This window comes from Calypte anna, chromosome 15, assembly GCF_003957555.1.
Source record: "Calypte anna isolate BGI_N300 chromosome 15, bCalAnn1_v1.p, whole genome shotgun sequence".
NCBI lineage: Eukaryota > Metazoa > Chordata > Aves > Apodiformes > Trochilidae > Calypte > Calypte anna.
The window spans coordinates 9,253,522-9,364,580 of NC_044261.1; the positions used below are offsets into that span (position 1 = coordinate 9,253,522).

The 111,059-nt window shown below is 40.7% G+C and overlaps 2 protein-coding genes across 7 annotated transcripts; both read right to left on the reverse strand.

The window, feature by feature from the left end:
- Window positions 1-9,238: 9,238 nt before the first annotated feature.
- On the reverse strand, window positions 9,239-37,392 carry ADORA2A (adenosine A2a receptor). 5 transcript variants are annotated; one of them, XM_030460655.1, is made up of 5 exons: window positions 37,329-37,392; window positions 22,851-22,945; window positions 22,512-22,572; window positions 21,456-22,361; window positions 9,239-15,135 (listed from the first exon to the last, which is right to left on the reverse strand). In XM_030460655.1, exons 4-5 carry the CDS (start codon window positions 21,803-21,805, stop codon window positions 14,175-14,177), a joined length of 1,311 nt encoding a protein of 436 aa, XP_030316515.1. In that variant the 5' UTR covers window positions 21,806-22,361; window positions 22,512-22,572; window positions 22,851-22,945; window positions 37,329-37,392; the 3' UTR covers window positions 9,239-14,174. The 5 variants fall into 5 exon arrangements, with proteins under 5 accessions (XP_030316515.1, XP_030316514.1, XP_030316517.1 ...); XM_030460654.1 differs by lacking the exon at window positions 37,329-37,392 and adding an exon at window positions 36,924-36,993; XM_030460657.1 differs by lacking the exons at window positions 22,851-22,945; window positions 37,329-37,392 and adding an exon at window positions 36,924-36,993.
- Window positions 37,393-44,459: 7,067 nt separating this feature from the next.
- SPECC1L (sperm antigen with calponin homology and coiled-coil domains 1 like) lies at window positions 44,460-107,806 on the reverse strand. Of its 2 annotated transcripts, none has more exons than XM_030460411.1 (16): window positions 107,687-107,806; window positions 95,371-95,560; window positions 88,962-89,121; window positions 86,369-88,002; window positions 84,321-84,528; window positions 77,800-77,873; window positions 77,148-77,323; window positions 76,532-76,695; window positions 74,577-74,668; window positions 71,304-71,394; window positions 69,376-69,459; window positions 68,514-68,670; window positions 65,541-65,643; window positions 55,017-55,133; window positions 54,108-54,167; window positions 44,460-51,804 (listed from the first exon to the last, which is right to left on the reverse strand). In XM_030460411.1, the coding sequence occupies exons 2-16, from the start codon at window positions 95,521-95,523 to the stop codon at window positions 51,715-51,717; spliced, it is 3,363 nt and encodes a 1,120-aa protein (XP_030316271.1). In that variant the 5' UTR covers window positions 95,524-95,560; window positions 107,687-107,806; the 3' UTR covers window positions 44,460-51,714. The 2 variants fall into 2 exon arrangements, with proteins under 2 accessions (XP_030316271.1, XP_030316272.1); XM_030460412.1 differs by lacking the exon at window positions 107,687-107,806 and adding an exon at window positions 107,112-107,440.
- Between the last annotated feature and the right edge of the window lie 3,253 nt (window positions 107,807-111,059).

Sequence of the window (111,059 nt, forward strand, 5' to 3'; positions counted from 1 at the left end):
ATGCTTATTTACAACACAGTGATTCAGCAGAATTACAGAATAAAAAGGTGAGAGGAGAAGCAGCAGAAAAATACCCTCCAATTGACTACTGTTTCAAAATGTTAGCACCCAGACCCCAGAGCCACAGATTACTGGGAGCAGTAATAAGAGTTGTCTGCAAATGGCATTCATAACAATTGTGCACTTCAGCCCAGCTATCATGAAGATGGATGGATGCAGTATGCACATGTATTGCTGCCTGCACCAAACCATGGTGGAAATTGGGCAGAGTGATGGAAGACAAACTGCAAATCACAAATAATTAGTATGCCTGTGGCCTTTCTTCACCTTTCCATCTCCTAATGCATTAGAGAAGATATTCATGTCCCAGGCAATAACACTTCCCTGTCCAGACCTCCACATCCCACTTTTTCCTCCTGACTCTGATTTACCAGTTGTTCAGCTTCCCTCACCCATGTATGCTTGACCTAAAAGTATGTTCTCACTCTCATACACCCCATTTTGTCTCAGCTGCCTGCTTAAAATTCACAGCTTCAATATGGTCTGGATGAACTTAGACACAGGATCAAATTGGTGTTTGTTGTTTCTTTTACTCCTTTGTTTTATTTCTGTGTCTCACTTCTTCAGCTGTATTCTTTTTTTAGTTTGTTCAATGTGTACAGCTGCGAGCAAAGCAAGGGCCAAACTTAACAGCAAAGGAAATATTTAAGATCATTTCCCTTCTTAAATGCAGAAAGCTCAATATAACCCACAGAAAAAGTCTCTTTAATGGTTCAGAATCAACCAGACACAGGAAGCACCAAGACAGCTATTCTTGGACCTTTAGAGAGAACTGGAACAGAGTGTTTTCCATTTATGCTATGGACTGTTCTGCCTCATCACCTTATGAAGTCTGATCCGTGACAAACAACAGAGGGAAGCATAAAAATCATCTAATGCCCAGCCTCTTAGGATAACTTACCCTGCCTAACAATCAGTCCTTTAGTTTTATTGAGCATAGGTGTCTTGTGCATGCTGGGACATGTTAGCAGTTTAACTGAAGAAAAATAACACTTTTATGAGTTGCCAGGCCAGTGACCAGTCAGAGCAAGAAAGTCTTGTTGCTCCTGACCAGAGCTGCTCACCCTTCAGGGGCACCTAACTGAAATACCATAACAAAGAATTGATTGTATTACATCTGAGAAACACAGGAATGTTTTCCTGAGCCCAGTTTCAGAATGTGATTGTCATAGAGAGAGAGATGGAAAAAAAAACAAACCAGAAAGCAAGCAAACAATGGGGAAGACCCTCTAAAAGAAAAAAAGGAGGCCTTATAAAGATGGAGAGGCCATAGTGACCTGCACAAGGCAAAGAACCAAAATAAATAAGGGCCTGAGCTAATAGCCTTAATAAACCCAGCATTCAGAGTCATTTAGAGACTCTTTTTCCCTTAAGTTGCTTAATTGCTTTTAAAAATCCTTTGGGGTTGCCACATTTCCACCTGACAGCACCTCGCTAAGGGCCTTAATCTTGATGAGTCAGGTAGTGTCACCTTGGGGACTTGTATTTTGCTGAAGACAATTGAGTCTCCATCGCCTCATTTGAGACTGGGGAAACCTGTCTGTAAGGAAAAACCTAAGTCCTCAGGCTCCAGAAGTTACCTTTTCCCCACCACGTGCTTCCCAGGTTAGATGAACAACAATTGCCCCTACCCTGTAAAACTTAGTCTCAAAAAACCAAGCTTTTTAGATAGCCCTTTTCTATTCCCCCAGCAAGCTAAAGGAAATGCTGTAAATAACTAGAAAGGTTCAGTTGTCTCACTATTTCCTGAATCCCAGCACCAAAAAAGACCACAGGGGTCTGTGATCAAGGAGAATATTCCCAAAGAGAAACTGTCATGGAGGGAGCCAAGCTGGAGGCCTTCCCCCCACTTGAACAACAGTGCTGTCTCCTCCCTTGGCTGAAACAAATGCAGATGTAAAGGAAAGTGCATGTACTGAAGATGGAAGTTGTGCACACCACCTCTTCACCCCACTGCTCAGCCTCTGGCCTGGTTTCTCCCAATGGTGCTCTTTCTTTGCTCCCTCTTCCATTCTTGCTCATATATGAGTCCCTCAAAGAAATAGCAGGGAATCAGCTGGTGCATCCTGGCATGCCAGTGCAGAGAGATGTGGCCAGTTTCAGTGCCTCCCCCTCCCACTGCAGTGTGAGGCTTTTCAGAAAGCAGATGAGCATAAGGTAGGGGGGAAGAAAACTTTGCTGGTGCAAAGAAACAAAAAGCAAAAATGAAAATGTAGCAGAACGGATGCACAAGATGAAATGGGAGAATGACCTGAGAAAAGTGATGAGGACAAAAGGAGTGCAACCACCTGAAAAACACAGCCCAGGTAGAAGCTGGGGAGATGGGGAGTGTCAGCAGACACAGCACACTCACAATTTACAGGAACAAAAGGGTTTTCTTCTGTTCCTCCCATGATCTCTGGCAGCAGTCCTGCCCTGTTCCCCCCACCCATCTATGCAAATTCACCTTCAGTTACCTTACCTCAGGAACATTCATTACAGGAAGATGCTCTGGGTGTATCAAATGAGTGTTTTACAAAAGCCCATTCAGGAAACATCTATGTGAACCTTCTTCAGTTAGCAGGAAGGGATGGGGTGGGGATGCCAGCTGAGAAGGGGGTTTATTCAAACCTCTCAAGACTGCTGGGCTGGCAGCACTCTACAGGTGCTATGCAGAGGGACCACATCCTGCCTGCTCTGAGTACTGCTGCAACCTCACAAGTGGTTTTCTGCACCAAAGCCATCATATTTTAGAGTTCAATAAATTCTAGACCCAGATGGAAAGATCTGGGATGAACAAATGGGCCAGGAGGTATCCACAGGGGATATCTATATGAGATGCCAAGGACAATGAGGAAGGACAGATGCCTTTGCAGGGTGTTTTAACCCAAGAGCTTTGGTATGAATTCATGGGATTGGAACAAGCAGCCAAGTCACGTGGAGCAACAAAAAAAATCGTAGCCCTCCAAAATGTTCCCCCTGTAGCTGGGCCTGGGAAAATAAGAGATTTCCACGTCCAACACTCTGAGGTCTTCAGTGCCACAAAATCTACCAGTCAATGAGGTGAAACTGGCCATGACACTGGTGCTCACCTTCAGCACATTTCCTTAGGTGCTATACAGAGATCTCATGCAGAGGACATAGCCCCAGGCTGATAGCTCAGCTTCTTGACACAAGGTATAGCAGAGTTTATAAACATGGTGTCTCAGAGAATTATCCCATTCTCCTGCTTGTGTTGCCCCAGGGAAATGGGCTGTAACATGCTGCCAACAGCTGTGAGCAAACAAGATAGTCCACACAGCAGCTGTAAGGAGAATGGGACTGGAGAGAGATAAATTCCTGTCTCTGACAATAGCTAATGGGCTCCAAGCAGACTGGCAGCTGCAAAGCACCCACTTCTCTGCTCTGGTTCAGCTGAGCAGGCACCTCTGGGACTGTACTTTGAGCTGGTGAAGAAAAGAGGCAGAACAAGTCTGCTTCGATCTATTTTTATACTGCAGATCCATCTGCTCCCTTCCACAGCTGGCAAAGCCTGGAGCTCAGCTTGGATCCTCCTAACAAAAGCCTCTTTATGAAGCATGAGAATCCCCCACCACTATTGACACTGTTTGGATTGGATTGTCCAAGCAGAGGCTATTCTGGGCACCACAGGTGGCTTTTCCATCTTGCACAGGGATGGAGATAGCAGATGCCTCACCACAATGTCACCCAGCCATACCATCAGGGATAAACTCTCAGCTATTGCTGAGGAGACTCTTGATACACCCACAGGATCTGGAGGAACACAAAGCAGAGACCACAAGGAGAACTTCAGGGTTTCACAGGTGAGACAACAAAGTTTTCACATACACAGAGATCCTCAGAACTGCTTTTGAGGCAGACAGACAGAGACAAGAGCAACATCCAGGGGGAGCAGAGATAATTGGTCTCTGCCCTGAGCAAAGCACCATTTCACCCCCTATCTAGACCAAGATCTTCCTTTCACAGAGCCTGTACCCTGGAGAGCAACTGCTGCTCTGGCCAAAGCAGAAACCACTTATTTTCTCCTTTCCTCTCTGTGCAGGCAGAAACCTCTCCCTTCGTGTTAAGGCTTGACATCTGCTTGCTCCTGTTAGAGAGAGCTCCAAGCTCTGAGCTTTCCCCCCAACACACACAAAGCAGAAATCTCTCCCAGCCTTTCCCTATTATCTTATTGCATGGATACTGTTTCTGCATGGATGCTGTTTCCTGTGTTTATTTTTCTTGTCTGGCTAAAATGCCTGGAGGGTCTCACCTGCTGGAAAACTGCCATTACTTCTCCATCTGCAGCACTGACCAAGGATTAAAAAAAAAAAAAAAAAAAAAAAAAAAAATAGCCTTAGGTCACTTCTAGTTTCCTTAGGATGCCTGACAAACAGCAGAGGCCAAAGGCCACAGATGCTGAGAGAGAGCAGGTTCCTGTGCCTCTTACCTGTAAGCTGACATCAGCAGATGCATCTCTTCAGGAAGCAGAACAGGGGCACGTGTTTTACAGCACTGGGATTCATCTGGTGTAAAGAGAACACAGCCACCTGGAAAACACTGGATTCATGGCTACGTGCACAAGGACCTCCCTTCAGAGAGAGTGAACGTGTCATTCAGCAGACAGAATGCATCCCCTTCTGAGACCTGACTGACACAAAGACTTCAGTGTTTGGTGTCACCCACACGTCACTGACATCCTGACTTCAGGACCCAGCCTTGTGACGGGAACACAGCATTAAACTCTCCCTGGGAGGATCGTGTGTTCCACAAAGTGCTTCCAAACCAAGTGCTGAATGAGAGATACTCCTGCAAGGGAATGAGAGATGGCTGTTAGCATGCAGAGAGCACATCCCTCTCTCCAGCTACACAGTGGAAATCTACAGGAACATTGTCACTGGAGTTCTTTTGAAGGTCCAGGTAGTACTGAACCACAGAAAGGGGCAGACAGCCCCTGGCATCTCAGATAAACTTCCTGTGCCTCCCAGGTCTTGCAAGAAAGGAGGGAACATCTGCAAATAGAGAACCTGGGAAGGGAGAGAACTTACTAGGGAAGCAAGTGCTTAGAGAAATTGAGCTATAAAAGTTTCTGTTTAAAAGCCTTGATTCCCAGGCTTTGGCTCAATCCATAAGGAACAGTGGATCTTGGGTTCAATCAAGTTGCAGATGAATGTTACATGGGTCAGTTCTGAGACTGGAAGGCCTCAGTGTAAGTTAGGGATATTACTGTATATTTCCTCTGGAAGGAAATCAAAATGCTATTTCTCATGAATTCAGAAAGGATGCAGCTGTAAAAGAAACAGCTGACTCTCAGTTTTAGTTGTGGCATTGAGTTACCAGTGGTGGGAGAAAAGACTATTTCTGTTTTTCTAATGCAACCTTTAGCATTTTGATCCTTCTGGAATTAAAGGATGATCTTGAGGAGGGTCTGGGATTTTTTCTCCACCCTATTGTTAGTGCTTTTGGCATGAATATAAAGAAAGGCAGGAAACACTTGGAATACTGGACTGCTCCCAAATGGCAGGCACCTCAGAAACCAGGCAGCCAGTTGTCCTTTACTTTAAGGTGCTGAGTGCTCATGTAGCCCAGCACCCTGGTGCCAGTGCTGGGTACTCTCCTCTTAAAACTCTGCCTTTGAATGAGCCTCAGTGATCTTAGTGAATTAACTGCAGCTCTCCCCTTGTGGCCTCTCTGGGACTGGGAACACAAACATCAGTCCTCTTCTCCCCAGTGTCTTTTGGCTCTGCAGAATAACTTCACAATCTGGTGTGTTATCACCACAGAACAGCACATGATAACCAGTTGTCTGCAGAGGAGCTTGTGTATATTAGAGCCCCTGCTACTGGGGCTAGCTCAGAAAACCTGAAAACCTGACTGTGATCACTCACAGTCATGGTTAAGAGAAGAGATGGCATGGCAGGGATTCACCTGGCAGCAGACAAGTCCCAGAGCTACCATTCCTGTCATCAGCAAAGTCTTCTGGATGATGGAATTGTTTAATATCACAGGATCCAATGTGCGTGGCAGGGCTGGTCAAAAGACATTAATAAAGGAAATAATACTGTTTAATGCCAACTGAAATGCCTGACATATTGCAGAGTAAAGAGAAAGGATGGGAGCATTCTGTGCCCCAGGGTTCACACCACTGCAAGCTGCATTTCTTTTCTTTTTATGGCCCAGCAGCAAAAGGTTGTATCAGCATGGATTCAAAATGACCTTCATCCAGCCTGGATCAGCATGGTCAGAGATGCCGGGGTCCAGTGCACCTGCCCTGGAGAAGGCTTCAGCATCTGCCACTGTTCAGCCCTTCAGCACACCTCCAAAATAGGAATTTGGCAAACAAAGTCAACAGAGTGCATTGCTAAGCAGAACATTCTGCCGAGTCCCAACACCAGGACTGCATGTTATAGGGCACTTGCCAATTCCTGAGTCAACTTTATTTATTATACACTAGGAAGGTCATGACGAATCTCAGAAGATAAAATCTGTGTCTGTCAAGCTGCCTTCCTTATTTTCATTGGCCCAGACCCTCACGTTCCACATCAACAATAACAGGACATGGGTTCAAGAGGCACCATGAGTGCAGCTTACCCTGAGATGGCCCAGGCTTGTTTTGCATTCTTCTTAGAATTGATCCAGGCTGCTTAATTCTCTTTATTAGGACTTCTTTGTTGTTGTTTGTATTCCTGGATGCATTCACCACACTTCACAAGAGCCTTACATCCCTGAGAATGCCAAAGCACAAGCACAAGCTTTTGATGCCAAATGCCCAAATGGTGCACCTTTAAGTTCTCCAGCAATGTGAAGTATTCCAACTGAGATACACTTAACTTCCATTTAGAAGTAATATCTTGGACTTATACCAGCCCAAAAGACATCTCCATGACCTCATCAACAGCTGAGACAGCAAAATACCCCATGAACAAGGATTTTCTTGTCTGTCATAAGCTGTTATCTAATCTATCTTTTGCCTTAGGTAAGGCAAAAAAAATCAGGGCTGCCTAGGGCTCTGGGTAAATCCTTGGCAAACAAAGCCTGAGCCATTGCAGCTCCAGTGCTGTCAGTGCATAAGTTAACAGGTTTAAAGAGTGCCCTAGGCTCTGTGGAAGTTTCACTCACCTCTCTGGATTGCAGATGGACACTCCCAAAAAAACACAGACCCAGGTTTGGAGTTCAGTGTAACAGGCTCAGACCACACAGTATGGATCTGCACTCCAAATAACCTCAGCTATAAATGGCTTATTCTGAACCTGCAGATTGAAAGCTCTTTTCCAAGTCCTCTCCTTTCACTTGCTGAAAAATCACCATGCTTGGCTTAGGTAACTTTCTTTGACATGTTGCAAGTACTACAATTCTTGAGATTTATTTCTGATCTTCTGAGATCTGGGTAGCACTTTCCTATCATGCTGCAGGATCTCAGCAGCAATTACTGCAGCCACACAGCAGAGAAATTATAATGCTTGTAAGAGTGGTGCATCTTACAGCCAAAAATCCTCCAGCAGTCCCATCCCATCTATTGGGTGATTTCTGAGGAAATATCTCCAATATTCTGAAATGTTCCCCTCCTCAAAACAGTACTGAAAGGGAGACTGGAAAGTCAGGGAGGAATACAGCTCCACTTACTGTTCAGGTGTTCACAGCTTTTAAATCCCCAAAACTTCTTGAAACACACTATGGTCAAGAGCACAGAAGTCACTTGTATGAACTATTCTTAGCAGCAGAGGCTTCCTGTATGGAGGCTGAAGTGACAAGGAAGATCCTACTGCTTTAAATATAGTGAAAAACTTTTAAGCCATAAACATTATCCACCCATTAGTAGGGAAAACACCAACCTCCATGCCCTCATCCTACTTTATCATTCAGAAATGTCATCAGTTCTCCAGTGCTGCAGTAAGACAGACACTATTTAGCAATATTATCAGACAGCTCTTAGTCTCCAGCAAAAGCCCTGTGCAATTTAGTTTCTCTGGGTGGCTAAGCCAAGGTGTGGATCTCTGAGCAGTTTTCCAGATCAGGATCAATTGTGTTGTTAAACTGGGAGCTCTCTCTGTTCTTTCAAGTACTTGCTTTCTTTAGGTATGGCCATTGTTTCCCTGGGCTCCTGCAGATGCCCATTGTTCCTCTGAGCTCCTGGCTTTTGATGCTGCAGAACAAAATGCACAGTGTTTGTGAAAGGAGGGGGGGAAAAAAAAAACAAAAAGCTTTTCAATTACACAGTTGGTTGAACAGCTTGGGCACAGCTGGCCACCAAGAACCAGGGTGCTGGCACCTCTCCACAAACTGGGGCCTTCAGTGAGACCACTAGCCCAGCTGCAAAGTGAACCCAAAGAGGGAATGACCAGTAGCTGGTGAACCCTCATTTCATCACTTCCCAATTCCAAATGCTCCTGGACTGTATAGCTGTTCACTAACCTCTTTCACACACACATTTAGCAGCTGCAGCTGGAGAAAGCTGGAACTTATTCCTGCTTCATCCTCTCAGCATTGCTCAGAATTGGCCTGAAAGACACCACAGCAGCATTTGGATTCCCCACCCCCCTACCTCCAGTTGGTTGGCAGCAGCCTGAGTGGCATTGCCAGAACAGGACACAGGTGTGAAACTGCAGTGGTCTTACAACATCTGAGGTGCACTGGCAGGGTCATGTGGAGGGAGAGTCAGCAGGCTGGGATGCTCCAGTAACAGCTGGAAAAGTTGTTTCATGGTCCAGATACAGACCCTTAAGGTTCTGTGATGTAGCACACTGACACCACAGTGGTTTGTGCAAATACAGTGTTCTACCTTGCATTCAGGACACAGCTATGAACATTTTCTCTGTTTGCCAAGATGACAGATCCCAGGGTGTCAGAGACGAGATGGGTCTTCTAGTCCTTTTAGGTCCATCACCAGAGTTCTTATATCTTCTGCAAAAGAATAGGCAGCACCAGGGAGAGAGCTCTCTGGAAGGATCAGGCTATGGAAAAAGCCAATAAAATAATACAAAAACACTTGCACAAAAAAGGGTCAGCCCAGATCATCCTGGGACAAAGGCACTCACACTCTCTTTTACAAATATATTTTATTATTTTAATGCTTATTAAGAAATGTAACCATGACAGACTCAGCAGCACCAGTGGCTCCTCACTGCCCAGCAGTCTGATGACTTCACAGATATGAAAACTTCACAGATTAAAAAAAAAAAAAAAAGAACAAAACAACAAACTTTGGTCAACTCACTTTAAATACATTTGCATGCACAGATGATCCCACCCCATTCCCTCCCCTCCCACTGGTAACTGACAAACAGAGGGAAAACAACAACTATATTCATAAAACATTTAAATTAAAAGAGTAATTGTTTTATAGTGACAACATGTGCAGCAGGGTGTTCACAGAGGCAGCTGCTCCACAGAACAGGGGGCCTGAACACCAGCTCCTGAGACATAAGGGTGGAAGCAAAGGTTGTTCTCCCATCAACAGGTTCCAGTCTTGACCTTAACACATCCTTGTGTGAACAGTCCCAGCACAGAAGTAAGACAGGGAATTACACACAGCACTGGCCCAGTTTTGAGATTCTCAGTCTCTCAGGGTTTGTCACCTCTCAAGCAAATGAAGAACTGTTTTACTGTAAAGAGGGCCAAAAGCTCAGGGCTAGGAAGAAAAAATACCTCTCTGGTATGACTCAGTGCACTCTGATGCCCAAAACAGATTGGGAGAGAACAGACTACCAGACAGCTAAATGCAGCAAACATCATTAGAGGATATTCTACAGCTTTAATGCATCTCAGCACTGTACAGCATACTCATCCTTCTCACAACACATGGCTAGACTGATTTGGTTTTAGGTAGGGCTCATATTCATGAAACAGAAGGGCTTCTGTTACACCAGGACATGATCATGAAATGGACAATGCATCTGAAAGGGAGATAATCCATAAGAAGTATCTCTACCTCAGACACACATAGACCATATAAAGTCAGCCCTCCATGCACATCAGGCAAGGCTGACCCTCTGCAGTGACCCCAGGAGAGCTGTAAGGCTGTACATCCTTTCCAGAGTCCTTCCTCAGCAAGTCATACTTTAGTCTCAGGCCAGCACCATCTGTGCAATCCCCAGCACCTCTCAGCACGTTCCATCTCCCCTCAAGTCCTCCTAAACACCTTCTCTACAAATTGTACTTCACCACCAGGATTTCCTGTCTAACCCTCCAGTCTGCTCCCACATCTTAGAGACTTTTCTAGATCCATCAGCATCCTCTGGAGCCTCTTTTCAAGGAACACTCAAAGATTCAGACTACTTTATGCAACTCCCAAATCCACCTGCACAATGAGCTTCCTATCACCAACTGGGATTACTGGCAAACCCTTTATCTCTACAGTAACCCCAGCTGTCCCACTATGCCAAATTGCTTCTCTGTTCAAGAGCTGCTGTTCAGGCTTGCACAGAGCTTTGAAATATTACTGACCCAAAAGAGTCTCTGCAGGACAAAGCTGTAAATACATTTATTTGCACACACCAAAAGTGGTGTCCTATTGAGGAGAGAGCCCCAGGAAGGACTCTTGATAAAATTTCTCCTGGCAAATGATCAAGCTTTACTTTCTCCACAATCCTATAAAGCAAATAAACCCTGGAGCCCAGGAGTCTCCAAGGAATGGTGAAATTCATGGAGTGCCCTCATTCCAAAGAAGGCACCACATATCTATATGGGTTTTCAGCCATTTTTAGTAAGAAGTTCCAGTTCAATGAAATTTGTCTCTTCTTACCCCAGCTCTTATTCTCTGGGCCCACTGCCCAACGAGGTCTTCTCCAGCCTCTCCTGATGGTCACCTCATTCTTCCCTTTGTCTTGGTACCATTTTTGTTTATCCAGAACAGCTATATTTCATCAGATAAACATTCTCCAGCTGAAAGGGAAATGAGGATATGAGGGGGAAGGTTAGGAAAAAATATTTAACTTTGACTTTTCTAATGATCCTTGCCCCATGTACTTTGGAAGGCAGGTACTTCTCTTAAGAGTGGAGGGCACTGCCAGGAGAAGGAAAGAGCACACTTCATTGATGGGACCCTACAGTTTTGGTTTTGCTTGTTGTTTTTAAGTAAAATAAAATAAAATAAAGCCTTGAAATCATGATTCCTAGGAAACAAGAAATAAGTCCCAACTCTTTTTCTAAAAGGCTCATGCTTCCCCTTAACAGCTGCTTTGGAAACATCTTCTGAAGGTCCATCTCAGACATGTGTTTGCCAGAAGGCACACAGCATGTGGTGCAATTGCCATCCTTTCCTTCCTGTCACTACAGACTTCCAACTCTAGATAAACCACACTCCCTCCATACCTCCACTGCTCTTCCTCCTGCACACATCCCCAGGCCCTTCACACACAATTTTCATTTCAAATCTGTATCACTTATACTGAAAGGGACTTGACACACTTGGGGGACATGTCAAGCAGCAACAGATAGTTCCAAGATGTCTGAAGACCCAGTAATCTCACATGATAATCTGGATGGCCAGGAAAGTTTTCCAGAGGGACAGTCCTAAGTTTGTTGCACCAACATAGATCAACTTGACTCTTGTGGCAATCGAACAAGAAGCTGCCACAACTGAGTGTGAAGAAGCTCAGGAAACAATAGAAAGCAACCAACCCACACCAGCTGTTGAAAGTCTGATGCAATGTGGCATAAAATATCCGTCTACAATGGCAACTTAACCTCAATGGGAGACACTTCTGCACTCACATGTGTCCCAGCATGAGGGACACTGGTATTTTCCCACACTTCCTTCCCTGCTCTGCTTCTTTGTGGACCTAATTGTTATTGACATGAACACCGGATGTAATCTTGTGTTATTCTTAGAAACATTTCAGCTGAGGCCTGAAGAGACCAGACCCCCATTTTCCTGACTGAGTTCCTCTGCCACTGTTACAGGTCAGAGGAGCCATCCCACAAATAACCTTCAGAAATATTCCATAAAGAACGATCAAGAGTAACAAGATCCCAGGTCACCCTACAGAGGAACTACCTACGACGTCAGTCACAGGGAAATGGCTTAGTGCTTGCTAATGGTGCTGGAGTGCTAATCCACTCCTCTGACGTTAGACTATGTGGAAGAACCATGCCAAGAAAGCATCAATTCAACTAAACTGTGAAGTCTATTGTTCCACAAAATTGCCTGTCTTTATGCTAAGGATTGTGGTGGCGACCACATCTTTTTATCTGTCTCACAGAAGCTTTGTGGTAGCCTGTAGCAGTTACATACTTGAACACGTTCAGCATTATAAACTAGTTTCCACCTTCATGTAGGGAGGCTGGCAAAAAGAAAATCCCCTTAAACCCCCCTGATTTTTAATAATATTAATAGTTTGCAATACTTAAAATGAATATGAAATAAGAGCAAACCAACCTAACCTGCTCTGCCTCAGATATCAAAATCCAGTTCCCCTGTCCTTGCTGAGAATGAGCTTATCTGACTTCTGAAATGTTTGTGGACAGGTATGAGGAGAAGCCAGGTTTGTGGGCTGATAGTTCTGATGAACCCATCTAGGGAATAAGCTTCAGATCCCTGGAATTACCAGACTTTTAGTTTACAAGTAGAACTACTACTGCCTGAATCTCCAGAAAGCTGATGGTACTGGACATGGATTGTTTGTCTAGAAAACAAAGACTAGAAAATCTTTAAGTAAAATTCAAGCTGGTGGGACATTCTGCTGTCCTTGAGCTACCAGACTTCTTAAGTGATACAGAAAATTATCAAACCACTGTGAAACAACTCTGCTACAAACCACATCGACACACACCCTTGCTCAGAACAGATTTGCCTGTTCTCTCACACAGTTCTGCAGTTCCTAAGCTGATTTCCACTGCTGATGAAGCTTGTCAGCTCCTCAGAGTAGGAGCATCCTCTAACCAGACAGATGTAGGTCTGTTGGCCTCTGCACCACAGGGACATATTTGGCTTCACAGTAAAACACATTAGGCAAAAAAAAAAAATCAGGGGAGAAAAGGTGTTTAAATAGAGCACACTGGAATTTCAAAAATAAGTATCAGGTACGTGTGTGCTTGTTTCCTCCCAAGAGAAGGGAAAAAAAAATTCAAAAATCCCACAGCCTTTTGAGTGAGGATGAAAAGGACCAAAACATGGAAAATTAGCTCCCCTCACACACATTTAGGGCCATGGAAGGAATTTGCATTCTAGGAGCCCAGGAGGACAAGCACAGAGATAGTGGGGAAAAAAGCAGTCATTGCCCACCAGTCCACTGCCAGCTCACATACCTGATAGCTCTTCACAACACCAAGGTACACAACCACCATGGTGACACAGACCACAACCTGGAATACTTGTCTGCTACCAGCAGCACAACAGCCCTTTTGCTAAGGGAAACCCACATTACAGACTCCATTTTCATTATTTGTCAGACAAGGAGGAGAGCTATGAGATTATATTTGCCTCGTGCATCTGGAACATTGAGTGCTCAGGGAATGGATATGAGTTCTTCCCCATCTTTTGTAACTTAAGATAAAGTAATCAGGACAAGAAAAAAAATCATTTGAGCAACCTGTTGCAGTATAAGCTTTTAAAACATGAACTGAAAGAAAAAATGCCATGGTTGAAGATATCCAAAGTTCCCATCAGGTAAATTCCTTCCCTATCCAAGCAGCTGCTGGCATCCGTCCTGACCAATAGATGTTGCTATCCCCCTTCGCTTTGCTGCAGGGCCAAAGTGCTAAACGGCTCCTCCCTGTTGCTCTTTGCAATTCTGCAAATGCTTCTGGCCATGCTTTTATTTCTGTTGGTAAAAACAGCAAAACTGACACATAACCACAGATACACAGTACAGCATCATGTCACGATATGCCCTGCATCAGCAAAGTCTCCCAGTGCTGAACTTGGAATGCCATCTTTGACCTTGGCACTGCCCTTGGTGACAGGACATGGATGGGTAATGTGTCCCTTCTTCCTTGGTCTGTTTCAACAGTCTCTTGGCTTTTCTCCAGTCTAGTATTGAGGATCATCCCAACAGTCCTGGGTAGGGACCCCTTTTTTCTCCACAGCAATCTGAATACACACCTCTCCCCCCGCCCCCCAGCCTTCCCTTTCTGCCATGGCAGAGGTCACCAATGGAAAAAAAAATAATTCTACCAGGTAGACTTTGAAAGTCTCATCAGGAAACATCAGCTGCTGCAAAGGCTGCTCTTTCTAGATCTGAGTAAGTCACCTGGCCATCAATTAGCTCCTCACTGTGAAGCTCCCTGTTCATGCATGCATCAGAGAGAATCCCATTTTTGCAGGAATGTGGGAGGTGCCCGTTTGTCTCCAGGTCCAGAGCGTTTCCATTCTGGTGCCATTCCAAGCCCGCTTTGCATTTGTTTAAGTCCTGCTTTTCGGGATCCCTGGGGATCTCTCCGTTGGTGTACACCTCCAGTGCATACTCACTGATGCGGATGCTGGCGTTCTCCGCGTCCCCCCCATGAGTGGAAGTCCGGGAGCTGGCTGGTCCTGCCTTGAACGGCTCCTTCCGACCCAGGATGTGCTGGCTGATGATTTTCCTGAAGGTGTATCGGAACTCCCTGATCCGGTAGGCATAAATTAGAGGATTTACCACTGAGTTGGCGTGAGACAAGATAATAGCCAGATACATCAGCCAGAGGGGAGCGTGGGCACAATTCGGGCAAAAAAGGGTAAAGCAGTTAATGATGTGTAGAGGAAGCCAGCAGACTGCAAACAAGCCAACAATGATGGCTAAAGACTTAGCTGCGTGGACTTCCTTCTGCAAAGTGGAGCGAGAACGTTCCCCGTGTACCATCTTGTTCTCCATCTGCTTGAGCTGTCGCCGGGCTGCCATGAAGATTTTCAAGTAGATACCAAACATGAGGAGGAGGGGCAAGAGCACACAGGCAAAGAAGTTGTAGTAGACCATGTACTCCATGGTGACCACAGCCTCAAAGAGACACACCACCATACTGTTGCTGCAGTTGATGGGAGAGGACTTGTTGGAACCCAGCTCTTCGATCTGGGAGCGCTTGTGCCACCCGAGCATTGGTGTCAAGCCAATGATGAAAGATAACACCCAGCAGATGGCAATGATCCCTTTAGCTCGAGAGCCAGTCACCAAGCCATTGTACCTATAAAGCAGAGGAAATGGGAATACCATCACTATGATTCAACAAGGTCCTGATACCCAAGCAACTTCCCAGTGACCCAGAAGACAGCAAGAAAGGCACCTGCTTCTTCAGGCAGGCCTTTGAACTGCTGTGCAGAAGCCATACAGCAAAATATAGGCTCCATGGTGGCACTGAATGCCTCATATTCCCCACCCTCCCCTTTCCTTTAGGCATTGAATAGGTGACAGAAAAGCAGGTAAATTAATACAGTTTTACAGTTTTACTCTGTGATCCTTCACTCAACCAGCCCACTTGGTCATGTGTGTAGATCTTGCAGCCTGGATTATCAACAGCAGTGCTCTGACCCTTGGTGATGAAGACCACCATGGCTCTCCTGCTGAGGGCTGAGGTAGTTCCTTTCTGCCAAAGGAGCACCTTGCAGCACAGAAGTGCTAGGGTCTGTCTTGCAGTAGATTTCTAAGCTAAAGAGCACCAAAGAACTTAGAGGCACAGTGCCATCAGACCCCTGTCCACATTCAGGTGTCATCCAGCAAAAATCTGCTGACAATTGCAGAAGCCAGGCTGGCATTTCCTTGCACAGCACCTCACTCTGCTCCACAACGGCAGGCAGAAGGCCTTCTGGAAGGTCAGCACCACCAGCCTTCCTCAAATAACTGAGACAAGTCAGCAGTGTTCCTCAGCAGCCCAGCTAAGCTCACCCCGTGTCATTCTCTGAAAGGAGGAATTAAGCTGAGGACAGTGCTCTGACTAGAGGTGTGCTGTGGTCTGCACCACACACACCAAAAGGGACTTCAGTGATGGAGGTAGTGATCTGCTTGGCTGAAGCCAGTGCTTTAGTAGTACATTCTCCAAGAGCTGTTGAAAGAGACAATAAGCAACACGGTAAGAACCTGACAGTGCAGCCAGGGACCTTTGTTTGTTTGAAATATCGGCCGGTTCCCAGGGCCTCACAGGTTACTGCGAGTCCTGAGCTGACTCCAGCAGTTCTTCTCTCTGAAAATGTAAATCAGGGCAACAGTTTAACATTTCAATGCAATTTCCTTCCCTTGGTAACGTTTAGCATGGAAAGTAGATGGCTGGATTCCCACATTGTCCAGCATGGGTCCCACACTGTACTTGACCCCTTGTGTCTGTGATCAGACAACGGTGACACTGGGCTCCCAGTGTTTACCCACTGCTTCTTCTCTCTCTGTCCCCAGAATTCTCTCAGCAAACAAACATTTAAAAAAATAATAATCCAAGAAACCATAGAAATGTTTCCATCTCTCAATGAAATAGTTACTCCCACAGGTTCAGCTCCCAATGCAAGTTCAAGACAGGGGAGCAGACAGGCTGCATTTGCTGGGCACAGTGCAGAATAGAGATCCTGCATGTGCTTTAAAGACCCTGCAAAAGGGCCTTGGAAGAGACCTGGCTCCATGCAAGACCAAACAGGTTTGAGTCTCTCTTCTTCAGTTACAAAGAAAAGAGGGAGTGGGTTAGGGAGATAATCACACAATTCCCAGTGCCCAAAACACACTGAAATCCTCCTTCCAAAAATGTGTGAGGGATCCAGCTTGTTCTGATAGAGAAAAAAGTCTTCTCCAGCAAGTAGTGGATCCTGCTCAATGCTTCAGGGATGCTAAGGGCACAGCATGACTGGTAAGAGGGAACCCACTCACATTCAGACCTCATCAACACCGCAAAACAGCATCTGTGCTTTGAAAAGTACACTGAGGGAGCAGAGGATTGGCTGAAGGCACTTGAAACTTGGAAGAACAAAAAACAAAACAAACCCCTCAAAACCCTGCAGCCCTGGAATTGGCTACATCTTGTCAGAGGAATTTTGAAATTGTGCAGCTGTTATCCCACGACTAGAGATGTCCCTTCTCTTCTACTAAAAATATATTCATTACTGCTCCAGGCAAACACCCCCCCCTGCTTCTCCCTCCCTCTTAACCTCTGGGGATTCCTATGCAACAATCTTTACAAGGCTTAGGAACAGCACTTAACCCAAGCAGCCTCCAGCTCTCCAGCACTCCAGTGAGTGCATTTCCATAATGCTGTGCTAACTACCTCCAAGGATAAGAGAGAAAGCTCACAGCATCTCTTCACAGAGTGTGTGGCACTATGTTGGCCAGGTATCCACTGAGAAGTGTCCATCCACTTGTGAGAGGCTGGTTTCTAGGACTCACATGAGACACCACTGGCTGACTTGGCTGAGGTAGGGTTCTAGTCCAGATGGGCTACCCTGGACTTGTTCCTTTTGAGCACTTTAAGATGTCAGCAGGCCAGCATTGAAGAGTTTGTGCACCTGTCTGGGCATCTTGCTAAGCTCACAGCAGCCAGGCCAAAGCTGCTCCCTGTATTCCTGGTGCTGTACAGCTCTACATGACCAGTTCAGGGCTCCAGAAAGCATCACATAATTGCAATTGCTGGCACCTATGCAGGAGACACAGCAGCTGCTCACACCTCCAGCCCATGTTCTGCATACTTGGAGGGTGACTTTGTAGCACATCTGATGTGTCCAGACAGCACTGGATCCACTGTGCACAAGCAGTTCTCCTGCTGCTTCCTGGAAACATTGGACTTGCTACACAAACAACAGCTACTTGTGAAATTCCAGACACAAAGAGCATTAGTGCAGAGCACAGGGATACTCATGGTGGAGATGTGTGTGAGGATAGGGGCACAAGACTCCTCCAGAAAACAAAATGCACTTTTACAAACCTAGGAAATTGTGGATTTTTTTTTCCCCAAATCATGTTACCTGCTCTGCTCTTCTTGTCGGTGCAATGGACACTGAGTAGGTGGGATCCCACAGGGAGGCAAACAGGGCTCCACACAGCAGTAAGAATAATAGTGGGCAGGCACCATTCTTTTGTTTTCAGAACAAAACTTCAGTAACAGCAAGTTCCCCGGCCCATGAAGCCACAGACAACTGGCACTGCTTTCAAAGCCAGGCCCCATGGTTGCTCAAAAGAGGAATTATTCTTGTTTCATATTAGGTTCAATCTGTCCATAATCTTTCTGACACAAACATGAGCACATGTAGGAAATGCTTGTCATACAGTCAAAAGATTTATGGTGAGCAGGGAAAGAAGTAAGTCCAGATATGGCTCAAAGTGACAATAAAACATTAACTCCCTGATTCATTGATTCAGATGCTCATATATGAACATTTGAGAAGGCAACTCTAGAGAATCAAGGCAACTGCTAAAACAGGCTATTCTCAGCACAAAGGTCCCTTCCACGTGCTGTGGTCTATTCAGGCTTTGTGTTCATCCCCCCCTGTTCTTCCTAACCCAGACTCTGAGAAGCCAGTTCTTCATATCCAGCTCTCCTGGCCTCTGGCAGAAAAGTATCCCAAAGCCACCTCAGAGCTGCGGTTTCAATCACCACGTATGGGATAAACCTGTGTTCCAAGCAACACGGAGCTGCACCTTAGTAACACTTCCCCAGAGAAGCATCTCAGCAGCTGAGGCAGTCAGTCATTTCCAAAGCAACCTTCATCAGAGGAAAAGCTCTGCAAGTTACTGCAGTTGGCACTGTGTGACCTGCGTAAGTATTTATGCCACAGGTGAATACCTGAATCCAGCACACAGAGCAAGCAGTAACCTGAGAAAACTTTTCCGTTTGGCTGCAGGAAGAAAAACTTCTTTTCTCTTTCCAGTGCATCAGAGCTACCTGTCTTTCACCACGGGAGTATCTTTACCACAACAGCCTGCACAAGAACACGAGGCTGGGCACTGTGCCCAGGGAGCATTTGCTGGCACCAAAGAGCCTGGAAAGTGGCAATTGTTCTTGGCCCGTGACTTCAGCCTCAGCCTGGCAGCCAGTTTTGTTTAGAACACCCAGGGGTTTTATATCAGGGAGCACAGGTTTTCAGGTACCTGCCATGTCAGAGCCACAGTGCAGTTATTATCCTAGACCTAACAATGGGCCCAGCTCATTTCCTTAGGAGTGTTCCATTTGTATAAAGCCTGGCAGGATTCAGCAAAGTGTTTGAGAACTATTGGAAAGTTTATAAAATTTTACACCACGTTTTAATTCTTTGTAAGGTAGGACCCAGAAGACTTTTTCAAATTAGGTTTTATGTGTTTTGAATTTTACCTATAGATGTCTTTTCTTTCTGCATTTTTTTAGGGAACAGTCTTTTATCCACAGAAAAATCATTCCAAAGGCAACCCTAATTATGTAGTGAGGTGTCCAAGCCCAAGCAGTATCAGAAATATATCCCACTCTTCTGCTTCCTTAATACTGACAGTTTATTTGTATGGGAATAGACATCCACATATGTACTGACTGAGAAGTACTGTTATCTTCTTTAGAAAAAATCAGACATGAAATAGTAAAAAAGAAAAAGAAGTAGAAGAACTAGGCTTGGCCCTTTTTGGTTTCACAAGAGTGAAGGAAGTCTGATTTATTATTTTTTACAAGCATTCCTACAATGAATATTAGGAAATTCTGGTGTTATATTTCTTGTCCCCTGAGAAGAAGAGGCTTTCCCAGGCATTAAAGAATGGGGTGAAAATACTGCATTTTTAGTGGCAGAACTTTCCTTCCAATGGTTGGACACATTTGTGTGACAAGCAATTATTAGAAAAAGGAAAAACCATGAGGCTGTGAGCAGTCTGAATCATATTACATTTCCCTCTTCAGCTATTCAGCTTTTGCTTTCTCAGTGTGTCTGAGGCTATAAATCTAATGCTTGTTCATCCATAAATTCTTAGAGGGAAACAAAATTGACAACCTTTTCACTCCTACTGTAAAAGGACAAGCCAGTAGAGGACAAGGAGGGGGACCAGCCCATGGATCTACCTGCAGGTTTCTGCATCCAATCAAGTCCACTGTTCCTGGGGTAGCAGAGGGTGTGTTCTGTTTTTTCAAAAACAAAATAGTGAAACTGGTACAGTGCCCAGCACTAATGAAGTCTGATTTTTCTAAAAGACTCCTTACCTTGGTTATTCCAGGAAATTAAATTTTCAGGATAATATAGTTATAATGATACCCCCTTAAAATGGGCAGAAATCCAGATTTTTAAAACCCTTTTCCTGGCAAGTCATCCTCTAGCTATAAGAGAGCTTAAACTGTCACCAAGAGTCTTAAGAGTTACAAGCATCCTCAAAGGCAGTCCTTCTCAAAATACTTTCAGAGGCAACCTCCTGAGGGCTACTCTACATATGTTACTTTGTACCATTAGGTCTATAAACTGAAACCATTTATCTGTAGAACTGTAGAAAAGTGGAGACAATCCAGTTTATAGATAACAATAGAGTTTTCTCTGCAATGGAATAGATATTCCTTACAACTACATCAAAAGTAGAGGCTGTAACTGGTATGATTATAGGTTTGCAAACCATCAATTAAGGGTAATGTTACAGCAGCACAAGCTTGCTGAGACAAGGCTTCAGGAAAGAATGTACTGCACTGGCCCACATGGAAAGGTAATCTCCACAGCTGTAAGGAAAAGAATGCTTTCTATTTTTGAGTTGGAGGTTTGTGATAATCAACCTAAGTGCTGGATGACCAAAGTATTCACAAGAGACAAAACTAAACTGCACAGGTTAGCACAAGTGATTTAAGCTCAACAGGAGTAAAGATGTCCAAAACCTCAAACTTGAGAGCACAGCAATCAGAAATTGTTCCATTTTTGCAGCTACATTTCTTGTCCAGCAGGACAGGATACAAGTCCTTCCATTCCTGAGAGCATGCTGCCTCCTCCTAAGGACAGGATGGGAAGGAAGGAGACTCCTACACTCTGCCCACACTGGCCTCTCCTTGGGCTTCCTCTACATCTTTTGAGATTTCTGAAAGACTGGGAAGCAGTGTCACAAAGCATTCAAACCCACCCCACAGAACACAACGCTGCTCCATGCCCATGGTCAAATCCCCTTCAATGTGCTTCTGGAAGACTGAACTGAGGAGCAGCCCTTCTGTGTGGCAAAACTTCCCTTTGTCCCACATCAGCCTTGCTGGTTGCTCACAATGTAGCACCTTGTCATATTCAGCTTTCAAGCTCTAATATTTAAACACCCTTTTGGTTACCACACGATCCTGTCTAAATATGGAAGAGCAGCTCCTAGGTAGCACTGTGGCAATGCCATGGACACACACACAGTATGAGGACAAAGAAATGGAAATAGAAGTGACCAGAACATCCATCTGTGAAAGCAGCCTTCAAGACCTAGGAAAACTTTTTTCCAAATTACAAGGTAAATAATTGCTGCTGCTCATTGATCTTTCCCTTCCTTGATTCATCTCCAGATGTGCTGTTCTCACTGATCCTCACCCCTCACTGCCCCAGCCCCCCTCCATCCCCCAGCCCAGCCCCTGCTCACCTGAGGGGGATGCGGATTGCAATGATTCTGTCAATGGCGATGGCGAGGAGGCTGAAGATTGAACTCTGAGTCAAGACCAGGACGAAGCAGGCAATGAAAAGGCAGCCATAGAAGAAGGCACAGAAGCCAGTGCTGATAGTGATGGCAAAGGGGATTGCCAGCACACCCACGGCAATGTCAGCAGCAGCCAGGGACACCACAAAATAGTTGGTGACGTTCTGCAAGTTGCTATTCAGATAAACTGCCCAGCAGACCAGGATGTTGCCCAGGATGGCCAGCACCGCGATGACCAGCTCCAGAACGATGTAAGCTATGTCTGAAAGGAAGTCTTCTTTCCCATGTACTAGCATGGTGAGAGTGACCAGGCCAGTGTGAGAACGTGCCAGAAAAGCTCAGCGTTCATATCTGCAGAGCACTGAACAGCCAAGACACCTCAAAGTTGTCTGGAGTCTGAAGAGCACTCAGCTGCCAGCTGATGAAGGTTGTTCACACACACTTTTCTCCCCAAAGCTGCTCAAGATCTTTATAGTAGACGTCAAGAAAAAAACAAAACAAAAAAAACCACCACAAACCCAGGGCTTGTGAACTCCAGCGAAGTGGATTAACCAGATGCACAATAATTCAAACTCCAGCAGACAACTGGAGAGAAGAATGTCTCAAGTACATTGCTCCACAGGCCACGAAGTCCAGCAGGCAATACAACCCAGAGAGTGTACGGTATGGCAGCATCACATCAGCTGTGACTTTTTGTTTCCTGTTGACACTCACATTGCTAGTCATGGCTTCCTGTCATGTACATACCTACTAGCAACATCCTCTGTTTCTCTTTTTCACAGTTTCTCCTTAGGACTTGGAAAACATTCTCATCAGCTGAAGCAAACATTCAAATTCTTCCCTTGTAGTTTCCTTTAAAAAAAAAAAACAAACAAAAACCAAACACTAAGTAATCAGCTCTCCAGAGGGGATAGAAAAATCAAAATCTCATTAAAGTGGCACATTAAATTGATAATGGATATTAAACAGACCTAAAAGCATATATCATTGGCAAAAACTCACATTTTGTCTATCCTGAAAGCTGCAGGGCCCAACTCAAGGTTCAGGAAGGCAGTATTTCACACTGGTGATGAGAAACAAGGGACGTTTTGTTTTTGAGGCTACCAACTGAGCTGGCACTTCAGCAGCTGCTCAATGGTCTGCCCTGAAACATGAGAACCCCACTAATTATGCCTTGGCAAGTGCTGTGGCTGCACAGAGGAAAGGTGGAGGAGCCTTTTTACATACACCTGTCTCTCTCTGATCATAAACACAAAACTTGAGTCATCACGTGCTGCCCACCCTCATGTACTTTGCCACAAAACCATGTTGCACTAATAAGCTCTCTGGGATTACACAAACCTTAATTCATAAGAGGGTTATGTCACTGGCATGTGTGGTCACCACTCTTGCCATATCCAGTCTCTCCAAGTGCACAGATACTGGAACATCATCAGCTGTAGGGAGAATAGTTCAAGGTACATCAGACAGTGACATCTTTGAGGACTTCCCTGCTCAGCATGCACACTCTGCACACATCTCTGCAGGTTCCCCTCTTGCAACAACATGGGTTTTGTTCACATAAATCTTTATCCTATAAGCAAACCAGTTACCTGCATTGTCAAGAGTGTTTGTTGCATCTGCAGATTCAAGTCAGCTTTCTTTTTTAACTACAACCAGCCAGAAACACATCCACCACGAAACACCTCTCCCAGAAACAACACAGGCACAACGCCAACATCATCTCTCAAGTACACATCCCTGTTCCTGCAGTATGATGTACACAAATCTTGGACTAAAGTTGGCACCATCTGGAAGGAAACATCATCCCATCATCCCTAGAGCTGCCATTCTGTTTGAACAGACTCACATCACCTGCATGCCTCACTCACACACTCATCTTGCAGGTCACCTCATTCCTCTGCTTTCAGACAGGGGTGCATTTCACCACAGCTTCAGCTAAAAATACAGCAATGGAGAATACAGTTCCCTAAGATTTGTGCCACTATCAAGAGATGATTGTTTGCTGCCCTTCCCTCTCACCGAGTGGGTTTTAAACAATATTTAGCAAGTAATATTTTCTCATTAATTTAAGAAAATAGCCATTTGAAACATCAGAGAGCCAAGTCAGGGAGAGACACAGCAATAACTGATAAATCACTTGGTCTCTGGTCAATATTGGATGCAAGATGAATCTCTAAATCAAAAGATTCTAGAGACTTAATTCACCGTTGATCTGGTGTGGTCCAACCAAGCAGAGTTTCATGCCTTCACAGTTCACTCTGTTTTCAAGTCAGAAACCTAATTTCTCAGGATAAAATAAAAGAGTAAAGACAGTGGTAATAAAAGAAAATATGATTAGCTTGTGATTCACATTTGATCTCAGGAATATAATCGAATTTAAGACCTTTCATTGATTTAGACCTCTATTGCTAATGCTGCATTTGAAAGGAAAGTGAATGATTCTTGGTGGTTTGGATGTGCTTCAAAAACTGATTTTTTTCTCCACCTTCAGCAATCTCATTTATGTGTTTTGTTTGATTTGTGTGGAAGAAATCAACAGAAGAGATTAGTTTCTGAACTATTAAGAGGAAGATAAAGATCATCCATTTAATCTTTTCTAAAGAACAAAAACCCCCAAGGCAGCTCTGTATTGTCTATCTTCCTTTAGCAAAAAGCTCTGTTTTCCACTGACCTCTTGAAGATTGCTTCTACTTTCTTGAATTTCAGGGATGTTGGTGATACACTCCTACACCACTCTGCTAGCACCTGATGGTCCATTACAAATCCCAATAGGTTTGTTTCAAAGCAGTGATACTGAAAACTACCTGCCCTCCCCCAGCCTGACTACCAGGGAAGGGGATTAGATTAATATAAGATATAAATAAATAAAATCTGGGGGAGAGAAAACACAAAGGACAGCATGAAAAATAAACAACTCTTCGGTACCTTGTTTCCCATCCTCTTGCACAAACAGTGGTGTGTATTGTCAACCCAAGCACTAGCCATTTACTCCAAAGCAGTGTGTGAGATATTACATCCAGAAGAGGACAGCATGTCCTTCTACCCCTCTCTGATCCCAGATGGGCTGGAAAACACTCAGGGAGTTCTGCAAAGCCAGCAAAACTCAGAAGAGAAACGATCAGAGCTGAGCAGGTGTCCCAGCCATGACAAAACAACATTTTCTGTCTGCTTCAGTGGTGGTGCTTCTGTGGTAGCCACAGACATGAGAAAAAGCAATTAGCCACACAACCCCAGCACATCAGAGGCCTCACCTGCTGCTTACAGAAGGTGCCACAGCCTGGGAGGTTCCCCTGTTCAACTGAAACTCACCCATCCCACCTCTTCATCTCCGGCAGTGTCAGCCTGCTATAGCTTTTACCCAATACCTCAACAAGATTTTAATTGTGGCAGTATTTGCCACTTGCTTTAAAACAGGAGCAGGCACAGTCTTTCTGCTCACGCAGCTAGAAATTTACTGTGTAGGGATAAAATGAAATACAAACCACCTCGAGAAGACAACATATCCAGAGGCAATGCAAAATTTATTAGAGACTCATCTACCTCATGCAAGACCTAAAGATTCGGCAACCAGGTCTGACAAGCCAAAATTAATTAACAACCTGCTTTACTCACTGGGGAAGTGTATATTTAACAGCTCAGGCCCTTGAGGGATCAATATTGCAAGCTTCTTGAAGTTTAAGAAAAATAATCTGTATGACACAACCTGCAGGACAGCTACAATTAGTATTTCTTCTTAAGTCCTTGTTTTATTTTGTTAATTGCATTAATTCTTTCTTGATACCCTGGGCTATGTTCTGGCCTTTCCCCATTATTAAATAAACCTTTCTTGCCACTCACAAACCTGTAAAGCTGTTGCTCTGTTCATTTTTAGTGACTTGGAACACTCTGTTCTCTCTCATATTTCAGCCCCAATGAAAAACTGCTCCTTGAAAATTCAATAAAGCATCTGAACAGCACGTTCCCATGAAGCAATTCACCACTGGAGCCTAAGCAAGCTTTTGTTTGGCATCTCCAGTCAGCTTTGGACTAAGGTGTTGCCCCTTTTCTCTCCTGAGGGCCAAAAGCATCGAGGTGAGCCCATGGGCACTGTTTGCTTCAAACCACCCACCTCACACAGCTCATTCCCTGCTCTTGGGCCCCGTCAAGAATCCCACTTTGGGACACCCGTGCTCTGTCCCACTGGCACAGAGAAGACTCTGCTCTGTGTGCCAGGCTGACACTGTCTGTGACACTTCAGCCTGACAGCTCCTCTCAGACATCAGCAAAATCTCCAGGGGATCAGCAGCCCTCAGGGCACTCAAAAGAGAGTCTGTGGGCACATAGGTGACAGGCTGCAGCTTCCCCAGGCTCCCAGAGGACTGGTTTCTCCTTGTCTGTTTCAGGAGGGGGGAAGCAAGGCAGCAGGTAGCTTCTGAGGCTATAGGGAAGTCTTCATCAAGGCTCATTCCACAGGTCAGCATCTCCTTCTGACAACATGACCCTTCCCAGGTAAACCATGTACAGATTACCTCACTCCCTTAGGGAAAACCCTGGAATTCACACATGGCTATATGCAGAAAACTGGTGCTGCTAAAAATCATTTGTTTCCTACTTTCCAAAGCCTGGAGGGGGAGATGCTTGTCAGCTTTTATCCTCTCTTTGAAATCTCTCTAGCTCAGAAGAGAATCTCCCTATCTTTTAAATCAAGGTCTCTAAGAAATCTTGTCTCTCCCCATTTCTTACCAAGTCACAATGAAGTGAGCCAGTGTGCTCACAGGCAGATCACAAATTTGCAAAACAACTCGGGCTGTAAAACAACAAAACCAGCTGTCCTTTTGGGGAAAAGGATAGGGAAGGCAGCAGTAGCACTGCTCTGCATTGCTCAACAGTTTCCTTTCTCAAGTTTGGTGTTTTATGACTCCCTCACATAGAGCAGCTTCCCCATGCCCATGACTGCTCACATAGAACCTGTGTGCCAGAAGCCATCAGGGAGCAGCTTCCCTCCTCCTGCCAAGGATGAAGAGATGAAGCTGGGTGGGGCAAGAAAGAGAGGAGGAGGGAGGCATCACCCATCTAACTAAGATACTTTTCCTGTTCCCCGAGTTGCTTTATTATTGGCTGCAGCTAAATGATCTTTTAGGTCATCTGCTTACTGTAATAGGAGGAAATTAAATATTAATAATAGACTATTTCCCTATAGACTGCTCTTTGTTAACAAAAGATACAAGTGAAACAAAGCAGGCAAAATTATCAGCACACTATGTTGGTGTACCTTGATTTTCAGTTCTCTGGAGCACTTGCAGTTTCCCTCTGCCTTCCCTGGAGTTACAGATTCCCACTGTCCTGCACAACTCTCCGTGTGGACACCCATACAAGTGTCCTACACAGTGGTACCTGGAAATCCTTGTTCCCTAAAGGGGCTCCACAGGGTAGTTTGACCCTTCCACATCATTGTTTCAGACTTCAGTCACAACATTACCTGAGGGAGTCATGCAAAAAATTGCAGGGCAAGGATCTTCTGAAGCACAGAAGATTTGGAGAGGAAAGTCTCCCTCCAGTGTAAACCCTACAGTGAGGTAACAAGGTGTTTGGGTTGGCTTTGCAAATTCTCCAGAAATACCGAGTGAAATAAGGGCTTCAGCTTTCCTAAACTTGGTGTCATTCCCTCTCACAGGAGAGCAGTAGCCCTCAAAAACATCACTCCATGCTCCAGAAAGGCAAAAGAAATGGCTTTTTAGAGATCTGTACTAGAGACACTCATACTGCTGCAGCAGTAACAGAAAGAAAGAGCATCATAAAACCATGTCCTTCAAGCTTATCCCCTATCTCTCTTCTCCTGTCTTCTCCCCATCTAAAAATCACAGAACAAAAGCACCCCACAAGTGAAACCCCACTGCACAACTAGCAAATGTTGTAACACAGATGGGCTGGCTGAGAGGAATGGCTAATGCAAAACCAATATTTCAGCTTTGCCTCTTGGCCTCCAAGGGCTAGAAGTGGATTAATTTTTATTGCAGTGGCGGAAAAGAAGACGAGAACAAAAGACATTTGACCATTTTTTTTTCCCTAAGTGGATGTTATAAATGTTTAAAAGCAAGAAAAAAACCCCACAGTAATTATTCCCATTCTAATGGTCACAAAAAGCCAGAGAGGGCAAAACTAAGTAAAGCTGAATGACCAGCAGTTAAATAAGCCAGATCAAACAAACAAACAAAAGGGAAACGGTTCCCCTGTGCTCATGAGAATGAAGTCTCACTGGGCAGCAGGCATCATGATATATTGCCAAAAGGCACAGAAACATGTTGGATTTTTGAGCAAACCACTTGTGTCCAGGACTAATGATGCTGATTTCCCTACAGTGGCATTTCCAAAAATAAAAATAGAGCATCTGGATGAACTTTCATAAGACAGACATGTAAAAAAGCATAATTAAAATAATGTACCATATCCAGAACCAAAGTTACTACTGCCAATATAATCCACAATGTCTCTGAGGATCCAGTTTTCCTTTCCTGTGTGAGGGAAGGACTCAAAGGAAATTTTGCCTCCCCACAGCCTTAGTAAAGCCAGCTGTGTTCATACATAAGGAGCACTCCCTTCAAGAATAGAGTAGGAGAAATGAAGAAACAGGATATCAAGAGGTGTCCCACTGAGGAATACAGGCTAGGGAGGAATCTGCTCTGAAAATGTTTATCATATTGCTGATGCATTCATTTTGGCATATTTTAAAATAGGGGAGTAGACTCTCTCCAGATGTGACTTCACCTCTCATTTGTATATGAAGTTTGCAGGCAGGCAGTCGAGAATTGGGTACATCTGTTTGTTTTTCTGTTTTTATCCAGTTGTTCCCAAACCCTATTTGCCTTCTACAGAGGTTTGTTCTCCACCAGGGCTGTTGAGCTCTGCTCCCTCTCCTCTGAGCACTGTCTGCAGCCTGTAAGCACCATTTGCCTGAGCTCTGCCAGTGAAACAAAACCTCACTCAACTCCAGTACAGGGAGTGCTGTGGTACCAGGTCAACCAGCATCCTCTCCTCTACAGCAGAAGGAATATATCTTTTTCTATCTCTCTCTATGTAGCCTAAAATTATTCCCCAGCTGTCCTTTCCTACCCCCATGAGGCATTGTACAATTTGAACAGAGATGAGCAAATTCTACCTGCCTGTGAGCCAAAGCAAAGTTATCTCCCTGCATTAGCTCATCTGTGGCCCACACACTGACCTCTCTCAGCAAGGTTTATTACTGAGGACTCACCATGGAGCTCCCATCATAGCCCAAGTCATTTGACCCACAGCCACCCACAGGATGAAAATCCTCCATCCTAACACTGCTCATCATGTCCTTCCTCCCCAACTCTCTCCCTTCTGTTATCAATTTAAGCAGTGACACAGCACCAGCATTCAGCCTCAGCTCCACAGAGCCTGTCCCACTGCCCGGGCAGCTGAACACCCCCAGAGTTCTCCCATCCTCTGCACTGCCAACCCCTGAGTGTCACATTCACTGCTGGCTCAGTCTCAGGGATTGAGCACGTGCTCCCTGTATCTTGCAATACCAGCTGGTTTTCCCCCAACACAAGAAACCCTGTTTCCTCCCATGGCACAGGGTGTGTCCTGGCCCCTTGCACGCCCAGCATATGTTTTACTCAACTCATTTCACCTCAGCTTGTCAGTTAGAGACCAGTGAAAAAGCATTTAGACAGAGTGACAATGCTGGTGTTGTGTGCTTAGCCCAAAACCCACAAGAACAAATCTTCTGCCTTCTTGGTTTCTCTCCAGCAACTTGCCTTCTGCCATTTTATACCCTGCCTTGCTAATGCTTATTTGCCATCACACCTCACCATCTTGTTAGTGTTTCTGTCTCTGTTTCAAAGCTATTAAAGGCATTTTTAGGATTCTTCCACCCTCTGTGGATAAGGAAGGGTTGATGCTCTGATGCTGTCTAAAGGCCACATGCTCTTACTTTGTCCCTCTCTCTTCTCTTTGCTATGACTTGCACCATCCTTCTGTCACTCTTGCAAAGTGATTTGTGTTTCACTGTCAGTCAGCCACACCCATACAACCCTTTCCAGAGGTACTCAAAGTGACTGTTGTGGGTTTTTAATCCCAAAACCATGATTATAACCCCAATTATTAAGAACTTTCCTGTGGCACTGCTTACTGATCCCAAAGCCTCAATGTTTAGCTGGTGCTCTGAGGACTCTAACAAAGTCCTTCCAGCATTTCCTAAGCCCTGGGTGGTGTGATGAAAGCACATCTGCTGCAACCTCTGACTGCTGGGGCTGGAGGCACTGATGTGCTGGGGTGGAGACAGCATGGGACTGCTGGAGAAAATGACATTTATAGTCACTGGTTTCTCCCCTTATACACCAAATCATTGCACTGAAGAACCAGTAGCCATTCATAAGCCACTTTAAAAAATGTTTTGCTGGACTTGGTAGCTGTTGATGAGTTAGTGTGCTTGTCTAGAGGAAGCAGGATGGCAAGGAAAGCAGCAGCAGGCACCCTGCTACACCAGAGGCACCTCTGTGACACTTGGGAAACAGCCCTTTTCTCCTCTGAAAACTTAAGGTATTTTACAATTTTTGCACAATAAGAGTTCATAAAAAACTCCAGCTGTAAAGAAACTTACAATAATTTCCTAAATGTATGACACGATCCTCACACCTTGCTGTATAAGTGCAAACCAAAGAAGACTCCCAAGGCTGATTTCTTAGGGACTGGAGCACTGGACTTCAAATACAACAGATGTTAGTTAAAGAGATGGATCCCAGGAAGATACCCAGAAGACATCCCCAAGACTTTAGGAGAGTTTCTCCCAGGTGGACTCTGTCCATCTCTTGCCTGCTGTAATCATACAGCTAGGATGCACTGTGGCTACATGGAGGAAAGCAAGATTTCATTTTAGGAATGGAGTGAAAAAGACAAAAAAATCTGTCAATGAATTGCTTTTCCAGTCTGCAGCCCATGAGTACAGCTTCTTAACCTTTCTATATCCTGCAAGAGCTGACACCATACAGCTGTACCAGAGAAAAATAATTGCATAATTATACAGAATCTGCCAAAATTACCATAACCCATGCTTTAACAAAAAATAAATCATCATGGTCAAGCAGAGCAAGCTCTGTATTTATCAGCATTTACCAAGACACAGGATGACATAAACCAAAAGATTTTAGGTGTTTTTTAGGTGTCAGACAAAGTTAGGTGCCTCAGTTGTAACACATTCAGCTAAAAAGGCCTGATTTCTGGGAGTGAAGCACTTTTTGGAATGAGGGTATTTTAAGAAATCCCTAACCAGGTAGCCATTAGCACAGGTCATTTTTTTACCAAAAAATTCAGGCTGTAGAACATGTAAGAAACATTTTTCTGCACATGCTCCAGAAACTGTAGTGCTGCTGGTGCCAGCCCAAGTCAGTCTGATGTTATTTTCCATCATCCCATTGAAGCTGGGCACTGATCTGTGGATTGGACGTATGTGGAAACTGTAATTATTCAAATCTATTTCAATCAGGTGCCTCTCTTCTGAAGATTATATTAAAGAGCCACACACTCCAGAGCTGTCGTTTATCCTGGGAAATGTTTCCTATGGAAAATCCTAGTCTGTGCCCAAGTATATGAATCTCACACTGATCCCAAAGTTGTTATCACCACAGAATATGGCATTTAACAGCCTATTGCTCTTAACTCCCAAGCCTCAATGACTGATTCACACCAGGATCTGACAATCCTGTCCTGGGGAAGCCTCAAAACCCAAAGTGATAGGTCAAGTTGTAAAGGACTTTCCCAGTACAAGAAGGGGGATGTATAACAGAGCAACATTACAGAACAGGAAAAAAGAGTAGATCAGTATACGATCTGAAAAGAAACCAGAATATGCTTATGTATGAGCATGTATATTTAAAAAAAAAAAAGGGGGGGGGGGGGGGAAGGAAAGAAAGAAGAGATGAGAAGTAAGAGAACACAATTGTCTAAAACCAAAACAAAATAGGTCCAAAGAAGCAAAACCAGGAGAGAATGGGAGGGACTCTGAAGGCTTAATAATAATTGAGGAAAGAAACTTCTAACAGGGAAAGTAGTGCAAAGCTCAGCGCTCCCAAAGGGACACACTACAAGAGCAGAACAAGACCAAATCACTCTTCCCTCTGTTGAACAGCATTGCTCATGCAGACACAGGAGAGACTCTGCCCGGGGAGATACAGACCTGACCCCCAGCTGACACTGGCTCAGGTTCAGCTCAGCTTCAAATGGCTCCCACCAAGCAACAGTTCCTCTCCTGACCTCCTCCAAGAGCTGCTGGACAAGAAGCCACAACTGACCCTGTGAGTGTTGCCTGAGATAAACACAGGGAACAAGGAGACAGAGAAATGCTGTATCTCAGTAGCTGGCAGATAAAACAGCTCCAATCTGCAAGTACTAGAGGCCTCCTGAGAATGCCTTGAGTGTCTTCCACCCTGGATTTGAGTGCAATCACAAATGCTAATCAACATCCAGACAGGAGCCCAGCATGTCATTCCTCACGTCTCCAAAGCTTCAGGAAAGCCCCCCTTTCCTCTCCTGGTATCAGAGAAGGACAGGAAGATTCCTTCATCCTCTGTATGCCTTTCCCTCCCCCTGTCCCTGACTCAAACCATCCCTGCAAGAATTTCCACTCCCCACTAACTTGTCCATTGTCTCAGATGCATTGTTTGCAAATGATCCCTAAAAATGCTTTGCAAAGTATTCTTAATTCCTGTTTCAGCTCTTTGCAGATCCCTATGGAACACCTGGACTTTTATCTTGTTACCTGTCAGATACAGATAAACCTACTGCATGCAACCCCTGACTTATCAACTAAGATAAACATGATCTGTCTTGTAGCTGTCATTTCTTTTCAAACCTTGCCTTCCACTGCTGCATTTACAGTTGTAACAAATTGCTTGTGTTATTTGGGCTTGAAAAGTGTAACTTCTCAAAAAAAAAACCAACCAAACAACCGAAATACAAACCCCCCAGAAGCCCTAACACAAAAACAAAAAACAAAATAAAAACCAACACAAAAGAAAAACAACAACAAAAAAATACCAAACACAAAACAAACCCACAAAAAACCAAAACAACAGCAACAACAACAACAAAAAAAATCACAAGAGCCCCAAAACATGCATAAAATTTCAGGTATAGCATTCCTGACACTAGATTTACTGCTGCTTTGTGAGCAAGGAGATTCCGATACTGTATCTCCTACATTAGCATTTGAATACACTTTACATAAGATACATTATATTTTATGCTACCTGGAATTTTTGTTTTTAATAATCAACCATCAGGCCCAATGGTGAAAAGCATCCTTTCCCCAGAACAAGTCATAAACTAAACTGATAAGGGCTGAGTTAGTTGCTTAAATACCAATGAATACTGAGGTCTGAAATGCCCTAAGCTCACCTCAGCCTCTGCTGTCACTTCAGAAAGACACACCCCTCCCTTAGGTCCATCCTATTCTCTGCCTGCCCCACCAGGATGTCTCACATAGCATCAGATGTCTGTTTATAGCACCCATATCCAGCCCCAGGCACCCTGAGCAGGAAGGGACAAAGCCTCCTCTCCCCCCGTGCTGCAGCACTGGTCACACTTCTGCCTAACAGCACTGATCACCCTGGACACAATTTTTACAGAAGCCATCTTCTTGCATCTGGCTTTTCTCTGAACTCTCCTCAGCTCTTAGTGGCTCATCAGCTTTCATGACTTCATTGCTGTGTGTTTATCCCAAAAACTTGATCCAAACTCTGCAATTGCATCACCTGAGGGAGATGTATCACAGTCTCCCTACCCCACACCTCAGCTGGTACAGCAGATCTCCAGCCACACCAAGCACAAGGCAGCAGGCTTGGTATGTTTTGCTCCTTAACATAACTCAGGTTGAGGACTGAAAGAGATCAAACCTTTATTTACTCACAGACACCAAATACCTGCATTTGCTGAAGCACTTCTTACTACTCTGTGCTAATCCTCTGTGGGATGCCTGGTGTGGTCAGAATGAGGAATGAGTGATAGTAAAGGAGATTTAAGGTGAACATCAGGGTGTTCCCTGCATGGCAGGAAAGTAAGGAGTTTCCACTGCAGGTCTTCAGGAGCAGGATGAAGAAAGAGCTGTCAGGAATGACAAAAGCATAACTTATCCTGCCTTTGAGCAGAGGCATGGATTAGATGACCCTGGAGTACCTCCTGAGGATATTTTCCATAATAGAGAGTTGTATGTGCCATCTGTCCATTCTGATCAACAGAGATTTACCTCAGGACAAAAAAAAAAAAAAAAAAAAAAAAAGTGCAATACAACCAGTAACTCTTCTTGACACAGATGCAATCTTTGCGAGGGGAAAGGCATCTTCTGATTCTATAGAAGAAACCAAAGCCTTCAGAGGTTAAATCACCACCTGTGTACCTGCCCAGATCCTCTTGCCCTCCCAAGCCAGAATATTGCCAGTTCTTTACCCCTAACAGACCAACTCTCAATTCTCAGCTACACAAGCACCTCAGTAAGTAGACAATTTTCTCTGCCTTTTTTAAATGAGCAGAGAGGCAAGGAACTGGTGCAATTGTGTTCAAGGAGGTTTGCCAAGGCAGTTCAGATGCACTGTTGCAAAACCAAAGGTGGTCCATGAGGCAACCAAGCTTTCTGGTCCTAGTGAAAGGACTGATGAAAGGGAGTAACTACATTACATTGACCTGGGAGAATTCTCCTTGATTCCTTGACACACAGCTCAAGATATGTGGTGTTTTAGCTTAGATTCTCTGATAAAAAAGAAAGCTTTAACAGCCCATCTCCACTTGCAGATGGAAGGCACACAATAAAGACCTAGAGAGTTATTCAACATCCAGATCAGAGAGAACAAAAAAGAAGAACTGACATCTGTCCAAGCTGAAGACAAGGACAAATTTTGCAGGACATGAGATGCCAACCCAGCCTTTGGATGGAAACCACCTCACTCACAGCTGTGCAGAACTCGGAGAGAGCTCAGCCACACTGAGCCTTGTCACATCTCGCGAGTGAAAATGTGGGTGGAAATGTCAAACCAAAGAAAAGAACTGAAGCGTAGTGAGAATCAGGTGGAAAATGTGCAAAGCTTTAAACATCCTGTAGAGATGAGAAAGCATCAGTCACCCAGGCAGAGAGGAAGTGGTAAAGGGGGAGCTTTTCCCTCCACACCATATGGAAAAGCTGCCAGGCTCAGGACTGAGGGGATGTTCTCAGCCAGCCAGCCCAGACCCTTCAGAAGCACATGACTGCAAGAGTGAAGAATCAAAACAGTCTCCCCAGACTCCTGCTGGACTGAGCTTTTCCCAATAGTTCTTAAGAGGGCTTAACCACATGGCTCTACAGAAAATCTACTATTGAAGATTAAACAAAAAAGATTAATAGCTTTCAAAAGTTGATTACATTGAAACGTAACAGTGCCAGCAGCCCTTGCAGAAACACCCTATTAAAATATCAGCAAAAAACAGAAATGCAAACATGGGAGACCTAGCAGGAGGCTTTTCAGCTCAGATCTTTAGTGCCCTTTGCACCCACTGACAGAAGGACAGAGGCTAAAAACATCATTACAGGGCTGACATCCCCTGACCTAGCACAGAATGATGCTGATTCTACTTTCTACGTATAAAAATACGTATGCAGGGTGACACACAATGTGAAAATGTGTAAATTACAAATTTACCATCTGAACAGCATCAAAAAAGAGACCTGCTTGCCTTTTTTTATTTTTTGGCCCTGTATCCTGGAATAGGTCAGTTTTATTTTATATACACACATACATGTTTGCAGTTTGTACTGTACCCATGTGTTTTCTCTACAAATTCAGAGGCTCATAGCTTTCCTGGTTAATTCACAATTTAAGCCATTTGCCACATTAGACAGGATTTCATTTTCAGAGTATTTTTGTAATACGAGATTGCATTTCTATTGACTTTTTAATTGAGATTCAAAATAAGGTATTTTTTCCACAGCCCTAATTCAATTGAAATATTTCTCACATCCCTGTTGGTCACTTTATCTAATCTTTCTGTACTTCACTTGTGCAATAAGCTCTGGGGGGTGTCTCTAACAACAGGAGCTGGCCATGCTTTCTCTCTCTTCGGGTTTCTCTCAAGCAGAAGAATGAACTTATCAATTACTACAGTTCTTGAATTACACAGGTCTGAGACTTACGAACCTGATAAGAAACCTGAAAACAAATACATCCAAAGATTGAGTTATCTAATAGCTGTCCATCTGCTTAGGAAAATCATTTTTAGAACTTAGGGCAATTCTATTAACTGCTATTTACTGTGTGAGTCATGGTGCCCTCTTTAAGTTAACCCTTCCTCCCTCCTCTCTCCAAAGCAGTTTTAAAGAGGGTGCTCAACCACCTTTACTACTTTCAAGCTACAGCAAAGCCTGCAATACCTCTGCATTCAAAACATACCCCAAGCTCATACTGTACCAGGACATATAAAGAGCATGAAAGCACTCATGGTTCTTCTGGGCAACTCTTAGACCACGCAAACAACAACGCAGCAAAGTCTGCTCCAGTGTGCTCTCCCGAGATGGGCTGCCTGCACCTCCGTGAGGGCAGGTGACCCCAGCAGGGCCCCGGAGCCCTGTCTGCCAGGGTAGGAAACCTTCTCACACGTCCTCCCAACAGCTCTGGAGACAACAGCCACCTTGCAGCCTCTTCCCCTTCCCTTCACCGGCCCTCTCCCCTCAGCACACAGACATCAGGCTCCTCTGTGACTGGCAGCTCCACAAACATCCTCTGGGTACCAAGGCTGAGAGCTCCCAGACACAGCAGAAATGACACCGCCAAAAACTGTTTCGGTCACTTCACACAGACAAGGCAGTTCACAGGACGCAGGGTGCTCCTGTGGAATCGCTATTTTATAATTAAGCACAAATATCAGCTGAAGGGCTAGAAGGAGGGCTGGGTGCTGAGGGGACAAAGTCCAACACTTGATGTTTGAAGGCAGATCCGTGGAGCAAACACCTCGGAGTTGTGGGGGTGTGTCGGGGAACTGACAGCTGGGAATCAGAACGGTGTGGAAAGCATCGGCTCCACGGCGGAAAGAAACCTCGAAGCCAGGGCAGGGAAAAGCGGTGGCAAAGAGAAACCGCTCCTGCTAGGGGGCCGGGGGTTCGGCAGCACCGGGCGGCCGCTTTTAAAACTCGCGGCAGAGGCAGGAGGGAACGGGGCTGCCTCCGACACCGCGAAGGACGGGAGGGAAGTTGCGCTGCTCCGGGACCGCGACTACCGGGCTCGGGATGCACCAGCGGAGCGCCGGGACCGCCCGCACCGTCCCACCGGCGGGTGGGAGGCAGCGGGGCACCCGGCCGGGAGGTCCCATTCCGCCCCTTAAAGCTGCACACCGGGCACCCGCCGCCCCTCACCGTGGAAGCCCAACCGCGGCGATGTCAGCATCACCCACCTGCCCTCGGGGCTCCGCTCCGTTCTGCTCCGCGCCGCGCCCGTGTGGCGGTGTGGGCGCCGGTGCCGGCCCGCCGGGCGCTGCCCCGATCCGCTCCCGGCACCGCTCCCGCCCCGCGGCGCCCTCGGCCGCGGAGCCGGCGGCAGCGGCGCCCCCTGGAGGGAGGCGGGGGCAGCACGGGGAGGGGGCGGCCCCGAGGCGAGGAGGAGACCCCGGCCCCGCTCCCGGCCCCGCTCCCGTGGAAGCGGCTCCTCAAGGAGCGAGCGGTGGCGGAGCCGTTGGCCAGAGCCGGGCGCCCCGCGGCTCTACCTGCCCGAGGCAGCTGGGCGCTGAGCGGGCTCCGCACCGCCAAGGGCAGCGGGGATCAGCATCTGGCAAAGCGGCTGAAGGAGAACTGGCACTTACTTGAAGAAGTCCAGCTCTAGGCGTGAGGGACCTGCAAGCTGAAACGGGCTTTTACTGCGCTTGATCTGCATACAATGAAAGTAGGAAAGGGCAGGAGGGCTTTCTCCATATATTGTTTTAAGCATCTACTCCTTTCCAGGATGGAAAACCCACCCAGTGAGATGAAGCCTACAGCCTTACCCAGAGGCACAACGCAGTGCTGTCCAAAGGCACCGTGAAAGGCTGCAGAAACAGACAGAAGCTTAAGAGTTCCTTCTCTGCTTAACTGTGGTTATTACCACCAAAAAAGAAACCCTGGGAATTACTGCTCTGGAAGTGTTTAAGAGTTCTCCATTAAGAAACTAAATATTTTACATAAGTTTCACATTTCCCACTGAGCAGGACTTTGTGGATCCCACCCGTGTGCACACGAGTTTCCTTCCCAGACCCTGGCTGTGGTGGACATGCCCCTTGGGGCTGTGCTTGTCCCCAGCCATCTCCTGCTCCTATGCACCAGTGGACTTGGGTAACAACCATGACTCATCTTGCAACAATTTTGGAGCCAGGAGAGAACTTCTGGAGTTTGAACCCACTGCTCTTTGTGAAGATCTTATAAAGTCTGTGTGTTTGGTTTTGTTATTTTTTAATTTCTATTTTTCAACTTTACTATTGACTGGACATTAGAAGCAGGAAAAACCTCTAGCATGACTTCACACTTCCCACCAGCCCCATAGCAGACTTCAGCCCATGAAAAAAACAAAGAATTGCAATGACAGCCAGCAGAGCACAGGTCACCATCACAGCTTGGATTCCCAGCCCCAGAGATGTTTTGCTTATGCCATGTCTGACACAAGTGTATGCACCTTACTTTGACCCACAGGCTACTGGCTTTCCCTGCCTTCTCCAGCAGCAAGAGCATGAATGATGCTCTAAGGCTTTTATTCAGCACATCAAGACACTAAGAAAGAAGCAGCAGAACTGGCAACAGCCACTTCAGCACCAACCTCAAAACCTATGACCATCTGAGAATTAAAAATTCAGGAGTGGCAGCAGACCCTGGCACCTCTGCTGTCCTTCCCCTCAACTCTTACCGCAGACAGGAGGCAGGTTGGTGCACAGGCTGCCTCACCTGTGAATTATTGTGGAGTGCAGCCCAGAGCACTGCTCCAAACACAATGGGAGTCCTGCAGGAGGGGAGAAAAACAAAACAAAACAAAAAAAAAAACCCCAAAAAGCCCAACAAAAAAAACCCCAAAAAAACCTCCCCCCCAAAAAACCCAAAACTCCAACATTCTTCCCAGGAAGTTACAGAAAAAGCTGAGTAATCTACCACACAGTAACGTGCAATGACTTTAAGGACCACATATATTGACTAACTAAGTCAAGAGAAAAAGCAAAAATGGGAGTCTGAGAAATCTAGAAGCCTCAACAAGACATGCTGCAATATTGATATATTTACAAATGCCACTATATAAAGTTTGCCAGGGGTTTTATAAAAATGCTGACACTAGAGCTGGGCACTGTTTATGTAGTGGTCTCAATTTTGCCCTGAACAAGAGGTATTGTTTTCCAACTCTTAGCTGAAGCTCCATGAAATTTTATGCTTTGCAAATGTGTTTGAACTGGAGGGGCAAGTGTCAAGCCAGAGCAATTATCTGTCTGCCAGGATCTGCATCTATTTGACTTTGCTTCTTTCCAGGGCAGTGTTTCCTACATTGTAGAGGTTGCCTCTCATCTTTGGCCCAGATCCTCAAAGACATGCCGATGTCTCTCTCCCATTGAAAACAATCAAAGCTCAGAATTAAAATACTTTCAAGGAGCAGGGATGCAATTTCTAAACATGATTTTGTTCCTGAGAACATTAAAAACCAAAGTTGTTGCAGTAAGTCTGATAATGAACACAACAAGCTTGTAATGTTCCTCAGAAACTACTTTTTTCACAAAAATATTGAGACCACTACCTACCAAAAGCACCAAACCACTGGTTCCTTCTGTCCCCAGCCATTCCTGTTTGGATAGCCCATCAGGTCCCCGTTGTCACCAACTGATTTTCTCTGTGCAGGTGGAAGTTCTGCAGTGTTTTAAGATGAAAATATCAGTATTGACACCTCCCAGAGCAACTGAGCCAGTTCCTCTATTGCTTTTGCATGCTCATTGCTCACTTTGGCACAAGTAAATGTGTTTATAATGAGCAGCTGCTGGTTTATGTCCTATTTAGCAGCTGGCTAGTTTAGCTTTCATTACTACAGTAGGATCTGAATAGATCTGTTTCCCCTCTTTCCAATTAATGATTTTCTGCTATTTTGTCCCTGTCAGATGTCAGATCATTTCTTCTTTCAGATATTCAATATGTATTGTTGTTACCTGTAGATATTTCTAGTTATGCCCTCCCCTTACAACTGGCCAGCAACAACAGTAAATTGACAGTAAGTAACATAATCAGTTTTGGTGGTTTTTTTGTTTGTTTGTTTTTTTGGGTTTTTTGTGTGTGTGTGTTTGGCTTTTTGCTTTTTGTTTTGTTTTTTGTTTTGTTTTTTTTTTAAATAGAATATATGGAGGAGGAGCAGTAGAAGGGAGTGCTGGCTTTCTTTCCCTTCTTAGTCAAGTCAGGAAGGAGAAAGCCAGCATTACCATGACTGCTGTGTCCAGGTACACTTTGAGAAGGGACTACATGAGGACAGACTGAAACTACCTGGAAACACAACAGCTTCCAGGAGCCATGGGGAAGGTTACTGCCACATGCTGAGAGCTGACTGCTGGCTCAGGCCTGAAAGAAATCCAGGACTGCAAGGAAAGCTGATTGTACAGCCAAGAAAGGCTTTTTAATTCCTGAAAAGCAGAGTTGCAGTAACATACTGGACGCTATCTCCTAATTGAACAAGCCAAACTCATGAATTCTGGGCAGCTGAAAAGAAGTGATAAGAGACTATTTGCACTTCTTAGACTTAGCAATAGAGCTGAAGTAGTAAATTCTAAAAAAGCTGTGCAGAATAAACCTGGGGCTGCTTCCTTGAAAGAGATGAGAGCAAAGTGAAAGCCTTTCACACTTGAGACCTATCATGAAACTCACCCCTGCCTTTGTGGATAACTGCATGAGCAACTGCTTGGGCACGTCAGCAACGCCCTGGGAAACACAAAACCAAACCAATCTGTAAAGATTATAACTGAAAGCACACTGCCTCCCTGGGAAGGGGAAAGACAGCAGGAAAATCATACCTATGCACTGAAGCTTCCATGTGAAGGACTTAAAATGAGCATCAGTTTATCTAGAACAGAATTTGGAAGAAATTTTTTTAATGGAAAAAAGATTTGTCTTAAACAAAAAAATTATTCTTTACCAGTTTTTAATTTCTTTCTAAACAAAGTGAATAATCTGATACATGCAAACTTCTATTTAAGGGATGTATACCTTGCAAAGAAGCATCATGAGTATTGCATTCACACACATATGCAATGCTCTTTAACAGGGAATTTAAAAATTATGAGTCTGACTTGTATGTAATCCCATTCCTGCAAGTACTGCCTGAAGATGCCCAAAGTGAAATGCACTTTTTTTTAGTCTAGGAGAAGGAATGGGAGCTGGGCTACTTGAGGTCCTTTGAAAACACTAGCAAATCCTTCAACATCAAAAACATACACAATGAAATCAGTGTGTTTTCATATGCACAATTATTTCTCCCACCTTTTCAACATAAAATCGTTAGCAATTTTAAAATCAACACTGAAAAAAAGAAGCCAGCTTTTAATAAAGTTAAATATGGAAAACTTTGCTGGAAATGCCCATGCTATAACTTCATAAAGAACATTCCTCTGTGTCAAAGAGCAAAACCTTCTCACAAACTGTTCCAATTCCAGTGTAGAAGCCCAACTTGTACTGAGGCTTGAGGAGAACAAGCTGAAGTCAAGGTAAAATTTGTGCTCACAGGGAAATGCAAACCCATATCCACAACACTGTTTAAATCCTGCCACTTGCACTTAGGTCTGGAATGAACATATTTTCAATCCTTCAGTGTCAAGATTTGGACTTGTCTCTGTGAAAGGCACTGTCCAAACAGACTGTGGCTTCATTTCTCTAGATATTGTTCAGCATGACAGACTACAAGATGGAGTTCAATCTAAATTTAAGCACTCTTTGTAGACTATTAATAGAGGAACTCTGGTAGCATGAATCATCATGTGGGAGCTGCAGAGCAACAGCTATTTATTTTCTATAATAATAATAAAAACATATAGATGTTACCTTTACACAATAACTGAACTGTTGGAGTTGGAGGGCTCAGCAGAAGCAGTCAGATGATTCTTCTTCACTTACACTATTCTCATTTTATTCTAAGGAGCAATGAGAGGGTGACCTTAATTTAACTTAACAAAATCCACATTGTGTTTAACCAATCTCTGTCACAGATCAAATCTGAGACAAAAAGTAGCTGCTGACCCCACCTTCCCACCACTCCCTGCTAGGGAATGATGTGTCCTGGAAAAATTGGTGCAAAATGATGGAACTTAATAGGTTTAAAGTTAAGTTAGTGTTTCAGCACTTGTATAACAATTGCATCTCCAGCCAAGGAAAACAGCAGCCTGCCCTCTCTGTACATTTCTTCTCTGCTGGGATCTCAGTCCAGCTGTATTATTGTTAGACTAGCCATTTTTGGGAAAGATTTTTCAGGATTGACCAGCTACCAGCTTCTGAACTGCAAAACCTCTGATGCTCAACACCCCTGAGAATGGGGACCATTCCCTTAAATGCTGTGCTCTTCTTTTACAAGTGCACTGCTTGTGTGCCCTGTAGGCTTTACCTGGGCTCTCCTCCCTTGCAGCTGCTGGAGTCTCCATGTGGCCCCACACTCAGTGTTCACTCCACATGCTGGCATTTCAGTGCTCTGCTGGATATTTATTTTTGAAAAACACGATATTGTCAACAGCTCAGTGAAGTTGTCTCCAGACTGTTATGTCTCCTTCTCAAGTTTCTTTCACTTTTAAGAGCTTAACTTTTAGTCTTCTGGCATGGGGAAAGAGCCTAAAATTGTTTAAGAAATGGAAGCATAAACAAGGGTGTGAGCTATGCACAGCACTGCAGAGAAGCACAAATATTTCCTCCTACTATATAATCAATGCAAATATCTAGCAGTAAAAATACTGTGATAGGACAGTATAATGTTCAACCCTACTTTCATAATGAGGTGAAGGAGGTTCCAAAGAAATTGAAATCTTGAATATATAAGAAAACTCAACACTGAATTTTTCAAACAGGACATCTCATATACAGAAATTCAATACCACCACTACCTTGAGAAATTCAAAGATTTCTAAACCTCATTCAACCTTTAGTATTGAGAATGAAAAAGGAAATGTATGTTTAAGAAATTAGGAGGACATAAATGCTGGGCCCAAAGAAAGAGCTGAAGAAAACCCCACCATAGACCAAGCACTAAGCAAGGAGCTAAGAGAGGGTGAACAATGTGAGAGAGACAGAATGCAGTGTCTTTTCTTTTTTTCTCTCTTAAATCTTAACAGTAGCTGCTGGCTAATAATAACTTCCCATCTGGAGAAGGGAGTTAACTTTTTATGATAAGTTAGTGTCTCTGTTTTAAAAGAATTCTGTGTGGGAAGAACTTACATCTTCGTGAACCCCTCTTGTCTCTGTGCTTGGATATAATCCAAGTCTCTTCCGTTGATCAAAGCAATTATGAAATGCTTGATGATAAGAATTTGAGCTGAAAATTAAGTAATGCTAACATAGTTCCTATGCAGAACTACCATGACTCCAATGTAAGCTTTTGTGATTTAATACAATGGAATATTATATTGCTGTTGCTTCTGAGGTTTTTATTATACTGTTCCATAGAGCTGCAACTTTTTGTCACAGTAAGACCTTCAGAATTATTTAACTGATTTTATTATACTCAACTCAAACACAAGGGGCTGATTTCACATATTTAACAAAATTATGTAGTGACAGCTTAGAAGACAATCCCTGGAGAAAACTTTGCTCAGAGAACATTATTTCAGTGCAAATGGAATAGTTGTAGCTCTACAGATAGTGTGCACACTGTTTCAGCATTACCTCAGGCCTGACCTCCAGCTCACTGCTTCTGTCTTGACCTTCAGATTGTCAGCTTCAGGTGTACAGGGCACTTCTACAATGCTGTCATGCACTTGCTATAGAAAACAAAAACATCTGTTTTCTGACATGAGTTTACTACACTGTACTTTTAAAACTTTTTGTTTTAAAAAGAAGTAAGAAAACTAAAGCTCTATGCTTAAAAATAGGATATAAATCAATTTTGAGAACTTAGTTTCCTTAAGCCACTCATACTCAGGGAGAATATTTCACCTCAAGGAAGGAGAAGTGAGGCATTTTCTTGCCGAAAAACATGACGGAGGCAAAGACTTCTCTGGACTGCTGAACAGTCAGAAAACACCACCTAAAATCTCAAAAAAAACTTTATGTAAGAAATAGATAGAATTAGAATACCTACACACTGTCAGTGTGTTTAAGAGAAACATAATAGGAGCTCAGTCCAAACCTCTGAATCCAATTTATTCCAGAGCACTTGAAATTAAAGCTCTAAAACAGCACTTGAAAACAGTTACCATCCAGTATGATTGAGACCAAATAATATTTAAAGTGTTCCAGTCTTTATTTTCACTGGACATTATTTTTTTTGCATCTGTTTTGTGTATATACACATATAAATACTCTGAACTGTTATAAAGATTAAGTCCTCAGTCCTCCCTCAGCCTAATTTCTTTAGAGAGGGAGTGAGCAAGCACACACACATTGCCTTACTTGCATTAAGTAACATTATTTACATTAGTCTCCTATATAAAAATATATATTCTGTAGTTCCCTTCTGCTACTCATATTCAAGAGTAGGACAATACAGGCTAAGCAGATGCCCTAAATACATACCTCTTATCTAGGCTATTTACCATCTTAATATTTAAAGCCTTTCAGTAAAGTATGCTGATATACCAAAGACAAAACTTGCAAAAACTGAGGTTCTGTGATTTGCATGCACTTCTCACCCATAGCATACAAACATCCACAAACTACTTCCTGTAACATTTACTCCTGAAAAACCACCATGCCACAAATACCATCAAAATAATCCCTTTTGTAGTGGTTTCACTCAAGAAAACAAACACATGTTTTGCTGATTGCAATTTTTATTTCATGAATAATTAACAAGAAAACATGGCAACATTGGCAAATTGAAGGCATACATACTAAATACTCATACAGAATACATTATGGAAAAAGTAAATGCCCAGATCTTTAGTGGTCCTTGCAAACTAGAAGCATATTGGTCCTCTAAAAGGTTTAGCTAAAATTATGCTTGCTCACCTTTTAAGTTCCAATTAACAGCTTGTGCCTTTCAAACCAGAAACAGGGGGGAATACAACTTGAACATACATCCAAATTTCCTCAAACCTGTATTTCTCACCTTTAATCAGATGGAAACAAAATGTTTTCTTCCTCTTTACATTTTAAATGTATCTGCTAATTCACCACCCTCAGTATTCAAGATGCAAGCACTTCTTGAAACATGTTCAGTATTATTAAGAACCTGCACATGTGCATATATCTACACACATGCTCATGTATGTGTGTGCACATATATATGTGTGTGTGTATATATGTGTGTATTTATGTAAAACCTCTCTCTATATGTAAAATGTCTATATGTATCAATGGTGTGTTCTGTAAAGGAGAAAAGTGCTTGTTGTCTAGAGCAAGAATTACTAAACCCATACATGTACTGTTAGGTCAGTCTAACACTTGTGTTTCTAGGCAGTAGAAAACCAACACAAATGAAAAAAGATGGGTGCACGAGAAGAGCTTTTTAGAATCACTGTTTTTCACAACATCCTTAAAAGCTATGAAAATAAACTTTAAATTAGCTATTGAGGAGATATTAGTACTGGCTGCAGTGTCATCTCAAACAAGGTTAGTCCTTACCCAATACAGTGCTGTGAACTCAGACTGACACAGCAATAAAATTCTGTTCTTTCATGAAGTCCAAAATTCATCACACTGTTGCCAATCCTGCCTCACACCTGAAGTGAAAGTACCCCCACAAGAGTTGGAGGATACCAGTTAATGCCCTTCAGACTTTGATCTGCAGAGTTGTACAATATTAGATGGGATCACTGATGTATTTTGGACACATTGAACAACTCTTGATCATTACTGACCTTAAGTGAACTTAAAATCTGGAGGCTAACTAGTCTATGCTTTGCTTACTAGTGTTATATCTTCTTTCCATTAAATAACATACAAAAAAAAAAAAAACAAAAAAAAAACCTCAAACAAAAACAAAAAACCACCCCTTCAGATATGTGTAAAAGTGCTACTTAAAAATAGTAAAATTGAAGTTACAAAATAAGCAAGCCCAAAAGTTTCTAACAAACTGAAATGTTGTAAGTTACAAGGATTAATTACTTGAGTATGTTACATGTACTTGTGCTCTCTTTACTGAGCTGATTCCCAAGCAATTATCCTAATGGAACATTTTCAGTAACTGGGAAACAGTAAAAGCCCCCAGAGAAATTTCAACAATGGAACAAAAAAAGAGCCTCTTTCTCCCCATTTGTTGAAGTAGACTTCAGAAACAAAAATTGACTATTCCATTACTGTCAAAACAGGTCAGCTGATGAACTGTGGAACCAGGACTGCAGCTTTAATGTCCAGTGGGCTTCCTAACTACCTTATAAATACACCAGTTACATGCCATTAAAATAATAGGTATAGCACTAGAATGAAAATACATGTAATACATTGATATGCTGGGTAAGGGTAATTTTTAAGCTTTGACTTCCCCAAACAACTTGTTCAGATTCTAGAACTCTATGCAAAATACAAAAGCCTTAGAAAAGTGCAACAAAACTAGCTTCATGACATTTTTCTTTCAGTTTCCATAAATACAATCTCATAAAAACATTATTAAAACAGAAGCATACTTCCCAGTGGAGACCAAGTGTGCCACGTTTCAGCTTTAACTAAGTGATTTTGGCTAAACTGAAACCCCCTGAAAATAGGGGATTAAAATGAAACCACCTTAATCACATCAGGCTGCCATAATATTCTGCCAAAAGTTTACCCTATTGCTCTGCATCCACAGGTCCTGCAGCAACTGATGGGAACTTTATGTGCAACTCTGGCAGACACAGTTGTCTAAGGGTAAGAAATATTCCCAGTAAAAGAAAAATGTCAGCTAGAAGGACAACATTTGGTATTCACAGATTTTACTGAAGTTTTCCTGCAAGGAAATAATCCTATTTTCACAGAATGAATGTATTTATGGAGGTTATCATAGTGGCCTTGTCAAACTGAGTTCAAGAGTGTTGTATGCCAGAAAGTGACAAGCACAAATACACATCAGGAAAAAAAAAAAGACACTCATCTCAGCACTAAGAGAAATCAGAACTGCACAAACCTTAAAGTTATTTAGCATTAATTACCAAAGCATACTTGCTACATATTCCAGATGCTTAACATCTTGGCTTTGACAATTACAAAGTGTACTCTAACACTGATACTGAAATCACAGGGAACACAACAGAAAAAACTTCCATGAATGAAGGACTGGGAATGCTCAGCAAGCCAGACAGTAATTTAAAACTCATCCAGCCACTCTCCTTTGAAAGCAGAAACACTATTACCAATATCTTTCTAAAGAGGGATAATTAGGTAATTAAGAGATGTCTATGAACCTTTAACTCATTTATCAAGCTGATAATTTGGGGGCAAGAACACCTGATGGACACCCTGGGGCGATGCAGGCTAAATGGCAGATAAGGAATTCATGGGAGACTTAAGCAGCTCTAACACATTTTGTTAAACTCACCCACTTGGGAAAGCACCATGGCATGTCCAGAACTCCTGGATGGCAGCCACACTGTAATGCCCCTTCTCACCACACCAACTCTCAAACTGATTAATATTACTGAGTTTTCAGACACTAATGCTAGCTTGAAGAAAGAAACTGCAGAAATAGAGCTTGGCAGAACATAAAAATGACACAAATAAATATTTACCAAGGCATGGGAAGGACCACAAACAAACTATATAGTTACATCAGTCTGTACATGAATACTACTATTTAAAAATCCCTTTCTTAGGCCATCTCAGCAAGAGTATTACAACAGGAAAAAATAGTGTAAAGGTGTACAAATGGATTTCTTCCCAGGAGAACTCTGCCTCTAAATGGCTCCTGCTCAGGGTAACCTGTAGATAAGCTGTGACTGCATTAGTTTCAAGAGCCAAATAAGAAGTGAACTCACTACATGCATCACAAACACAGTTTTAAAGGCTTAACTTTAGCCTATGCATAGTTTCATGCCAGCCACCCAGAGGAGGCAGCTTTGGAAGATTCTGTCACATTCTGCCATTCTGTGAAAGCACCTGAAAACCAGACAGTGTAACTAAACCAGTCACAAGCAGAACAGAAACTAAGAAAACCACCCCAAAATTCTCTGTACCTCAGACTTCCCAAATAGTCTTGTTTAAAACCAGGCTATAATAAAATTTGCACCATGGTTAAAAACTGTACAAAAACACAGATAACTGAGTAAAAGTAATTTTTTTGTGATGTAAAATTGCAACAGAATCCAAACAGCTGAAGTGTTGAATCAGGAAACTGAAAAAAAAACAAATCAGAACTTCACACAGAGATCCTTAACAGAAATGAAATTCAAATGGGAAAATCTTGTAACAGCTACAAAATTCTTAAGGCAGATCCTCAGCAGTTTAAACCACTGCACTGCATCATTAAAGTAAGGGACAAAGCTACTTCTCATTATACATGTAAAACCAGAGCACAACAGCTGCAGGTGGATTTATACAATGCATCAAAGCAGAATTCACTCAGTTCTGGCAAGTTAAGGTGCCCCTAAGCCAGTGTTTCTGTTTCAATATACAAGACAACCAGATCAAGCTGTATCAAACAAAACCAAGTGGAAGCCAAATCAAGTAGTGTGTACTGAAGTCACCCTCGTTCTGTTACTGTTAGATACTTCATACCAAAACTCTGTGACAGCATTTTCCTGGTTAACCAAAATTAAATTTTCCTTCCATCTCTTATTTTTTTGATAAATAAAACCTCACAACTGTTCATACAGCTCATTGCAGATGATCTTGCATCAGGATGACAACAGCATCAGCCAAATCAAATACACATATGGCTCTAAAATGTGCTCTCTCATCTATGGAAGTGTTTTGGTAAACAAGATCCAGCAGCTGATGTAGGTGCATCTGCATCAATGTGTTCAACAGCTCCGTTTTGTTGTCAGCCCCACCCCTACAGATGGCAATGAGTAACCCTGATATATTACAGCACAGGCATTTGCAAGGCACATATTAAAATGTAGTAATATAAATTGATGATAAAATATTAATAATTTTTTTTAGTACATTCAAGAATATTTTCTGGATTAAAAAGGAAAGCAAACCAGCATAAACTTGTACTTCATAGGTGCAAAAACCAAGGTTGTTCCAAGATTAACTGTGAGCAGGAACCAAACAGAACAGTAACATCCACATCCTGGAGGGCTACTGGTAGACTTACTCTTGAAAAATGTAATGCTGTTTGAACCTTCAGAAAACACATTTTGTAGAGAGGTTAGATGTGTGGTTAGAGCTTCCATTGCTTCGTTACCTCCACTCAGACACCTGAGCAGCATCTTATATGTAAAAGCGCAGACACAGCATTATTAAAAAACTCTTCATGGAGCCCAATATTCTTTTACAGATAAGCATTCAGCAGAGGTTTATCAGACAGGTCACACCAAGAAGTTTACAGAGCTCTGAAGTTCAAAATAAGATCATTTTGATAGTTACTAATAAATTTCCTCTCTCTCTCTGAAGAGTAGCAGCTGATCTTTTGAACAGAAAATATCTAGAGAATATGATTTCCTCTTCTAGGAAACATTATACTATTGGTGTTGTTTCAGTTAAGGACTAATAGAACATTGTAAATGAAGTTGACCACTGGACAGAAAAAAAAAAGAAACAGCTTAAAGCTCAAATTACCTTAACAAAATAGGTCATGAGTGAATTTAGACCAAGAAATACTATCCACTTCTCTAGAAAAATATTATCTTAAAATCTAAAGCACTGAATAAGACAATCATAAAACCAATGTCTGTTCAGAGGATGAATAGGTGTTTTTTTAAAACATAAATTGGCAAAACTTGGAATTTAATAGCAAGAGATGAATATGAGACAGCAATAACGTGTATTCCCAGTAAGACTATTCTTATTAAAACTTGCTTGAAGATATGAGTAATAAAATTTTTAAAGAAATCTATAGAAGAGGAAATTGTACTTCAGACTTTATTAAACTCTGTTAATGATTTTTCACTCAAAGCTTCTCTTGCAACAATTGTCTTCAGATTACATAGCTCTTCAAATGCACCAATTAGTAATCTGAGAGTACCTAGCTACTTTTAGGGTTCTAAAGAACTGTAAGGATGTATGAGACACTGCTGCTCTACAAACTTCTCTGAAGGCTCTCAGCATGGATTAAGTAGTTGTTTTCCAAATTTTTGTAATCCTCACAGGCACATATTAGTGAAAGCTTGTATTTTTATATAATAGTAGCTGCTAAAGACATGCTGATTATATTATATTACTCTTCACGTGAGCTATGTTCTTCAGATGACAGGTTTTGTATTTGGCAATAATTTTGCATTAAATCTGTGCTTTTATACCATGATGAAGTTTCACAGATGCCAAGCACAGTTGCATTCACTGGGTTAACATCTATGACATTCAAACTGTCCTTAACAGTCATAAGAGCACCATAGGAATGGCAGATTCATTTTCTTTATAGCAGGGCTACTGTGTTGAAAGAGCATGTGCTTATAAATAGCAGTTGTTACTGAACTCTGCTTTAAAATAGGCTTCTGCTTACCATTAATGAGAGATGCTCAACTGCAGCTTAACTGCTGATCAGTATTCAGGGAAACAAGAGGCAGAAGCACTGCTAAGGTGAACTCTTCCCTTGATTTGACAAATGAGATTACAACAGTTTATGACAAATGGATATATGAAACCATTCTGAACCATCAACATTCTGCAGGAGGCCCTGAAGTGCCAGGATGTATCAATTCAATGATCACTAAGGCACTTACTTGAACTCATTTGCCCAAGACATGAATTCAGGTACACGAAGTTTAGGAAAATAGAAGTTGAGTAGATTAAAAGTTTCTCAGTTACTTCCTTGTGACAGTGAGTCATTTCCACACAATATTCAAGACTACTGGGTGTACACACATTGCATCAGTTCCTCCATAGTTCTTGTCAGAGAACTTCTCACCTCCCGTCAGTCAGATGAGGATGTGCAAGATCAATGAAAAACACACAGAAAACATGGCAGAGCTGGATTTTGAGACAAACTACTTCATTATTACATCTTATTGAAAATATCTTCTCTGCAGAGGAAATGCTATCCCAGTTCCAAAATTCTACCACAGGAATCCATGACATATGTCTGTATTGCTGCAGAGTAAAGCCTGGGGTAGCTGTGTGTGCTATACAGGCAAGGAAGGAAGAGGGGTGGGGAAAAAAAAAAACCATGCAAGGGTTGATTATTGACTCATTTCTGTTGTAGTGGAAGCACAGGGAGTTGGAACAGATTCCTTGAAGTACAGCATACCCTGAAAACCAGGAGCTGTGTGTGTCAGTCTTTACAATCTGTAAGTTAAAGTTGGAAGCCACATCACTGTGACAGAGGTAGGCTTATAATGAAGCTTTAGAATGAAGAGTTCTGTGCCAAAGTTTGAGGTATTGAGAGCACTTCCCCACTCAATTTGCCATTATGGAAGAAAAGCTTGTTTTCCTAGAATATTGTGCATATTTTGAAGGAGTGAAAATACCTGTAAAGGCAGTAACTAAATTACCATTAAGAACTCTTCTGTATTGGGGTACCAAATGCTGTGGGTAGAATATTCAGACTGTGGTGTTGAGATGCTACAGGAAGTTCAGTAATATGATGCCATGTTATCCTTTTCCTTCTCAAAGCTTTAGCTGCACATTCAGTTTCCTATATGCTACAGGATTCATTCATCTTGCTCTCCTAGGAAAGAAAGCTTCAGGAAGTCTGGCTGGAAAGGCAGCATGTAGATAGTCCAGGCTCTTTAGGCTACATAATTAATCAGAATAGCTTAATAACTTGGGTTATTCCAAGCACTGTGGCAACAAGTTCTTGCTTTGAAACAGTTATTTTCAGGCTTAGTAGCTGAAGCAATCTGAGGCAATCCAGGGTAGTGACACTGAAGTTTGAGAGGACTCAAAAATGTTGCCAGTTTTCAGTGAAATGGGGATCAGCATTTCTGTAAGATTTCCATCTGTTGGTTTCCTCATGTTGGTTCTATCCCATGGATCTGCTGAGTTACTAGGGCCTCAGGTTTCAAAGTATTTGTAAATTGCTGTAACATACAGCATGACATTTTGCCAGTCTGGACGCTCAGTTCTCACCATTTCATTGATGTCCTGTCACAGAAAACATGGATCACAATCAGGAATAATCACCTGGAGAGTAAGGTGGTCGTGTTTTCACAAATACCTGGGAATGGCAAATCTGTCAAGTTTCCACCAGCTTAAAGCACAGATGAAGAAAGCTGTGTTTTCTTCCACACATCTTTGTGATTCTTACAAAATGTAAATGGCTACGAACACCGTATCTGTGGACACTTGTTCTGTTGACTTAAGACTGAAACCTGCAGTGCTGTGGGTATGAGAGTTGTACTCCACTTAGCAGAGTAGTCAAGACTTTAGTGTTCACATACCCTCCACAGCCTCACAAGTCAATGCAATCTACCCAGGTACTGTGAGTCACAGAATCAAGGCCTAGGTATTAAATGAAGCTAAAGTTAAGAAGTCATTCCAGGGTAAGAGTCAGCATCAATAAATAATTGAATCTCATTTTACAGTAGACATCTGAACTTCAGATTACTTTATACATATTTTTCTTTTAAGCAAAGAGGCAAGGAAGAGGAAAGTTTTCTTTACTATCACTTTGGATACATCCAAGAGACAAAGCAGTCAGTTTATGTCTAAGTTACAGACCAGTTCACATGTACTTCATGGTAACAGTATACCAGATTGTCTGTGGATAAGCAGGGTAAACAAAGCCTGATCTACCCTTTTCAGCACACATAAAAAGGAAAACAGAGTGATGGAGTTTCCAATAATTTTTGGTTTTGCTTACTGTAGAGGTGTCTTTTGTAAGCTTTTGGGGTCCAGAAACCTCCCGAACTCAAAAAAGAGAATTAGGGCATGGTCTTAAGTTGTGCCAGGGGAAATTTAGGTTAGATATTAGAAAGAATTTCTTTACAGAGAGAGTGATCCGACACTGGAATGGGCTGCCCAGGGAAGTAGTGGATTCTCCGTCCCTGGAGTTATTTAAAAAGAGACTGGATGTGGCACTCAGTGCCATGGTCTAGCAACCGCAACGGTGGTTCAAGGGTTGGACTCGATGATCTCTGAGGTCCCTTCCAACCCAGCCAATTCTATGATTTTCCTTTTTTAAAATTTTTCTACATGTACGTGGCCAAACATGTTGTTATTCAGGGAATAAACAACTTCCCAAAATGTTCACAAACATACACATTACACACACTGTAAGTATGTTAGTAGATAATAAATCCTTAGAGGGATAAAATTTGCACTGAGATTTAATTCAGTTTGATTTGCCTTCTTAGAGTATCAGCAATTCAGTACAAGACGACAGCCAGTCAGCAACCATTAAGACTAAAGCTGCATTATTTAAGAATTATTGCAGTTACTTTCCACAATCTGCTTCTCATATCAGAAGAAACTTCCATGTTTCAAATCACAGCCAAAGTACTAAAGCCCAACAGTTGCAGTGCTATTGTCAGCAAATACAATGCAGGGGACAAAGGCTCTGATAAGGATCAGGCAAAGTGTTATTTTTAAAATTGTCTTTGTTGTATTATTAGTTGCTAACTGTGGCATGTCTGTTAGAATTTAGGTTACAAAAGTATAGGATAAGTTACAATTTCTGATAGTGGCAATGTTAGCTGAATTTCTGTGATTCTGTGATCCTTTCAGTTCCATGCCTTCAATAATCTTTTTCTAGTAATTGTATAGTAAACACTATGCAACTGAAAATTTTTTAATCTAATTTTGCATAAGAAAGCTTATTATAACCAATAATTGAGAAAAACCTTTCAACCATTTCTAATGATAGCCAATTAAAAGTCTCAACTTCAGAATTAAAAACTTGATTCACATTACCCTAAGCAAAAGAACAAATCAAATAGCTTGATTTGTACTCCTAAAAATCAAAAAACCTCAAATAATTATAAAGTAGGTCAGAGAAAAAAAACAATAAAATAACTTCAAGATTTTATCACTTAACTATTTCCCCAATTATTCTGAAGCAATTCCAAAACCTGTATTATGATTTCTGATGATACTGAGAGCATTACAGATAGTAATGCTTCTACAGGCTGGGAGTTTACCTGCTACAGGTTATCATGCTGTTGCCTTTGCTGCAGCAGTTGTACAAGTCTACCTCAGTCACTATTTAATGCAAACAGTAATTATAATTTAATGTAAGCATGTTGATGACTGTGGGTTTATTAAAGCCACTGAGGTAGGGAGTATGAGTTCTTCTCCAGTCAAGTATGACATGGGCAATAACATATAGCTGAGCTCACCTACTGCTATTTTTAAGCATAAAGCATCAAAATCTTTCCAAAGTACAAAATAGAATAATTTCATTTTTTATAAATGGCACATGGCTCATTCAGTATGCATCTAAAACTTACCAGAGTAGATTTGATACCAACACTTTCAGCTGCCTGAAAAGCCAAAGTGAAATTTCTTCTCTGTATGAGATTAAAAAAAAACCCATTAGAATCCAAGGACATACAACTTCAAACATAAGTGTTAAGAATGTTCATAGCAATGCTGCAACTTTTGCTCATTTATAACCTGACCAAAGTAATTTAAAAACAGCCACAGGAATGAACACATCCTAACATAACCCAGAAATTCATGGAAAATTTTGATTAAGTCCTCATTCAGAAAATAATGCTGAAAAATCATTGTCAGTGAAGAATGATTAAGTTATAAAAAGCTAAAAGAATAATTCATTCTTTAAAAAGCATAAATAAAAAAGTATTCATGTGCTAATATTCTTTTTTTTTTTAGGCATTATAATTAATAATACATGTCCAGACAAGATAGCTGTAGGCACTAAGTATAGTGCACAGACATACAGACTGCTCTGCACTCTTGACAATTCCTGGTTTACCTTTATTTGATAAATCACTTGAGAAGAGAGCATAGTCACTAATAAGCATAAGAAAGCAGGATGAAACATCCTTGTGATATTCCAAGGAATGAACAAAACATGTCAAGATACAAATTAGGTGAATTTAAAATGTTTTGCTCCTTGCTTCCAAACCTGAAGTGAAAACATTTGCCAGCTGTTTCAGTCAAATGCCTCAGACTTAAATTTATGATTTTTTTTTTTTTTAAATCTTTTCCAAAGTTCTGTTTAACCCAACAATCTCATTATAAATAATAAGAATAGTAGCAAGGTACTTGAAATGAGGTGTTTCAATTATGATTCCAAGTGATTTTGTTTTTAGAACTCAAAGTTGTGCTTCTTTATTAAGCCACATTTATTATATCATCTCGCAGTCCCAGGAATGGGAATTTTTGTGTCATACCTTGTCCTGGCTGTTTAGTTCCTGATAGGGAATATGGGCTGGGAGGTAAGTATGGAGGACTGCACAGAAAGCCAAGCCATCATTCCAGCTACTGCTGAAGTTTGTTATGTCGATATTCTTGAAAGGAAAAAAAAATATAAATTAATATTAAAATCATAATCAAACAAGTATTAGTTCTACAAATTCACCAATACTTGCAGGGGTTTTTTGTGGTTGTTTTTTAAAAAATACCTTTAAAGAAATCAGCAGGGAAAACAAACAGCCTATTACTAAAGTTTTGTGGTAAAAATCAAAAACCCACTGGTGCAGAGAACAAAGAAAATCAAGTATTAAGTCAGTCAGTTATTTTGTTCCTTATTTCCAGGTAATATTAAGCTTCCCTCCCACACACCACATTTAAAAAAAAAAAAAAAAAAGGTGCTAGCTCTATGTGCTAAAAGGTACAAAAATCTGTGCTAGAGAGGGTAATAGAATAGTTCTGGTACAAATGTACACACCAAGATAGAAAAGCAAATGTGTTAAGAGGTGTATGCCTAAAATCTCTGAAACAGACCAGGTGGTAATATCTCTCCTAAAGCAAGATTTTACTTTTCTGCTTCTACTGCATTAATATGCAGACAAAATTTCTAACTCATGAGAAGTATTTTCTCTTCTCTAAATAAAACATTTCTATATAGAAACATATGTGGACAAGACCACAAACAAAAATTAGGTTTTGGTTGGAAATAAAGATGTTCCAACAGATTTAACATTGACAGTGGCAGAGAGTAATTTTCTTTTTTTTTTTTATTGGAACTGGACTTGAAAAAGGGAATCTTGTATTCTTGATCTTTTGGTTCCAGTAGCAAACTCAGTGGCACTAGTAAATGCATCTCCTGAAATCTAGTGTTATAAAAAGAGTCAGCTCTGTTCAAAAGAGCTACGACAAAGATGCTTTGGTGACTTTTTAAATTACTGTACACTTGACTGTTGTCAGTTAAACAATGGTATAAGTGGAGAGCAATAAACTTTGATTAAGAAACAACCAGCAACATCAGTTCACTGTTTATCTTTTAGACCTTCATGGAGAAATAAATATGGTTTAATATTCACTTCACTGGGCTTAAGCAGGAGCTAACAAGCTCCCCCACATAAAGACTTAAACGTAGCAGGAACTATAACCTGCAGTCACTGAGCTGCTGAAACCTAAACACACAAGTCAAATTTTCACTTGTTGGCAATGTGATGATCTGCACCTGTCTCTCACAAGAGGCTAAAACTTGCCCTTCCAAATGCAGAAAACCCCACCCAGAGCGAGAGCTGCTGAGCCAGGCAGGCTGGGAACCCCGGCAGCCACACCAACACATGGCATTAGGAATCACACAACTGCAATCCCAAACAAACAGCAAAAAGAGGGAAAAAACCCCCACAAAACCGAAGGCAATTTCTAGAAGAATGTGAGGGAAATCTCCGTTTCCTGCTCAGCTTTAGCACTTTTCATACCAGGTCCCCTAAAGGCAGGTTGAGGCTGTGGTGATGTCAGTGTACGTGCTGGGGCTCACAATGGCCCAGGGCTGCTCCGAAGGAAACTGCATTGTTGGAGACCCCCAGGCTGTGGGAACGCTGCTCACACGGCTTCCTCCAGCCATGGGGGTGGGAAAAGGGAAAAGCAAAGGAAAAAAAAAAAAAAAAAGCACAGCTCTCCCTTTTTTTCTCTCCTCAAGACAGACAGGAAATTGCATTTAAATTAATGCCTGTTAAAACTTTTTCAATGTTAATTAAATTAGGGAAAGACAAAGTAGAGGAGTTTAAGGGAAAAAAGGAAAAAATCAGAGAAGACAATAAATTCCTACTTGTGTCTGTTTGCAAAGTTACTTTTTTAAGTTTCTTCCCCCTGCCCTGTAGCCAGTCGGGCATCAAATGACATCTATATCCATAGATGTGGCTTTTTCTTGTCACAGTCACCTGTGGCAAGCCAGTCCTACAAATCAAATGTGAATGACCATGTTCCCCTTGTTACAGTCTGCTGAGGGAGAAAAACAGTCTTGGTTTTCACCCTTTCCCTTCTTCCCCAGGATGGCCAAGTGATCTGGGAGGGGGAGGAAGATGTACTGTCACATTTATCAGCACAGATCTCCTCAGCCATGCATGAAGCCAAAGTATTAAAAAAATTATACTAGGTAAAACTACTGAAGAACTCAACCAAATTTTAAACTCTCAGGACTGTAAGGATAGATATGACATTCTCTGTTAAAGTAAGGAAGATTGTGGAAGCACCACTGCAGCTGATTAACAGTTTCTAACCCATCACTTTCCAACCAGTGACTTAATGGTTGCCAGAGTCTGAACAAGTACCTGTTGAAGGGATGTAATTGCAGAATATACTCTATTTAACACAGACAGTCACAGTGCAAATAAAATAAAGCTTAATACTACCTTGCCTCACAGTGCTTACAATATTTTTTCTCTCCCAGGTTGCTCCACACATTTCAGAGGAAGCACAGCAATATCTATTTGAAAATTAAAGCATTTGAGCCTGAACATCAGCATCACTGAAGCACAGATGAAATCTCAGTACTGAAACAGGGATAGGAAAGCTATTCAGCCTTCAAAGCAAGAACAGGAACTTCTACTGGAAATGATAGGGCAGAGAAAAATGAGAAGCAAACAATGCAATCCTGTTAAAGCAATGAGCTGCAATAGTGATTTTTGCAACAGTCAGGATGGACACCAACAGGCAAGAATGCATTCATCAAACTTAGGAAACAGGGCGCTGCAGTGATGTGTATGAGATCAGTTGAGCCTGTCCATGAGGTCTGACTCCATGGATGAAGAAGGAAGACGTGTGCTCAGAATATATGAAGAAAGAAGTTGCAAGGTTTCAGAAGTCTGGCTGCACTAGAAAACAGACCTCCAGAACAAGTAGGGCTGAAGACAGAACTCCCCAAATGATCTAAAACCAGGAGTATTCGCCTTCAAAATCTAAAGACATTTTCTGCTGTTTTCTAAGTCTATTCCCTTAGCCCAACATATGAGGAAAGAAAACAGGAAGGTTTGCTGAAAATAGTTAATGAAATTAAATCAAGAGAAAGTCATCCTTCCTTAACTATTTTAGTTGTATAACTAAACATTTCACTTAAAGTATTAGTAGCATCCGCAGAATGCTGAGTTTTGAATATAAACACTGGAAAAATGGCCACCTAAAAACATTCAAGTTTGGTTGGTCCTGAAAAGGGACGCTCTTTTTTTCTAAATCTTCCTGTAGGGTCCAGCTTTTATTCTTAAGACAACAAGCAGAAAACAAACCCATCATCCAAGAATTTTAATGTATCCAGAGAAGCTGAATTAAATACAACGGAAGGAAACAATTAAAAGGAACTGGTCTCTGTTTCCAATTGCCCTGAGCATTATGAATTATTATTATTACCTCTCAGACTAAAAAAGTATGATATTGGTCAGACACTAAAAAACAAATCCAGAAACTGGACAGATTGTCATTTAAAAGGAAAATTTAATTTTTTGTGTAGGGCTTGGAGCACATAACTGGCACATTTAAAGACAGCACAATTTTATTTCCTAAATGCTTTTAACTACTTGTGGTTTTTTGAAAAAGCTTGGTCAGTATAATGAAATCAATCTTGCATTAAGCTCTTATTTCTCAAAGAATTGATGGTAAACAGAACATCACCCTAAAATCTCTGACATAATTTCTTCTTTGTTACTGCTTCTATTAAGTAATTGGCTCTATTAAGACAATTCTGCTGGAATCTAATCTGGACTTTCTCTTCAAGCCATTTCAGACCACAGAACATGAAAGCAACTGAAGGACATACTTTCAGATAAATTGTCAAATTAGGAATAAACCTTTCCAGAGATAGTTGAACAAGGAGATTTATCAGACCTTGTCTCTTAGCATTAATTATTAATTTTTTAAAGGTAATTCTAACAAAAGTAGTTAAGCAACAGGATGTTGACATAAAATAATTGGTGGAAAATACTTTCCAGACAGGAATAAAAAACAGTTAAAAGTTTGTATGGTTTTTCTAGAGACAGAGCATAGGAATATAACATTTTACATAATCTAATAGACCAAATTCTATAGTTCCTTCTACCCACTGGATCCAGAACAAAAAAAACATTTCAAGCATGACTGAAGCTCCTGCAGAGTAGGAGCAGTTGCAACAAAATGAGTATACCCTTGCACTCACATAAGAAAAAAAGAGTAAGAAGATTCTCCCTGAAACAATGTTGAAATGCAATAGGAACAAAACAACCCATCAGTTTAGGCTGAAATACAATAGTGGTTGAAAGTAAGTGAACAGGATTTGAATGTGGACCAGAAGTGCAGCCTCACAGTAAAGGCAAACTGTGCCCTGAGCTGGAGCACTACGAGTACGGCCAGCAGACAGAGGGATGGGATTCTTATATTTTTCTGGGCCCTTGTCAGTCTACACCTGGCATTCTGCATAGAGCTTTGGTCTCCCCAGATCAAAATAGTCACTGAAGAATAGAAACGGGTCCTGCAGAGAGTTACCAAGATGATTAGATAGATGGTTGAAGCCCTTGAGAGATGAAGAAAGGTTGAAGGAATTTAGCTTATTCAGCCTAAAGAAGATTCAGGAGAGATGTAATCAGAGGCTTCCAATGCCTAAAAGGCAGTTACAGAGAAGATGGAGGTACTCTTTTCAGAAGGACACACATGGACAACATGGAACAGGCACAATTCCTTCCCAGGGAAATTGTCTGATAGAAGAGGTCTTCACTATGAAAGAAATACTGGAATAGGTTACCTAGAAAAGGAGTAAACTCTCACTAGAAGCACTCTACATTGGTTAACAGGAGTCTGCATAACATCAGTCTCAGGTTTCTCCCAACTTGTGACTTTTCTAGACTTCACAGTTTTCAAGTGGTTTTAATCAGTGTAGTGCTGATTTTGGATTTGTCTTCTATTGCTTTTTGCAATAATCCTAAACTGAGGGTCTTTCATAATCTGTGAAAATACCTTCTCTTAAAAAGCAAGAAACAGATATTAATAATTATAACCCAGAGATTCAACTTTCTTTCTTCCGTGTTCTCCCCAAAGCTTCCCAGCTAAAAAACCTCACAAACACCAGAAAACTCCAACTATAGAAACCATGCTTTCTAACTTAGAGTTACAAACTAAGAACAAAGTTATTTGAGCTGTTTCTTCAGGGTACATATCCACAGCCATAATCAATTTCCCTGAACTATGTATATTACAATTTGAGCAGAGGAGCATATTGCAGAGCAGTTATTTCTCCACCCCTTGCTCTGCACAAGGCTCAGAGGTTCCCTCATAGTAACTCAGTTTGGCTCACAAATGAGTTGGTACATGGAGAAAATAAAAACATGTGTCTATGTCTGTTTTATTAGTTTATTAAATAAGTGGCTTGAAAAAGCAAAAGCATTAATATGATTTTGCTCTATAATATATTAAACCATTAAAAGAAGACTTGAGTTTTAAGCATATAGACCTTGGCAGGCTTCTTCTCATGGCAGAAGACAATCACTATTAAAAAGCTTTAAAAAGCTTTTAAAGGCACATATTCACATATCCATGACTATCCATGAAAAAAAATTAGAAAGGTAAACTACAAAATAACTGCTATCTGTGCTCCATTGAATCAGGATTAAATGACTCTTGAATCATGGATTAAAGCTGAGGCATCAGTACTTAAAGCAGTAGAAAACAAAGCAAAATTATTTCTGGAATAGACTTAGCAGTGCCAACTACTGCCTCCTTAATCCCAGCTTCTGAAAGGGGAGTAAATGACCTATATAAACCATCAAACCCCTAAAATATTGACTGACAATGTTTTTTTCCATACTAAAGTGAGGTTACTTTATCACTTTTGGGACAAAAAAGAGCCATAAAAGGAGCAGTTGTTCTGAAAAAAAGAATAGCTTCAGACATTAACATCTGAAACACTTGAAGAGATACAGACAGCTTCATAATTTATTCTAAATTCTGCTGTAATTAAGTCTAACAAGATGACATTTCTCTTGTATCAGAACCCAATCCAAACAGGACTGGATTAACAATTTTTGGCTAAAGCATCACAGCTTAAACTAAGAAGTGTTTTGTCAGTCTGACTCCTTTGACAAATCAACCAGGCAGCATCAGGGAAAGCATGAACACCCTGGAATCATGATTTCAACACAGGCTTAATTTAAGCACAAGGTCTTGTCCTCTTTTTAGAAATTAGTAAAATATGATCTAGCTTAATGTTAATAAAGACATGTATATAAAACCAGCTTTTTAAAAAGAAGCAACATGAACCATCTTTTACCTTTAAGTTATTCTACACTCATTACTTGAGTACAAATGAAAGCATTGCTTGATTTCAAGGTGCATTCACCACAGCATTAGGTACACGTATACTCACAGTGCTCAGCAAATTAACTATCTTATTGTTTGTTGCTACCATGCAGATAATAAGTTTGAAATTTTTACAAAGACTTTGATCTGCATAGGAGGTAAAAATTAGGTGGTCTTTCCAGAAAAAGGCAGCACTGCATGAATTAGAGGAGAGGTGCTACAAAGCTAAATTAATGAGCTCTTCCAGTGTATCTACACTTAGGAAGCATGGAAAGATTAAAGAAAGGTTAAAAAAAAATGTAGTCTATTCCTGCTGCTTTCTTGTGGCATTTGATTTTTTGGTGTCAGACTTTTGGAACTGAAAAGAATTATTGCTGTAGGTAAGAATGGGTAAGGATGTGTGGATCCTGTTCATTGGTCCCCTTTTCAAGATGAAACATGCATGCTTGCATCCTTCTTGGGACTTTTATTAGTTGTGTACTCAAAATAAAGTAGTTGTATTGCAGCTAGGGTAAGTGCTCCTTAACAGCTGGATGGGATTAGCTCATGCTTTGAAGATATCTGGAATTTGAGACAGTTTTATGACACTGCACATATTTTAGAGGAGTCAGGAGGATTCTCTTCTTTCTGGAAAATGCAGCACTTGGCAATGTATTCTGAAACAGTATGTCAGATCCTGAGTAAAGCCAACAAATTTCAATTATTTTGTGCCTGTACATCTGAAAACAAAAGGTGGTTTGCTCCATCTTTATCTAAATGCTTGATAAAGCCCAAAACTTAAGACAGCAACCCTCCTCTTTCATGGCTTACAGATCTGTTCAGCCCTAAACATAATTAAACTCAGTAACTGAGTCCAATGCTGTCTAGACTGAACAGGCTCTAAAGGAAAGTTAATACAGAACCTGCCTACTGTTAGTTCTGCAATGACCTTCTGCAGATCACCATTCTCCAAACCTGACACTGAAGGAGACATTCTGCTTCCACACAACATTCAGACAGCACATATGTGAAAAACAAAAATATATATAGAGAAAGCCATACAGTTTTTTACATGAGTAAAATGTTCTCTTATCTTCATTGGCAATTTTAGCCTTATTTAGCCTTATTTTCTTGTAAGAAAAAAAATAGCAGATTTGGAACACAGGTAAACATGGTTTCACAACTACATTTTCAGAAATCTATTCATTTATTCCCTTCCAAATTTGCTTGAATAAATCAAGAAAACTGTATGATGAAGGAATTTATCATAGCTTTTCTCTAACAGGGTTAAGTAGTAACTTGTTTATCATAATGCATTTGCAAAAGAGAAAGGCTTAAGATTCCTTTAAAAATTCTGCTATGTGGAACTATATATTTGTCAGATGTGGAAAGCAGTTTGGCATAATCATCTGTGAATGTGTGTGAAGAGCTTTCTGTAACATCTTCAAATTATAATGGGCTCAAATCAGAACTTCACCATGCTATGAGCTTTGAATTATTTAGCATTCATAAAATTTCAAGCTTCTAAAACACAGATACTAAACACTTTTATTGCAAAGCTTGAAAGTAATTTCCTAGAGGGTATAGGGAAGTTATTATTTTATTTGAACAGAAAAAAATACTAGCTGTAGCAAGTAATTAAGTATTACTGTATTCTCCACAAGAATCATTGGAATAAAAGAAATCTTCTCTGAAACTATACAGACCTTGGTATGCTGTTTTTTGGTTTTGTTTCTTATTTAGTATATTCAACACATGAAACAAAAAGCAGCTCAAGAACTACAGATGGCCTCCAAAGAGAACAACACTCAATCTGCTGCTGCTCATTAATAAGGGTAAGTCAACTACTTCAGACCTTATTTTTAACATTTGAAGCCACTGGCAGCTCACCTGTAACTCTGTACACTTGAAGCAAAATTTTTGAAATGGAAGATTTGTATCTGGCTGCTTGTGCAATTACTATTTATTGGTCTATCTACAAACCAGAAATTCAACTATTTTTCAAAGCAATGCCAGGAGCAAATGTGGCTATGTTAGACACGGGGCTGTAACTCAATGTGCATGGTTCCACCTTCTCTATGGAATGGCAACAGCTGAAACAATTTTCCATAAATATTTTACATATGATTTTCTATAAATACTCATTTATGCATAAACAACTTCAGCTACCAGACATCACCTCCAGGTGAGAAGGAGAAAATGAGACCAAAAAAGTGACTGTTGCTGACAGCTGATGAAGAAGCAAACATATCTTCCCTTGTTGGCAGAGACATCCTTAAAAAATACTGGCTTACAGGGCTGAGTTTTACTTAAATAATGGTAGCTTATTGGATTTGTATTAGAAAGAAGTAGATATGAATAAGACAAAATTATCAAACAATATCAGCTCAGAGAGAGCCAACTGCTGGTCAGTCAGCATGCAGGTAGCTCTAACAAGCATGTGCTGGCTCTTGCCCAGACACTAAGCCAAACAAAAGCAAAGAGGTGGTAAAGAAGGAAAGCAGAAGTTCTAATGATGGGAAATGCTGGGGTTAAAAGGTACCCTGTCAATATTTGTGTGAGAGGGTAACAGGATGAGAGCTAGAGTACCTTAAATAGGACTGAATGAGGAAAGAAGTTCATTATTCTGATGCTTGTTTAATGCTTGTCAGGTTTGAATCCATATAGTTTCCAAATAAATTTAAAACTAGATTTAGAATAAAAAAAATCCTTTTCTGGTATTGATAACATTGTTGGGATACCAGAAAGCTGGATAAGCAGTATTCATAATACAGTGCCAGATATGTTTAAAACATTAGACCACCACTAGCATGGTGTTAAAGCATAACTGAATTTCAGGGGATGTTGAAAATAATCACATTCTCTACAAGAAAGAAATGAAAAATGAGTGTGCCTAAAGCAAAACATTCTTCTCAAAAAACCACCCTAATAAAACCTTAAGGAAGACAACATGAGGATATTGTCTTCCTCTTTCAAAAGAAGGCATGTACTGGCTGCAGAAGCTATATGCTATGGTTTCTTGGTAGCAGAGAACCACATTAGTTCTTGAAGCAAGTACAGTAAGGCTCAAAACCTATTTTTCTACTAGTGTATAAACCTCAAATAAGTATAAGCAGCTCTTGCATGTGCACATAACTATAGTATGAAAAGTTTGGAATGCTTTCTATTACTTTTCCTAACCCGATAAGGAAGTTGCCAAACTCATCTTTCATTTCAAGACAATATGGGAAAATATTTTTGCCTGCAGATTTACAGGATTTATAAAGAAATATAACATCCTGCCTTTTTTCAAATGTGGAGAAGGAGAAAGGCTCTTTCAACAAAAAAAGCTGAACCTCAGAAATAGCACCATTTAGTACTAGACGTGCCACAGGAAGAAGGGGGAGGGCTTATATCACAAGCCTGTCCATTGTGCTGCAGGAGGACTTTTCCTATGGATGGGTGATCATCCTGTTATGTGGCTCTCAACTTCCTCCTGCATTGTGAGGCTCAAGTCATGGAAAGAGTAAAGTTCTTAAACTGAGGATTGTGTTGGGAACTCAAAACACTTTCAATACAAGTTAACCAAACAAATACATCATGGTCAGACTATTAACATCCTGGTTTAGTTTGCTGAAGCCACTATTCTTTTGAAAAAATAATGTAATCAGGAGAACTCTGGATAGTTATCTTGTTAGTTCTTTTGGCTTCTGATAACATTTGGACTAAGTGAAAGAAAGAAGTCTGGAACCACAGTAGTAAGCCAAGTTCAAAATGCAAGACAATGCAAGCTTCAAAAAACAAGCTGTCTGTAAACAGAGACTAAATGTGTGCACACTGAAAGATCTAAACAAAACTACACTAATTACCTATCAAAAATATCTCTGAAATCTGAGAAATGGTAGTCAAACTGCATTTGGGAAACATTAATTTTAACTTTAAGTTGCTACCTTTCAGCTACAGTGCTATATGTAAAAGGCTGTTTTCAAGTGCCTCAGTAAGAGGTCAGCTGTCCCCTTAAGAGGAAAAAAAAGAAAAGGTATTACCAACAGGGAGCAAAGTGACTAAAGAACTATTAATATTAGCTAGGTTAGGACTTGTAGCATGTGTTCCAAGAAGAGAGTACAGTACATACCAATGCCATTGCAATCTATGCAATCAACTGTGGAACAGCCTGGTTTATGGCACTGGCAGATTCTGATGTGTTGCAGCTAGAAATATGCTACGTTTACTGGTTCTACAGTTACCTGATATCCTTCTGTTTTTTTCTGGCACCACTTCAGCAAGGCATTTCTCTTGGATCCTCCATATTCTCTTGCTAGGGCAGACAAGGGATCTTTCCTCTCTTCTCTAGGAACAAGGCAAAAGGACAAGTGTGAGTTTGTGGCTTCTACTTTGCAACAGAAACACATATCATAAAAGATTAAAACAAAGGATGAATTACTGTCACAGTGAAAGTATTAGGGTATAGCACTATTGACTGAAAAAATAGAATACACAGAAATACCTTATTTAGGAGTAATTCTTTCATTAGCAAATCATCCTTCTTTTTCCTTCAATTTAAACATTTTTTTCCTAGGCCTTTCAACCTCAATGATGTTTTCTCTAAGAGTTGAGATAATGAAACTCACAATATGGTAAGTTCTAGCTTGCTACATTAAGCAAAATCAAGTGACTTTATTTTGTATTTATAAAGAGAATAAACTGATGCTATCTCGTTTGCATCTCATGGCTGATTACAAATGTCACCTTGAAACAACAAGTTTGCATTTCAGCAGAACACTATGATTAACAGAACATTTGCCTGTGCTCTGGAATTCTTTAAAAAGGGGGGAATTAACTCTGTTGATCCACCATTTAATATACTGGCACAACAATGATTATTTTTTTTTCTTTTTCAAATAAGAATGCTCAACTACCAATAAAAGCTATCAATTAATTTCACTTAAAGTCTGACAAGCTTTCTCCAGTAATTTTTCACACGATTTCCTCATCCGCCTTTTAAAAAAAGCTCTATGCAGATGTAAATCAAGAGTCTCACAACATCCACAAAGATGATAACTTAAGTTAATCTTTTGGCTCCAAAGAGACATGGAGATTGCATACATTAAGTCTCACATCTTGCCTCTTCTTGACTCTTAGTTCTTTACAACCCCATTTGTGACTAAAAAGAGGGGTGGAATGTGGAAACAAGTAGTACTTTCAGTGGATACTCTGCTGCATATTTACCAGAGGAAGAGCAAGCATTCAGAGAATGTGGATTTCTCCATGCATGTGTGCTACCCACAGACCACCAGAGACCACTCTATCTATCAGCATCTATCACTCAATGCATAAAAGATAACATATGCCAACATACAATGAGATGTTCTAAAGGCACTAATCTTAAGTGTATGTATTGCAATTTGCTCTGCCAGTCTCAACTGAAACACAGAAAGATGTCAGAGCTAGTTAGAAAGAGATAACATTTGAAACATCAATGGAAATACTTGCACAGCAGAACAATAAACAGGCAATAGTGCCTTGTAGCATGAAAAAGAGCAGTGTCTTCAAACTTAACTGCTTATCTCAGAGATTTAACATCACAAGGAAGTTGCTAATTGTGTATTTTAATTATGAAATAAATAATCTGAACAGGTTACTTTATCTAAACTTCATAGGTACCACAGAGACAGAATGATGCTTCAAGAAATTCTGTACTTCAGTTCTTAAATATGTATATGTTTCAGCAAGCCAAACTGGTGTATTTTTTTCCACAGTGATTGAGAAATGGTTTGACACATAAAACTTAAAAGTTAGTATACTAGGTCAACTATATTCCAAGTCTAAGAGCCAACAAAGTTGCAACTAGAACAGAGAACAGTAAGCTTCCAAGTATTTGTTTCAATGAACTACAGCAATAACTGATTATTTTACAACAAGTTTCAGAAAAAGGTAGGGGAACAAAAGAGAAACCTGATCACATAAACTGAAGGCCAGCACTGCCATTCTGAGGAGGTTCCAAACAGAGTGCACACCCACTGTTGCAGATTCCACTGCTAAGTCTTTTTGTAGTGCTTAGCATTGCAGTCAACAGTCAGGTGGCATAGTGATAATGAGAATAATTTTAACTATTTTAACTGCACAATTTTAGGAGGAAACACCATGCTGTTTCCTACATTCTGCAGGCTGCCACCAATGCAATTTTATAGATCACCAGTTCAAAGTTCACACACATGTGTTTTAGTCTCTATTTTTTCTGTATCTACTTGGTCTAAATTTAGGTGCTAAACACACAGTATTAATTGCTACTGGTAGAGCACCCACAGATCTGAACTCAGTTTAATTGCTGCATAGTGAAAGGCCAGCAGCACTGAGGCATGCCTCAGCTGATATCAGGGAAATAATTTTCAACAGCACCCACAGCTGCAAATAACTTCACAGTTCTGTAATGTAATTATTACATATTATGAATGTCTCAGAATATTAAGAGTTTAGTATTTCCACTGTGCAAAACCATTGTCAGGAAGTTCTGTATTAAATGGTCTTCTGCCCTTTTCCCTATCTATGAAGCAGGGCTAAGTATATACTTGGCTTGCATAACATGAAGCTAAAATACTTTGAAGTCCTTTGACTGACAGAACTATAAATTAGAAAAGTTTAAAATATATCACAGATTTATCTTTTTCTCTTTCTAATGAAAGGGGGTTGCCTGACCATTTCTTATTTGGATCTGCATTAGACTTAATCTGTGGAACAAACAGCCCAGGCCCAGTCACTCATGGCTATTTAGAAGACTTGGCAGTGTCTGGAGTTAAGACCTGGTCACACTGCTTTTTGTCTTCAGCTATGACTACAAAATTTAAGGTTTATCATGCAGTCTCCCTGGATCTAAGCCACTCTGAAAGATTTGTTCAACTGGCATAAGCTCATTTCTTGAATTTAGCTTCATGGTACTATGAATTGGTATGATTCCATTATTCAGTGACATGACAGCTTCATTTTTCAGTGTAGCATCAAGGTTTGATATCAACCTCAATCTCCAAAAAGCCTAGCTTCTGGTCTAACCTTTAGAACATACACTCATCTGCAGAAAACACTTCCTAAAACTCTCAAAGACTGCTGTTTTACAGGTAGCAGTAGAATCTGCAGCCTTAGTGCCAACATTGTGCACCAGATATGCAGACAGATACCCATGAAATTAACACTTTTCAGTGCACCACAAAGAAAAAGGGTTTTACCTTATTCGACTTCTGGCTGTAGGAGTGACTGATGCTGTTGGAGAGGATGAGAGTGACAACTGAGGTGAGGTGGTACCCATTGCCATGAGAGATGCTGGAGATGCTCCATCAGGTGCACTAATATCCCGTTTGATTTCTTCACTACTTCTTCGAGACACTAAGAGAGAAAACACCAATGTATTTATCATTAGAAAACAATCTTCCACACCTCTTCAGAAATGTTGCTAGGTAATGTGCAAAAACATTTATATCTATTAAATAATGTACAATGATGCATTTTGTTCCTAAAAAGAACAGTCCTCCTATTTTAAATCATTGACAATGATTCTCTCCACAAACAACAACAGAATTGCTGAATTAGAGGATGATAAGATGCTTCTCTGCCTCACTCACTCAAAAAAAAGAACAACCCAAAAAACCCAAACCTACATGCAAGCAGTAAAAGGGAACAACCATGAACAGTTTCTTTCCCCACATATACCTTGCACATCAAAACTATTCTTTAATGCCAGGAAAGATGACAAAGACATCTCTGTTACACACGATTCATACTCATCCATCTGGTAGGCTAAGTCTCTACATGCACCACTAAGGACACTAGATGAGCAATTAAAAAAATTAAATTTGCTTCAGTTCCACTTGATGCAATAAAAGAGTATTTAACCACTGGACTTCAGTTTCTTTCCTCAAATACTTCAACAGAAAACCTGGGCAGTGAAAAATAAGCTGTTCCAAACATCCAAATAGTGTTTTTTAAAAAGACAAGAGCTTGGTAGTCTGAATATCAAAGCTCTCTCTTGAAAAAGAAAAGCATATCTTTAAGAACATAATATATCTAATCAACTAAAAAGCATAGTATTACCAGAAATAGATTTGGCACTTTCCATAGCAGGTACTCTTGGTAAAGATGCTGGCCTGCTGGTGGAAGATGTTCTCAGCAAGTGTTCTGGACAAAAAAAGAGAACATAATTAGTGAAGGGTCCAGTTAAGTGTAAGATACTCAGGAATGAGTCATGAATATTTTCTACCAGTGCCCAAGTTTGACTGCTATAGTGAGTGCAACTGTATTTTATCTTTATGAAAGAGAAGGCCTAAATTTGCTCATTACCAGTGAAAGGCACTGTAGGTACACCATGACCTTCCTAATCCTTTTCTTCCAAGGCCTCTTACTAATCCACTTGTCTTGGTCTATAAAACCTAAAGAATTGTTAAACCAAAAGACTAAGCAAGGGATCCCCATTTAGCACATGGACAGAAATATTCAATATGCCATTCACAATGTGGGTTGATAAAGCAGAAAGCAGATTCTTTTGTCCTTCGTGATTTATTTCTTTTGTTCTTGTTTCTTGGGTTTATTTTCATTTTATTTACCTCCTCCATGCAGTGGGGTCAAAACGGTGCCTCTACACTTTATAGGGAAAGATTCATCCTGCCTACTGTCAAGGAGTAAAATCAAACTACATAAGAAATTGATTTCATTAATAATTAATAGTTTTCCCAAACTATTTCCTATTATTTAAATCTTCAAGTAAAACCAAAAGGTTTACATCCTCCTATGTAGGAACACTTATGCAGTAATTTGAATACAAGAAACCTATGAAAATGAAGAATGAGGATTAAAAAAGTGAAACACTACTCACTAGCTGAAAATGTGACAGCAGAAAAATACATTGTTACAAAGATACTTAAATATATATATGGCTGTAAATAGGAATTCTCTCTGGCACATTCTCTACTGGAATGCAGTCCTGCTCCTGCATTACAAGACTTTAATGAAAACAGAACCACTATGTAAGGCATACCATTCATTTTCTGTTTAAGCTTATGTCTACCCATGAACTCCATAACAATTAAAGAATTCTTAATTATCTTCTTGGAAAGGCATTTGGATGTTCCCAAAAATATCAAAGTTTCTAAAATTAAAACTCCAGCTGCATTGTACAAATAACCTTAATATGCATTCAAGAAAAGCAAGAAGGAAATCTGGCACATACAGCCTATTATGAAGTGCTACAAAAAAAACCAAACAAAAAACCAACCACCCTTTAGAAAGCATCAGACCTCAAGAATACCAAATTGAGAGGAAATATTCAGCCTGGAGTCATATGGGGATTATCTTGAGAAACATCTACAAAAAAAAAAAACCCAAACCAAACCTAAACCAGGCATAAATCAGAGAGCTACACCCAACACATGATAGCCATTCATTCTCACAGGAAGAGCACATTGTGAGCAGTGTTTTGAGAGACAAAACAAAGTTCACAGGACAGGGAAATATTGGGAAACAGATAAATCAACACTCCATTTAATTCCATTCAATTTTTTCATCTAGCTGCTGAAGATTCAATATTTATTAAGTTTATATTTTGTTATTCACATGCAGTGCAATAACAACCAGCATTCTTGTTTCAAATGGGGGGAAAAAATTCCTAACCACACTATACATAATGTAATACAGAAGTGGGTATTTTTAATATCTGGAAAACAGTTGCAAAACATGGGCCTGAAATAATTTTGTCCTCATTGTCCAAATGATTGCAGTTTATGCACAATTCAAAACCCACCAGAATAATGCTGAATCATGAGGATGCAATCATGAGTTTCTTTATGATATGCCACCATGTGTGATGAAACACAAATAATGAAAATCTGAACCTGAAATACTCTATGATGCTATGAAAATATGATGGTAATAAAAGTAGTAATATTACATAATAATCTCTAGATACTAAATGGTAGAAAAAAAAAAGCCTTGCTAAAAACAAAGTTGAAATGAACTTGGATCAATACCTTGAACAGGGATTTCAGCATAGCTTGGTCTTTTGTCTGTCAGTGCAGCAAGAGGTTTTGAAGCTGAAATTGGTCCACTTATAGAATGCCTCTGAAATGGAGAAATAATTGTGTCAAACATATTCTGAAGATAAAAAACATGGAATTGCAGAAAGAATCCATTTCAGAAATTCAGACAGCATTACTGATTGAAAAGAAATAAAATAAGAAGCTTTAAAATACTTAGTGGAAATAGGTATGCCCCTCCTTACCTGTTGCTTCTGTCAATCTGAGAAGTATATACACACCATGCACTGACATTGTCACATTTACTTCTTTCATCTTAAACCTGATTCTCAAACCAACATTGCCAATGAAGGTTGGGATTTCCCTTGTACTTTCTGTATTACTTTTCACCTTCATTTGTATTTTGTTTGTACAAACCTGTTCTGGTTCAAGTTGATGTGTTTATTTAAACTAATACAACCCCCTATACGTAGCCAAGATTTAGTGTTTGATTTTTGTTATTAACATATGCCTTTACAGCTTTGTGGCTTTTCCTGGAAAGTTAGGATAATAATAATAATAATTTAACTGGGATTCTCTGTGAACAACTGAGGACAGATATTTTTTGTTAGGTATTTGTCAAATATGTAATGAAATACAAACATACTAGGATCAATAGATATTTTCTCAACTACAACCATCACTTCACACTTCAGTAGGTTCAGTAAGTACTTCACACCAGTGCATCTACACATGGCAATTTCAAAACAAGTTCAAAGAAAAAGCAGGACATTCAGTGGTGACCAGTGAATCCAAAACATACTTCAGAGAGTCCTTTAGCTATGATACAGAAAAAGAAGGTACTCGTAAAGTGACAGATACACTTCCTTGTCCTTATATTCCTCACTGTGGCATCTGCTTTGGTCACTCTTAGCAGCATACCAGACCAGCTGAGCTCTGGGCTAACCCAGCAGGGTTGTTTTTGCATTCTGAAGAGCATTCTCTTCATACCTCTCTTCCTAAATTGTTTAGTAGTATTGCTAAGTGCTGTGGTAAATAACAGTTATGTTCCACTGCAGGTTTGGACATGAAACCAGAAAACAGTTTCTTTGTTTGTTTGTCTCAGTTGCAATACTGAATCCAAGAATCTCTCTCGTCATTCATACACCTATTTCTGTAAAGACAACCAAAGCCAACAAAAACTTCTCAACACTAAGCAATTCCTAACACAGTCCAACACAAAAATTAAGTGACACACACATAATTCAGAGAGGGCACATTTGATCCATCTCTATGGGGAGAATCTTTTTTGCAACCCATCCATCTTATCATAATATTAAAATTGTGCCAGTTCCTCATTAGATGCCCATGTAAATATTTCCCCTGTGTCAGAATTCAAAAGCAACTAAGATTAATGTTAATGAGCACTGCAACACCCATTCAGAGGTCAACCCTTCCACCTTTACTCAGGATCTTAATCTGCAGCTGACTTCTCTAAATGGGAGCTGATAAATCAATTCACATAGTGACAACTTATTAAAATTTTGCCTTTCAATTGCAAGAAAGAGCAAAAACCTCAACAAAAATTAGACAAAATTTGCATAAAACAAAGCAGTAGAAAACAAAGTTAACATGAAGATAAAGAAAAGGAAAATATTATGAAAATCAGTTTTGAACCCAAACCCTTCATCTCATGAGCTGAAAATACTCTTTAAATGCAATATGCCTGGGGTCACAAAATCTAGTTGTCTTTTGGATAACTGCTTAAAAGAAAACCATCTATCTTCAAAAACTCAATAGAAGCTGTTTTCAGTTACACACCCTACCCTTTGTTTTTCAGGCAATTCAGTTTCCCACTGATGAATATCCAGCTGTTAATGACTTGGTTCTATACCACAAGTAGAATTCAAAATTCAAGTAATTGTGGCAGATTCAGAAGAGAGCTTGTAAGACAAGACTTTGCTTCATGGATAATTTACAGGTAAATAAAGTGAAATAAGCCTTAGGCTTCATCAAAAGGTCTTCTGTCTGCCAAAGCTCTGGTCTAGCCTTTTAGGACATGAGATTAAGTATGTCTCTTCCTACAAGAGCACAGAAAGAAACTGTAATATGAAGACAGATCAATAGGAACCAAGCATCTGTTAGAGAACTTGTCACTTGTAACTGCTTTAGAAAACTGCTGTCAAGAATGACTGAGCCACAGGAAATAGCAGAAGCTCTCACAGCAAAACCCCCAAAACCAAACAAGAAACATTTAATTGATTCTCTTTGCTCTGAAGCTCTCACTCTGTTTTACGAAATTCATTCTTAAATGAATAAAAGCTGCACTAATCTGAGCACATGAGAACAGTCTCTCTGTTCCAGGTAGTGTTCCTAAAGCACTAGAAGCCCATAGGGATACAGATTCTTCAGCTCACACAGCAAGGATTTATTACCAAACATTATGATGATAAGGAGGAAAAAAAATACAAATCAGGTTTTGGTACTTCTGCTGAATAGTATCTTGAGGGTTACAGGAGGGTAACAGGATAATTAGTGACACTGAAGGAGCAAAACATAGGGCCAGATTCACAATGACCTGTATCTGGTTTGTCCTTGTTGGTTTTTGCAAAAATCTCACTTTATGTGGCTAATAAAATAATAAAGTCAGCAGAGATCCACAAAGCTGAGCATTAGAGCACTGATGATGCAATCTTAGTGTACCTAAGACTCCTGTAGCAGCTGGACAAATGGACAAAGCTGCAGAGGGGACACAGGACAAAATACACAGTACAACCAGCAACTGGCCAAACTCTCAGTACAAAATGAACACAGATAATCAACTCACAATTATGTCATTCCTCTTGGGTCATGTCTGATATCAAAAGCCCAAGCAACACTGCCAAGTATCCCACATTTGTACTGATGATTGCTGACAGATTCTGCACAGATCTCAGTCCACTGCCCAAAGGGGATTACTGCTGTTTCTGTGCCAGGCATAGGACTGACAAACAGCAACTCTAACACTATGGAATGCAGACAAAGTCTTCCTCCCGTACTTCTAAGTAGCACAGGAATAGTAGGGGTTGGAAGTATTTAACAAGAACTTCCAATTTATGCCAAATCTTTTATTTACAACATGGTTCTGAGATAGACTTTTGCTAAAGTGGACACTCTAGTAATTACTTAGTTGAGGAAACGTTTTAGCATTATTTCCCCACAAAATCCATCACTCTATTTGTATATTACCACCTGTAGTTTCAAATGCTCTCCTTTAGAAGGAATTAAGTGCAGCCACAAAACACCTACCTGCATAGGGGACACAGCAGCAGCTGGGGGAGTTTTCATGGGACTTGGGCTCAGGGGAGTGCGAGGAATGGTGGCAGCAGCAGGGCTTGGAACTAGCAGAAACACAGAAAGGAAACCATCATGAACATTGCACCATTTTGCAGTGAAACAGGAGAATGGGTGTTACAGCAAACTCTTTCATTGTATTTTACATTACCAGTTTTATTAGATGACATCTTTCAGAATTTCAATTAGTAACGCACTGCAAAATCATTTAAAAGTATGCCTACACACTTGCTCCTCTGTAATTACATTAATTTTGTCTTGAACATATCATCTATGGTAAAAACATAGTTTACTGGGGGTGGACAAGGCTAAGGAGCAGTATACTATTACCCTAGCAGATATAAATGGTGACATTATTAGTGCTGGGATCTTCAGATAATTAAAGAGACAGTAGCAGGCTTCTGAGTTTTTCCCAGTATGGAAAGAAAGATAACTTAAGTCACCTGCTTCTCCTTTATATTTTCCAATCAAAAATGAAATACTATATATAGGTAGAGACAGTCCCTGAAATATTAACATTAAATAAGTAAAATATTTGGAAATGTATGAAAAGAGACAAATACTGAGTTGATTACTGAGCAGCATTAGACACAAACGCAGAGGAAGAAGGTAGATAGCAGCTTAAAATAAAAGATTAAAAAGAAGGAATGATTTATCATTTTACTAAACTAACTCTGGAAAAAAAGGAATCTTTATCCAAAAGCAGATTAAAAACAACTTCTAAATTAACACCAGGAAAGTAAAAATCAGTAAATACCAAAGAAAGAAAAGGGTAGAAATAGAACTATTTACAGAATTGCCAAATAATAGAGATGCTTCTATACCTCTGCTATTTTTTTTAGTTATAAGGACTAAAAATAGATTTGCCATGTACAGTACAGTTAGTCTCTCTGGTAATATAGTCTACTTCCAGCCAAGGTTTTTATATCAGAATTTCATTATTATAAATGAAATTCAAAGCCAAAAGGCCCAGTGAGGGAAATATTTTAATCCATACAAGGTCTCCACATGCAGTCAAAGTTAAACCTCAAGTGTTTTCCATTTCAGGATAATTACTTTGATTCCTTATTCTGCTCATTTAGAGAGGAGGACAATAGTTCTTGTTTCCACAATCAGAGAATTACAGTGAAGTCCACTGTCTTCACACTAAAATCCCTTACATTTTAGAAAATAGTCCCAATGTCTCTTAATAAGTAATACTGGTTGGATCTTATTTTTAAAATTCTTAGAGTCAAACTGCTGATGAAAGTTATTAAAAGAAATAAACTCAATTTTAGCCATTACATTTTAGAGTGCTTCTTTTTTAACATTCAGTCCGCATCTTAATAGTAGGGCTGAAATCAGCTGTACTTCTAGCTATAATTACATGTGTAATATGTGTTTATGTATTTCTAATACATGGGAGCACTGAATCAAAGCATCTAGCATATGAGTCATTGGCAGTGTGACAGTAAAGGAAAGACAAAAAAAGGATAGCTGCACTTAATCACAATGATCAATCTGTTATGCAATCTAGTGTAGGTTGGTTTGTTTCATCCATCACTTATAGGTCATGACAGTACATTCAAAAAACCTTACCTTTAATTAGGTAAGTCATTAGGATGCTTGTGTATAGATAATAATAAAACTACTGACCAAAATCAGTAAGCCAATTCTACCTTTAGAAGTGCACCTGTATCCCCAAAGGTTCACTTGTAAGCAGTAACTGAACAACTACAATTCTGGCTGAACGGTGTAAGAAAGATTCATTCATATTAATTAGTTTGGTCATCTTATTTCAGATAAGACACTTCATACTCACCACTCATCCAATCGCAATCATTTTCTATTTTCAGTGTTTCTATTTTCATATATCAACATATGTAAAATCATAACTGTGTACAGCGACTACACTGGTTGAAAATAATTACCTTGGGAGGCACTGTCAAATGACTTGATCAGTGTTTTTACAGTAGGAGTTGGCTCTGAGGACGTGGAGGATCTGCGACTCAAACCCATTCCTTGTCTCAGAGCTGCCAGATCTCTCTCTACAGCATTCATGTAATTGTACACTCGACCACGTTCCTCTTCCTGCCTGAAATCAATATGCACCTTATTTAGGCATTTAAAAACCATTTTAACATGCAAAGTGTTAAAAAAACCAACAACCATCAACACAAATTTGAAGCCAAATTAAAATCCACAGTCCAAAGTGGTTACATTAGCCTGGTTTTCTTTCCATTATAATTTAGAAACAGATTATTGTAAATTCTTAGTATTTGTTAGCAAGAAAACTTAAGCACCAGAGAAAAAGGCTATCAAAATCAATCCTTGCAGGCATTACATATACTGTATACAGAAACAAATATTTTTCTTACAAATTCACCTACTTCAACCACTAAAAGCCTGCACAAAGCAGTTTGTTGAAATACAGATCCTCACAGTGAGAGAATTTATGAATGTCCAGAGTCTCAGTAAGACTTAAGATACTGGACTTCCAAAGTTGCACACTCCTGAAAGAGACAGCATCTGTTGGTTTTTGCATACTTGCGTGACTTTATTTCCTCCAACTCTTTAGTGAGCTTCTCATTTTTCTCCTGAGCCTCATGTAATCTACGCTTCAGGTCTCCTATCTCTTCCTGGGCCTCAGATTTGATATCATTTGCTATAACCACTGCAGTCTGTAGATCAGCCTGGAACTGCCTCCATTCTGCTGACTCCTCCTGTAAGCAAATAAAACTTTAAAATGAAAGAAGCAGCAAGAGTTATGAAGTTAAAAATAAAAGCTATCCTATTAATAGTTTCCCTGTGCTGCCAGTGGAAAAAATTTACAGAAATGACAAAGACACTAATCTCTGGCATCAGGTATAACCTAACTTACAAATTAAGCTAAAGATGCTTTGCTGTAAATAACTGGACTTTCAGGGTTATGAATTTATTTTCTGGAAACAAAGAATATGTTTAGAGAAGAGGGGGAAAATAATATTAAGCTATACACGAAAGACAGACATTTTCTTCCAAGCCTTATCTCTGCAGCAATGAGAATTTTTCAGGAGTTAATTCTTTCATGTCTGTAGGGTAACTATTCCCATATGATGCCTGAAATAATTATTTGAATGGTGTCACAACTAATCATACTACCTTTTCACAATTTCACATGCAGGTCTTACATTTTCCAGTTTATTGAGTTTTAACCTACCCGGAGTCTCCTGTGAAGATTCTTTATCTCTCTTTCCATGTCATGCTTTTGGTCCTGAAGTTTTTTAACCGTATCTGGAAAGAAAGTCACATTCTCTGTGAGATTTTAGTCAAGGATCTATTTATGTTAGAAAGAGTAACTGAAAAAAATTTTAAGAAAATTACTCAGATAATACATTTTTATAACCAAAGCCACCTGGAGAAAAATAGCATGAGCTGAAATAATTTGACAGAAAGTGTCAATAGCTACATCTCTATGACTGGTGAAGGGAAACAGCCTCAATTCTTACAAAAATCCCAGTCTCTTCTTAATTCTCCACAATATTAAAATGACAAAGCAACAACAAAGAGCAAATGAACAAAGTAGGTAATTTAACATACAGGGAGCCTAAAAACATGGATGTCATTTTCCCTCCTCAGATGTAAGTTACATGAAGTTACATGAAGTCTTGATTCACAATTTACACTGTGCCACAAAGAAGCTGGCATCACACTCACAGTCACCCCTTTAACTGGGATAAAATTCTACTGAGGCACTCAAGAATCTTACATTCTTGTCTATTAAGCCACTATTTGAAGTTGAAACAAGCTATATTTACAGCAAATGGGCAAATCATCCATGAGATCATGTTATGAATGAGATGGTCCCCTAAATCTGTCAGCAGCTATACAAAAGAGCATGCAGCTTGATCACTACCAGCTCCCAGAAGGCGTCTGACAGACTGGCTACTGCAATTATTATTCATATGCTACTATATTCACTACACAAGGACAAGGTAATTGCTTACTCCATTCTTATAAATAAGCAACTCATGAGGAATAACAACAAAGCATAAATTTCTTATTAGAGTATCACTTCACTGATCCTTGTTTTTTAGAATGTTTTATTTCTATAGCTTCATGAGGCTATTTCCAAACTGTAAAAACAATGGGGCAACTGACTGAATGTATTCTTTTTTTTCAGCTATTATTCCAAGATCTACTGGAAGTAAGTATCTTTCCTGTATATTTGGGATGCTACTTCCACAAAAAGACTGAAGTTACTTAAGAAATTCAGGCTGTTCAAAATAAAATCTTGGAAAAAAAAAAAAAATCAGTAGAATTGCATAATAAATTCTCCAAAGTCAGCCTACACCTTCAGTACTCCTGATCTTTCATCATGTGGCTTTTCTTAACAATAAAAAGAAGGCTATCACAGGCTAAATACAAAACAGTAAACATTTCAAATTAGATGCAACAAGGACTAAGAACAGAGTTCAGCTGATTTAAACTGATCTACACATTAAGGGTCTTCCACTATGATCCAAAGAATATCTCAACTTTTTGATCATAGAATTCCTTTTGTTTTTTTCACCAGTCCCAAGGAAGGAGTCTTTTAATGCCACAGCCAATTTCTTTACAAGAATGATATAAAACTCAGCTGGCCTGACAACATGATAACCTTTCAGGCTTGGAAAGCTTGAACCACTAAAATTAGAAAGATATTTATGTATTTATCTCCTCACAAGACCGCACAGTTTAAGATGCATCCATCTGATCTCTAAGCTTTGAAGATAAACCTGAGTGGGCCACTCAAATCTCATGCTAACATACTTAAGCAAACCCCTCCAATTTTTTAGCTTGTTTCTATATACATAACTTGGTTTGAGCTGAAGTCAGCACTGAGATGCCAAGTTTAGGTAATTCCACACCCTTTTTGCCTTTAAACATATAGTAAAAAAGCCTGCTGCAAATGAGATAACCTTCAACAGTGACAGCAGTCGACATGGCCTAAAGAGCTTCCAGTTCAAAGAAATTTTCTTTTTAAAATAAAATTTGTTCTACTACTAAAAAGAAACTATAGTTCATTTAAAAATAACTACAAATCAGAGGCTATAAATGCATCCACAGTTAAAGCTTGTGTAATGCCATTGTTTTGAGCTTTTGTGAGATATGAAACGCACCATTAAGTTTTAGTATATTTATGCTTTGAAGTAAAACACAATGGTCTGAATATTCTGCAGTTACTATAAACAATACAGAGCACTTCACAGGAGTTGTTAGAAACAGTCCTCTCCCCCAGTGAATCAGAGATTAAAAAAAATTAAAAAAAAAATTTAAAAAAAGAACTAAAACAAGCTACCAAATTGCAACAGAATTTAAAATGTAGTGAGAAATTAAGACAGAGTCAAGTAATTTCACTTTTTACAGCCTGAACTCCATTCTTCACAGTTTGTCACCAATTACAACCTGAAAATCCAAGTCAAAAGAGATTCAGTTGCCTTGTAGTATCTTTCCTTCCTGCATGAGGATAACCTCAACAATTCATCTCTAACACAGCTAAAGTCTTTCCACCTCTACGTGCTGCAGTTTTCAGTGTGGTACAACAGTTATTCCTCTTCTACCATCATCCAGTCTCCTCCTTTCAAGGACCATAACCAAGAAAGAGGTTTGAGATAAAAGGGAAAGTAACTACTGTTTAGGGTAAGTGAAGAACAAGGAGACCATTCTGATGAGTAGTCTGGATAATCTAACATGACAAATGAGCAAGCTGGTTCTGTTTTACTCCAGGATTCAATTATGCCTCAGTGTTACAAAATTATATAGATTCAAATCACAGCTTGACAAGACCTTGCTTTTTAAAAGGTAGAAAAATAAATTAAGGGAAATGCAGACTACAAATGGTAAAGCAAAACATTACCTCTAGGGTTGGAGGTGGGAGGAAGAAAGTAAGCTATCATGAATTTTGTAAGGCTGCCAGAGAAAAGGTATCACTGTATTCTGTAACTCTTACTAATTATAATTAGCAGTTAGAATTTATCATTATGAAATAAAAAAGAGTATCAACATTCAATTGTTTAATTCCAGTAATGTCGGGAAGGAGAGGGGGAGAGAAGGAAAAAGGAAAAAAAGAAGCATGTATTTGGATATGCATAATAATTTCAAAATATGACATTACATTTCCTGATAAGCAAAACTGAACTGAGTAATCACAATGCAGGCAAATCCACAATGAGCATGCTTGCAGTTTTTGTACAAGTTACATTGGTTTGCCTTGTAATAGAACAGCATTTCAATTTTTTAGCATAGAAATGGCTATTCCAGTATAATCAAATGTACCTAGAATAGTGCCAGCATGACAGTTAATGTAAGAATTACAGCTTCTTGATATACAGAATAGACACTGGTTACTATTGTACCAAAGGTCAGGTAATCTGCATATTGGTTTTGTTTCTCATCTCATCACTGTCAGATAACAGATCTCATTTTTTTAAGGGTCCAACACTATCGGGGGAAAAAAAAAAAAAAGGCAGTAACAATTAAAAATCTGATATCCAGTTGACTTCTCCAAAACTATGCTACAAAATACCTAAATTGAGTAATGTAAAAATTTAGTTTCACAACTGCTGTCAAGACCCTTTTCAAAATGAAATGCAGCAGAACTAAAAAACTAGTGCTGTGAGACCCATAAAGAGAACAACTCATTCACTGAACATTAGATCTATCAGCCTTCTTGCTTCCATACCCTTGCTCAATAAATTTACTGACTTATATAGTTATGGACTAAAAGAACTTACATCTTTAGCACAAACACCTTGAGCTAAGAGAACATGCAACTAAGATTTTCAGGTTACACCTGAAATGTCTGACAACTAATGAGACAACTACAAATACCAATTTTCTGCAAATTAGGAGACAAAGTTCTCTGAAAATTATTTCCCCACAAAATCTTACTAATTGCTTGGAAGAATAATAGCTTTCTTTTTTCCCCTTAGTCATCGGAGATGACTAACAGCACAGCTTGGCTGCCTGACTACTGAAGTTTTTTGCAGTCAGAAGTGAAAAGCAGAGGCAAGGCGCCATCTAGTGCAACGCCTGCCCTGGCCCTCACTGCCTCTCCAGACCCTACAGCTGCCTCCATCTCAGCACACCAGGGAGCATATAGAACACACAGCTTATCTTAATGTTTCTTAAGAATTTTTACACACAGTACAGTGTGTTTATAACTCCTCCTCCCACCAGTAAGTTCAGCTACCAATGACTACAGTTCCTGATGTATCATGATGGACATCATGAACACACTCTACATCTTTAATCAATGCCATTTATATCCCACTGGCCCCATCAAACACGTCTCAGTTTCTGCTGGCAGAAATATTAACAGCTAAAATGTAACATTTCAATATTCAGATTACTGTGAAAAATGTTTTGTTCTATGTTCTTTATGCTTCTTTTTGGTGTTTAGAAGGCCCAAAATGAAGGGTACCCTAAGCATCAGTGCTAGAGCATTTCACATCCCTACATTACTATTTAGTGTTGATTAATGATTAAATTGAATGAACACTCACCACCTCACCTATGAAGCATCTCTTCTAACTGTAAAGTCTATCTTTCATGAAATGTTCAAGCAATAATTTTCCATCACTTATCACCTGTCATTTATCAATTTTCTTGCCATCACTTTCATTCATCCAGTAAATCTACCATTAAACAAGTTCTCTCTATAACAGGTGCATTAGATTTCTTCATATTTTAAAATATAAAAGTTCACTACAGAAAACTTTTAAGTATCTTTATTACACTTGGTTACTGAGGCTGCAAAAATATCACTCTTCAAACTAGTGCTTTATAATACCTAAAGCTCTACTAAATTCTCAGTATTTAAAAGCACAGAATTCTGGCTGACAAAATACCAGAACTGACCAAAAGACTGATCAGCATAAAGTACTTTGCTACTTCTCAGGTGTCTTTTTCCATCTCTCATAAATTTTATTAAAATTCTATCTTCTGTAGGTTGTAAGTACCTTCAAGATTTTCTGAGATGCTGTTCTTTGCTGTCACTTTATAGAGGCTACCACCACAAAACTCCTGTACAAGATTTAATTATCAACCCATAACAAACATCATTTTAAAGTGCTCAGAGAAAAATAGTTTATGCCATTTTTGAGGTGCCATCCTTTCTTACTGCCACTAGATGCCACTCTCCTTCCTGTCTATAGCTACAACAACAATGCTTTTCTTCCCTAAAGGATTACACCAGTGCATCAGCTAGTACAGCTAGATTTTCCAATGTCAAGAGCAAAGAGTCACAAAGCCTGTCATATTTTTTGTTGACAATTTCTGCCCAGAATGCTGTTGTCTGTCTGCCTGAATTTTTACCAGTTTAAGTGAAATATCTGACAGCTGTTTTGTAGACCCAAAGCAGAAGCATCTAAAAATTAGACCTGCTTTGTAACTTGGTATCAGTATTTAATATTAGTATTAATAATAAATAACGAATAATATTAATGTTTAATTGACTAAAGTGCTTCTTTCTGTATGAATGAACATCAGTTAATAGAAAAAAAATGCAAGTAAAAAAGCAGTCAGCCTTCTTAAGATCCAAGTAAGAGCCACTGGTCATGTGTGCCTTAGCTTCTGCTCCCAGGTAAATGTCACTCTTTGGTTTTGGAAGAGAAAAAGGAAAAAAATGCAGAATAAAAACCTAAAGCAACTTTGTAAGGAGAAATACTCATTGTCTTTCAAGCTGACAGCCACATGTCTCATGACACAACTCCATTAAATAAACAATTCACCTTGATTAAGACACTACCTTTTCTTGAGAGCAGATCAGTTTAAAATCCCTTCTATGAATATTTCCCTTGTTGTTAAATGCTTTGTTGTTTTTGCTAGCTTGCTTAGTCTTTGTATATCATGGAAGAATACCAGATATTTGAATTCTGTAAGTAGCACAGTGCAAATACAACTTGCCAGGGTACAGTTGCCCAACTTCTTATTTAGATGGAGACTAATTGCAGAATTCCAGCCCGTGGTAGGAATGTCTGAGCAGTTCTTGGAGATCAGAGAGGGAACTAAGGCACAGAGAGCTAGACAAGTATACAGTACACAGAAATTTCATTTTAAGTCATAACCATCTCATGTATGGTGGCAAGAGTCAACCCATGAAGTTTTATTCTAATTTGCTTGAAGTTTTTCAGATGTATTTTTAGATTCACAGAGCAGTTTTTTTGCTTGAACAAATCTACCAGAAAGAGCTACATAATGCATCCCAGTCAGCTCCGACATTTGTAACTTTCAGTGCCTCCACTCACCCATTTCTCCACCAAAAACACCTTTCTTCAGGTGAGAAGAATCATTGATTACAGACACTCTCAAGCTAACTGGTAACTCCTAATATTTGGGCTCTCAAGAGTGCATTCTTAAAAAAAGCAACAAAACACTAAATCAATCATCCAGTCTCCAAAAGGCACAAGAAGCACACTATTATTAAGTCTTTAATTACAAGTTCTTCTCCTCTCCTATGAAAAACAACTTTGAAAACAGCATTATCAGATGTGATATTTATTTTTAGTTCATAGGCTTTCATTCCCACACCAGCTACTACTGAGACTGGAAAAGCAAAGCCAATTTGAATCCCCACCCCCAGTCTAAAAGGGATTCAGACATATGAAAGGCAAGTGAAAATATTTTCAGTATTACAACATTCTATTTCATCTGTCTTTAAGTATCATTTCTATCATAAGAGAAAGTTATAACACTTACTCTCCAAATCAGATATGATGAGATTGTCATGAAGCTTCACAGCACGATGCTGCTCTACTTCATCCTCCAACTCAAAGATAGTTTCCTTCATGTCACTTCTCTCAGTCTCTTTTTCATCTAGTTCTGTCCGAAGTTTTTCTAGAGTCACATTGAGGTCCTCAATTTGTTTCTTGGCTTCTTCTTGGAACACTCTGTATTCATCTTCAACCTGGGAAAGAATCTATCTTAGAATGACTAAATTTAGGTCACACTATTAGTTTCATAACTAACAAACCTACAGTGTATTTCTGCAGCCAGAAAAAATTATGGGACAACAAGCCAAATGTAAGCCTTTAAAAAATGTATTGTTCTAGTGCAACACTTATCCTGAACCAGAGTTAAATTCTCCTATTCCAGCCTGCAGATTGTATTCCCCAGATACTCTAAAAGCAGTCTCCTATATTCAAGTTAAGCAACAATACCACAGAACCAAGGCTGTGATTTTGTGAGCAGCTGATCCAGTGCAACATTTAGCTGCCATGGAAAAAAGGAGGTGGAGGGGAAACTCTTTACCCTTTCTTCCTCTTGCCAAAAACCAGTCTGCTGTCTTCTGTTCTGTGCATCATTTTTTGTGCCTGTTGGACCTGTGAGATGACTCATTTCCTTAACCAAGTAGAAGGATTCATGTTTGTGAGTGAGATGTTAGTGAGTTGAAGTGGTTCACAGAGGAGTCTTACAAGCTACTGAAATGAATTTTAAAAACCCCAAACCAACAGAGAAAGCACCAGGCAGTAGACTTCTCCCTCTTAGGAGCACCAAGGCTATTTTATCCTGCCTCATCAAACTGAAGTGTAAGCAACAAGCTGGGACCACAGGCACAGTAACATTAACCCAACAGCAAAAATTAGGGTGTCAGAAAAACAAGAGAAAAACAAGGTCATGGCTTAGGGTGGGTCAACACATTCAGGCACCAAATTTAATATACAGAATGCCCTGCTTTAAATCATCTGTTTCAGTATTTTTTATTTTAATAGCACTCATCAACTTTAATTATTCAAATTATATTTATTTTTGTCCCAAATTAAGGTTAATTCTAGCTGGCAGGAGACCATGACTAACATGTTGATTTGCAACTAATACATAGTTCAGACATTAAATATGTCAAATTTTCTCATCAGGAAGATATACCTTTGAACACATAGCTGAAGTTATCAAATTTATTATTACTTTTTTATTTAATTATGCTAAATATTTTTACTAGACATATTTACTAGATAAATTAGTTACATTTGAGTCAAAATAGCTGTTCTAGAACTAATGATATGCATTTTGATTCAAAACTAAGTCAACCCAAAAGCTGCTCCTGGCTGCATCATTAGTAAAAAACCTGTATTTGCCCACGTTTAATAATAACTGTTTAAAAGGTTCATTTTTTAACTTTACAGCTAAAATATTTATTCTGTAAGCTACATTTAATTAGATAAAAATATCTATAAAATCCATTATTTCTTGATTGGAGAGAGAAGACACTTTTCTGCTTTCTTTATCATTAGTTTATACTATGTTAACTGAACCAATTTGAATAAGCTGAAACTTCAAAATATTCTCTCAATACCTACAGAGGTGTAGGACAGAGGTCCTACAAGTCACCAACAGCTGGGTTGCCACTTCAAAATTTGACCCCCAGTACTTTCTCAGTGACATCCCTCTTCTACCAGTTTGGTACTAATTTCTTAAAACTCTTGCAGAAGGTATGCAGTTCAAGCACAAAATTCATAACTCATATTAAATATAGCTTGAATTTGGCCCTTGAAATAGGCTGTGGAGTTTAAATATCAGTAATTTGTAAAAAGTAACATGACAGTTAACCTGTGGCTGAATGTATCCATATAATTTGTAAAAAGACCTCCATCATTTTTAACAAATGTTAAGAGAAAGTAATCAATCCTATCACTATGGCCACCCAATTAACCTCAGAATCAATCCTTCGCTTCTAAAAGAACTACAGTGCCCAGCAGTAAGGCACAGGGCACATGGGATGTTAAAATACAAGTTTTTTTAAACACTACCTTAGCAATGGCATCTTGCAGTCGATTGGCATCATTACGGGTGTGTGCCAGCTCCTCTTGCAGACTACTGGCCAGCGTCTCTGCTTTTTCTTTATCCAGCCTGACGCTCTCCAGCAAATCTTGAATATCTGATTTATCTCCTGAGTTGTGTATAGAATACAATTCAGCCACCTTCTGCTTTTCATGCTCTAACTGAGCTTTCAGCCTGTTCATCTCAATCTGGTCACTGGCTACTGTGGCTTTGTACTCCTCCAAGGTAGATGCTATTGCTGTTTTGCTTTTCTGCTCTGACTCAATAATCCGTTCCATGTGGTGATTTCGTTCTTTTAAGGCCCCTATCATTTCTTGGGCCTCCTTGTTGTCTTGTTCTGCCATCTTCAAAGTGTTACTCAAGTGCTGCTGAACACCTAGCAGCTGCTCTCGCTCAAACCGAGCGTTCTCTGCAAGGTCCATGTAACGTTGCTCCAGCTCCATGTAGCGACCACTTTTCATGTCTTCATCAATTACATATGAAATGTGGTGTTCATCTAACAGGGATCGGAAATACTCAATCTGACGGCTGAAGTGCTCTAACTTGTCACTTTGCTGGCACAAAGATTCCATAAGGATTACTTTTTCCTCTCCAAGTCTTTCATTCTCACTGTTTAGCTCTTGTGTTATTTGTTGCAGATCTGCAAGCTCTTGAAGTGTGGCTTGGAGTTCTTCAGCTGTACTGTGCTGATTCTCCTCCATCTGATGTATCCGTTCTGTCAGACATGCTACTGACACTTCACTTGCATTGCCACTGCTCCCCTTCCTAGATCTTTCTATGCTTGGTACACCTTCAGATTCCGAAGATGATGGAGCATCTAAAGCATCATCACTTGATGTCAGTGGTTGATAAACTTCACTGCACTCACTGTCTAAATTATCCATGGAATTACTATGTTGGTTGTCCATCAAAGTGTTTTCATCTTGACTTAACAAGTCTTCCATTGATCCAGGAGCAGAACCTTCCACTGAAGATGTCAGAGTACCACCCCCATCACTGTGGTTGCCAGCTGTAATCTCTGGACTCAAAGACTGATAGCCAAAGAGTTTTTCAGAGTTATCCAGCCTTTGTTCCAAAGAAAAGCCTAATGCATTCAGTCTGTCTTTTAACATTCGATTCTCATTCTTCAGTTGGTTGAGCTCTTCTCGGATGGCAGTGTTTTGTTCCTGCAACTGCAGCAACGTAGACTCTACATCAGTTGGCTGATGGACAATGATGGCCTCTTTTTCCTCAGATTTTTCATCACCTTCCTGTTGATCTTCGTTAAGTCCCAGCTGAGCACGCATATCTCTTAGTTCATTCCTCAGGTGCAGGATTTCCACATCTTTAGTTTTCGCCAATGTCAGGAGATCATTCACCTTTGCTTCCAAGGCAGCTTTGTCACTGATCTGATTGTCTGATTTGGACTTGCTCATCCGGATGTCTGATTCTGGATTGGTGCGGCTACGGGAGCGCTTTGCCAGCACCGCGTCGTTGGGCCCCTGCCCAGCCAGAGGCAGCTTCTTGCTCTGGCTTAAACGAGAACGATCGCGAATTCTTTCTCTAGAAGAGCTTGACTCTTTATTTCCAGAAGAAGTGCCACGCTTAGCTGTGGAACTTGTACCTGTATGTTATTTGAAAGTTAGGAACATTAATTGAAAATCCATTGCCCGTAACAGAAGCCTTGTGTACCTTGTATCAGTAATACATTGGTTGATTTTCAATCACACTGGTAAATTGTATTTCATAAAATACATTTAAACAGTTATACAACCTTAGCCATTAATCACTGAAGTTATATTTTAATTGATTCATGTTTTGCCAATTGCTTTGATTTATGTATTTTGGAAATTATTTAAATGTTAAAGTTTAAAATTTGAAAGTCTCTTTTTTTGTCTTCAACAGCCTCTGATAAACTGTGCAAAAACTGCAGCAGTGCCATTCCTACAAGCTTAAATCTGTTTCTCTTTTCAGTAGATTTCCACGCAAGCTTTTAGGTGATGAACTGCATTTTATGATTCCCCAAAATGAAAGTGAAGTTTTCTTGTATTTTCATCTTATTTCATAAAGACAAGGATAGCTTATTACTACTTTATTTCCAGATGCTTTACAGCTTTGCAAACATTACTCAACTGGAAACAAAGGAATGGAAAGCAAGACACTTCCATCCATACTGATAACACGCTAAACAATTTCTCTTGTCTGAACACTTTCTGAAAGCTCTCTAACTTCATTTCTATACAGCAATTCAAAATGTCCAAAATTCTAGTTGCAACAAGTTATCACATCTTAAAATTTTATTGTTTGTGGCATAAACTTTTTAGACAAACCTGATTCTCTAGATTAATTCTATTATCAACTTTTACTTAGCAGTTGATAATCACTTCTGAAAAAAACTTAGAAGGGAGAACCTTCCAAAAAGGCAATTATATTTCTAAAAAAAAGAATGAAAAGAGCACAGGATGTGTTTGATTTGAGAGTGGCCTTATTAACCACTTCATTAGGCTGCCTGGATCATCAGTTCATAATAGGAAAATAAAAAGCCACCCAACTACCATTTTAAGAATCAATATATCCATTTACCTGCAATAGTTTTAGGTTTATTTTCCAGACTGTTCATGGTCGTCCCTGAAGCTGAAGATGATGTTGATACACAAGTGCTCTTCTTTGCCTTGACACCATTGGTCATTGTCACTCCACCACCACCAGCCATCCCTGCTAAGAGGTCATCGTTACTCTTAGTCTGAAAGAAAGAGAAGCAGCAGCTTTAAGACAGCTGGCTGAGAAGTCAGCATAGCCAACATTTCTTCTGCTAAAGATTCCATCCCTTTAAAAAGTATATTTTTGACTAGTCATGTGTCTGTGCAGGAATGTTGAAAAGCACAAATGCAGTTCACTGAGCAGAGCTAGTAAGTTGAAATTGAACTTCAACTTCTCACATATGACTGACCACAGAAACTAAGTCATCTCTCTCCCAGAAAAAGTAGTTTCAATACCAGGGAGGAAAAAATAAAAATTAAAGTAACACAACACAGTGTAATGCTTCTCAATGTTGACTGAAAGTTTACTTAAGCATAAAGATACAGATAATTCTTAGATAATTAAACAACCAAAACTATGTTAGTATAGTGTCCTTCAATAGAGCATATTCAAGCATTTTCTGGTAGACAAGTTCACAACAAAAAACCCCAACAAAACAATAAAAATCAATCCAACATTAATAAAATACCCTTTCAAGCTGAAAACACTAAGCTACAAACCATTAGAGGGATGAAAAAAGCTTTATCTTTGCCTTGTTTTCACACTTTGCGTTAGGCACTCTCAGAGACAGGATATTTGGTGGACTTTTTGTCTGACATTGTATGATAGATTGTTCCTGAAACTCCTGTTATCCACAAACATTGCTTGGAATGTGCCATGGCAGTAAGCACAAGAGTCTCAAGAACCAGATTCCCAAATAGAGAATACATTTTTCCTAATAAAGCAAAACTCTAGAAAGATGAACTTAAGTCTTATTTGGCAGACCTTATAACTTTTTAGAATTTTTCAAATGGCACATCAAAATATGCTAAGCATTTTTCCTGTTAAAAAGGAAAATTGTTCCTAAGGACAATTAAAAGAAAACAGCTGTGGTAGCAACATTCCTGGAGTAACTATTATTCAGCTGGACAACATAGAATCATAGAATCATAGAATCCTAGGGGTTAGAAGGGACCTCGAAAGATCATCTAGTCCAACCCCCCCTGCCAGAGCAGGGCCACCTAGAGTACATCGTGCAGGAACGTGTCCAAGCGGGTTTTGAATGTCTCCAGTGAAGGAGACTCCACGACCCCCCTGGGCAGCCTGTTCCAGGGCTCTGTCACCCTTACAGTAAAAAAATTTTTTCGAATATTCAACTTGAACCTCCTGTGCTCCAATTTACACCCATTACCCCTTGTCCTATCACTGGTCATCACTGAGAAGAGCCTAACTCCATCTCCCTGACACTCACTCCTTACATATTTGAAAACATTGATGAGGTCACCCCTCAGTCTCCTTTTCTCCAAACTAAAGAGACCCAGCTCCCTCAGCCTTTCCTCATAAGGGAGATGTTCCACTCCCTTAATCATCTTAGTAGCTCTGCGCTGGACTCTTTCAAGCACTTCCCTGTCCTTCTTGAACTGAGGGGCCCAGAACTGGACACAATACTCCAGGTGCGGCCTCACCAATGCAGAATAGAGGGGGAGGAGAACCTCTCTTGACCTACTAACCACACCCTTTCTAATGCACCCCAGGATGCCATTGGCCTTCTTGGCCACAAGGGCACATTGCTGGCTCATGGTCATCCTCTTGTCTACCAGGACCCCCAGGTCTCTTTCACCCACACTGCTCTCCAGCAGGTCAGCCCCCAACCTATACTGGGACATTGTGTTGTTCTTCCCCAAATGCAAAACTCTACACTTCTCCTTGTTGAACTTCATCATGTTTCTCTCTGCCCAACTCTCCAGCCTGTCTAAGTCTCTCTGAATGGCAGCACGGCCTTCCGGTGTGTCAGCCACTCCTCCCAGCCTAGTGTCATCAGCAAACTTGCTGAGGGTACACTCTATACCCTCATCCAAGTCGTTGATGAAGATATTGAACAATATTGAACATATTTGAAGTCTCTACCAGCATCCCACCTAAAAAGCAGTGCTGAGGAATTAACCAGTTGCTTTACATCACGACCCTCAGATTTGGCAGTTTTATAACTTCTAGCTCCCATACATATTTATCTTAAAAACTATATGCCAGACATTACAATTCTATGCATTAAGAATAAAAGTACACTTATTTAATTTAAAATAAAGTTGTATCTCACTCATTCTATACAGTTTCTGTTGGCAAATGCAAATTTTGGAAGTTAGGAACAGTGATCAGAATACTGTGAAAGCACACGGATGGGATCTGTGCCATTTACAAAGAGCAGCTGCAAAACAAAATGGAGCTTGGGATGAGATCTTATTTGTTCTGCATACAGTTGTTAGAAATACAGATAATTTACAGCGAGAAACAGGTGTTTGTAAGGGCAAATTCCTCTAGAACAAGAATGTTTTTATTGAATCATGTAGGAAATTATACAACCTTCTAAAAAGGCTTATAAAAGGCTGGAAGAAAACACACTACTTTGAAGCTCTAGTTCAACGTACATTTCAGCTGGCTTCCTGCTATGAAAAAGCCACTGTTCTATCCAGCTCTCCTCCATGTGCTCACACACTGTGCTGTGTAAACTGAAGCCTTTTCAAAGGGCAACTTCCTCCAAGGAGCCAGATCAGCTCCTTGATCTGCTCTGCTACACAGCCATGCAAAACAGCAGATGCAGAGTAGGTACCAACAGGAGGGCTACAAAGCCCACACTACCTGTGCTGGGGGAAGTGCTGATCACAAACTACTATTGTATGACAATCCTCTGTTAACCTGTAACCTAATCAGATTTCATATGTAAACTAATTTTGTGGGTAGGGGGGGTGCAAGGGAGGAAAACAACCTCGTGAAGCAACTATCACCTAAACCAAAGTATAGTAAAAAGCCACAGAAAAGTGATTTTATATTTTGCTACTGATTCTGCCATCAGTCAGCAAATACGACAGCATAAATGGACTGTTACCTGTCAGCATTTCTACACTGTTGAAAGAGTGGGGAAATTAATCTAGACACTTACAGTACAAGTACCTGTTATCAAGCCAAATAGGTCAAGACATGACTCAGCTTGGAAAAAAAAATAGGCTAAGTAAAATACACTATTTCTAACATTAGTCATCTCCAGTCCTTACTGAACAAAGGAATTTAACACAGCCATTCTTCCAACTTACCCGTAAACTTTCTAGTCTAGTTTGGAAGGCACTGCCTCCTCTGCAGCCAATTAGAGAACAGTTTCTCAAAACTGTAACACTATACTCTTGGAAAAATTACAAACCAGCAGCTCTCTTTTCTTAATACTCCACAATGGTAACCATTCTTGACTTCAAAAATCAAAGGATTTTCATAGCCCATATTTTTAGTAGAAGAAAAATCCATGCTATATGTTTAATAAACAGATTTTTCCTCAAGCAAGAAGTTTCCTCTACTGAGAAGAGTGCAATCCTGCTTAGCATTGTGACCCATACATGAAAATATGAAAAATTTAAAAATACCATGTTTAGAAATGCTCACCCAGACCTATTTTGATTTTCTATATCAAAACCCCACTTACAATTCATATCCTGTTTCCCCTCAGATCTTTCTTCCATTACAGTGAAGCCTGAGTGATCACTTCTCCAGTTCATTTCATCTTAGTTTCTCAACATGTACATCCTATTTACTGCACCTCATTCAATTCCCTTTTTATATATATCTAATTATTCCTACTGGGATTTTCTTTGATGCAGCTCTTGCTGCATTCAGTGCTTCAAACATCAAACTTCATAACAATCTGTAATTAAGTTACTGCACTTTGCAAATAGAATACTGAAACCTAGACACATGAATACTGAAAACACAATCTAATTTTTACTATTCAAATATTGGTGTCCTGGCTTTCCAGGGACACAGAATGTTGCAGTTAATTTGTATGAAGTACTGCTGCTGTCTATTAGAGCTGTGTCAGCATGATTACAAACTCATTAGCTAAAGAAGTAAAAAAAAATGACAGTATTAAAAATAAGAACATTGTTATTTGCAGAGTATTTTTTTACAGGCTAAAAACTGGAAGTGGCTGGCAGTTACCTTCCTACAGTAGCAATGTGTGTGTGGGGTGGTGGGGGTTCTGAATATTTACAAAAGTCCTGGGCAAAGTGGGAGTCAAAAGCCTACAGAAAAGTAACCAGCAAAAAGGCATTCTGAAGCAGATAGACAAACCAAGCTCTGCAACAGTGTTCAGCTGTACAGAAGGGTGGGTCTCACTGTTTCTTCCTGTGCCTGTTGTAAACACACTTTGAAAACTCCACAAAAAAGGACATATATGCAAAACAACGCACAGTAAAAAAAGCCCACCCAAGGCTCAGCACAGGCCTATGGTGATACCACAAAGGGGATAGGAAAAAAACCATACTATAATTGAAAATTAATGCTAAACTTTGCAACATTACTACTGACTGAACTAAGAATGCTATTAATTAACGTAAAATGTGTATTTCTACTCTTTATAGTGGCCTTTCATTCAATATCCAATGGAAAGTTTTCTGTATACTTGCTTTGAGGACTGAAGGCGTTGCAATTGTAGTTATTTAATGTGGCCTTTTTTTTTTTAAGCTCAAGGGACGTTAAATTAAATTCATAATACACACATCAATTCATAGAGTCTAAGAGAAGAACCTAAAACCACTATCAGAAAAAACAATGTGCCAAATGCTTCAAATTCAAGATCAAATATAGAACTATGAAAATCTTTTAAAATAATACAATCTGTTATTGAGACTACTTTCAAGGTAGTAATATAAATGTGATTTGCCAGTATCAGCAAGTAATAAAAAAATTTTAAAAAATCAACTCCTGTATAAGTATGGAACACTAAAAGAAAAGATTCACATTACTATTAAGCCACATGGTTTGCACAACAGCATCTTAACAAGTAAAAGACATCCAACTGTATGAGTAAGTCTGGCTGTAAAATAAAGCTGAGATATAAGAATAATTTTCATGGTGCCTCAGACATACAATTGTCAAATCTAATCCTACACTCAAACATAGCCAGAAGTGCTACTAATGTAAGCAATATCACACAAGCATACTGGGTCAAATTTCTTCAGTGTTAGGATCCTCCTCCTCCTTTATATCTCACCGAGAGGTATAACATAAGAAACTTCTTAAGTAAACTATAAAGGACTTTCTTCTCTGTATCTCTGAGGGGTTTCTAGAAATACAAAATAAGTAGTGTCAATGAGTATCAGAAGATTAAAGTTAAGAAAACTGCAAGGTATGTTGGGTGGCAGAGGAAAGCAGGGACAACAGAAAATCTAACTGAAACCTGGCTTGCAAGTTCATCAGCAAGACTATTAACCATTCTTCTATCAAGAAAAGCAAGAAGAAAAGAGAGAAAGGGAACACACCTTACAACTTGAGTAATACTGCACAGTGACTACAGAGGAACCTCAAACCTTACCACTTCTTTAATTTTAGGTTTTTATTTACCAGTTATTTAAATGGCCTCTCTGGCTTCCTGTAGGTGCCAGTGGTTCAGGTCCCAGTTGCAGACACCAGTCCTGTTCTTTGTTCTGTTCATTTGCTCCAGGCTAGAAGCAGCACTGCCACAGCTCTGCATACTGGGCTGCAGACAGGCTATTAAAGAGGTGGGTCCAGCCATGTTTCCATGCCAGGAGAGAGAGGCAGGCCAGGCAGGCTCACACCATATATCTAACCCAGGTGTGTTGGCTCCCAGGCAAAAACTCCACACCAGCACACCTCAGTATGTCTTACTTTTCTTGGTTGTTGAAAACCGTATGTTCCTAAATCTACTGCACTGTTTTGCTAATAAAAAACTTCTACCTTTGAACTTGTTCTAAGAGCAAGAATTGACTTGTGAAAATTCAGCTCAAGCAGTACTTCACACAAAGCAAAGGCCAAAACAGCTGGAAGAATGCAGCTGCACTGACCTGACATGGGTCACTGGTATCAAAATGCTTCTCATGTTAGATACCTTACTAGTTCTTTTTTCATAATTAGTAAATAACCCTGATCAAATCAAATTAGTCACTGACACATCATTCAAGCATAACATGACACTGCTAATCACATTCTGCTCCTGTTGCAGAACAGCCAAGTTCTGCAAATTACATTGCTTTCCATCACATAACACACTGCAATATGAAAAATACACCATGAATGTGTAGGTCTTAGTGCCCTGCCCCGTGCTGTCCAACTATCTAAAGTCCCTTCAGTTACCTAACAAACCTCTAGCCCAAGCTGCACTAGACATGACTTAAAATTCTGCTCTTTTTAAAGCAGATTTTTTATAAAATTAAAAAAATACAAATAATCAGAACATTCTATTGGTTATTACCTTCAAAAGAGAGGCTGATGTCCCGGTTTTGGAGAGTTTTGTTACTGTAGACACTGAGGAGCTGTTTTCTGGTTTGGCTTTTTCAGTTGTTTGAGTTTTATTTACTCCAGGCACTTTGGGCACTGAGCCAACACTCCTGCTTGCTTTCTTCATTCTGGGCTGTCTGTTTATGATACATTTACAAACAAATCTACAAGCAGAGAGAAAGAAATTTAAAATGTAAAACACAAAAAACAATGTCTTTTTTTATCATGCTCTACTTAAGACCAGAAGTCCAGAATAGTAGTAAAGACCACAAATCAGAGCCAAACAGACTGCATGTGACTGACCATTGGTTTTTGCTTTTTTAAAAAGTAATTTTTACCAAGAATTAAGCACTTCCTACAGCTACATTCCAAATTATATTTTTTTTTCCAATTGTCTTTCCACAAATGGCACTGAACCGAGGATATTTTATAAATGACCCATGCTGCTGAGTTTGCTCATTAGCTAGCAAAAGAAAGGCTTATTAGGGCAGCAATGTTCTTTATGTCTGACTGTGGGAAGGAAAATACCGTGGGAGTATTCAGGCAACAGCCTGACTACCAACAACACTGGATCTCAGAGATTACCACCAGCTTGGTAGCTGAAGCACTGAGAGAGTAATGGCAGATGCAGAGAAAAAAAAGTATTTTATAAAAAATTAAAAGTTGAAAATTTTTGAATCCCTGAAACTGTTTACTTTAAAAAAATCAGGTTAATAAACACATGGGATTGCACAAAATCTAATACCAGTCATATGGCTACAAGGATTATCTCTTAGAATAAATCAGAAGTACAACGTCCCATGGTCAGCAGTGAGGATGTTTTAGCTTCTTTACCTTGCCTGCAAGTTTTCTTGAACAGCAGACATCTGTTAATAAAGTCCTTCCAGCCATGAGCAAACAAACAAAATCCCAGAAAACAAAACTGACTTTACTCAACCCAACAGCAGCAGACCCAAATACTGCAGTTAACACAAGAACTGCTAATAGTGGAAGACAGCCTCAAAAAGGGCAGACAAGCCAAAAGCCATAATCTGAAGCATGAACTACCAGAAAGACTACACACACATCTTCTTCCTTCTTGCCAGAGTGAGATAGTTACCAGTTGTTTTCCTCACCTCCCCTGAGTCCGAAGACCTATGACAGAACATGAAGAAGAGGAAACTTCCACTACAGTTACTGTCTTGCAGATTCTGGGTGGGAAATGATTTGGTTTATCTGAGCCCAATATCCTGTGGCTGATTAGAAACATGAAGCACACCTATATTTGTTTCCATCTCCTACAAAGTGAAGCATTTCAAAGACACCAAAAGCAGACTGATGATTGGGTGCATGAAAAGTGTGACACAAAACCACAGTAATCAGGAGTACTTTGATAGAAGTCAGTAAACCTCCAGGAATTCTGCCTCCTCAGACCCTTAAGTGCTGTTCATAGAAGCAACAGGAAGTTTCATTTTAAGAGACTGAAAATATTTGTTTATAGCTTCCAGATTCCCTTTAGCTCTGAAAGCTGGCATGAGCAGATGCTAAATACTTTGTTTGCTGTTGCAGTTTCATCATCAGAATGTCAAAAATGCACTGGTCCTGCCATACAGCTACTAGTAATCAGAACGCCTTCACAGAAGATTAAATAACAGAGAGACAATTTGAAATTAAACACTCCTAAGAAAACCAAAACCCAAACCAGAAAAGCCCCATGAAGGTAATATGTTTGCTTTACACATATAATTTTGAGTTGTATGACAGCCTACTAGATCCCACAAGCAGATGCTAATATTTACAGGTAGGACCAAGTTACCACACTTAGAGTTCTAGCCTTTTTCATCTTTCTGAGTTGAATGCTTACTGTGCTTTTGATCTTATTCAATTGAAAACTGAAAAGACCAAAGAGGACAGAGTTGTTTTGTAAAACTGGCATTGTTACTACTGAATGATATTTTGATGTTCTACAAGCTACACAGAAGTTGCCCATAGCATGCTTGAGAAACAATCAAAAGACTTTTCAGCACACACTGTTGTGAAGCTGAACTACATTAAAAAGATTACCTCAAAGAAAAAAAAAAGATACTCTTGCAACAAACATACTAAATCAGAACTACAGCTTTCTAACAGCTTGTAGAACTAGAAAACCTGTGCTATAATGAAGGTTAGGTTACTGGCAATGATATGGCTATCATACATTTGGGCTGAGCTTGTCTGGCAATGTAGATAAAGCAGTAGCTCCAGCTGGCGGGCAGACATCCAGCCATGGCCATTTGCAATGCTCATTTCACAAATCTACAGAGCACATTTGTCAAGGCTGACACATCTTGCAAGAGGCCAGATCCACACTGCACACATGATCTTTGCATGCACAGTAAAAGATCAATACATCTGGGACCCACTTATAGCAAGTAATATAGTAACCCACTGGATGGATCACCTCAAAAAGAAATACAAACCAACATTAGCTTTTACAGCACAAACCACTTATACTCTTACAAATATCACAGAGGTCATCAGTGACAAAAGACTGTGGGAAGTCAAATGCTTCTCATCCATAATAGATTTTTTAAAAAATGCATGTTTTTGAAGTGTTCCTGAAAATATGGAATAGTATTTGCTTAAAGAAAGCACATAGCAAACAAGTGAACCTCAAACAAGTGAAACTCAAAGTATAATCCTCATGTTTTATCACAGGATAACTTTAAAATGTCTATAAATTTGGTACCAAAAAAGCATTTCTGATTTACTGAAACTGACAGGTAAAGCCACTTTTCCAGAAACTTCAAAGATACTTAAAAGGACTGGGACAGTTAGGTAGCACTGTTCCTGTTCTTTCAGAAAAACTAAGCTCTAGTAGTTTCTTACTGAAAGAAGATTGTGCAATTATAGCTTAAAAACTGAAAAAAAAAAAATACATGAGTCAAACAACTTAAAATCAGGGCAGGACATTAATTAGCTTTATACATTTTAAAAGCAGTGGCTCACTCAGCCTTCTGAAGTGAATTTATGACTTCTCTGTGTCATTTTCTGCCCTTTTGCCTTCTCCATGAAGGAAAAAGAGGATGGGGTTTCAGCATTGAAAACACAACACATAAATATTGTAAGTGGAAAAAGTCCCACCTAACCCAGATCCTCAAAAGGCAGATATCACAGGTAAACACTACCTTTAGAATTCTAAAGAATATCACATTCCTTAGGAAGGCACAGTATTAGGAATCAACAATAAACTTGTCTCTGTCTCACATTACATTTGCAAATAAGAAATGAAATGCTCACTACCCAAATTAGTTTTTTTAAGATTAAACACACAACACTAAGTTCACGTGAGAGCTTATTATTTTCACTATTGTTTTAAAAAGTAAATAGGGCATATAAAACTGTAGTTTATATTTTGCCCTAGGGAAAAAGAGGGAATTACTGAAGACTTCCTTTCCCTTTATATACACTTCCTCCCATCACAGAAAGCAGAAAATGAAGTAGAAGCTTAGCACTAAAAAGTTGCAGTGTTCTTAAAAGTTGTAACTCTGAGACAGTCAAGAGAGAGTTTTCCAGGTCCCTCGTACCACACTACTAAACAAAACACCCATCTATCAACAGACACAAGAGTTTACTAGAAAACTTTTGATTAATGCTAGTACTACAGTATCAATTATGAAATTAATCAGGATGGAAAAAAGCCAGAACAAGCCCAAAATATCAGATAGAGAGACTGCATTCCTAAACTAAAATGTAACTATTTGCTCTAACCTGTATCCTTTCCCAGCCCTCTCTCTTTCCACAGCGCACATAGTACAGGAAACAAAAGAGAATCTTGTTCAGGAGCTGCTCTCCTTGCTCTGGTGGAAGCATGTGAAACCAGTCCTGCATTTTATACCAACTGCAAATACAACTCCATAAATAATAATTTAAAAGTGTTTTGCCCAATAGCATGGCTCTGCCCTTAACTGTAAACTGATATGATACATCCACCCAGCCAACATGCAATGCTTTCAGGGTTATTCCTATGTACCCTTTAGAAACCTGAAAACTGAAAAGAAGGAAGGGTATGATTTCTTACTGTGATTATTTTAATCTCATCCATTATTTAATATGCTTATTTATGCTAATATTGCTGTCACAAATGTAAAACTCATTTACAAGAGTACAAAAAATAGTTTCCTGTGCCTGTGAGAGAGGGTTAAGCACCGAAGAAGGTATTAAGGCTTTTGGTTTAAAAGACAAGGTATTAAGAGCTATTAAGCAGTTTTATCTATTAAAAAATTGGCAATTATGAAAATTATAAACAGTCTTACAAATATGTTTAAACAATTCCAGAAAAACAGAAACAACTGATCCCTCAAATTTGAAGATGCTGAGTATTTCTGAAAAATCAGTTATCCAAACTGCAGAGGAAAACAGAAATATTCACATCTAAGAGCAATGGAGTCAGCACACTTTCACTCTGCATTTGTACAAGTTCCTTGGTTTTGATATATTTAGGTTGACAACTTTTGCCCAAATAATTAGGGAATGACTTTTAAGGTCACTTAAACAGCTCCCAAAAGGCAGAAATGTGAAGAAAAAACCATAGGAAATGCAGCATCTGTAGAATAGATTCAGAATTTCCCCCAGTCTCTGCAACCAAGACAGCAGAGTCGCCAACAACTAAACAACTGGGATTTGAAATAAGCTACACAGCAAGACATTATTTTCTGTATTTATAATGCCCACAGCTCAAACTTTCAGCCTGCAAGCTGTACAAGTACTCTAAAATTATGTGTCTTGCTCAATAATTCCAAAAACTTAATCCATTAACTCTGGATAGAAGTAGAGAGCAAGCAGTACATTTCTTTCATTGCCTAAGATCAAGACATCACTTTTAGTGACTTGCAGGTTTGCTGATGGTAGAGGGCTATTTAAGATACCAAAGATAACAGGAAACCTCAGAGAATCACAAGAAGATCCTTATAACACTAACTGGATAGTATAAACAGCAAGTTAAATTAAATGTAGGGAAACACAAGACAATCTGTCTCTTGGGAAAAAGCAAGGTTGGCTTCACATACAAATGTGCTTGCAACTCAAATATTGCTCAGATCGACTTCACCATTTTGATTCACAGCTTGATTAAACTACCAGTACAGTGCTCGGAATAAGGCAAAAAACCCAAAGCAATTCCAGGAATTATTAAAGTAAGGAACAGAGAACAAACCATAAAACACAAGTATCACACTCAGCAAAATAACTTCTTTGCCCATCTACCCACACTTTAATTGCTAAGTGCAGCTCCAGTCTCTCTCAAAAAAAGGGGTTTTTTTAAATATCTGGAAAAGGTCCACAAGGGGCAAAAAATAAGATCAAAGGTATATAATAGCTCCCATGAGACATCTCAGAGGGAACATTACAAAAGCCCATCAAATCTTGAATGGCATCAAGAAGGAAGACTGGTTAATCATCTCTCCAAGTACTAAAATTAGAGACCAACAAATTAACCTAGAGCCAGGTTCAAAATAAGAAAAAAATGAGCTATATCTTTAATGTAGACTGAAAGAATGCTGTGGCTGCACAAAGTACAAGTGGAAGGAGAGACTGGATGTGCACAAAGGAGAGAAATTCCCTAATGGATGTTAAATAGGTGAGCACAAAGGGCTCAGAAACTCCTCTGAGCCAAAAATAATTACAGGGTGGGAAAAGCAATCAGGGTAGGAGTGAACACTTCGGTTTGGGTTTTTTTTTCCTGAGGCATCTGCTTGCAGCCAACCCAGAGCACCAGGTGGGATGGATCCCTGCTCCAGGGAGGGCAGTGTCTGCTATGTTCTTATGCCATGAGGAAGACATACAGATGTCAACTACTTACAGGTGCTGCAATTTTGGAACAACTTCTGCAGGCAGCTATTAAGAGAGGAAAGACTTTCCTATTTTTTATCTTTAAAATTCAAAACAGCCTTTGCAGTTTTCCATTACAAGTTGCAGAATTACAAAAATAAGAATTCTACTTTTAAGTTAAGTTATCCATTCAGCTTTTTTTCAAGAGATATTTGCTACTGACACTTCTCTTTTAAACAGAAGGGAGGAAAGAGTAGAACTGTGGGCAAGAATTGGCTGTTCTACACCTAAATTTCTCTACTCCTTCTTTGGAGAAAACTTCAGGGCTGTAACTGCTGTGAGCAATGTGTAACCGTTGCAATACTTAACATTCCAGACAAGTGACAGGAACATTTACAGAAGAACTCCTAAACTTACAAACTGGGCTCTAAAACCCTTTCATAATAAAATGAAATAATGCAGCCTTGTTTGCAATCTCCTGCTTTAAACAACTGTTATTTCAAACCACTGCCAAGAAAAGAAAAAACAACTGTTCATCACCCAAATGCAACTGATTCTTCATAGCATGGGGAATCTGCTCCACAAGGAAGCAGAGCACTGTCCCTAACCCAGAGAAGTACTTTCAAAATCAGCCATGTACAATTTTAAGGGCAGGGAGATTGTCAGAACAGCACAACAGGAGATGCACAACTGACACAACAGCTTCCTTTGGTTCCAAACAAACCAGCTCAGTAGATAACCTTTCAAAGTATTCTGTCTCTAGCACAGCTGCTCCCAAAAGTGCCAGCAAGAGTAGATGACCAGTGGTGACCTTTTCCCTTTTGTCCACTGAAAACATTGTCAGCTGAAATCTCGTTATCAACAATTGCAGCAAAGGCTTCTGTGCATGAAGTTCACAGGGAGAAGAACAGCAGGCAGCAGCTTAGCTCCCATCAGAAACAGGGAGAGAGAAAGGTCATGCAGGAGTTAGACCAGCAACTCCTTGCACTTGTATGTTACGGGTAAAACCTGCAAGAGAATTTTGACCAGCCCACATGTTCATCCAAAACACTCCATCAGATCTTCAGTTCATGCAAAAAGTAAAAAACCCAAATTGTATTTACAGTACAGTTACGTTCTTACCAGCTTTTGACTAATATACTCTCAACTTGAGGACTTTCTATTAACTGGATTTCTGGAACTGGGAGGGGAGTAGGTGCTCAAGATGTCTTCTTCACCACTGACCTGGTCTGGCAACATTCCTGAAGGCATTGTCCCCAAAAAACAGAGAACAGCAGAAGCTTACAGAGATACAACTCCTTGAGGACCTTCCCATCCCCCAGGTGCTTATATCTCTGAGATTCCCAGTTCCAGATCTCTCCTGGTCTAAGCTCGACTAAGGGAATGGCCTGAACAGGAATGGCCAATCCACAAGCCAGCCTTGCTAAGGCTCAGGGAGAGAAGTTCCTTCTGGGGATTGCTTAAGCTAGTCATGAAAATAATTTATTTGTACCTTGCCACCAATAAAGATAGTCCCTCCCATTCTTCAGTCCTCTCCTTTATTTTCATTCTAGAGATCACAGCTCTTTTTTTGATGAGTTGGTCTTTCAGACAGATCAGGACTGATGTGACTCACCTTGTAATTGCTAGATACCATGCAAAGGAAGCAGGACTGAGAACAAGGGGGAAGGTTCACCCTTTCAGAGCTGCTGTAGGCTCATTTGTTCTAATATAGTCTCAGGCTATTGGACACTCAGGAAGAACTCTAATTTAAATGACCCTCTTATTACCCTCCAACCACCACGGCTTTCCAAGCCACACGGTAAGACAGATGAAACAACAGATGAACAGATTTTTTTTAAGCAATCATGACAAAACACAGCACTGATCACTGCAGAGGGGCTGAAGATTGGCTATCTATGGGTCTGAATTACGTGCTCTGACCCACACCTTCCCTCAGCTCCAAGATCTGTCATCAGCACACTCATTACTTAGCTTAAAATTCTTCAGGCTTGACAGACAGAGGAAAGAGAGAAATGCATGTAAATCTTTTAGTAAATATCCTGGTATCACTAAGGGAGGAGCCTTTACTTATTCCAGTGTGAAAGCCCAAGGACATGAATTTGAGTCATATAGGAGAAAAGTCCTTTGGACAGAATGAAGAGGCTCCCATCTGTTTTTCTGCAGCCACTGTTTTTCTTCTTTCTTCTACCAGGCAAGAGAATGTTGCCTCTGTTGCCTACTGTTCCTCTTCCAAAATTTTATTCTAAGTCTTCTGGAAAAGGGTGAATCACTAACTAGTTTATGGAGTCCCCGTTTCCTTTGACATTTTGGTTATTGGAGCAATGCAGGACTCTACAAGGGACTGAGCCTGGGAAAGCATGAAAAAGCCAGGACCAGCACAGCATCCCTGAGCACTTTAAGCTCAGTATAACTTATATCCAGTAAAAAGTTTAAAAAAAATTTAAAATCCTAAGGCTAAACAGAGACAGTCAAGCTCTAATACATCATTTTAATAAAATTGTCTGTCAGTTAAAACTTGTCAATATGAAGGCTGTCAAAATTTTAGCAGCAAACAGCAAAATATGTTGAAGAAGCCTCTCCAGCACCGACCCTCACACAACATGGAAATTCTATAGCAGAACTTTCAAGAAGGCTCCATCTGCCAAAACCACTGTGTGCTTTTAATTAAGAACATATATAGAAATGTATTAAGAAGAACACAGAACGTTTCAGAGTGCTCAGAATGCCAGCCTCTTGGTCAAGCTTTCCACTCACACCCCCAAACGTGTACCTCAGAAGAAATCATTATTTAATGCATGTACCTGTACAGAACATGCACTCTACATTGGCTTAATGACAAAAGTCAAAGAAACCTTGTAGCATCAGAAAAATACCAATACTTTCAGGCTGATCATCACTCAAGTACTACCTTTATTCTTTTTGATACTATTTAAATACTGGATGTTAGATACTCAGTTAATTTTCCTGAATAAAACTGCACATACACCAGTTAGTTGCAGGTGACTGGCTGCGTTCTGGAAAACAGTTCCAGAAAATAAAATAAGGATCATGCAAGACTTACCTTCGATAAATGTCAAACCAAGTTTTGAAATAACTAAGCAGAAGTTATTTTCTTTCCTGGGATTTTACTTAAATGGCTCTACAATGCTTTGATATGTGACAAAAGGTTAGTTCAATCTTATTCTTACTTATGATTTTTTTTTTTACTAAAACTTGCAGATTTATCCCCTTTAAAAACTCCCTTTTAACCTGACTTCACAAGTTATTCTTGTATTACTCTTTTCTGCAATTCAGGAAGCTAATTATTTGCAGCACAGTGTTAGTTCTTTGCAAAATTAAGCTATCCTGAAACATTTACGTAAAGATCAAGAACAAAAGTTGCAGTGCCTTCACAGTAAAGTCCTCTCTCCCAAAGAAAATCATGTGTGAAAACTCTAACAATGAATTATTTATATGTTAAAAGATAGTATCCTGTGATTACTTGCAGGCTGCATTAAACTGTTAAGTGCTCCAAATGGTGGCTTCTCTGATCAGTTCAGTTGGAATCAGCTCAAAAGAAACAAGTAATATGTTCCTTGTGACTAGTTACTTGGTGACCATCAAGGCTATGATTAAGTATATAACTCATCTTCCAACACCCATTTTTTCTCCCTTTTTCAGCATAAAGACTAAAAATAAGATCAAATGGGGTGATTTTCAAAGCCAAAATGTACAAGAATAACATTTTCTTACTCTGTTTTTCCCACTAAGCAACAGAGATTCAGTCACATTAACAGCCATATACACTTCTACAACTGGATCCTAGTTGACAAGACAGGCAAGAGTAGGGCAATAAAAAAAAAACTTCTGAAGGACAGTAACGACAAATCTCTTGAGAGACTACATGTCTCTGCCTTCAGAGAATATACTTTCCACTTTCATACTAACAGTAAAGCAAAAATGGCCCAAACTTATTTCCCTTCATCATGTTAAGTATATATTTATTCATGCCTAAAACGTCAGCTGTATATCCCTTCATCTATTCTCTACAGTGAAATTTTCATGACATAAAAATAACTATTTCAACATGCACTTAGACAAAAATTTCTAAAATTCACTGGCTACACCTTATACTAGTAACTAACACGGGCCAGAGATCATTCTTCAGTCTGGAGGCAAAGCTGCACTGCTGTATTTGTGACTATATAGAAATAAAATCACTTTAACTTCTCCCCCACCCAGGCAGGGGGTTCATGTCCCATCTCTGTGTGGAGAAGACCTGGCATTTGTCACCTCTGAATAATGCCCAGGTATGGCTTAGGAAAATATTAGGGGGCCTAGCTAAGCCATACCAGTAACCATGCTGACAGCTTACCAGTATGAATGATCACACACCAGACAATCAGCCTAACACTTAAGTTTTCTTTGATTTGCTACTATAAGAACACACTCTCCATTAAAGGAAACCTTGACTTCAGCTTCTCCTCAAGCTGCCTTTGGTGGCATGCCTGGAAAGCCACTGAGATCACACTGCCTTAGAACATGGAGAGAAGGAAAATGCCACAGAGCCAGTCAGCTGCAAAACACAATAAAAAAAAGACAGTCCAAGAACTGGAGACCCCTGCTCAGAGGTTTGCCCACTGTGATGTTCCACCATCACTGAATTTTTGTAGAACAGACCTTTATACTACAGAAGAGAGAACACATCTTTATGAATAACCACACCAAAAGTCATGTCAACAATGAATAACCACACCAAAAGTCATGTCAACAAATGGCTCTTTGACTTGAGCCAATAAAAGAAGTGGGAATATGGGCTGAAGTGTTTATCTAGATGGCACTGTATTTGACAAAAATGATAGAATGACTTAAAAAGTTTTGAGATCTTTTCTTCCCCACAATTGCATATAATATTCAATAAAGAAAGGAAACAGACACAGCTCTGCAGACACACAGAAACATACGAAAAATCAAGTTTTCCTTTCTCTTATTCCACACAGTCTACCAGCCTAGAATATGATTAACTGAAGATTAAGTGGCAGTGTTATAAGAAATATGAGACTACTCTCCTCTCAGTTTCTCTCAACTGCTTACAATTACTTGCTCTGTTCACTTTTCTTAGCAATTACCTAACAACAGTCAACCAGGCTGAAGGGGGGAGGAGAAACTGTATCTCTGAGCTACTGCAGAACTGCATTATGATCCACACAGTGTTAAAAGCAGCCACTGGCTTTAGTTTGCCTATGTTTCAGCAGCTAAAGTCCATACCACTAACTAAGCAGGAAGCAGCAACAGAAGGTTTATGTTTACTTTTGGTGTGAGTAGAGCTTGCAGACTACATCCTTCCACAGAACCTGGGGCTGTTTTCATTCAGTGGAACCTTTTACAAGACAAATTTTCTGCTACAAGAGTTACATTTTCCAGATCATAGCACAAACAGACCCTTCACGCAATCACAGATGGTGAACTGCTGCTGCAGAGAGAAAGAAGTGTGCAGTTTGCTGAACACCAGCACTGCATTGTTTTCCTCTCTGAGGACACAGAGGATAGAAGACTCCTAGAACAGGCTGGTGACCCTCTGATTTAGGCCCAGCTATAGGAGTCTGCTTTCCTCCATCCCTGGCACTACCAGGTCACGAAAGACTTGCAAGAAGGAACACTGTGAGGGACAGAAAAGTATGCAGAAAGCCCAAGGCTGGAAGTTCTAGGAACTTTTAGGTGTAAAAACGCAGAAAATCGGCACTCCAGACAAGCAAGATTGGAATCCAGACACAGGTCCTCCCCACCACCACAGAACCCAGTAGTCCAAGTGCCCAAGTGCAGGCACCCCACCTTTCTCCTCAGAAGGCTCCCCCACACAGCACCACCACCCCTCTCCGCAGAAACAGCTGCGTGAAACAAAATTATTTCACCCTTGGATGATAACCCGAGCAAACCTGAGCTTACCCCGCTAGCCGGGAACCGCGAAGCCCTCCGTTACCTCACGGCCTCGCAGGCAGAGGGCCGAGCCGGCATGCCCCGGGGCACCCCGAGGCGGCTCCCGCCGGCAGCGCCGGGAAGGGACAGTCACAAAATGGGTGACAGGGACGACGCAACGCGCTCAGCCCGCGGGGAATGGCACGGCAGGGAAAGGAAGGGAAAAGAAGGGGAGGGAAAGGAGGGGAAGGGGGCAGGATGCCGTCCACGGGCGGGCGAGCGGCTCTGAGCAGCGCGGGGGCAGCTGAGGGGGCGCGAGGCGGCTGTCAGCGCCGCGTTCGGCTGAGGGGGCGCGCGGCGGGGGTGACAGCGCGGCCGGCGGCCCCTCGGGGTACAGGGACCGCAGCGGGGAGGCGGCAGCGAGAGAAGACCGAGCCCGGGGGCGGGCAGCGCGGCAAAAGGGCTCCCCGCGGCGGCGAGAGCGAGGCGAGCGGTCGAAGCCCGGGATACAGGGCCTACCGGGGCCTGCGCGGCCGCGGGCGACCCCACAGGCGGCCGGGTGGGGGGTCGGGACTAGACTGGGCTCGCCGGCGCTGAGCGCTTACCGGGCAGCCGCCTCCTTCCCGCTTCTTCACGGCGCGGCCCGAGTCTCGGGGAACCGGACTGGGCCGAACCGGACCGGGCCGGGCCGCGAGCGCCACCGGCGGGAGGGGGAGGGGGCGCGGAGGGGCGCGCGGGGACGGCAGAGACCCCTCCGCCCGCGCCCCGCCCCTGGCGGGCGGTGCCACCGCACTGCGCAGGCGCCAGCCTCGCGCGGGCCAACCCCGCCCCAGGGCCGGGGCGGGAGGGCGGATACCGTCGGCGCATGCGCTCTGGCGCCTCTCTCGGCTTCGCGCGTCTCTCCCGTAGGGGGCGTGGCCGGGAGGGGCGCCTCGCTCAGCACCTGAGGGACAGAGGGCGGGGGCGGCCCCGCGGTGAGGGACGGGGGGATCCTTGGGTGCCCGGGGGGGATCACTGAGTGCCCTGGGGGATCCCTGGGAGCTGCCGGGGGGGATCCGTGGGTGTCCGGGGGGGATCACTGAGTGCCCAGGAGCTGCCCGGGGAGATCCCTCGGCGCCGGGGAAACAGCTGGGGTGGCGGCTCTGCCCGCCCTGGTGGCGGCGGCTGTGCGCCTCGCTGCCCCTCGGCTGAGGCTGCCCTGCGGGGCGGGGTGAGGGCGGTTGCCCCGGCTTAAAAAAAGGCTTAACTTATTTTTTTTTTTTTCTCTAGAATAAAGTAAAATTTTAAGCTTCAGAGGAACCCTGAAGAGGGAACCCGGTAAAGGTGCGGCGGTGGCGGTCTCGTCCCCCTGGGTTCCCCAGCGCTGTCACCGCCCGGCAGCCGCGCTCCGGTACTCCCGGGCACAGGGCAGGGAGAGCCACCCAGCCCAGGGGGCAGGGGAGGGGCTGTGGGTCTAAAGCTGTCCCTTACGGTATAGTACTGCATCAATTTCGGCTTTTCATTTGACTGAAGGATAAAGACGGTTTAAACGTTGTAGGAAATAGCTTTGTCTTCTCTAGGTTCCGAGAACTGTGCGAACACAAGTTTACAGATGTTCTGCTCCTTTTGACAGCCTGTGCACGGTTTGGTAGCTATGCAGGATGTATGACTTGTCAGGAATAACGAGCAACTGCAGTTAATAAACCCATATTACAGGGTTGGTGCTTTAGTGGGAGGTACAGCACAGTCTGCATTTACAGGCATTGGCTGGAAAGTGCTGTGAGCACAGTAACTAAGGAAATGTGCTGATCTGACATAACCCAGTGAAAGTTTCCCCATCAGGGTTTCTGTGTCACTCAGACCATGGGTTAAAGCCTCTCTCTCAATAGCAATTCAGCTGTTGTATCAAAAGAAGCACTTTGGTGTAAGATTGCACTGCAGCCTCTCCCTTGAGCTACATTCCTTCACAGAATTCATAGGGCTGCAGATGGGTGAGGGCAAGTATGATTTACAGTCCTCTCCTTATCTGAGGTAAAATTGAATTTTTAATATTGTAAATGACATCTAGATTTCATCAGAGTTCCCTTTAAAACTGAGATGTATGCTTCCAGGTGTTACAACATAGTTTGATTTACATTGTGGGAAAAAATTACTATTTATATGTCTTATGAAGTCAGTAATTTTATTTAGATGTCACTCCCAATCCATTTATTTCTCTGTCAGTCTGCCTGTACTTAGCTGGAGGGGATTCCCTTGTAGGGCTGCTGTACCGACACAGCAGACTTGTTTGACACAAATGCTCCTTTATACTAAAGTAATAGTTCTGATGTTTGTTTTCTAACAATATGACCAATGCCATTCCATTAAGCTTGCTGATCCATGATGTGTTCAACAAAATGTTGATCTGTCTTTCCACCTTTGTGTTTACTTTTAAGTTGTCAGTAAGAAAATGGCATTTCCATGACAACCAGCAGCATTTCTTCTGTATTAGAGATATGAAAAATTTGTTTTGTGCAATGTATTCCTCATGTAGCCCACAAAGGGGCTCTGCTTTCAGTCTTCTAGCAGGAAACAGAACGTGGTTTGTCCAGTTTAGTAAATTAATGAGTAAGCTGCTAGGTGACAGTGCTTCAGGAACACACAGTCACTGAAAAAACCCTGCATAATATTGCAGCACTGCATCCTGTAATGTCTGTGAGAGTGGTTCAACTGTCTGTTAGGAAAACTGTCTCCTTGTGGTTATGTACTGGATTAGATTGCCCAAGAGGATTACAGAATCTCCATAATTGGAGGTTTCTAACAAAGAGCAGACAGTCTCTGGGGAGTCAGGCAGGTACAGCTGATCCTGACTCAGACTGATAGCTGTATCCTGCAGGGCTCCTGGGGAGGAGCTGCCTCAGGACAGTCTGCTCCAAGCCTCAGGAAGCTGCCTGGAAAATAAAGACACCTGCTCAGGTGTGGCAGTTTGCATAGAACATCCATAGTTATTGTGTACTCATATGTCTTTTCTCATCCTCCTCCAGTCACAGCTCCAAGCCTGGCAGAGTTCATGGAGCATCTGAATGATGCTCTTGGCCACATGGTGTAGTTTTAGAATCATAGAATTGGCTGGGTTGGAAGGGACCTCAGAGATCATCAACTCCAACCCTTGAACCACCGTTGTGGTTGCTAGACCATGGCACTGAGTGCCACATCCAGTCTCTTTTGAAATATCTCCAGACACGGAGAATCCACTACTTCCCTGGGCAGCCCATTCCAATGTCTGATCACCCTCTCCAGAAAGAAATTCTTTCTAATCTCCAACCTAAACCTCCCCTGGCACAACTTGAGACCCTGCCCTCTTGTCTTGCTGAGAGTTGCCTGGGAAAAGAGCCCAACCCCCCCCCCCGGCTCCAACCTCCTTTCAGGGAGTTGTAGAGAGTGATGAGGTCTCCCCTGAGCCTCCTCTTCTCCAGCCTCAACACCCCCAGCTCCCTCAGCCTCTCCTCATAGGGTCTGTGCTCGAGTCCCTTCACCAGCCCAGCTGCCTCCTTTGGACCTGCTCCACGACCTCAATCTCCTTCCTGAACTGAGGGGCCCAGAACTGGACACAGGACTCAAGCTGTGGCCTCACCAGTGCTGAGTACAGGGGCAGAATCACTTCCCTGGACCTGCTGGCCACGCTGTTCCGGATACAGGCCAGGATGCCAGGTGGTCCTGCAAGGAGCAGGGAGTTGGACTTGATCCTGATAGATCCATTCCAACAGAGATGTTCTGTGATGTTGTGACACCTTAATAGAGTGGACATCTAGTAACTTTAAATAGAGTGTGACATCTTAATATAGTGAAAACTATACTGTAAAGATACACCTCTGAGAAGAAGTATTGATAACAGTCATGTGGTTTCCCCTTTTTTTCCCAGTTTAGGGGTTAGCTTTCTCTTGACCTGCACCTCATTTCAGTGTAGTTTTAAAAACTATACAGTCTCCCTTTTGGCTATTGCAATTGAGACCTGACAGC

What these genes read in the sequence shown, in the direction of transcription:
- ADORA2A (XM_030460655.1), bottom strand. Translation starts at nt 21,805, where the DNA reads ATGCTAGTACATGGGAAAGAAGACTTCCTTTCAGACATAGCTTACATC. An exon ending in GCAATCCGCATCCCCCTCAG is followed by an intron (nt 15,136 to 21,455) that starts GTGAGCAGGGGC and finishes TCTGCTTTATAG; the next exon opens with GTACAATGGCTTGGTGACTG.
- SPECC1L (XM_030460411.1), bottom strand. Translation starts at nt 95,523, where the DNA reads ATGAAGAAAGCAAGCAGGAGTGTTGGCTCAGTGCCCAAAGTGCCTGGA. An exon ending in TAAACCTAAAACTATTGCAG is followed by an intron (nt 88,003 to 88,961) that starts GTAAATGGATAT and finishes AATAACATACAG; the next exon opens with GTACAAGTTCCACAGCTAAG. An exon ending in CATCATATCTGATTTGGAGA is followed by an intron (nt 77,874 to 84,320) that starts GTAAGTGTTATA and finishes CTTTCTTTCCAG; the next exon opens with ATACGGTTAAAAAACTTCAG.